The sequence below is a fragment of the Mesoplodon mirus genome (genome assembly GCF_964341445.2).
Source record: "Mesoplodon mirus genome assembly, chromosome: 7".
In the NCBI taxonomy this organism is placed as follows: Eukaryota; Metazoa; Chordata; class Mammalia; order Artiodactyla; family Ziphiidae; genus Mesoplodon; species Mesoplodon mirus.
Genome location: NC_138983.1, coordinates 6,885,019 through 7,018,643, shown reverse-complemented (window position 1 = coordinate 7,018,643; position 133,625 = coordinate 6,885,019). Strand labels below are relative to the sequence as shown.

The window sequence follows — 133,625 nt, the reverse complement described above, 5'->3', positions numbered from 1 at the left end:
CTGAAGCCCCCAGGGGCCCACGATCTTGTATAGAAGGCATAGAGGATTTGAAGTCAGAGAATGTGACTGGATCCCCGGGTCCACCAGTTGACACAAAGCAAGCCACTTTATCTTTCTGAAACTCATTGTCTAGAAAGTGGAAGTCACAGTAATGCAGGATTATTACGAGGATCATATAAGACGATTATTTTCTTCGCAAGGTATAAAGCCCTAATCAGGGACTTCCCTGGTGGTCCAGTGGTTAAGACTCCATGCTCCCACTGCAGGGGGCATGGGTTCGATCCCTAGTCCAGGGAATTAAGATCCTGCATGCTGTGCAGTGCGGCTGAAAAAAAGAAGAAAAAAGAAAAGCCCTAAACAAATGTTAGATGTTGTAGTTAATAATGTTGATCAGCCTGAGCAAGAAAGCTGGCCATCTACTGTCTTCAGGGCTGTGCTGGACATGCGGGAATTGAGGGGTAAGTTCCCACGTGGTTCAGGAAAACTTGGATTTCCCAGTCCATAGTCATAGCATATAAAAATAAAATAAAAATAAAACGAGCTTGGAGGAAAGTGTTCGGGGACCCACTGTCTGCTCTTTGAGCAAAGAATATGTAGCCAGTGATAAGAGCTCCCCGGGAGTCCTGTGCTGGGCAGTGGAAAGGAGGCAAAAACGGCCCAAAATGCAGAGGTCTCTGACCCCCTCCACCTAGAGTTGTTTACTGATGTTCTGGCAAAATGCTTGGGGGCTAAGGTGGGTGGACCAAGGATGCCACAGTTTGTCATCTAAGGAGACTGGGAGAGGCTGGGTGGCAGTTCTGGTTAGATGGGTCCCCACCCTGCACGAGATGGGGGAAGCCATGGCTTCTGGGCGGAGGTGGCAGGCACACCCATGAATCATAAGCCCCTCTTGTTCAGAACCCGGGAACTGCTTCTCACAGCGCCGCTCACGGCTTTCACGAGGGATGGGCCCAAAAGTTTCCAAGGAGCACCACTTTTTTCATCCCACTAGATGAACGGGATTTACTGATCAGATGACGAGCTTTCTAATACTGACCACATTCGGAGACTTACTCTTGACTGCCCCTCCCCAGCTCCTCCAACTGAGATGCTTCCTCTTCACTCTTCCTCTCTTATGTTTTTGCTCCTTCTACAATGCCTTTCCTTCTGTTTACCCCCTTTTCAGCTTCGGGGTCATTTTTAAATTTTTATTTTATTATTTATTTATTTATTTTTGGCTGTGTTGGATTTTTGTTGCTGTGCGCAGGCTTTCTCTAGTTGAGGCGAGCAGGGGCTTCTCTTGTTGCGGAGCACAGGCTCTAGGTGCGCAGGCTTCACTACTTGTGGCATGTGGGCTCACTAGTTGTGGCACGTGGGCTCAGTAGTTATGGCCCATGGACTCTAGACTGCAGGCTCAGTAGTTGTGGCGCACGGGCTTAGTTGCTCTGCGGCATGTGGGATCTTCCCGGACCAGGGCTCGAACCCGTGTCTCCTGCGCTGGCAGGTGGACTCTTAACCACTGCGCCGCCAGGGGAGCCCCTTGGGGCCGTTTTATTGCTCCTCCTCTCCTCGCTCCTTAGCTTCCTGCTCCTTCTCCCCGTGTCCATGTCCCTTTGGTTCTGGGCACAGCCAACATCTTCCTCTGTGCTCTTGATGCCACAGACACCCACCACTTGGAGCCACCCGACACCAGGGTGTCCTGAGCTACAGCGCAGAGGACAACTGTGTGATGAGGCCACACAGACGGCTGTTGGTCAGTAGCGGGGTGGGGGGGGCTGCCCCGTCCCGCCGGGGCCACCAAGCTGGCGGATTCATGAGCTCCACTCCTCTCCTCCTCACTATTCCCCTCCTCAATTATCCACCAAGCCTTTTAAAATCTTTCCGTAGCTGAGTTTTTCTCGTGATACTCCTGCCAACCCTACTCCCTGGCCCCTAGGCCCCTCCGCCTTCGGCGGGAGCCTCTGATGTACCCAGGCCTGGCTGGTGCCGACATGTCCTGGACTGAAAGCGCCGCTCGACTGTGGTTTCGCCTGGTGAAGAGTCACAGCCTCCTGCCTCCCCCGGGGCAGCAGGGAGCGGCCAGCAAGGACAGCCCTGCGCTGCCGCTCAGCTTGGCTGCCTCGGCTGCCTCCCTCCCATTCTAGGCTTTTCTAGGCTTTCTTGTTTATCCCCGCTATCCAGCCAAGTGCCAGGATGGGAGTTTTTCCTGTCTCCTCCATCCCTTGGAACCTCACGCCACTATATTTTTTCTAATCTGAATCTCATTTTGAAATCTCCTGCCCAAGGGGTTTCCCAGAGCCTCCCAGTTTTTTTGTTTTTTGTTTTGCGGTACGCGGGCCTCTCACTGTTGTGGCCTTTTCCGTTGCGGAGCACAGGCTCCGGACGCGCAGGCTCAGCAGCCATGGCTCACGGGCCCAGCTGCTCTGTGGCATGTGGGATCTTCCCAGACCGGGGCACGAACCCGTGTCCCCTGCATCGGCAGGCGGACTCTCAACCACTGCGCCACCAGGGAAGCCCCAGAGCCTCCCAGTTTTGAATTTGCCTGCTGTTTACAGCACACCCAGATCACGAATAGAGACGTCAGGGGGTGACCGGATCTGACACTATGCCCTGAAGACACTCCTGTGTCCGCGACAGTCACTGGACTAGTGGCACCTGGACAAACAAATCTATTCCCTCCTTGTCTCCCATGAAAAAAGAAACCAAGTAGGTTCCAAGCTGAGAACAAGGACTGGCTGGAAGGCTGATGCCAACTCGGCCATGTTCCTCCCCTGGGGAGACGTGGGGGACTGTAACCACAGGTCTGGCCTGCACCCAGGGCGATGCTCTCCAAGCAGCCCCATGGAATTCTCTGCCCCCAAAGTGTCCAGTCCCTCTCAGGGGCCATTCCTCAGGAATATGCATCTTAAGTCCCCATCTGTGACCAAATGGGGTGGATTTCTGGCCACAGGGATCCTAAGCCACGAGCAGCCTCAAGAACAAACACAGAGAAGTGGGTCAGTGTTTTCTTGAACAAGTGAAAACGGGTTGTTCTCTGCATACAAAGGTGACCCACCACCTGCCTGGTAACCTGAGAGCTCTCCGTCACCAGCAAAGAGGGTCAGCCTGTGGTCCCAGCCATGGGCTATGCTTATTCTCCAGAGGAAGCGGAAGGAGGAGTTTGGGGTTAAATTGGCAACCTGGGTCTCCACATCATATTCTAGCCAATTTTATTTTCAAAATCTATTCAAAGCCCCAGTTCTGCCTCTAATTCCCAGAGAGCCAATCCTTTTGTCCAAGTGAGCAGAGTGAGATCCAGACATCAAGTCAGCTTCCAGAGGCTCTCGTCACCCTCTCATTGAAGCAAATGCTGCCAACCGGAACTAAGCCTTTCTCTCTGCTCCTATAATTTGAGGCGAGAAAACATTGATGCCACAGCAAGCTCCTGCTCTTAGCACCTGGTGTCCCTCTTGCTTCACCTTGGTTCAGTGCAAAGCTTTCAATGACTGGTGGCAGTCACACCACAAAGGAGAGAACGCTCTCTCCTTCCCTCCTGCACTCCCCCAACCCTCACGCACCAGGGCAGGAGCCCAGTTCTCCTGGAGGAAGGGTAAGTGTCAGGTAAGTGTCCAGGCAGAAGGATGATGGGAGTGCCCCTGGTGAGGGGCAGGGACGAGGGGCCTCCTTTCCCAGAGCACGGCCTGGGCGGAACATCAGATCCCAGAACTGTGGGTTGTTGACCTCGCCAACATTTTCTTAAAGCTCAGAATTGCTCAGAAAACGATCACACACATGCACACAAAAACACTAAGCGTCGCTTGACATTAAATTGGCACAGTGGCAGAAACACAGGAGCCAACCACTCATGGCTGTGAGGCTTGCCATCTCCCTTCTTTTTTTTTTTTTTTTTTCTTGCGGCATCTTAATTCCCTGACCAGGAATTGAACCCAGGCCACTGCAGTGAAAGCACTGAGTCCTAACCACTTGGCGGGAACTCCTCATCTCCCTCCTTTTGAACACGTTGGCCATCACGCCTTTGTCAATCCCCAGTGCAGGACTTTGCAAATTTTGTCTGCTAAGAACACCTTTTGGCAACCCAATGAATGTTCTATTCCCTTTTAGTGAGTCTAATTAATTAGCATCATTAAACTTCTCCTGTCGTGCTCCATCTCCGCGATCTCCCTCAGCCTCTTCTCTGTCTCTCGTCAAACAGCTGCCAGGCTCCTCTCAGCAAGGATTTAATGAGCTCCCACTGGACTCTGGGCTTACTTCTGCAACCAACCCCCCCTTTTGTCTCTAGAAGATTCCTTTGTCCTTGAGGTTCTCCTGCGGGTGAATAACCCTCATGGGCTCAGTGATTCCTCCTCTGGGGACACAGATCTAATATTCTTCTCATAAGACACACAACTCCTTCACTACCCACGAGGAAAGGTGGTTCAGGAGGAGCCTGACAGTGACAGACCACACAGGCTTAGTGGAGACGTGACCCAGGGAGTGCTGGCACGGGGAGGGCCACCTGCCCAGAACAGCCGCCCTTCAGCCACACTCCTGCTGCAGCAGGTCACAGGGTCGCCAGCCTGGAAGGGACAATAGTATCTCGCTTACAAGGCCCGTGGTTACCTTGATGTTGCCCGGTCCCTGGCTGTCTAACTGGCTGTGCTGAGTGAGAGCCCCCAGGAAGGTGGGGCGTCCCTGTGACCTCCTGCCAGAATTGTGATACCTCCACGCACAAGGGAGTGGGGCTCACCATTTCTCTGCCACCCCATCTTTGGAAACATCTTGTAAAACTGCATCTGAGGAAACAATCCTTTCACTCTACCTCTTATTAGTTCCTGGAACAGGGACCGTGCAGCCTGGCAAGTCACACCAGGGATGGCGGAGGGCTCGCATGACGAGGGGACACAAGGGGCCAAACTACCATTTATCCCACTTCCGGTGCTGAGACTATCGACGCCGAGGTCAGGAATGAGCAACGCTGACCCACAGTACCATGGGGTGCTGTGTCCACAGCATATCCTCCTTGCTCTCAGGCACCACCTCTGGGGCTGCCGACACAAGCCCTAGAGTGGAGATTGGTGAACTGACCCAAGTGTAACAGTGAGTCAGGTCATGCTCTTCTTGAAATACTTCCAAGTACTTTATGACAACGGTCTCATTGATCTGACCAACATCCAAGAAAGGAAAGAAAGAAGGGAAAGGGAGATGGAAGAAGAAGCCTTCTCATTTCATCAAAACAAAAGTGAATGGTTGGGGGGACTTCCCTGGTGGTGCAGTGGCTAAGGCTCCATGCTCCCAATGCAGGGGCCCCGGGTTTGATCCCTGGTCAGCGAACTAAGATCCTGCGTGCACGCCGCAACTAACAGTCTGCATGTTGTGGCTTCCCTCGTAGCGCAGTGGTTAAGAATCCGCCTGCCCATGCAGGGGACACGGGTTCGAGCCCTGGTCTGGGAAGATCTCACATGCCGCGGAGCAACTAAGCCTGTGCACCACAACTACTGAGCCCGCGAGCCACAACTACTGAAGCCCGCGAGCCACAACTACTGAAGCCCGCATGCCTAGAGCCCGTGCTGTGCAACAAGAGAAGCCACCGCAATGAGAAGCCCGCACATTGCAACGAAGAGTAGCCCCCACTCACCGCAACTAGAGAAAGCCCACGTGCAGCAACAAAAACCCAATGCAAGCAAAAAAAAAAAAAAAAAAGAGTCTGTATGCCACAACTAAGACCTGGCACTGCCAAAATAAATAAATAAATAAATAAATAAATAAATAAATAAATATTTTTTAAAAAGTGAATGGGGAGGGGGAGCTTTGGGGTGAACCAGCCACTAGTCACCTGGGAACTCAATGAAGAAGTACAAACGAATTCAAAACCCCTGACCCCGGCCCCATGGTCCCAGCAAATCAGACAGATAGCTGATGACATGCATGCATGTGTGTGTGTGTGTGTGTGTGTGTGTGTGTGTTTGTGAGAGAGAGAAAGGGAGGGAGGGAGGGAGGGAGGCAGGGGTCCTCTCTGGTAATCTGCCAGTTCAGACCGACTTTAAAAGATGAGCTGACTTTGACCCCTCTGTGCTGGAAAAGGTACCAAAGCACAAATCCCCACCCCCACCCCCCTTCCCCAAACTTTATAAATAACAGAGACGCTCACTAGAGTAATTAGAAGAAAGAACTGTCAGCCAAGTGGTTTAAGAAGGTGTGGCTGGAAGCATTCTGTGTGTTTTCTCTAAAGCAGGACGTGTAGACAGTCAAACACACGAGTTTAATGAGCTTATAAATTTGGAGTGACTCTTCACATCTTACAGTGAGGTCTGGGGTTCAGCTATTTCACCTCTGAAATCAAAGAGGCTGCTCTGGGGGTCCTCATCCCTGAACGATGTCTCCAGAATCTGTGCCGAGGATTTCTTCCTCAGTTTATCTTTTTTTCTGGGGTAACTGAGCCAAACAATTCAGCCCCCAGCGTTTTTGCAGAGGGAGGTAATAATTCTTGGTATTCAGAGATGTTTTCTGATGTTTTCTCTCTTTCCTTCCCTCCTTAGTCTGCCCCGAGCTACCTAAAATACTTCAATCAGCACCGATATCCTTTAGGAACTTACATGCTTCTTAGACAGGCACTCGTCCTGGGTAACTCCTACAAATCCGCAAGGTTCTCTAATGCTCAAGTTCTAAGCACTCTAATCTCAGTAATCATTGTTTACTACAGTGCTTTTCTAGCCTTTTCTATCTACAGTATTTCTAAACATTAATTAATTGAACTTAAAAGACATTGTACATAGTGTGCTACAATTTGGCAAACAAATAATGTCAGTGGTGTCCTGCTGACAGGGTAAGTCTCGGGCAGGAAACGACGCTGTCAGCAGTATTGTCTCACATATGACTCCAAGCCCAAAACAGCCGCAGGGCTCCCTGTGAGGGAGGCACGCGTGCGTGATGTCATCCATCTGGGGCCTCGCTGTCCTGGCTGGATCTAAAGGTGCTCTCCCTCTCCAGGTGGCTTGTTCTGCAGAATTAACACTTGGGGTACCACTTCAATATTTTACTCTCTGTCTGGTGCCTGCCAGCCTGGACACGAAGACAGAGCAAGCCTGTAGCTGAATACTTTGTCACCTCTTTTTTCAGAGCCCCAGGACAGCATTGCTAATATTCAGGGCTACACATGACCTTGCTGCCCTCACCATGGAATAATCTGTTACCTAAACAGATAGACAGACAATCTCATAACCAGGGCCACTACATATACTCCAACTTACGCCCTTGGTTCCATTCCTTGCTTTTGATTGATTGATTGATTGATTGATTGATTGGCTGCATTGTGTCTTAGTTGCGGCACGCGGGATCTTTCACTGCGGCCCACGGGCTTCTCTCTAGTTGTGTCGTGCAAGCTCCAGAGTGCGCGGGCTCAGTAGTTGCAGCACGCAGGCTTAGTTGTCCTGTGGCATGTGGGATCTTAGTTCCCCAACCAGGGATTGAACTCACGTCCCCTGCATTGGAAGGCAGAATCTTAACCACTGGACCACCAGGGAAGTCCCTCCATTCCTTCCTAAGATTATTTAGAGGGAATTGCTCACTGGCCAATAATGCAGAAGTGTTCTCCTTACACCCCAAGGTGGACTCTTTGTCCACAGCCACCCTCAAGTATCCCAGAGCTTCTGGCATCTGCCCCAATAGCCTGAGTCTCCTCTGTGCACTTTTGTTTTCCAGACTCTGTCATTCTCATGAGTTTTCCTGTGCTTCTGAGGATATAACCAAGACAAAAGAGATGCCCCAATCCTGTGCACACTGGATGAACGGGTAAAAACTTTAAGATAAGGGAACTGTGGAGAAACCTCATAACATCCTAAGAATTCTTGGTGCAAAAGTTCCCGATGCCACTCTCCCACTACCAAACCAGCTGGAGACACAGACCTGCCCTTCCCCAGGCTGATTTAGCTCGACCAGGGAGCCATCTAAAAGCTGTGTTATCTCCCTCCCAACTGAATCAGTGCACAACCGGTTACCTCCCTGGACTCCTCGGAGACATCACCAAGCAGAAATCCTTTCTAGGGTTGACAGCACCCCTTGGGAAGCCCAGCATCCCCCGAGAGTGCCGCCCCAATCCCTCTGCCTTTGGCAGGTCTGTAGGTGGACTCGGGAAGGGTCTTGAGGGGTGTCCTGGGAGATAGCAGCCCAGGTGAGAGTGAGGAACTGTGCCCAGGGGGCAAGGAGAAGGCCTGAGAATGAAGGAGCTTCCAGAGGCGCTGCTGCACAGGTCTGAGCTGGAAACTGAATGATGAAACAGAAACGCATTCTTAGTGACGATCAAACTCCCAGATAAACTCAGCTTGCTTGCTTGCTTTTTAAATTCATCTCTGTAGCATCTGTTTCCCTCCAGGCATGTGAAACTTTTGCTTTCTCTCTTCTTGTTCAGTCCACTTCCAGAGGCAAGAGGAGTGAGAAGCACTGGCTTCTGATTCTGCGCCAGATTAGGTCGCGAGTGGATGTACTGTTTTCCTTACACGCATCAAATCTAACTGATAAACATGTTGATCTGACAGTCACTGAGCGTTCTGAATGAGGAACCACAGCGGCTAGGAGCTGTGAAAGGCACAGCCTCTGCTTTGAGGAGCTCCTGTGGGACCGATCAGGCCAGCACGGCTATACCTGGCTTTAGGCACCTGCCCTCAAGTCTGCACAGGTCAGATTTTTCTAAATGGAGGTCTCAGCCCTTACTGACTCACCGGGTAATCAGACCCTTTGTTTTTATATAAGACTTATCTTCCACTGATAACAACTTTTTATAGTTAGCCTCTGGTTTTTCTGTCTTCCCTCCTATTTACATGCTCCAGAAAAGTTTCATATTTAAATAAGTCTAATCTCTGGTAAAGTGAAGACTGTTTCTGTAAAAAGGGTAAGTCTTCCCAGATTTGTGTGCCTCAGCTGGGACTGGCACAAATCTTTCTTTTTTTAGAATTGGTCTCCCTTGCATGTTCCATTTTCTTTTCATCTTTGATTTTTCTTTTCCTTTTCTTTTTTTTTTTTTTTGCGGTACGCGGGCCTCTCACTGCTGTGGCCTCTCCCGCTGCGGAGCACAGGCTCTGGATGCGCAGGCTCAGCGGCCATGGCTCACGGGCCCAGCCGCTCCGCGGCATGTGGGATCTTCCCGGACCGGGGCACGAACCCGTGTCCCCTGCATCGGCAGGCAGACTCTCAACCACTGCGCCACCAGGGAAGCCCTGATTTTTTTTTTTCAATCAAGAAAGAAGAAGTTTGCCACCTAAATTGAAAAAAAAAGGTAGATAACCAATTTCTGTCTTGCTGTATCAAAAATTCTTTAAGGTCCTACAAATGCAGGTAATTATTACCAAAAGACTTACAGTTTTAGGGAAGAGGAGGAATTCAGCATACCCCGACGAGTGCAGGGACTCGGGGCTTCACAGCCTGGGTAAGGTCATTCCTGAGGAGATAACATCTGTCACACTGCTAACAGGCCTCTCCAATGACCACATTTTCAGAACTGAGAATTGGTGGCAGTCTGATGCGTGGCCTGGCAAAAGGCCAGTGTCTTCTGTCTCAGAGATTGAGATTGTCCCAGAAAGCTGATGCCACATGGTTGCCCACAGCACAGTACGAAGAAACCTTTCACTGCTGCACTCAGCTTAATAGGTGAACCCAGGGATCTCTCAATCGTTTCGCCCCTCAGTTCTCTCCCGCTGCCCACTCTCCTTGGACACCAGAGTTTATCGCATTGATTAAAGCAGACGTTCAAACTGTACTCCAAACTGACCTATCCACAATTTTCATTTTCATTTTTTCCCATCAAATCAGCGCCTGTCCCCCCTCCCTTTAAAAAGAGACATGTCAGCAGTACATGAACATAACTTCGCCTACTGATTCCCAGCAGGAGGTGTTTCTGCTCTCTATCGGACTGGCTCTTTCCAGATTAAAAAGTAATTCTTCCAAAAGAAGGTTTTATGGTTAAAATTAAACCACAGTCCAAAAGCTATTAGAACCTGGACTTTGGACAAATGCCAAAGACGACAGTCCTGGGCATCTTCCAGACAGAAGAGAAAAGAGACCCACTAGAAGGAAGAAATCTTCAATGATCACATAAAAAAGCTAAGTAAAATGTTGGAACCTGTTCAACCACCTTACTTCAGTTAGAAGGTACTTTTTAACAACATTAGGAAAGCGAAACTAGCTGTGGGTGGGGTGGAAATGCTGCCAGGTCATGCCGCCTAAAGAAACCCCAAGATTGTGCCTACATGATGGACGTGCTGCAGTGGCACCACGGTGGCACCGCCGCACCACGTGGCCACGAGGATCACACTAGCATTTTCTGGACTCCTGCCCCGGGGGCCTCTACCAATGTTTCGGTGATCACTAGCTCATCACTTGAGGTCACTTGGGTTACTAGCTCTAATTTGTTATTCCACAGCATGATTAAGCAACAATCATCTAGGAAAACACAGATGCACACATCAGTGTGCATGAAAAGGCCCGAGGGTGCTGAGAGCTTGCTGGGTCAGGCGTCTCGGTTGGAGGGTGGGAGGGGAGTGGGCAGGAGGGCAGGACCCAGGGAGGTCTGGCGAAATGACTCCGAGGCCTAGCAGCACCTCCCCTGGAAGGCTGGGAGCACGCCATTTGGGCTGGGTGGATGCAGACCAACCCGGCGCGTGCCTCCATGTCTTCTTCCAAACAGGTGTGCGACTGCCCTCTATTGGACAAAATGTTTTTCCATTTTGCCGGACAGATGGCTGAAGGGAAACATTGGCTATAAGGGCCGCCAGGTGGCATTAGGCAAGGCATGACCTTCTAAGTCTCAGTTTCCACATCTATAAAATGGGAGTCATGGTAACAGTATCTGTCCTTGAAAGGGTTGTTATCAGGAGGAAATGAATGAAGTACCACTGTTTTCTACCTTTGCCTGCCTGCTCACTCTCTGCCCTGACATCATCCAGGTCCCTTTCCTGAGGTGATCTTTCACTCCAGTGTCTCTGAACCAGAGGCACGATGATAAAAACAGTATAGTCATGTTATTCTAAGCTCTAATAGCTAGTGGCATCTCACTTCTGGTAGCTTTAATAACTTCACAAATGTTTTAAACATAATTTTCAAAGCATTTTTTCTTATAAGCATTTATATCATAATTTAAATCAATTTTCTGATAACTTACGTTCATTGTCTAAATCCCCCAGTGGATTATGAGTCCTCTAAATGCAGGGACCTGTGTGTCCTCTGTAACCTCAGTACCTACCCAGCATAGTACCTACTGCACAGCAGATGCCTGATAAACAATCTGCTGAATAAACACATAGATGAATCATAAGAATGGGTGAAGGCCAGCCAGGAAGGGCGGTCAGATGTGGGGAAAAAAGTCCTTTTTCAAGAGTGGTAACATAAACTAATATCAAAAATGAAAAGGCAGGGTGATGAAAAGGTTTTGGAACTAAATAGAGGTAGTCATTGCACAACAGTGTGAAGGCACTAAATGTCACTGGATCATACACTTTAAAATGGTTAATTATACGTTATATGAATTTCACCTCAATAATAAAAAAAATGATAGGGCAGAATCGTAATATAATAATTACGATCCATGATGATTTAGACATTCTACAAATACTTGATAAGTCAATACAAAGAGAATAACTTTGATACAGTGCCTGATGGTTTACGTAAATGTTTCCACACAAGTGATTTCATCTGTTCCTCACGACAAGCCCATGGACTTGCAGAGGAGGAAACCAAGAAGTGCAGAGGTCCCGGCAGTGACTTCCTGTTCCTCTGACAGGCCAGACGCACTCGCCACAGGGAGGCGCTGTCCGTGAGGCCTCCTGCCTGAAAAGGACTTCCTCCAAAAAGGACTTCCTACTTCTCTCTCACCTCCATCTGGGCCCCACTTGGAGAGTCACCTCATCAGAAAGGCCTTCCCCAACCACCTTATCTAAAAGAGCAGCCCAACACCCCACTCTTGTCATTCTCTCTTCCTGACTCTGCCTGGTTTTTCTTCAAAATTCTTAGCTCATATTACATATTGACACACTTTTTCTGTCTCCTGCTTACAATAGCGTAAGCAACAGAACAGGGATATCTGTCAGTTTTGTTCTCTGTTACAATCATGACTTCTGGAATAGTGCCTGGCAAATAATAGGTGCTTGATAAATATTTGTTAAGGAATGAATAAGTAGTAGAATTTTACCATGAACCTGGCTGGATCTTTTGGGGAGCCTAGGCTTTTTAAGCTACACCACAAAAATGAAACTGTAATGTGACTGAGATACAATATCAGTTGTTATAGTGGGAAGCAGCTGCATCGCACAGGGAGATCAGCTCGGTGCTTTGTGACCACCTAGAGGGGTGGGATAGGGAGGGTGGGAGGGAGACGCAAGAGGGAGGAGATATGGGGATATGTGTATACATATAGCTGATTCACTTTGTTATACAGCAGAAACTAACACAACATTGTAAAGCAATTATACTCCAATAAAGATGTTAAAAATAAATAAATAAATAGAGAAAGGTTAAAAAAAAATGCCAGTTGTTAGAGCACTGTGACAAAGTGCTACGTTGTTCAGGAATGAGTCCCTTCATGCTCCTCTTGTCTCCAAGGGTGGGGCACCTGTCTGTTGTATCTCTGGCTCAGCACAGCACCAACCACCTAGTATGGGAAATTGTCTACACGATATCAGTAAGACATGGTGGATTCCGGGCAATACAGCCGAGAATGGAAGAACTGACCACAACACGCGTCCGGGACCCACCCTGGGAGTGCACATCGGGGAGTCTCTGAGGAGGAGAGGAAGGAGGAAGGAGAACGTGTTAGGCAGGGGTCAGAGTCCAAGGAGCACCAGGGTATGGCCTCGAAAGCCTTGAGTAATCAGGGTAGAAATGGCTCCTGAGACCAAATTGATCTGCAGTGCCAACCTTGTACAATTAATTCAGGCTCTCAGGGAAAGCTTGCAGGGCTGGCCTCTTGACAGTTGGGTCAGGGCGGTCTGACAGGATGGGTGACCCTTGTGAGATGGACAATGAACCTCTGAGACCCAGTAGCCATCACAGAATGGTACCCAGTGGCCTCTGAGAAATTCATGCCCAGCAGCAGCAGCTGCCTTTCTTCAGCCTCTGAATCAGGCAGCCAAGCATGGTGGAAAACTGTCTGGGGTCACACCGATTAGGGGCCAAACTCCTGAAGCTCTGGTGTCAGCTCTGTTCCTTATACCTATTTGAACCTGTGTCTCTAAGTGCAGTTTTCAAATTGCGAACAAACTCACACAAGCATAAAAATCTATCATTTGTTCAAACTGACTGCTGCCATGGGCCTTGTTGCATCTTAAATGGAACAAAATATTTAACATGGACAGATACCTGTTTTCCATCCTGTGCCTCACATTCTAACTTAATGGTATGGAAACATGTCTTCAACTTTTAGTAAAGTCGTAAAACCTTTTAAAAATGTTCTGAAATTGAATTTCTGCAGAGAATTCCAAGCTATGTAAGCTACGATACACACACACACACACACACACACACGCACACACACACGTATTTTCTCTAGAAGCTTCCTTATAATATGTCCAAAGTACACAGCTCAAAATTCAAGCAAATTATTAATTACAAAACAAATTAAACAAAAAATCACAGCATGATTTGTATAGCTGCCACTACTTTGGCCATTTTCCATGGGATGATTGATATTTCATTTTAATGGGTGCTGGTTTCAGGAACCATGACCATTCACCTTTGGCCTACACTGCTTGTATGTAACCCTCCTCCCTGTGGGCACTCAAGCATGGATGGGTATTTAGTTTTTCTCAGTTCCCACAGCATGAAAGACAAAACAAACAAAGCAAAATACGTTAGTGTTTTTATCTTATATTCCCTAACATTCAAAAAGAGTATTTGGTCATCAATGGAGGCCTCAGCTTGACACGAGATCAAATGCACAAGCACAGCTTGGCATCAAACTGGACCAGCAAAGTCGGGCACCTGCAAAGGTGGGCAGGGACCCCAGGCAGGCAGGCGGGCTCTGGCCAACTGCAGAGCACAGGAATGCAGACAGGCAGCAAGGGTTGCCATATGGGCCCAGGGTGGCCAGATCTTCTTACTCTTCAAGAAAAGCCAGAAACCCAGGTTTTAATATGAACTCTAGATTTTTAAACATTAGCAGTTTGTTCTAAAAACTGCTTTAAGAATATTCTATCCAAACACTACACGTCTGCGGCTTGATATGGTGCTTGGGCGGCCTGTTCCTGAATCTGGGGAGTAGTAGGTGGTTCCAGTGGGTTCCAGCCCGGATCTACCACTCATTAACCGCTCCCTGGTTGGTTGCTTCACATCCCTCCCTTGGGTTCACATCCTTAGGTTCAAAGTGACGTACGTGCCTAGTCACTTTGATTGACCAATCCAGGCTCCAACTTCCTCATCTGTAAAATGCAGATAATAACACAACCCCGCTCATATGGCGATTATGGGAGTAAAGGAGATCCTGCAGGCAAAGCACCTAACTGCAAAGTAAGCATTTGGTGATAGATATCAGCCACCGATTAGCTGTAAGCTTGGTGCCTCCCTCCGCACTGTCATTCACAATTAATCAGCAAATCCTGTTAAATAGGTCTCCTAAAACCTTCTCCAGTCTATCCTCTTGTTTTCATCCCCACTTTCTGTGCCGTAGTTCATAGCCTCGTCCCCTCAACCCTGAGCTGTTCCTTACATCGATCTAATGAACATACCTCCTGCTTTACTGAGCAGGGGACTCTGTGTCGGGGAGCTACTGAGTGTCCCACTTTGACCCACCCTCATACTGCGCCCAGCTGATTCGATCTCTTGGCTCAGCAAATTACTTAAAGCAAAGATCTGCTGGTGTCATTCTCCCTGTCACCTGCAGAACAAAGGCCAACTTCCTTAGTCCTGCATTCAAGGCTGTCCCCAGGCTCTCCCCCAGCTCACATCCTACCAGTCTCTATAATCCTCTCTCTGCTCCGGCCACACCAAACTACTTTTCTCGCCTTTTCCAGAACGAGCCACACGGTTCCTGGTCATCATACATCAGCAACACTATTCTTTCTGCTTAGAATGTTTGTTTCTCTTCTTCTCACCCAACATCAACCCCTTCTCACCCTTTGAAGCCCAGCCCTAAATGGTCATCTCCACCATGAAGCCTTCTCTGATCAGGCCCCTAACCAGCCCCCAGAGTCAGGCCCTCCCTCCTCTGCGTTTCCCACCACACTTAGTACCTATGTCCCTTCAAGCCCACCACACAATGTGTGGTAACTGGCTTACTGAGACATCTGTCTCAACGTGAGATAGACAGGAGGCCAAGGGCAAGAATCTGGTCCCTTATATTTGCTGCATTCCCAACTAGCACATGGTGAGTTTTCAGTGCTGGCTGAATGAATTAATGGGACCAAGAGGGCATTTGAACAAAAGCCAAACCATGATGTCACTTTTAATACAACCTGTTGTTAGAAACAGGGATCTTTGGGAATATGCAAAGAAACAATAATAAAAATACATAAAATCACTCAGGAGCTCTCAATTGCCTGTAATGTGTGCATTTTGGTTAAGTTTAGTGAAAAAGGATATTATATATATATGTAAAGTTGTAACTACCCAGAGGATTGAAAATATCTGCACTTACAAAGCGGTGTCACAGTTTCTTGATCTTCACTTTTTCTTTCTGTGGTCTCGGTGGAATGCATCTGATATTCCAGGAGAAAATGTAATCCAGCCAAAGAACAAGTTTGATTATTTGGCTCACAATTTATATACTGCAAGGCGCAATCTGAGAGACCCACACAACCGAAAACTGCTCGTCTTGACCTGGTGCCTGTGCAGGCTTCTTATAAGAAAGGCAACAATTTCTCGGTACTCAGATAATCACCAGAGGAGGCCAGCAGTGGATGGTCTTGGGAAGGCAGAGATCTGGGAAAGAAAATAAACATCATTTTTTTTGGCATTTATGTTCGTAAAAACTTGTCTCTGAAGCGCTCGTTCACCAAGCATTCACTGGGACTTCCCTGCTGGTCCAGTGGTTAAGACTCCGCACTTCCACTGCAGGGGGCGAGGGTTCCATTCCTAGCCTGGGAACTAAGATCCTGCACGCCTTGCGGCAGCCAAAAACAAAATTTAAAAAACAAAACAAACAAAAAACAAAACAAAACAAAAACAACAAACATTCACTCAAGGAATGGAAGGGTGGCTCCACGGCCTCACTCCCCGCCCCCCAAGCAGGATGACAGACCTCGCTTTGGCAGGCTACGAGAACAGGTTGTGGGGTTTGGTTAGTAAGAACAGAGGCAGTTCAGCAGAGTGGTTTCCCATGCGCATCTGGGGTCAGGCTGCCTAGGCTCAGGGCCTGGCCCGGGGAAGTTTCTTGTTGGTAGAGCTGATAGAGTAATAGTTTTATCTCAGAGAGTTGTTGGAAAGAATAGATGATAGAGAACAGGTGAAGTGCTCAGCATGGTGCCTATGAGATGATTCTGATTATTATAAGAATTCAGGGCTTCCCTGGTGGCGCAGTGGTTGAGAGTCTGCCTGCCAATGCAGGGGACATGGGTTTGTGCCCCAGTCCGGGAAGATCCCACATGCCGCGGAGCGGCTGGGCCCGTGAGCCATGGCCACTGAGCCTGCACGTCTGGAGCCTGTGCTCCACAACAGGAGAGGCCACAACAGTGAGAGGCCCGCGTACCGCAAAAAAAAAAAAAAGAATTCAGTAAGTGTTAGCAATCCTCATTTGATAAAAAGATCCCACTAATAGGCTTGAGCTTTCTGCAGCTTATCTTTTTTTTTTTTTGCGGTATGTGGGCCTCTCACTGTTGTGGCCTCTCCCGTTGCGGAGCACAGGCTCCGGACGCACAGGCTCAGCGGCCATGGCTCACGGGCCCAGCCGCTCCGCGGCATGTGGGATCTTCCCAGACCGGGGCACGAACCCGTTTCCCCTGCATCGGCAGGCGGACTCTCAACCACTGCACCACCAGGGAAGCCCCATCTGCAGCTTATCTTTACAACTCTGCCCACACCCGATATCTCTACTTTATTGTCTTAACTATGAGATCAGAGCTCCTAGAAAATGGAAGAAAGAGAAACTTCTGACCGATAAATAAGCAGAAATAATGGAGCCAAGGAGAAGAAAACAGCCCACGTACACTGAACACCTGGATGTGTACAGTGGCTCAAGCATAAAATGGATCTGGATGCTTGATGGCCATACTTGAAGGGAGATAACGAAGGGGCATGCCATCGAACTGCTGAAGGAAATTCTTTACCTAGACGAGCCTAGACAAGTGTGGAATAAGACATTTTCAGGCATTTGAGCCTTCAAAAACTCTGAGATATTCTAAGGAACAGCATAAATTATTACGGTAACTTCTCAATAGATGTTAAATAGTATTGAGACAGGTAAAGTCATTGAATGTGAAGGACAGATTCATACCACAAATACATGCTGAGTGCCTGTGATGTGTTGGTTAGACAGTGGACTAGAACAAGTAACCCAACAGACATACGTCATTCCTTCATGGAGCTTACATTCTAGTGGGGAGAGATAGATAGTAAACAACCACAGAAGGGAAACTCCGATTCAGATGAATGCTCCAGAGAAAGAAACTGGGCCAAAAGCCCCAATTTTGGGTATACAAGAACTATAGCAGATAGAACATGCAGCTAAATGACATCATCTAGATGCAATCAGATAAATCCAGAATGTTGGCCATCTATAAGAATACAGGTCAGAATTCATTAAAAAGTCAAAGTTGTTAAAAACTAGTGGGAGATTAATGTAGATTAAAGAGTTAACAATCACATTCAACATATGAGCCTTGATTGGATCCTGGACCACGGGAAAAATTTTTTTAAAGATATTTTGGGGACAAGGAAGGACATTTGAATATAGATTGAATATTAGATGATATTAGAGAATTATTCTTAATTTTTTTTTTTTCGGTACGCGGGCCTCTCACTGTTGTGATCTCCCCCGTTGCGGAGCACAGGCTCCGGATGCGCAGGCTCAGTGGCCATGGCTCACAGGCCCAGCCGCTCCGTGGCATGTGGGATCTTCCCGGACCGGGGCACGAACCCGTGTCCCCTGCATCAGCAGGTGGACTCTCAACCACTGCGCCACCAGGGAAGCCCTATTCTTAATTTTTAATTTATTAAATTAAAAAATGTTTTAATTTGCTTAGGTATTATGGGTATGTAGGAGAATGTCTCTATTCTTAGGAGATATATGCTGAAATATATAGAGATAAAGCAAATAGGGCAAACTGTTATCAACTGCTGAATCTAGAAGAGAATATTTAATTGCCTATTGCTCTAATCTTTCAACTTTTCTGTATATCTTAAAATGTCCAATATAAAAAAATTGGATAGGTCTTCCCTGGTAGCACAGTGGTTAAGAATCCGCCTGCCAATGCAGGGGACATGGGTTCAAGCCCTGGTCCGGGAAGACCCCACATTCCACGGAGTAACTAAGCCCATGCACAACTACTGAGCCTGTGCTCTAGAGCCCACGAGCCACAACTACTGAGCCCACGCGCCACAACAACTGAAGCCCACACGCCTCGAGCCTGTGCTCCGAAACAAGAGAAGCCACCGCAGTGAGAAGCCGCAACAAAGGGTTGCCCTGGCTCGCCACAACTGGAGAAAAGCCCGTGAGCAGCAACAAAGACCCAACGCAGCCAAAAAAATATATATGTATATATACATATAGATATATATAAAATTGGATAAAAAGGAATGGAGAAGTAAGCATAGATAACTTTTTGGAGGAATTTAGCTGTGAAGGGAGTGTATTAATTTCCTAGAGCTGCTGTAACAGATTACCACAAACTCAGTGGCTTAAAAGGACAGGAATTTATTCTCTCACAGTTCGAGAGGCCCAAATCAAGGTATTGGGAGAGGCCACACTCCCTGCAGAGGCTCTAGGGAAGAACCTATTGTGTGCTTTCCAACCTCTTGTGGCTATTAACCTTCCTTGACTTGTGGCTGCATCACTCTGGTCTCTGCCTCTGGGGTCACACTGCCTCCTCCTCTTCTGTGTGTGTCTGATCTCCTTCTGTACCCCTCCTTATAAGGACACCTGTGCTGGCATATTGGGCTCACCCAGATTATCCAGAATAAGCTCCTTCTCTCAAGGTCTTTAACTTAATCTCGTCTTTTACCATATAAAGTAACACTCACTCTTCTGCCACAGGGGTAATATTCACAGGTTCCTGGGATTAGGAAAGGAATATATCGTTTGGGGTCACTTCTGTGCCTAGCACAGGGAGGAAGAAAAATGGGACAGTAACTAGAGGGGAATGTGTGGCCAGAAAAGGTTTTGTTTGTTTTTTTTTAAGATACGAGAAATTATAGCATATTTACAGTAACTGGTTTGGGACAGTTTGTTGTACACTGCAGTAGCAGTACAATAATACAGTTGATTTGTGCACCGTGTCAGCCACCTGCACACAGGAAAATTCATAAAGAAAGCAGCAAGGCCTTCATCAAAAAGCCTACAAATGATAAATGCTGGAGAGGGTGTGGAGAAAAAGGAACCCTCATACATTGCTGGTGGGAATGCGAATTGGTACAGCCACTATAGAGAACAGTATGGAGGTTTCTTAAAAAACTACAAATAGAACTACCATATGACTCAGCAATCCCACTCCTGGGCACATATCTGAAGAAAACTATAATTCAAAAACAGACAGGCACCCCAATGTTCATTGCAACACTATTTACAATAGCCAGGACATGGAACCTAAATGTCCATTGACAAATAAACGGATAAAGAAGATGTGGTATGTGTGTGTGTGTATGTGTATGTGTGTGTGTGTGTGTGTGTGTGTGTAATGGAATATTACTCAGCCATAAAAAAGAATGAAATAATGCCATTTACAGCAACATGGATGGACCTAGAGATTATCATACTAAGTGAAGTAAGCCAGACAAAGACAAATTTCATATGATGCTGCTTATATGTGGAATCTTAAAAAAAGAAGATACAAATGAATTTATCTACAAAACAGAAATAGACTCACATAGAAAACAAACTTATGGTTACCAAAAGGGAAAGGGGGAGAGGGATAAACTAAGAGAAGAAAAAAAGAAAATAGCAAAGTACCTTCAAGATGAAAATAACAGTTACTCTTTGAGAATTTGATTAAGAACAATGAAAAGGTAACGGAGGAGAACTTTTGTCAAACGTGGCAGATTGAACAAATATATATGTTTATCTCCAAACCCCACCAAGATGAAAATAAAGGAATAGATATGGTATAAAACCACAAAGACAAAAGGAGCAGGAGAGCAGACAACAGTGGGTCAGAGAGGTCAACACAGTTTTGGAGATGGAGGGGGAACTAACTTAGCAGAGTGTGGGAAGCTGGGACTTAAGGAGGAGAATACAAACCGAAAGAGTAACAGGTCACTCTACTTGTCCCCCCAAAAGTTCAGGACCTGAAGGGACCAGATACCTCAGGTGGAAGGAGAAAGTCATGGAGCTGAAAACAGGGAAATTGATGAGAAGTCTGTATATAAATCAGTTAAACTCACAAATCCCCTCTCCAGGCCTTTTTAGCCTGGCAATGACCCCTTGTGGGATATCAGAGGGTTCATTCTTTGGAGAAATTGAGTCTTCAAAACATTGACTCAGGGCCACCAGGCACAGCTGAAGGTAGTGGTGAGCACTGGGCTGAAAACAAAAGGACTGGGTGAAAATAGGTGGGCTGAATGTTGGATCCAAAACCGTATCCCCCTTGCCCTGCTGCCAGAACCTCAACAGTGGTGGCCATGCAAATAATCCCCAGACAGGAGACTGGAGAATCTTCTCTGCAGAAACTGAAGAGTTCCTGCAATGTGATCTACAGATTCTGACATTTGAGGGTACCCACTAAAAAAACCCACTTCTCCAGTCACCTTAGAATGAAGCCCATCAATTAACAAGCCCCATCTCTGCACCTAGAGTTTCCAATTAGCTCTGCTCAGTATCCTGTTCTTAAATATTAATAGACAAATATCAAACATTTGAGGAAAACCTCCAACAACACACACACACACACACACACACACACACACACTCACACTCACACACCAGAAAGGGTGGAAGGGAATTCAGAGGAAACAGTGTGAAAACCAGAAGAAAACTTAAAAACAGGAAAATTCCTCAGAGAGCTAAGAGCACATGTACATGAAACAAAAACAGAAATGCTATATGTAAAATAAGGAGCAATCAGTGTACAAGGGAGTTAAAATTAAAAATCCAGTAGAAAGGATAAGATAAAGTTAATAACATTTTCTATCCAGAGAGTAGAAGAAAAAGAGGATGACATAAGTAGAAAAAAAAATGAGTGTAATGCAGGCTCCCACACCCTGAAAATCATAGAAAATGGGGTGAGAGTGCAGGTTGGGCCTTGGCGTGGCAGAAAACAGGTAATTTACATATGAAAGGAAAACAGATCACATCCATAGAGTTTAAAAAAGAAGAACAAAACTGTACTTTTAAACAGCAGCACTTGGAAGTTAGAAGAGCGTGCCTTTGTAAATCTAAGGGAAAAACATTGCCAACCTAGAATCACACACCCAGTTAAACTATCAGTCAAATATGAGAGAAGAGTCAATATTTTCAGATAGATAAGGTGTTACAAAGTTTACCTCCCGTGGTTACTTTCTTTGGAAGCTATTAGATGATGTGGTTGACCAAAATGAGGCTGTAAAACAAAAAAGGGGAAGAAGATCTAAGATCCATGCAGTAGGAGAACCAACACAGAAAAACAGAGAGAAGTGTTAAGAAGCTCAGGAAAGCAGCTCTGGAACAAGCCTAGAACGAGCCACCCTACATCAGACCCAGAGGACAAAGGACTCCAAGAAGGAATTGCCAGGAAAAAAGAAAAAATTGATAGATTATCTGTTAGATTTGACTATACGAACAAAATTATGGCATAGAGTTTAACAGCACTTTTGGAGATGGGAAAATTAGGTAGGGGTGTGTAGAAAACGTAACAATTAAAAAACATGAGGCTACTATAAATTTGTGTTATGAGACTTATGATATGATGAAGTTTCTACCCCTTAGAAATTGTATAGACTTTAAAAAGTATGTGGAGGAGAAAGGGTGATGTATTCCTTTCATCCTAAGTATCCATGACTGCTTTTTGCCATCTCTTAGATCCCTACCCAAGAGTCTTGATATTGATGCCTTGACACTAGATACTCAGAGAATCTTCTCTCTTCCCTGGGGTGACAATGGATGGTGGATGACATGTGGAAGACAAAAGAAAGCCCCAAAGGAGACAGACACAAGGGGAAAAGTCCATGTGATTAGATGCATCATTAAAAGTAAAAAATGGAAATAATAATAATAATTCAAAATAATTGAGACCACTTCAAATTCAAATTTGATGTGGAGGTAAGGGGAACTTGTGGAAATGGTGATCATGGCGAAGTGATTAAAAAGGTGGAGCTCAGGAACTTCCCTGGTGGTCCAGTGGTTAAGAAACCCGCCTTAGAATGCAGGGGACGCGGGTTTGATCTCTGCTGAGGGAACTAAGATCCCACATGCCGTGGGGCAACTAAGCCCACACGCCTCAACTACTGAGCCCACATGCTCTAGAGTCTGCGTACCATAACTAGAGAGCCCATGTGCTGCAATGAAGATCCCTGCATGCCTCAACTAAGACCCGATGCAGTCAAATAAATAAATAAATACATATTTTTTAAAAAATAGTAGAGCCCGGGACTTCCCTGGTGGCGTAGTGGTTAAGAATCCGCCTGTCAATGGAGGGGACATGGGTTCAATCCCTGGCCCGGGAAGACCCCACATGCTGTGGAGCAACCAAGCCCATGCGCCACAACTACCGAGCCTGCGTTCTAGAGCCCGTGAGCCGCAACTACTGAGCCTGCATGCCACAACTACTGAAGCCCACGAGCCTAGAGCCCGTGCTCTGCAACAAGAGAAGCCACTGCAATGAGAAACCCATGCACCACATCGAACAGTAGCCCGCACTCGCTGTAACTAGAGAAAGCCCACACGCAGCAATGAAGACCCAAGGCAGCCAAATAAAAATAAATAAATAAATAAATTTATATATTGAAAAAAAAATAGTGGAGCCCAGCAATTATTCTGGATACAATCTGGGGGCTAGTTAGAGGGAAGATCAGGGAGGCTGGGCTCAGTCCAGATATACAGGGCCCTGCAAGAGGCCTGTCCCATTACACTGTAAAATTGGCTGCATGGGAGAGGAGGGTACAGAAATAGTAAAGGAAATAACTTTAAAATCCAACAAACATAATCACTATTATGGGATTTGGCTTCTTACTTTTTTTCTTCACTTCTTTATTTTCTTATCTCTGCTCTTGCTTTTGTCACTTTGGGGCCCTTCATTATTCTTTAGGATCCTCTCTCAGAAACTGCACTCCAGCCTGCATCTCTGTCCACAACCTTCATGACCTATCCTTATCCTGCAGTAACTTTCCATTTTTCTCACTATGCATTCTCCTACATCTCATAAACCCAATCATGTGTTAAGCTAAATCATTCTAGCCTATCCTAAATCCATTTCTCAAACATATCTCTATAAGCTCCTCAGTCACAGCTCTTTTCCAAGAAACCAATGTCCACTTTTCCTCTACCTATCAACACATTAACGAATCTTCTTTTTCTTCTCAAAATGTTCCATTTCCCTCTTTATCACTTCCATTGGTCCTGGTCTCCGCCTTCATCCCCAGTAGCTCTTCATTCCCATTCTCTCTTCTCTTAGGCAAAGATGCTCTCCTTTCCCTCTCATATTTACCCCTTCAGGGTCAGTAACGTTCTGCTTGTCTCTAATTTCTCCTCTCTGACTTTCAATACTTCCCTTATCTGCTTCTCTTTCCTTCTTTACCTTAAATCCTTCATCTGCCTCATTCACTGGTACCTTTGTCTATAATCTTTCTCTTCCATAGAAACAGATTCATCAGTATTATCATTCACTTCATCCAAGACATCCTCCTCAACCTCCACCCCTTCCTCAATCTCTTCATTGTTCTCCTCTATCTTTTCAAAAGGAATGTCCATCTCAGCATCAGTAATTTCTATCAATCTTTCATCACCAGTAACTTCCACCACTCTTTCAATTTTCTCTTCATTTATGCTCCCCATTCTTTTTTTTTTTTTTTTTTTTTTTTTTGCGGTACGCGGGCCTCTCACTGTTGTGGCCTCTCCCGCTGCGGAGCACAGGCTCCGGATGCGCAGGCCCAGCGGCCATGGCCCACGGGCCCAGCCGCTCCGCAGCATGTGGGATCCTCCCGGTCCAGGGCACGAACCCGTGTCCCCTGCATCGGCAGGCGGACTCCCAACCACTGCGCCACCAGGGAAGCCCTATGCTCCCCATTCTTGAACCCTCCAATTTCTCTCCACTAGTCCCCAGTTTCTCTCCCCTGGATCCCTGCCTTTCCCCGCTGAACACCAGCTTCTCTCCACTCGACCGCAGCTTCTCTCCGCTCGACCTCAGTTTCTCTCCACCTGACCTCAGCTTCTCTCCACTCGACCTCAGCTTCTCTCCACCTGACCTCAGCTTCTCTCCACCTGACCTCAGCTTCTCTCCACCTGACCTCAGCTTCTCTCCACCTGACCTCAGCTTCTCTCCACTTAACCTCAGCTCCTCCGTATTCTGCCCTAGTTCGTACCCTCTGGATCTCGAGTCCTCTCCACTGGTTCCCACTCCAGTAAACTTCAACCTCTCTTTAAACCCAGATCCCCCCCTAGACCCCGCTGTAGTCCCTGCATTCTCAGATTCAGCCTCTATTTCGTGTCTGACTTCTTGCTTTCCCCACACCTCCTTGGAGTTGTCTTTCCGCAAACCCGCGGAAGCCTGTAATACACTTGCTACACTGCGCACTCGTTTCACATCCATCCTTTCCTGACTCCGGCCTGACTTTCCTCTCAAGACTGCCTTTTCCACATCTTCTAGTCTCCGGTCCTCAGACTCAAGCTTCGGGTCCCACATCCTAGGCTTTTGCGTGTTTCTACCCAGGAGCTCCATTCTCTTCCCGATCACGATGAGCCCGTTCCAGGGCATCCACAATTTTTCTCGCATCGTCTGCGCCCCTCTACTTCCAGGCTCCAGTTGCGACCGCCCGCGGGTCCGCGCCTGGCCTCGGGCGCCCTGGCCGCGGGCCCTGTCGCGCCCCCTCGCCGCCCTTTGCGGCTTACCCAGCCACTCCCTCTTGTCCCAGAGCGGATGTCCAAACGGAACCCCTTTCTCCAAAGACATTAGCCCTTGTCCTTGTCCCTAGTCCGCCACCCAGGGCCGGCTCCCCATTCCCCTCACCCACCCCACCCTCCCACCCAGCCCTCTGGCCTGCCGCCCCGCCCACCGCCTGGAGGGCGCGAGACTAGGGTAGTGCGCACGCGCAGGCCGCGCCAGGCCTTTAGAAGGAGCGGCCCAGAGGGGCGGCGGGCGGGAGTCAGCCAGCCTGGGGCGTGGGCTGACGCGACACTAGACCTCTGCGATCCTAGAGCCCCCCCAACCCCACGATTCCATCCCCCACGCTGTCGGCTGTTCCCGGCCCTCTCAGTTCCGCGCTGCCCCTTAAAAGCTGGGGCCCGGCAAGGAACGACAGGCGTTGCAGCCAATGGCGTCCCGCACGGTAAACCTGCTACCCAATCAAAAGGCGCGGCTGCGAGGGAACGGCGTGGAACCACGCCCGGCTCCAGGTGACTCCTTGGCAGGGAGGGGAGAGTGCCTCAGTCAGCTGATAGGATCCCCACTGGGTCCATTCCTTGGGGCGATTTACCGGGGACCAACCCACGGGAGCGCGCGGGCAGTGACCCGCCGCGGAATTCTTGTGTGCTGTAGTCGAGAACGAGAGTGATGGAGGTGCATCTAGAGGCTGGGAAGGAGAGCAAGGTACAGAAAAGATGCAAACACCCTCCCAACCTTCACCTCACTCAATGATACCCAGTGATGCACAATCAGGGAATGGTGTGTGTGTGTGTGTGTGTGTGTGTGTGTGTGTGTGTGTGTTCGTGCCCACGCATGAGGTAGAGAAAGGCGAGACCTGAGCAAGGGGGTGGGGGCGCTTCTGTGGCATCAGCATGGGGGCTGGTGAGGATGTCAAAGGAGGCAGGGTTTACCGTGGCCCCGACAGATGGAAAAGGACCCGTCGCTCTTACTCATCCCCTCCCCAGGACCGACTCATGCTGGTTTGATGGGGAAGAAGAAGGAAGGATGTTAGGGATTGAGAAGGGGCTGGAGTACCCTCCTCCTTTCCCAAGGTGGGGGAATACTGTTCAGCACTAATGGCTTCACTTGTGTATCTATGTTCATGTAATCATGAGACCATTCATTCTTTCCTCTTGACTTCATTCAACAAATAGTTTCTGAGCATCCTTGTGCCAAGGATGGTTAGGGGTGGGGCATACAGAGGTGCACACTTTTAGGGGTAGGAGGAATGTGCCTAGTGGGCTGTGACTGAGGATAAGGATGGAGCAGCTGTGGTCCATCTTTGAAGTACCATCTCCCTCAAGAAGTTACCAAGCAGGAAGGAGACAGGGGACTTGGGGGCCTATTGCACCAATGAACCAGATTTTGGGGGTGGGGGGCAGTTGGACAGAGGAAGAGCCTGCCATGGGGGTGTCGGAGAAGCCAAGAAGTGAGGAATGGGGATCAGTGGAATTTGAAGAAGTGAGAGGGGTGAGAGACCAAAGTATGGAACAGAAAGCATCTGTTTCAGTGTTTATCTATGTTCATATTCATGGTTAAATTAGTTAACACAGGGACTTCCCTGGTGGTCCAGTGGTTAAGACTTTGCCTTCCAATGCAGGGGGTGCAGGTTTGATCCCTGGTGGGGGAGCTAAGATCCCACATGCGTTGTGGTCAAAAAACCAAAACATAAAGCAGAAGCAATAAAGACTTTAAAAATGGTCCACATCAAAAAAAATCTTTAAAAAAATTAGTTAATATATATAAAATGCTTAGAGCAATGCCTGGCATATAGGTAAAGCAAATATAAGTGTTAGCTATTATATTACTATTACTGTTACCAGTAATAGTGGATGCTATGTGTTCTGAGGATATACTGGGCTGTCAAACTGATGGGTGCACCCCTAACCTTTGTAGATGCCAGACTCTTTGAAAATCTATTATTAGACCATGTCCTCCAGAGTAATCATTGCCTTCTTCAAAATTCTCCTATAAATATAGAGAAATGAAAAGAGTAATAAATGAATATGTAAGTAAAAATATAGCAGAGAAAATGAAATAACATAAAATACTTGACTAATCTAACAGAAATCAAGAAAGAAAGAATAAAGCAACTATACTCCAATAAAAATTAATTTTTAAAAAAAGAAAGAAAGAATAAAGGAGCAAAAAACAGATGAGATGAAGAGAAAACAAAAAGTAAGATGGCAGGTTTATAGCCTACTATATCAGTAATTACAATAATGATGAATGGAACAAAAACTACAGTTAAAAAACAAACATCTGGGCTTCCCTGGTGGTGCAGTGGTTAAGAATATGCCTGCCAATGCAGGAGACACAAGTTCGAGCCCTGATCCGGGAAGATCCCACATGCCGTGGAGCAACTAAGCCTGTGTACCACGACTACTGATCCTGCGCTCTAGAACCCGCAAGCCACAACTACAGAGCCCAAGTGCCACAAATACTGAAACCTGCGCGCCTAGAGCCTGTGCTCCACAACAAGAGAAACCACGACAATGAGAAGCCCGCACACAGCAACGAAGAGTAGCCCCCACTCACCGCAACTAGAGAAGGCCTGCGTGCAGCAACGAAGACCTGACACAGCCATAAATAAATGAATAAATAAATAAATAAGTTTATTTTAAAAAAATCTTCACATTTGATTTTTAAGAAACAATTCTGGGGCTTCCCTGGTGGCACAGTGGTTGAGAGTCCATTTGCCGATGCGGGGGACATGGGTTTGTGCCCCGGTCCGGGAAGATCCCACATGCCGCGGAGCAGCTAGGCCCATGAGCCATGGCCACTGATCCTGCGCGTCCGGAGCCTGTGCTCCGCAATGGGAGAGGCCACAACAGTGAGAGGCCCATGTAACGCAAAAAAAAAAAAAACCCAATTCTGTTAAAAGTGACATACTTTTTAAGGACACAGAAATATTGAAAAACTAATGAAATATGTACACTATGAACACACTAACCAAAAGAAAGCTGGTGTGGCTTTATCAATTTCAGACTGGAAGACAAGAAAGAAGTATTACTAAAAATAAAGAGGAACATTTTATAATGATTAAAGAGTCAATTCAACAGGAAAACACTCCTCAATTTTATGCACCTAATAACAGTTTCAAAATATGCAAAATAAAAAATTACATGCGCCACAGAGCAGCTAAGCCCGTGTGCCACAACTACTGAGCCTGCACTGTAGAGTCCACGAACTACAACTACTGAGGCCTGCGCACCGCAACGAAGAGTAGCCCCTGCTCGCCACAACCAGAGGAAAACCGCACACAGCAACCAAGACACAATGCCGCAAAAAATAAACAAATAAATAAATTTATATATATATATGTAAAATTACTGAGAAAAATTAAAGAAGACCTAAATCATTGGAAAGATATTCCATGTTCATGGATTGGAAGATTCAGTATTGTAAAAACATCTGTGCTTTTGATCTATAGATTCAGTGTAATTTCAATCAAATCCCAGAAAGTTCTTTGGGGGTAGAAATTAACAAGCTGATTCTAAAATTTATTTGGAAATGCAAAGGACCTACAATAGCCAAATGATCTTGAAAAAGAACAAAGTTAATTCTACCTGATTTCAACGTTGCCTGTCAACTACAGTAATCGAGAGAGTGTGATATTATCAAAAGTATAGACATATAGATCAGTGGAACAGAATAGAGAATACAGAACTGATCACACTTATGAGGTCAATTGATTTTCTAACAAAACAAATCAATAGTGAAAAAATAGTGTTTTTAAACAAATAGTGGTAAAATCACTGGCTATTTATAGGGCAAAAATGAATCACAACCCATACCTTACACTGCATACAAAATGAATTAAATGGATCATAGACCTAAAACTGTTAATTTCTAGAAGAAAAAAATAGGAGAATATCTTCATGACCTTGGGGTAGGAGTGCTTCTTCAAGAGTACACAAACCACAAAAGAAAAGATTGATATGTTGAGCTTGTAAAATTATAAGCCATTAAGAGAGTGAAAAGGCAACCCATAGAGTAGGAGATATTGGCAAAACATATAACTGACAAAGGGCTTGTCTCTAGGATATTTAAAGAGTTCCTACAAATCAGTAAGAGAAAGATGATCTGATTTTTAAAAGATGGCAGGGAGGAACAAAAGACTTGAATAGGCACTTTACAAAAGAAGATATCTGAATGTCTAATAGGTACATGAAATGGTGTTCAATATCATTTCTCACCAGGGAATACAAGTTAAAGCCACTATGCACTATTTATTTTTTAAGATGTACTTATTTATTTGGTGGCTCTGGTCTTAGTTGTGGCACGTGGGATCTTCGTTGCCGTGTGCGGGATCTTTGTTGTGGCATGTGGGATCTTTTTTCTTTAGTTGCAGCATGTGGGATCTTTTAGTTGTGGCATGCGGGATCTAGTTCCCCGACCAGGGATTGAACCCGGGCCCCTTGCATTGGGAGCATGGAGTCTTAACCACTGGACCACCAGGGAAGTCCCCACAATGCAGTATTACTGTACCTCCACCAGTAAGGCTAAAATTAAAAGGACTAACAGTTCTAAGTATTGGCAAGGATGTGGTGCAACTGGAACTTTCATTCAATGCTGGAGGGAGTGTGAATTAGTACAGTCACCTTGGAAAACTGTTTGGCAGTATTTATGAAAGCGTTTTAAACACATGCCTACCCTCTGACGAAGCCATTCTCGACAAAGCCATTCTCATTCCCAACAGAAATGAGTACTTAGGTCCCTCAAAAGATATATGCAAGAATGTTCATGGCAGCTTTATTCATAATAGCCCCAAACTTGAAATAATCCAAATGACCACCAACAGTAGAATGGATAAACTACGATATGGTCATATGATGGAACACTACACAGCAATGATAAGGAAACACTGCACTCAATGACATAGATGGGTCTCACTAAAGAACATGGACACAAAATAGTATATACTGTGTAACTGCATTGATACGAGGCTCAAGGCCAGGTAAAATTAATCTATGGTGCTAGAAGTCTAAGAGTGGTCCCACAGTGTCCCAAATAAGTGCTAGAGCCTGTGAGAGGAGAGAGGGAGGCCTCTGGGTGTGAGAGGTGGGCAGGTGTCAGTTTATACACTGGTGAGTAGTACTTGAAGGGAGAGTGGCTTCTGAGCCTCTACCTCTCTCCCTAGTACCTCTTGGCACAATGGTGTGGACATAGCAGGTGTTCACTAAATGCTTGTTGAGATAGCTCAGTGTAAGAATGAACTAGTAACTTGGTGCCTCAGGGATCTTTTCACTTAGAGAAAAAGTACAAGTGCTTGGCCTCCAAGTCAGTGCCTCTTGGCACCAAACGTAGTGAATGGAATGGTCTCAGGAGCCCCTCAAAAGGGGTGGGACCGTCTTATCCAGCTCACTTTACACCTGGTGAAAGGTACCTGAGGTAACCAGCTGAGAAGGGGTGGGCAGGTAACTGAGGAAGTGCATGGGGTTTGGAACCGAGAAACTCTGTTCAAATCTGGCCCCGCCACTTTGCACCTGTGTGATCTCGGCCAAGTTATTTCACCTCTCTGGTGGTCGCAGCTTCCAGGCCTATAAAACAGGGAGAGTTCTGCCTACTTCAGAGGATGGCAGGGTGGGAAAGTGTCATTGTGAATCCCTGAGCAGTGACTTATCAGGATCCCTCGGGAGGTGGGGGGGAACAGCCGGCGACCCCAGGGCGTGGTGGAAGTAATGCTGCTGAGGTGGTCTCTGCAGGAGGACCAGAAGCCTGCGGCGAGGATGGGCGGGGGGGCCGTTGTCAGTCATGTCAGGGACCTCCCTTCCCCCACAGCCCTCCTCCATGTCCGCGGACCTGCAGGGAGACAGCTCCTTACAGGTGGAGATCTCTGATGCCGTCAGCGAGCGGGACAAGGTGAAATTCACTGTTCAAACCAAGGTGAGGCTGCGCCGGAGCAGGGGGTTTCAGATGCCTGCTTCAGGAGCCCGGCGCGCAGATGTCCGCGAAGCCTCTGGGCACCGCTCCTCAGCCTGGCTCTTGGCCCCTGGCCCTCTGAGAAAGAGGGCATCCTGTCTAGTCTCATACAGCCTTTGCCTGCCTAAGGCCCCAAGTCCTACCATCCCCTGCCCACCCTCCTGAGGGTAGTCATGGACGCGTGAGCCCCAACTCGGGCCTCCCCTGGGATGTGGGATTGGGGAGGCCCAGAAGTGGGTGCCCACGAAGCTTGGTGGGTGTAGGGTTTGGGCAGGGGAGGGAAGACACCTCAGCTAGGCTCCCCGGCTTCCAGAGCTGCGTCCCTCACTTCGCCCGGCCCGAGTTCTCAGTCGTGCGACATCACGAGGAGTTCATCTAGCTACACAATGCCTACGTGGAAAACGCCGAGTACGCCGGTCTCATTGTGAGGAGGGGCCTGCCTGGGCACCTGGGGGAGGCCGGGAGGCTGGGCCCGGCTTCGGGGTGCGGGTGACGGCCTTCTCAATGACGAGAGGACTTCCAGCTCTGTCCCTCCTTGGAGCAGATCCCCCCAGCCCCTCCAAGGCCAGACTTTGAGGCTTCAAGGGAAAAACTGCAGAAGTTGGGCGAGGGAGACAGCTCTATCACGCGGGAAGAATTTGCCAAAATGAAGGAGGAGCTGGAAGCGTGAGTGCCGCCTCCCCTTCCTGTCTGTGACAAAGCCCCAGGGTTTCTCCCCTGACCGTCCCCTGTGGGTGTTTAGGACCCTGCTCCTCGTTCCAGGGCTGCTGAGGGGGAAGGGGGCAGGAGGGGGGAAGGAGCCAGGGAGGGCCCGCGAGCTGCCTGCCGTCCTCTGCAGGGAGTATCTGGCCATCTTTAAGAAGACAGTTGCGATGCATGAAGTCTTTCTGCAGCGCCTGGCGGCCCACCCCACCCTGCGTCGAGACCACAACTTCTTTGTCTTTTTGGAATACAGCCAGGATGTGAGCTGGGCCACAGAGCTGGGGTCCCCCCTGGGGGTGGGGGGCAAGGCTCTAAGTGGGCTCAGGCCTCTGTCTCATCAGCTCGGCGAGTGGTATATGCCCGGGGTGGGAGGTGCAAATGCCCACCCTGACGTCGCACCCTCCCCATGTGTGCCTCAGCTGAGTGTCCGAGGAAAGAACAGGAAGGAGCTCCTTGGGGGGTTTCTGAGGAATATTGTGAAGTCTGCAGATGAAGCCCTCATCACTGGCATGTCAGGGCTCAAGGTGACTTGGGGAGCCCCCTCTCTGGATTCAACCCAGGGCCTCAAGTCCCCAGCAAGGATTGAGACCCTGGGTCCCTGTGGGAGGGAAGCCACTGATGGGGCCCTGCCTAGAGGGAGATTGTGCCACGCCCGGGAGCCCAAGGCTGCGCTGCTGCTCCTGGTGACTCGGTGTGAGTGGGTCCTGTCTGGCTCCCTTAGGAGGTGGATGACTTCTTCGAGCATGAGAGGACCTTCCTGCTGGAGTACCACACCCGCATCCGGGACGCTTGCCTTCGGGCAGACCGAGTCATGCACTCTCACAAGTGTACGCAGGGCCCCAGGGGCCCTGGATTCTCCCCAGTGGCCCTACTTCCCAGGGGAGAGGAGAGAGCAGGAATGCCCTGTGTCTGTCCGTGGCCACAAACACCAGGGGTGGGGCTTGACGTGCAGACCAAGGGGCTCTGATAGACGGCTCTTCCCCAACAGGCGTGGCAGATGATTATATCCCTATCTCAGCTGCACTGAGCAGTCTGGGAACACAGGAAGTCAACCAGCTAAAGACGTGAGGACTCCCTCTTGCCCCTCTGCCCTCTTTCTTTGCCTGTAATACTGTGTCTGTCCATGAGGGGTCACTCCGTGGAAGCCTACTATCAGCTCTAGTGGGAGATGCAGAAGCTCCTCTTGGGCTTTGGGAGAGAAAGAGAGGGAGGGTTCCCCAAGGGGGACCTAAGGGCAGGGAAGCTTTAAGCAACCCCTAAGACCCCTGCCCTAACTCCTCCCCACTGCCTCCTAGGAGCTTCCTCAAATTGGCAGAGCTCTTTGAACGATTAAGGGTGAGTACTGCCTCCGTGTCGAAAGGCCACCCAATGATCCTTTGCAGGGAAGAGAGTGTCCTGGGAGAGGGGAAAGCTCCAGGGTCATTTTGGAATGTTCAGTGATAACTTGGGCTCAGTGAGGCCCTGGACTCACTCTGCAGACTAGTTTAATAAGAGATGGAGTGGAGACAGGGATCCAGCCTCAAGTGTGGGTGTGTGGTGATGGGGGAGGAGGTGGGAAGTGGGCTTGGCGAGGCACTTACAAGGATGTGCCATGTGCCTCTGGCAGACTGTTCTGTGCTGCCAGCAGCCTGCCCCAGACACGCTCTTCCTGAACTCCTCTCCAAGAAAGTCACTGGAGTGTGCCAGTATTCCTAAAATGTCCGTTGGACCCCATCTCTTCCCTGCTTAGGGCCCTTCAGTGACCCCATCCATGCTAGAAACTACCCAAGACACAAAGCCCAAAGTCCCTAGCTTGCATCTTAAGCCTGTTGTGATCTGGCCCACTGCTGCCCAAGTGCCCCACTGAACTTATGGTTCCCTGAAAACATAGCAGGCTTGCACACCTGCAAAGCCTTTGGCTGTTGTCTAAGCCCTACTCGACCCCCAAGATCCAGATCAGATGACACCTCCTCTGTGAAGCCCTCCCTGGCCTGCTCCCCTGAACCTCCGGGCTTGACATAGCATGGGTATCAAGTGACCCTACTTGGTATTTAGATGAACAGCAGCACCCCCAGTCCTTAGCTGCACCCCGCCACCAGCCTCCACTTTCCTGATTCAGAAACTGGAGGGCCGAGTGGCTTCTGACGAGGACCTGAAGCTGTCGGACATGCTGAGGTACTACGTGCGCGACTCACAGGCAGCCAAGGTGAGAGGTGGCCCCAGAGCAGACCTCAGGGCTGGAGCCACCAGGGAGGGCGGGCAGGCAGGCAAGGGCCGTGGGCCAGGGATCCTGTGCCCCTGCCGGCCCCAGGACCTGCTGTACCGGCGGCTGCGGGCGCTGGCGGACTATGAGAACGCCAGTAAGGCACTGGACAAGGCGCGCACCAGGAACCGGGAGGCGCGGAGCGCCGAGAGCCAGCAGCAGCTGTGCTGCCAGCGCTTTGAACGCCTCTCCGACTCAGCCAAGCAGGGTAAGCGCCACGGCCCTGGAGGCCCTGCCGCCGCACCGCTGACTCTGCCGCAGTGCCCACTCCTCTCTCCTCCAGAGCTCGTGGACTTCAGATGCCGTCGCGTCTCCTCCTTCCGCAAGAACCTCATCGAGTTGGCGGAGCTGGAGCTCAAGCACGCTAAGGTGAGCCCCCCAGCCTCACCGAGCCTTCTTGCTGCTTTCCTGGCCTCCCACCCCTGGGCCTCTAGGCTCTTATCAAGTGTCTTGGTGCATGGGGGGGCGCGGTGGAGCTGGGCGGGGAGGTCAGGCTGCCAGGAGCAGCCCCGGCTGTTCAGGGCCACAGTTCCCCATCTTGGATCAGGACCATTCCTTTCTGTCATTGGTAGTGAGGCCTCAATAAATGGTGGCTGTTATTGCTGAGGACAGGGATGGGGACAGAGGAGCTATCCAAGGTGGGGTAACAGAGGGGGTAGCAGCAGATGGGAGCCATCAAGAATCTCTCTTCTGCAGGCCAGCACCCTGCTTCTCCGGAACACCCTTGTCATTCTCAAAGGGGAACCTTAGAGCCACCAGAGTCCCCCCCCACACCTCCCACTCCGACAAGATGCCTCCTTCCCCACCCCAGGAGCCACTCACCATGCCCCGTGACTTCTCGGGGCAAGGCCTACCCCTACCCCAAGGTGCCAGGCCCTGAAAGATAGGGCAGCATGGGCACCACACTTGGCCACAGGTAAGCAGAGCTTTAACCTGGGGAAACCCAGGGGCCCTGACCTCCCTCCCCAGAGGCTACGGGGCAGCCTCAACCCACCTCTGGCCCCAGAGTTCATTTGTCTCCAGCTTGTTCACAAATAAAAAGCCTGATTCTGTAGCAAGGAGGCTTGCCTGTCCTGACTTCCCATTTGGAGAGCCCACCAAGTACATCCTCTATCGGGGCACCATGGTAGAGACCAGATCCTGGGGGGACATGGTGGGGGGGGACACCCCTGCAGTGTCTTCAGCCACTTTTCAGAGTTCCAATAGTGCTCTCTGTGGGAAGGTACAAGACCCAGAACTTGGAATCCAGGAGCAGTCTTCAAGGCGTGCCACCACCCCCATCAACCCTGGCACAGACCACACATAAGACGAATTATAAATCCTCTACCCCCATTTCCTAACCAGTAAAATGGAACTACCCCTTCCTGCCTCCCTACCAGATACTGGCAAGCTCCAAGGAACTAAGGAACCAGTTAACTCCAGGCGGCTTTTTTAAGTTGACTGGGGGGGGCGGGCAGGGTATAAATCCTCCATCACCACCACCCCTAGGGCAATACTTCCACCTTTACCTGCGGGGCAGGTGAAAACCCAAAGCATAGGCTGGAAAGAGCCCACAGCAATGCCAGCAAGAAGTGTGGGGCTCCAGCCAACACCCTCTTGGTTAAACACAGGAAGATGGAGCCCAAGACACCTGGGTCTGAAGTCCTGGACTCCACCTGGCTGGCCCCGCCTCAGATCTCAGCCACATCTGCAGGCCAAAGACTCAACCTGGCTTCTGACTCACAGCAGCCACTGGACCCAGCCCTCATAAATGAGTCAGCCATCCAGGAGAGAGGGCAGAGCAAAGACCAAATACTGAAGGTGGAGAAAAAGCTCAAGAAGCAACCAGTGACTTGCCGTCTCGGGGCCCGCATCTGGGCAAGACTGCACAGGGAATCAGAGAATGGGCCTCACTGTCCTGCTGCCCACCTGGGTCAAGGCAACAGAAGAAACCAGTTCAGGGATTAAGCTCCTCTATTCAAGGAACCCCTGCAGCCAGTAGCAGACACACCCTGGCTCAGCTACCTTCCAAACAGCCAGTCACTGGGGCCAAATGAGGGTGTGTGGGGCTGGCTGGAGGAAGGTTTAGGGAAGAGATGCTGCTCATTCTCCTGGGCTACCCACCCCCGCACCAAGGTCCCCTGGGCCCCAACCTCAAAACAAACATCCCATTAGTGAGCCTTTTTATTGTTGTGTTTTTTTTTGTTTTTTTGTTTTTAATTGAGGGTCCCTTACTGGTCCTGCTTCCATAAGTGGCTGTGACCAGGGGCAAGGGGGAGGGGAACCAGGCGGCGCAGGGAGGGGTCATCTCCACAACATTCCATTTATACACAGAACTAAACAGACAAGCACAGAGTCACTATTGTGGTTAGAAGTTGGCAGCATGGGAAAAGGGAGGAACAAGGGGGGAACTGGGGTGTCGTTAAAAAAAATACAGGTCCCCCCCAAACAGGGGTTCCTGGGGGGAACTTGGTCTGTTTCAACCCAAGAGGAATCAGAAGATCAAAAGCGGTTTGGGAAGGCCAGAACCGTCAGGGATGGAGGGAGGAGGAGGAAGGTCCAGGGGGTGGGGGGGCTGTTTGGCAACTGGGGTGAAGGGACTGCCCTCCCCCTGCTGGGATCCCCCCAGCCCCTCCGGTCTGGCAGGAAGGGGGCAGCCTGCAACCCCCACGGGCAGGTCTGGGGCTGCCAGATGCTCCAGGCAGGGGGCTGGAGGGGGCTCACAAAGGCTTGCCCTCCAGAGAGATGACGGCGCTGCCCCCCAGCTTCTCTGCCAGGGTGCAGCGGTCCTTGACCTCCTCGTAGCAATTTGCTTGCAATTCATGCTTGATCCCTGTGGAGGAGAAGGGGGAGCGTCTGTGAGGGGGAGCACTGGGGCGGGGGTGGGGGTGCTGCGGCTGGGAAGGAGCCAGTAGAACAGATGGCGGGATAAGGCTACATCCAGCAGGCAGTGAATAGGAGACAGAGAGGGCTCTCCTCCACCATGCCGTCCACCCCACCCTGCAGCCAAGGCCTGAATGCAAGGGCATACGGCACAACCAACGCTGGCCCTTACCCGTCAGCTTCTTCTTGATGGCGTCCTTGGAGCTGGCATAGATCATTTTGCTCTTAAGGGGTGCACACTCAGGAGCCCTGGAGGGAAACAGAATCAGAGAACTTGCCGCAAAGCCCCCTCCTCCAAGTCTAGCAAATGCCCTGAAGCAATACAGCACTTCCAGAAACCCCTGGGCTGGCCCCTAACATTCAAGCTTTTATCAAGTCCCTCACTGACAGGCATTTTATTACAACACCCTCCCCTGAAACGCGCACCTCTGGGTTAACAAGGAGCCACAGACCTTCCTGTCCTGGGAAAGGGGGGCGGGGCAGAGCTACGGCAGGTGACAGGAAAAGGTGCCTGCACGAGCAGCTCACCAGAAGATGAACACCAGGTCCTCCTTCTTGCTCTCCTTGGTCTCATAGGTTGCGTCGTAGAGGGCGTAGCGGCAGTCCTTGTCTGGCAGCATCTTGACAAAGGTGGCGTAGGGGTCGTCCACAGTCTGGCCCACGTCACCCACCAGGATCTCCTTGCCCTCCTCCAGGATGATGTTCTTCTTGTCTTCGCTCAGACAGAAGAGCACCGCCTTCTTGCGCTTCTTCACCTCCTCCGGTGTCGACGACTTACGCACCTTCATGTCGTTGAACACTTTGATGACCCCATCAGAGACAGCCACGCCAGAGGCCTAGAGGACGAGCGCCACACGCACCTCATAAGGAACAAGTTTCTGGGACGTGCCCTTAAGTCCCTCCTTTGCTTTCTTAGGAAATCTGTCTAGATGTCAACAAATGTAGTCCTCAGCCCCAAGAGATCATTAATCCCCTTCCCAAGACAAGTATCACTATTTTCCCACCCAAGTCACTGTCAAAGGATCAGATGTGACACAACCCCAGAAAAGCCGCCATAGAAGAGACCTCTGATCACATAATTCAACACCATTCCTCCCCACCCCAACATCCTGCAGGCTAGATTAAAAACCTGTGAAAAGCAGTCTTGGCCAAGATGTGAGCCCAGAATTAAAAGAACCTACAGACGCACGGTACTCAGTCTCAGCTTTTGCATAGTGCTGACTCAGAACTTCACAGAGAGTAGAAGGGGACCCAAACAACCAGGTCATAATCATCTCTGAGAGAACCAGGACCCACAACGCTAGAGGGGTCACCAACGGTGCTCAACAGTTCTAGCAAGCCCATCAGAACTGTTCAACGCAGTTATCACACAAGGTATCCCTTTCTCTGCTGGAGTCTTCCTAAACCAAAGCAGGAACAACAAATCCCTAATTACGGCCCTACCCGACAACTCCCTGTTCTCCGGAAAAAAATGCAGGCCCCAAAGGTCGCTGATAGAAGTTAGCAGCCCAAACTCAAGGGCCCACGGTCCATAAGAGCTCTTTAAACTTCTATTCTGGGTCGTGTTGGGGGCCACCCTAGCCAGGAATGGGAGTGAGACTGTCCACGGTGAAATCTGCCCCCGCTCCCGGAACTGCAGAGGAAGCCGGCCACGTGACTGAGCCGCTTCCGGAGTAGGCGGGGAAAGGAGATCGGCTAGACTCAGCCCCCTCCCCGAAAAAAACCCGTACCTAGAGGAAGCAGCACCTCCAGGGCCTCAACCCTAAGGAAGCGCCCTTACCGACAAGCTTACCGGCCCCCTGCGCTGCGGGCCTGGACAAATTACCCAACCTTCGGCTCTCACAGCCCTCGGGCCGAACACAGGGGACGGGGTGGTATCCGGGCGGTGCCCGCCTGGGTCACTTCCCTAAACTTGGCCCCACCCTCAGGCCCCATCCGGGAAAGCCGACAGCCCCGCTGGTCCACGGCTTCGGGCCCAGCAGCCAGGCCTGACCGTGTGCGCACGCGCCGGCCGACAGCGCCGTTCCAGCCTCCGCCGGGTGTACTCTGCGAACCCAGCTCGCCTTGTGGGCTCGCTACCTCCCGAGCACGGCCGTGATCTCCGCGCTGTCCACTCTGTGCTGCGCGGTGCAAGTCTCTAATCCCAGGCGCCTGCGCCCGGACCCGGACACCCCCGCATCCCCGCTAGCCGCGCCGCCCCCGCCCCTTGCGAGCATCCCTGCCACCTGCTCTCGAGACAGACCCGCCAGAGAGGGAGGGTGACGCGGAGACAGGAACAGCCCCTGGGTGGGGCGCGCGCGCCGAGACCGCTCGCGCGCTTTTCCTTCGCCGCCCCCGGGCCAGGTTTGGATGCCGCGTGCTCCCGTCGAGCGCGCCCCCGTGAACCGACTCTCTTCGGCCCCGCCGCGGCGCGCGACACCGGCTGCTCAGCGAGGGACGGGCGCGCGCCCTGGACCCCTCCCCCACGGCCCTTGTCCGCGCGGGCGCAACAGCGGGGTGGGGGAGGGGAAGGGAGTCCAGGGGGCGCGCGAGCGACGTCCAAGCCGGCCCTCACCGGCGCCCGCGGGCGCGCACGCGCGTCCCGGCGCCGCCCGCCCCTCAGCACGAGACCCTCATCCCGCCCGGGGAGCTGGGGGAGGGGATGCCGACGTCGCTCCCCCGTTCCCTTTAGCGCGCGCAGATGATCGACTCGCAGCCGCCTCCCCTCCGGCGCCGTGGCCTGCCGCTCACCATGTTTCCGGAAGAGAAAAGGAGATAGCAAGGAGAGCCAGCAAAGACAAGAGCCGCTGCAGCTGCTGCCGGGATCCGACTGAACGCGGCCTCTCCCGGCCCCTTCCGTTTAGTACGAGCCGCACAATGAGGGGCGGGGCGGGCTTCCGGCGCTCCCCCCGCGGGCCGACGGGAAATGAAGTCCGAGGGTCCTGCGCCGTCTTCGGGCTCGCTGGGTAACGGAGTCTTTTTCACCTGACGGCCTCCCGGCTCCACGTTGCATACTGGGAAATGTAGTTCAAAACAGCCGAGAGAGGCGGGGCTATGGCACGGAGAGCGCACCCGTTGGTCGAATTTCCCAGGAAACGCTCGGAGCTGAGCGAAGGCCTCGGTGTTGGGTAATATGACCTGAAAATGAGCCCCGACTTCGCGGCTTTCTAACTCGGAGGGAAACGGGTTTTCCTAAGATCCATCTTGGCACTATCTGGATCCTTTGGTCTGAAAATTTTCAGTGAGTTAGTATTTTGATTTTCCGAATTGAAGCACCTATTCATTGGCCTGGAATCCAGTCCTAGAGCAAGGAGAATCGCTAGTATAAGGCACCTTCTATCCAATAATCATTCGTTAAGCATCCTCCATGTGTAAAGCCACTCTTGTCTACTGAGAAAAGGCCATATGCAACGTCAATAAAATAAGAAAAAAACACAAGGGAAAGGCTACAAGGAAATCTTTGAAAATAGAGATTTGTACTTGTTTTTAGGGTGTTTGGCAAAATCATGAGGTAATAAAGGGAGGACAGGGGTTTGTGCATTCAATTCAAGGATTATGTGCCTTTTACTAAACAGTGAAAAGCGGAAATAGATATTAAACCAAACTTGGGTCTCATTCTCATATGCCTGTAACCAGGCATATGGTTAATTAGTACCCGCAGAAATTGAGACAGAAGCTCTGTGGGAGCATAACCTTCAAAAAAAGAAACTGGGGTGGGGGACTCCGGGAAGATTCCTTTGGCCTCGAACAAAGGCCACGCCCTCTTACTCTGCAGGAGGAGAAGAAAGGGTCGCAAACAAGAGAATTGGGGGTGTTGATCCCATATGCAGAATAAAGGGTGTAAAAGAAGAGGCAGAACCCTGGTCTTCAGGACCCGGGGAGCGACTCCCGAGAGTGGGGTACGTCGCAGAGCATGCCGGGGGTTGTAGTCGGGGACCTTCCGCCGCATCGCCCACCAACGGAGCTCCCGGGAGCCTCAGGTGGGGGCCACAGCTCAACCACCTCCCGCAAGCGGCCCTGCCTGGAGAGGAGGCTGGCTCCACCTTTTTTGAGCTTCGGAGTTTCCTAGAGCAACGACGAGGGGGAGGGAGACTTCGCAGTTACCCTGGAGACGCGCTCTCGCCCGCCCCTAGCTGCGGGATGCCCTAGATGTCCTTATTAGGACATGAGGCTAGAGGGGGCGAGGCCAAACCGAACGCCCGCTGGAGGCTCCTTATAAGGCAGCGTCGGGCGGGAGGCGGGAGTGTGGAGCAGGCTCGGGGGTGAGGGATCGAGGCGGGGCGGAGTTTGAAGGGGCGGGCCTGGAAGCTCTGGCGCCCGCCTCTCTGCTCCAGTAAGGCCTCGGATCCGCACCTCGCCACTTCCGGTGTAGCAGATGAGGGCTGCTCTAATTCGCTGGCGACTCTCGTGCTCAACTGGGACCCCTCTGCATAGTTCCCATCTTAACCTCCCTGAGGGTCCCCCACCTCCAATGAGTCTCAAAAACGATGAAGTGTTTTCCCCTTGTCCGGGCTTCTTACTCCCAGGTTGCTACCCCGAATCCAACAACTTGCCCACTTCAGCCCCTCCCACATATCCCGAATGTCCAGTACTTCCTATTTGTTCCCTCTCTACTTGTCCTCTGCCCCCCTCTCCCCGTCCTGCAAGCTTTGGCCTTCCCTGCGTGTCCCCGACTTCGCGCCCCTCCCCCATGGAGGCCCCAGCTCGGGATCACCATTTCCTCGGAGGGTCTTTCAGCTGCACTCGCGTTACCTTTGTATCCTCATTCCCTGTACCCATTCCTAATGTCCCTCCGACAAAACTACCTGCAACCCATTTGTTCCCCCATCCCCCCGGACTCTTCATCAGCCCAGTCTCTACACCGTCCTCCGCTAGAGCGAGCCTGAAACTGACAGCCTTAGATTACTCGGTATGCACCGCCCCAACCAGACCTCCCAGCCACAGGGCGGCGCTGTCCACCTTCCTCTCTCCTGCACAAAGAGGACCCCCACCCCCACCCCCGCTCTCGAATCTGGGTTGGGAGGAAGGGGCGGGTCAAGGCCTGGGGCGGGCGGGGCGCGTCCGAAAGGCCCGTCCTGTCCCGGGGCGGCGGGAAGGCGAAAGGCGGTAGAGACTGTGCTTGGCACCGACCACTTAGAGTAGCACAGGGGCGGGGAGGGCAGCAGAAATCAGTCCTCTGGTTAGTTCCCCGCATGGGACCACGTGATTAGAGAGGTCCCGCCCTCCTCCGCCGGAACCAGGTGTTCGAATCCCGTCTCCAGAACTAGCGGCATTTCAGTCCTGCCGGCGTGAGGGCTGGGGCTCACGCCCAGGGGATCATGGCAGCGCCGGTTCGCCTGGGCCGGAAACGACCGCTGCCCGTTTGCGCCAACCCGCTCTTCGTACGGTGGCTGACCGAGTGGCGGGACGAGGCAGCCAGCAGAGGGCGCCGCACGCAATTCGTGTTTCAGAAGGTGGGTTCTGGCCGGGCCTGATGGGAGACAGGTGCTGGCCGGGCCAGACAGCCAGGTCCACCCTGACCCGGTACTGTACCCCTACCCCGCCAGGCACTGCGCTCCCTACGGCGGTACCCACTGCCCCTGCACAGCGGCAAGGAAGCTAAGATCCTACAGCACTTCGGAGATGGGCTCTGCCGGATGCTGGACCGGCGGCTGCAGCAGCACAAGGCATCAGGTGGTGCGCGCTGGGAGCAGGGGTCGGTGGTCCCCTGAGCCTCCCCCAGATGCAGCCTCTGTAACCACCTGGGATACTTTGGCTTCAAGCTCCCTACTCCTGTCCAAATTGCTGTTTGACGTCGGGCTAGTGGCTGACTTTTTCAGAACCTCACCGCTCTCACCAACCACTTGAGCTGGCCGCGTCCCAGACCATCCTACCTGCTGGATTCCAGGGTCCAGGGTTGACTCTCTTCTACTCCCGCAGGTGATCATGCCCCATGTTCACCACCTGGAGCGAAGAGTCCAGCCCGGGAAAGGCCTGCCAAAGTCCAGGATCCTTACATGCCAGTGAGGAGAGGGCAGGGGGAGTAGAAGGGAAAGCGGGAGCACCAGGAGTAAGATTTTCTGGCTTGGGGGACTTAGCTGGGCTGGGTCCACATCCCACCAGTGACACCTGGCTCTGGGCAAATGACTTATTCTGTCTGATGCTTAGTTTTCTTATCTGTAGGTGTAGATAGCTATAATAGAGTCAGTTGAGAGAATTCCACGATCAAGCTATTTAGGGGGCCAAGCCCAGTAAGTTATGGAATTTGCTGTTGAGTCTTCTCGTCTTACTTTCTCTGTCCTGTGCTAGAACTGAGGCTGGGCCAGGCCGATTACACCCCTACCCCACCCCCCATCCCCTGAAACTGTCCACCGTCTCATCGCAAGTTTGCAGGAGATCATACTATCACGTGGCCCATTTTACAGATACAGAAGCTAGAGAGGCAGCTGAGTAATTTGCTCAGGGCCATTTAGTCTGCTGAGATAGAACCTGAACCTCAGCCTTGCCAGGGATTCCGTCTGCAACAGCTGGCTGGCTTTTGGCTTCAAAGGCCCCCTGTACCTTTCAGGGTCCAACCCAGCTCAAAGCAGGAGGCTCTGGCAAGTGCTGGCCAGCTCGGCACTCGGGGGCTCGAGCAGTACTGCTGCTGCTGTACCGGGAACACCTGGTGAGCGTCTGACCAAATCGGGAGTCCGGGGAACTGAGGCCACGGGCCTGCGGCTCCTGGGGCAGGCTGCTCGGGCACTGAACCTAAGTTGGTTACATTTCTGCCTTGGTTACAGAATTCTAGCGGCCATGGCTTCCTAACCAAGGAGGAGCTGCTGCAGACGTGTGCCCAGAAGGCTCCAAGGGTGAGCACTGAGAGGGGGAAGGAGGGAGCCAAGTGGCTCTGGATCTGACCCTGAGCCCACCACAGGCTGCCCTTCTTGGGAGCAAGCAGCGGGGTGGGGCAAGGGAGTGGGCAGGTGGTAGCCCTGGGAGCTCTCTAAGGGTCTCCTCCCCTACGAACAGGTGGCCCCTGGAAGTGCTCGGCCCTGGCCAGCCCTCCGCTCCCTCCTCCACAGGAACCTGGTCCTCAGGACACAGCAGCCAGCTAGGTGGGGAGAACGACGTGAGGTGCAGGAGGCAGGGCGGGGGAGCAGGCGTGCTGTGCTGAGGTGGCCCTGCAGTCTGACGTGTACTTGCTGACCTGAGGAGTGGCCCTGGGCAGGTCCAGGGCAGGTCCAGGGGCCCTGGGCAGGTCCAGAGGCAGCTGATCTGAGGGGCGAGAACATGGCTAGCAGGAGGGGGGTTGGGCAGCCACTGGCCTTGTTTGTGAAGGGTCGCCAAGGCTGGTGAGACCAGCCTAGCTGGGGGCAGGCAGGGGAGCCCGCCAAGTATGAGTGAAGAAGGGAGATCTGTGTTCTCCTTTTCCACCCGCCAGGTACTCACTGACCCCAGAGGGTCTGGAGCTGGCCCAGAAGCTGGCTGAGTCGGAGGGCCTGAGCTTGCTGAGTGTGGGCAGCGGGCCAGAGGAGCCCCCTGGGGAGGAGCCTGCGGTGCCAGGAGCGGCCTCAGCTGAGCTGTGAGGAGGGGGAGGGGGGAGAACAGGGGGGTAGGAGTCGTCCCCAAAATGAGGCCAGGACCCCACCCTGTCTCCATCAGTTCCAGCTGAGCTGTGGCTGCCCCACCTCGTAGGGGTGAGAGGAGCAGCAGCCCCGGCCTTGCACACGCCGACTCCCACCCCTTCTCCCCGGTAGTGGCGCCAGCGAAGGGAACGTCCAGCAGCCACCGCTGGAGCTGGGGCCTGGAGAGTACAGGGTGCTGTTGTGCGTGGACGTTGGCGAGACCAAGGGGTGAGTGAGGTGGGGGGAGGTGAGGGAGAGGACGTGGCGAGGGCCCTGGCCTGCCCTGCCTCAGGCCTCCCACCGTGCAACTCCAGGGCGGGACCCAGGCCAGAGCTGCTCCAAGAGCTGCAGCGGCTGCACGTGACCCACACGGTGCGCAAGCTGCACGTCGGGGACTTCGTGTGGGTGGCCCAAGAGACCAGTCCCAGGGACCCGGGTAAGGGGTGTGGATGGGCAGGTGGGGGTCAGAGGCAGGGCCTGGTGGGTAAGGGGACGTGAGCCAACGGAACCCTTCTTGGCCTCTCGGCAGCACGACCTGGAGAACTAGTCCTGGACCACATCGTGGAGCGAAAGCGGCTGGATGACCTGTGCAGCAGCATCATCGACGGCCGCTTCCGGGAGCAAAAGGTTCCTTCACTGGCCTCACCACCCTCCCTGCCCCGGGCCCGCTCAGGCACTTCTGGGTGGTTTCCAGGCAGAGCTCCCACACCTCCAGCCACACCCCCTCTAGAGCTGCTCCAGGGCAGCCCTGAGATCAGACCCCCCTCAGGCCCCTCCAGGCGCACAGTAGGTGTGCAGGGTCTCTGGGCGGGGCTGAGGAGCAGGAACCCTAGGGTGTCCAGCCCCTGCAGTCCGGAGTAAACAAGGCTCACCCCTCAAGGAGTGGAACCGCAGCAGCTGTGTGTCAGTGCTGGCTGCTAGGCTGAACCCATAGGCCACGTATAGGCCAAGGGAAGCTTGAAGAATGGGCATCGCTCAGACGGTGGCAGGGCTTTCTGTGCAAGAGTAGCAGCGTGAGCAAAGGTGTGGAGGCCACTCTGAGGCAGGTGGAGGAGCTAGGGAGGATGAGGAGGTGACCTGGTGGGACCGAGGTCTCGTGACAATTTTGAGGGTGACTTAATGGACACCTAGCATATGAGCATCCAGGTCTTGACCCACCTCACCCTCCCCAACTGCCTGCCCAGTTCCGGCTGAAGCGCTGCGGCCTGGGGCGTCGAGTATACCTGGTGGAAGAGTATGGCTCAGTGCGTAACCTCAGCCTTCCCGAGGGCACGCTGCTGCAGGCTGTCACCAACACTCAGGTGAGCCGGGAGGGCAGGGCCAGGCTGGCAGGGACCCTGTGGTCTACGGCTCCACTCAGGAGCCACTCTCCTTCCCTTGGATCCTCTTTTCCAGGTCATCGATGGCTTCTTTGTGAAACGCACAGCAGATATTAAGGAGTCAGCAGCCTACCTGGCCCTGTTGACAAGGGGCCTGCAGAGACTCTACCAGGTGAGCAGGTGCATCTGTCCAGCACTGGCCCCTTACTTGGGTCCCGTGTTCCCTCAAGGAAGGCGAGGTGAGTGAGATCCCTGTTTCTCAGGCTGGCCCACTGAGGCCTGGGATGGGGCAAGGCCTGGCTGGGGGCTGTCCCCTAGAGCTCTGGCCTGGCCTCAGTTCCCTCTTTCCTCAGGGCCACACCCTCTACAGTCGCCCCTGGGGAACCCCAGGGGACCCTGAATCAAGGGCTGGGCCCTCCCCAAACCCTCTCTGCTCACTCCTCACCTTCAACGACTTCAACGCTGGAGCCATCAAGAACAAGGTACTGCCTCTGCCCAGCCCCTCCTTACAAGGTCCAGCCCTGGGCCGCTCCTCATATGGTCCTCCCCTGACCCCAGGCCCAGTCTGTGCGGGAGGTGTTTGCCAGGCAGCTGATGCAGGTGCACAGAGTGAGCGGGGAGAAGGCGGCAGCCCTGGTGGATCAGTACAGCACCCCTGCCAGGTAGGCCGCCACAGAGCCCCTGTCCTCTGCCCCTGCCCACCCTGCGTGGACGTCAACTCAGCCAGTGCCTTGCGGGTGGTCTGGCTCTGTGAGGGCTGGACAGACCCAGCTGATACCTGAGCAGTTCACGGAGGTCCGGTGGTGAGGAAGACAGAGCCAGCCAAGACCAGACAGAATCTCAGGCATTGGGAGGAGGGAGAGAGAGACATTCTACAGTAAGTCCCCTACATACGAACAAGTTCCGTTCCAAGAGCACGTTCATAAGTCCGATTTGTTTGTAAGTCTAACAAAGTTAGCCTAGATACCCAACTAACACAGTCAGCTGTATACCGCTGTTTTTACGCTTGCTTCTGGACATCCGGGCCTGAAATAAAGATACTGTACTACTGTGCTCTATACAATACTGTAAAGCACACGGAAGCACAAACGCCTGTAAAGGATGCACGTGAGTGAGCATGTACACCAGATGTGTGAACTAACTTACGTGATTGGACACGCGAACATACGTTCGCATCTTTGAAAGTTCGCAACTTGAAGGTTCATATGGAGGGGACTTCCTGTATCTGGTGCAGCAGAGAAGGCTTCCTGGAGGAGTGGGTGGGCCATGAAGACTGGGCCAAGAACAGCCACACTTGGGAAACATTTGCAGGAGCATGAAAGGAGGATGAGCAGGATGGAGCAGGGCCTTGAATGCCAGGTTCAGGAAGTGCGGCCATGGTCCTGACTCTAACCCATGCCAGCCTCTTCAGCCCGTCTTCTGTGACACTGGCCTGAGCCACTCAGGATGGGCCAGCAGTCAGCCATTGCCAAAACTTAGAAACTCATACTCCCCACCCCACCCTCAGCCTACTGGCTGCCTATGATGCCTGTGCCACGCCGAAGGAAAAGGAAATGCTGCTGAGCACCATCAAGTGTGGACCACTGCAGAGGTGAGGGCAGGAGACAGAACCTGGAGAGAGTAGGTGGGGTGCGGTTACCCTCACCCAGGCCTGACCCTTACTTGCCTTTCTCTTTGTGCAGGAATCTGGGGCCTGCTCTGAGCAGGACCTTGTCACAGCTTTACTGCAGCCATGGCCCCCTGACCTGAGCTATGCCACAAGACAGACCCCCGCCCCCATCTTCCCAGGCTACGCAGCCTTTTAACCGGAATCTTTGGGCTACAATAAAAATCTTAAGTGTTTGCAGCTTTATGTGTTAGGAGGGGATGCCAGGCCCCAGGGGTCTTGTAAGATATCCAGGTAGGAACTGGGGAGACCATTGGGTCCAGTTTTTAAACTGAGCTCCTCAGGACCCCTGGGGTCCCCTGGCAGGGCACTGAGACTGCCGGGGAGATGAAGTCAGTGAGGCGTTGCAACTTTGAATCTAGTTTATGTCATCAGAGTTCTCTGATCAAATAAAATTTCCTTTGAGAAGAAGTTCTGTAGCTTGGAAAAGAAAAGTTTATAAAGCGCTAACAGTCCAGTTGCCTCATTTTATGGATTGGAACACTGAGGCTCAGGGAGCTACTAGGATTTCTCCAAATTGATTGTTTGAGGCCAAGCTAGGATTGAAACCCAGGGCCTCCTGGCACTGTCTAGAGCAGGATTGTTCGGGCCCACTGCAGACCAGCCAAGCCCACATTTCTGGGCTGGGGCCTGGAGTTGGCAGCCTCATTACCTCTTGCCTCCTCAGGGTGATTCTGATGCCCATGGTATATAGGCCAGTTCCAGTCTTGGGGATGCAGCTCCCAGCTCCTGTCAATGGAGCCCTTCAGCCTGGACAGAGATACCCCCCACCTTTAGGTGGACGTGGCCCGCCTCCCATGAGCCTGCCCTTTCCCCACTCTGGGGTTCACTGCAGTGTGACCCACCCACCTCAGCCACCAGGACTCCTTCTTTCTCCCTTTATTGCCTTTCTCTCTCTACCCTTCACAACAGCGTCTTCCCTTTTTAGCAGAACAGTCATCCCTGAGCCCCAGGCTCCTCGGCTACAGGGAACCTCCCCCTCCCTGAGAGCTCCCCCGCCCACTCCTCAGAAGGTGTAGGCCCCCACGAAGACGGTGAGTCTCAGTACAGAGCTGGCCCGGTAGCTCATGAGGGAGTTCATGGTGACCATCTCGAGGTCCAGCACGTACTCCCGGGGGCCTGTCACAGGCCGCGCGAGGACCAGCATGGCGCTGACATTGTTGATTTGCTGCAGGGTACAGTGGGTGGGGGGACACGTAGATTGCGTCAACCTACACACCAGGACCCTACCCCGGCATCACCTCCCTGCCCCGAGTCTGGTATCCACAACCAGTTGGCTGTGAAGTGGAGAGAGCCCTGGTCAGCCTGGGACCCCAGGCGCTCATCCAGATCTGTGACTCCCTCGACATCTGCACCCGGGCTCCTGCCCTCAGAAACATCCCCTGGTGCTCTTCCCACCCTTTCCAGCTAGTTCTTCTTTTGTCTAACCACAGTCAACTGATTCAGGGCCAGGTGTGAGACTCTGGGGAGCGGTGGGGCCTTTGGTGACCTGGAGCAGGCAGACTCCCCTTCAAAGCACTCAATTCCAGAAAGAGAAAACCAGCACTGGTACCAGACAAACCCTTACACCCCTCACTGTGTCACATCCGGACCCTGCCCTCCTCCCACCTCCACCAGCAGAGAGCTGGATTCTCAGATCCCAGGCCCCTGCGCCAACCCCTGCTGCCTCTCTCTCCAAGATCCAGCTCCACTTGCTCGCCCTTTCCAGACTCTGCTGTGTCTGTTACCTCCAGCCTCTCATGCTAGTCCTTTGTCCTAAGGGTGAAGCAGTTGAAGCCAGATACACAGACCAGCACAGGGACTCAAACCCCAGTGTCTGAGTGCCTTGCTAGAATTGTATTTAACAATCTGTAGTTTGTACCAAGGGAATTTAGAACACTCCTACCTTGCTATAGAAATTCTGACCCTTGGGGGGAGGGACACTGAGAGAAGAGGCGGGGCATGGTGGCATAGTTGCGTCTCCCACTTAAGGTTTCCTGGAATTCAGTTTTGGATTATGCAAGTCAGTTGAGGGGTGGGGTTAGAGGAAAGCCTTACCCTAATGTAGAAGTCTCCCTGCGAGTTTCCAGCACGGATCTGAAAAGCATTGTAGGCGCCAGGGTAGACGGAGGTCGCTTGGATTTGGAACACGTCGGCCGGTACGCTCCGCTCCGAGGTGATGCTCATGTAGCGGTGCACGATGGACGAGGGCTGCTCCCGGCACAGGGGGTTGGAAGCCGGACAGAGGCAGCGACTGGAGACCCCGAGATGGGAACACAAATGAGGTCATAGCCCATCCTTTAAATGTGGCCCACCCCCAAAATTAGGGATCCCAAAAGGATCCTCCCACTCCCGCTGTAACAGCATGTGTGGTTTAGTCGGACTACAACTCCCATCGGCCCTCAGAGCACTCGGCAGCCCGAACAGGTGCCAGTCAGCCGCAGAGCTCTCTGGGAGTTGTAGTTTCTGCTATGGCTTGGTGTCGAGTTGACTCACTTGTCCGACACCTGGACATAGGGCTCCACGCAGCGGTTGGTGTCCACGCAGCGGTAGCCCCCGTGGAAGTTGACACACGTTTGGGCCTCAGAGCACTGGTGCGCACCCGACTCACACTCGTCAATGTCTGTGCCGGGGGAGAGGGGCTGGAACCCGGATACCAGGCCACCAGCCCCTGACACCACCCTGCCCGCTGCACCGGGGCAACCTGTACCTTGGCACAGGCGCGTGGCCAGCAACTGGTAGCCCTGCGGGCAGTGGCAGGAGAAGCGGCCTGGCTCGTTGACACAGCGGTACTGGCAGAGGTAACTGGAGTAGCTGCACTCATCGATATCTGGGGGGGGGGGGGGGGGAGGGGCGGGGGCGGGGCTGAGGACTGGGCTGCCGCAGTCCTCCAGCTCAGCCCCACACATGTTCATCTATCTCATCGACTGAGCCTGGCCCCAGGTTAGGCTCAGCGTAGGAAGAAGCAGAAGAGACAGGCCCTGCGGAACTCAGCAGCGGACAGAGGGTTCAAGAAAGAACTGCCCAGGGGACTTTCCTGGCGGTCCAGTGGTTAAGACTCCGCACTTCCACTGAAGGGGGCACGGGTTCCATCCCTGGTCCGGGAACTAAGATCCCAGAAGCCACGTGGCCAAAAAAAAAAAAAAGAAAAAAGAAAAAGAAAGGACCGCCCAGCTCACAGATCTCTCTTTGCCCCAGGACTATAAGGTGATATTAATGAGAGCACTGGGAATCTAGAGGTTTGGCTTTATATCCTACTGAGTTTGGGGAACCTCAGTTTCCCTGTCAATAAAATCAGTGGCTTAGACTGATGAGCCCTCGAGGCATCCCAGCCTGCTCTGGGTTTCAGTACTTTGCCCGAATCCTGCAACCTACAATCCGCCCAAGCACAGTCACCTCCTGCCAACTGTGAGCAGCACAGGCAGAAGCCAGGTTTTCTCCGCTGTGCTCCTTACGCTGCCCGGCACCTAGCCAGATACCAGTGCGGCCTTCCTCGGCAGCAAAGCACAAAGCATAACAGAAACAGGGCACGTGGCCGGTTGACATGGAATGAGATAGCGCCCTGGCCCCATGGGGCAAGTCACTCAACCTCTCTTCATCGAAGTATTTTATCTGATTTTTTGTAATCCTCCCAACAAAATTTGAGGGAAGTATTAATGTCAATTTGCAGAGGTGGAAAAACTGCTATTTATCTCATAGGATTGTTGGCAGGATCAAATAAGGCCAAATACGTAAGGAAAGCATACTGCACAGGGCAGGTTCTCAATAAATGCTAATTCACTTTAAAGCGTTGCTGCTTGGGACTTGAAAAAGTCTGTCGTCATTTTCTCACTTAATTCTCAAGACAACCTATTCTACAGAAGAATAAATGGACTCAGAGAGAAGAGTGACTTGCCCTGGTCCAGGATTCGCATGCACATCAGCCTGATTCCCAGGGAGGGGGGCACCTACATCTTCGTTCAGTCTCCCTGCTGAGCTTCGGTGAGGACCTAACTGCTCCCCTCTGTGCCTTCCCCACCAGGCTGGGAGTTCTGGTGGGCAGCTCTGTAGGTGCCCAGCCACCAGCTGGGGTGGAGTACCAGGAGGCGCAAGGGTGCAGGATGGACAGGACGTGGAGGCATCAAGGGGAGGGCTGTGTGGCAGGAGGTGCAGCATGACACAGGGCCTGGGGGACCAGTGGAGGGACATGCAGCAGGGGTAGAGCTCTCACCACTGCAGGAGAAGCCATCCCGGTGCAGCTCATAGCCCTGGTGGCAGCGACACAGGAAGGTCCCATAGGAGTTGAAGCAACGCTGCTCACACGGAGCCCCCATGTCGCATTCGTTCACATCTGGGGGTGCCGGGAAGAGGGGAAGGGGTGAAAGCCGAGGAGCAGCCCAGAGCACCCGCTGCCCCCGGGCTGGTCAGGAAGGGAGCTCCCCCACCCCACACCACCCTGCGCGGGACCCAGGAGCCTGGCCCGGCCCGGCCTCACCCACACAGGAGCGGTTGTTGGGCCCCAGCTGGAAGCCCGGCTCGCACTGGCATCGAAAGGAACCAGGCAAGTTCACGCAGCGGTGCTGGCAGTAGCGGTAGCGGCACTCGTCTACATCTGGGACGGAGGCAGGGGAAGGACAGCAGAGGGCAAGCGTCAGGTGCGGCCCAGGCCAGCTGGGACTCATCACCCGTAGTCTTGCTTGTGTCTGGGCTGGGCCAGATCAGCCAGGACTCACACATACACGCATACAGTCCCGTGTCTGGGGACAGTAAGGCAGAGGTGGCAGGGGACTGGGGTAAAACCTGGGGGTGGGTTGGAATGGGGATCAGGTGCTAGAGTGAGAGCCAGGCCACGGGCACAGAGCAGGGACCAGAAAGGCCACTCCCCAGACTCACCCACACACTCGGGCCCGATCTTGCGGTAGCCGTCGGGACAAGTACACTGGTAGGAGCCAGGTAGGTTATGGCACTCCTGGCTGGGGCGGCAGTCGTGCAGGGCCTGGGCACACTCGTCCACGTCTGCAGGAGACACCACTCAGCCCCTGCCTGGCAGCCCGTGCACCACCCGACATGACAGACACCTCAGCGTGGGAGCACACAGGTCAGGTACCACTTACATGGATGTGTGGGTCCACAATAGGAACACGTGGACCCGCCCAACAGCACAAATAGGAGTTTACCAGCTTGGAGCCAATGAGAACGGCACCCCTACGCTGGGAGACCTCATGCCAGGGAAGCATAGGATAAGGCCCTGCCCATACTCCGAGGAGCACAGATTCCAGGGCCTTCCTGCAAGGCCCGAGGCACCCAGGGGTGGGGTGCAGACCAGGAAGGGGCAGGGGCAGAGGCTGAGAGGCAGAGCTCTTGCAGTACGACTGCAGCAGTCAAGGCGAGGGTCCCAGAGGCTGGCTGGGCAGTATAACAGGAGCTGGGGCCACCTGTGGCAGGCCCCACGCGAAGTGAGGATCTGGACAAGGGTCTGGATGTTATCCTAGTGGCCCTGAGGAGGCTCTTGAGCAAGGGAGGAACGTGAGGTGTAAGTTTTTAAGATGCAGTGAGAGATGCTCAGTAGAAGGGTTGGAAGCCTCAGTGCCAGGGTGACCCTTACTCACCCGTGCAGCTCTCTTGCTCATCGGGCTCATAGCCCGGGAGGCAGGGGTTGGGGTGCTCAGCAGGGGGCACTGGTGGTGGTGGTCCCTCACCATGCAGGTCACTGATGACAGCAGCAGAGCGGGGCAGGCACAAGTAGCCCCCATAGTGGTTGATACATTTCATTTCCCCCTTGCAGGCCTCCGGGATGGTCAGGCACTCATTGACATCTGCGGAGAGGGGCCTGCTGGGCACAGCCAGTCTCCTGGGCCGGCCGTGGAGGGGGTGGGAGGCAGGAGCCCATCTCAGCCTTCTCTAAGCTGAGTGACCCGGGCAGGGCCTTCCCTCTCTATTCAACAAGCTAAGGCTGCCTGCCCAGGACCCCTTCCCAGGGCCTGCCAGGGCTGATGGTGGGGCAGTTGTTCCTATAGTCACCCCCGTTTTCTTGCCCCCAAGAGGGTCTCTGTCCCTCCCCAAAGCCCTGGCCCTGACAGCCTAAGAGTGATGTGCAGGCCTCCTTACCCACCCCCACAGGCACTGCTCTCCTGGAGCCGTGATGGGACAAAGCTGGATAGGACAGTGATTAGAGGAGGTATCCAGGGCAGCGCCCTGCTGCTCTCTAGACTCCTGAGGGGGCAGGGGGGACGGGCAGGGTGTCCTGGGTTTCTCTGAGAGGGAGGGGCCTGGATGGTTTCCCCACCCCTAGCCAAGCTGGCCCCCTGAGAACCAGAGCTGGCCACGGCCAGGCAGAGCTGGGCAGGAGACAGAGCAGCTCTTGGAGGTGGGGTTCCAATCCCCTTCCCAGTTCTCGGGGGTGGGTCAGTCCCCCAAGCATCCTCACCCCGGCAGTGCTGGCTGTCAGGGTCCCACTCATAGCCGTCTGTGCATTCCTACAAGGGGACCAGAGGTGGCCAGTGGTCACCCCTGGCCCCCTCTAGCTGACCAGGCCAAGACCAGGGCCCAAGCCTGGCCACCCTCCCCGCCTGCTCCAAACAATGGCCCCAGCTGCTCCACCAACCAGGGGAGGGGAGAATCTTCCCCAGCAGCAGCCACCCCAGGATCCTGGTCTCTGTGTCCCTGCCCAGCCCAGCCCAGCCCAGTGACCCCACTGTCCCCACCGTGTAGCTGTCGGGCTCCTCGGAATCCTGGGGAGACGCTGCCCCCAAGAGCAACAGCAGCAGCGCCCAGAGCAGTAGAGACGCGGGGAGGCAGGAGGCGAAGGGGAGCATCCTGGGGCTGGGGGATGGTGGGCGGGGGTCAGGGCGCCTCTGCCACAGCAGCCCGCATTCCCGGTACCAGGACTCAGAGCCGTGGCCCCGGCCGCCTCCCGCCCGGAACCGTGCTTGGGGCCCCGGAGCCTCCCAGGGCCGAGGGCCGACTCCTCACGCAGGCCGGGGTTCAGGGCCCACCCGCCCGGGGCCGCCCCGCCCCCGCCCCCGCCCGGTCCCCCAGCGGCTCCGGCCGAGGAGCGCGGGCCTCTCGGCTCCTTGCTGACGCGACTCGGCCGAGACTCTGGCTCGCGCCCTCCCCCCATGGACGGCCACTCACTTGGGCCCGCGACGGCCCCGCGGCCCGCGGCTCCGGCGGCTCGGCTGGCTTCGGCAGTGTCTGCGGCAGACGGACAGGCGGACGGCGTAGCTCCCTGGACGCGCGGCCCCAGGAAGCGCCCCCCGCCCGCCCGCCCGCCGCGGCGCGGCCCACCCCGGCGCCTCCGCCCGCCCCTCAGCGGATTCCTGAGCCCGCGCCAGGGGGAGGGACCCCGACCCCCCACTTCTCCGCCCCCAGCCGGCCGCAGGCCCCCACCCGGTCCCCCGCGGCGCCGCCCGGAGCCGCCTCCCGGCGCCGGGCCAGGGTCCCCTGGCATTGGCCCTGATGCCAGGCCCCCGACTCACGAGCCCCCACGCTTTCACTTTGCGCACCCCAAAATGTCATCCTGCGCACCTAGACCCTACCTAATCTGCGCCCAGAATTCCTGTGCACTTAAGGCCGGGGCCCACAGACTCTTTCTGCGCCTCCCAGAATGTCATCTGGGGACCTAGACCCCACCTAATCCTGGGACTTCCAGATCCTCACTCTGCACCCTCCAGAATGTTATTCTGTGCACGCGGACAGTCACTCTGGAAATACCAAAACTTCGTCCAGGGTCCCCAGACCCTCGCCCTAAGAAGAGACGCTCCCAGGTCCAGAACTGTCCATCTCGGTCCCTTCTCCCCTCCATCCCCAGGGCTGTCTTCAGCCAGGCGGTCCCTTCACTCCAGAACGGCCTCCTGCGAGTCCTCAGTCCGAGAGGCTACCTCAGTTTGGGGCGGGGGCGGCAGTTCACTTCTGGCCCGGAATGAATGGAAGCCCCTGAGAAGGCGGGCAGGGCCGAACTCGGGCGTGCAGGACGCCAGGGTCCGGTGCCATCGCCTTCCTGGCCATCGTCCCACCAGCGTCCCCCGACCCCACACACACACCCCGCCCCCAGTTCCCGGGTTTCTGCCTCCTCTCCCAAGCAGAGGGAGAGCCCTAAGGGGAGGAGTTTGGGCGGAGCTGGCTCCCAGGAAGGGGTTGGGGTCTTGCCCTGGCCACGTCTCAGGGCGGGGCCAGACGGGAAAGGGCTGCGTGTCTAGGGGTCCCCCGCCTGGAGGCAGACAGCGTGTGGGAACTGCCGAGCCCTCGGTTCCATTTCCCACCCCCGTTTATCTTCACCATCGCCCCGCCCGGGGAAGGGGTGTAAGTAGGAGAGGACTAAACGGTGGGTCCTGGGGTGAGCCTTCCGGGTGCGGTGTGAACTGGAGAGCACCTCGCCACCCCCAAATCCTTCCCAGCACCATCCCCCAACGTGGGGGGGAAGGAGGCTAAAAATAATAGTTCTTTAAAACCAAAAAGACAGACAGTAACAAGTGCTGGCGAGGAGATGGAGAAATTGGAACCCTCATACACTGTGGGTGGGAATGTAAGATGGGGCGGCCACTGTGGAAAACAGTCTGGCAGGTCCTCAGAAATGTTACCACGTGACCCGGCGATTTCACTCCTAGGTATATACCCAGGGGGATTGAAAACACAATCCACACACACACACACAAAATCTGTACACAGTGTTCATAGCAACACTATTCATAAGAACCAAAATATAGAACCAAGGGCTTCTCTGGTGGCGCAAGCGGTTGAGAGTCCGCCTGCCGATGCAGGGGACGCGGGTTCGTGCCCCGGTCCGGGAGGATCCCACATTCCGCGGAGAGTCTGGGCCCGTGAGCCATGGCCGCTGAGCCTGCGCGTCCGGAGCCTGTGCTCCGCAATGGGAGAGGCCACAACAGTGAGAGGCCGGCGTACCAAAAAAAAAAAAAAAAAAAAAAAAAAATATATATATATATATATATATATATATATATAACCAATCTAATGTTCGTCAATTGATGAAAGGATAAGCAAAAAATGGTAACACGGTGGAATGTTATTCAGCCATAAAAAGGAATGAAGTACTGATACATGCTACAACATGGATGAATCTTGAAAATAGTACACTAGGTGAAAGAAGCCAGACACAAAAGGCCACATATTCCACCTACTTATATGACACAACCAGAATAGGCAGATCTGAAAGACAAACTAGAAGAGTGTTTGCCAGGGGAAGGGGGAATGGGGAAATGACTTCCAATGGGTATGGGGTTTCTTTTCGGGTGATGAAAATGCTCTGATATTAGACAGTGGTGATGGTTGCACCATTATGCAAGTACGTGAAAAACCGCTGAATTGTACGCTTAAAAATGGTGAATTTTATGGTATGTGAATTATACCTCAATAAAGCTGTTATTTGAACCTCCAGCTCTGAGGGCTGACGTGGGGCTTTAGTCATAGGTCACACACAGCCAAAACCAGCTTGGGACACATGCCTGGGATCTAGAATCATGAAGCCAGGTACACCTCTGTGGATGGTCTGTCTACTGTATTTTTATTAAATAGGCAGCATCACCCTTTTTTCCAAATAGAGGAGTCCCTTGGCTTACTATCTGGGGTGTGTGTGTGGGGGGGCAGGGGCTGGGTGCAGCAAAACGGGATCTCACAGCTTTGGGAAGATTCCTAATGAATGAAGAAAAGAGGTGGTGAGCTCATGAGTGGATGGATCCCTTCTCGTCGCTCCCATCCTCATGGAACCCCAAGAAAACCAGTTTTTTTCTCACCCATCTCTGGTATTGGGTGCTGGTTGCCAGCCTGGAGGCCCATATGGGAGCTCCCTAGCCCAAGGACCCACTTAAAACCAAGGCAGAAGTAACAGGTGTGAACACCCCTGCCCAGCCCTTAGCATCCGGCCTTATTCTGTCTGAGATGCCCAGCCTGCTATCTTTCTGCCCCCTCAGGCCCACCCACACCCCTCATCCCCATCCCCAGACTGTGATAGGAATGAAGAACAGAAGGAGGTAGTAGATGCCATTTGCTGTTCCCTGGACCCTGAACTTTTCTATTTAAAACCCATGATGACCAATCGCTCAGTCAACAAATCCCCACTGAGCCAGCTCTGTGCCCAGCCCCTTCCTGGGTGCTGAGGACACAAGCAAGGCAGATACCTCCGGTGTGGTTGGGATGCAGATGCCAAGTAGGCACAGGCACAGCAGGGGCTCAAGGAGCTGCAGGTTACACCACAGGATGGGTGAACTTCTTGGAGGTGACTTCTGAGCTGACTGAGCTTTGTAATAGGATGAACAAGAATGCTTCCCGGGGGGCACTGACCACCCTCCATTCCCCCAGTCATCAGGGCCTGTGGCTTCCATAGCCCCGTTTCCCCCTCAAGGCACTGATGGCCTTATACTGTCACTGCCCACTTAGGATCTGTCTCCTCCTGTCCCCTTAAGGACAGATCCATCTCCACATCCCTAGAATTGCCCAGAACAGGGTGGGCAGAGAGCCTCTGTTGAATAAAGGGGCGGAGCGGGGTACAGGAAGGCAGGGGGCCATGTAGGGACAAAAGCCTGAAGGCCTCTTGTGCTTGGGGGTCCTCCTCCCCCTCGCAGGCTGGTTTCCCCTTTGTGGTTTCTCCAGCTCCACCCTCTCAGCCCCTCCACCTTGGTCTGCATAGCTTCCTGCCCCTGACACTCTGGTCTGCGGCATCATGTCACTAACTGTCCATCTCTCCTATCTCCTGGCCCTGTTGGTGGCAGGCCTGGCCCAAGGCATCAAGAGCTCCCTCAGGGGCCAGGTAAGTGTCCCCAACCTGCTCCCCATGCCTGGGGCTCACCCCCTCAGAAACAGTGCTTTGTTCTTATTTCTCAGAGGGAGAAACTGAGGCTGGAGAGGTCATTGACATGTCCAGGCCCACACAGGGAGAAGAGCGGTGAACCAGCTGCTCCCCTAACCCAGTCCTGGCACATCTGGGAGCTGAGGTGGACTCCTCACCTCTCCCCCTCCCCACTGCCCTTGGTTGTTTTTCCAGGCCCCAGGTCCCCAGCCTCTGGAGCTGAAAGATGTCTTCACGTTGTTCCAGATCCTATACAACCGGAGTTACTCACACCCGGCAGGTATCACGGGGCGCAAATGTCTCTGGTCCAACCCCCTTTCTCCCATTTAATAGACAAGGAAATCAAGGCACAGGGTGGGGAATGTGCTTGGCCAAAGCCACTCAGCAGGACAGTGACAGGGCTGGGGGTGTACTCCCTGGTTTCCCAAATGCACAAGTGGGGACAGGATCATCCTTGGCTACGAACCTGGAGGGAGGCAGCAGCTGTTGGGGGTCTGACTGGTCCAAGAGGATCCTTCTCCTCCAGAGCCACTTTCCTGTGACTGCAGGCAGCAGGCAGGAGGCCGCCATCTAGTCATGAGTTCATTCAGCAAACACCCAAGGATACCCATTTTGTCCCCAAGCTGAGGACTCCCTCCCCACCCCCAGGAGTTGCCAGCCCTGCCCCTGCCCTCTGGATCTCATCTCCCATAGGGGGACGGTCTGTGAGCACCTTTCAGTGCAGACTTCCTGTGCCATGGACCTGTACGCCACCCTCCCCCGCCTCGTTCCAGCCACAGACTTGCGGTCAGAGATGTGAAGTACAGAGAGCGATGACCTGGCAGGAAGCCGGTCTCCAACCATCCACTTTTCCCTTGAGTCACTCTGCTTTCCGACCCTTTACTTGGCTTCTCCCCCAGGTGGGCGGAGATACCCCTCTTCTGGCTTCCTAGGAAAACCCAACCCTAGGGGCGCTGGGGAGCCACTTCCCTGGCCCAGGTGTCTGTAGCAGGGCCTGCAAGGACCACAGGAAACGAGCCAGTGCTCACCTGGGCTAGTGTGGATGGGAAGCCAAGCCAGTGACCACTTCCTACCCCTGGGGGCTTGGGAGCCAGCCTAGGACAACCTCCTTTTGGTCTAGAGCATGCTCGCCGCCTGGACATCTTTGCCCGAAACCTGGCCAAGGCTCAGCAGCTGCAAGAGGAGGACTTGGGCACAGCTGAGTTTGGGGTGACTCCATTTAGTGACCTCACAGGTACCGGGACCCCCTCCTGGCCCCTAGGTGGTAGGTGGGGAAGCAGAACCTTCTCCAGGGATACCAGCAGATGGACAGGGCAGGTTTTTAGCTTTTGTTTCCCAGAGGGACTCTGAGGACCAGAGGCCTGGGTGCTTGGCCCAAATCAGAGATCAGGGGCAGGAACTCCGGAGGCCTGGGTCACAGCCCAGCTCAGGGGGAGGCAGCAGGTGCAGGGGAGTGCACCCCAGCAAGGAACCTGGCCTCTCTCTAGGCCTCAGTACCCTTGCCTTTCTGTCTCCTAGGGTATTAGGGGGACTCAGATGGCTGAGGATGTGGATGGCTGAAGTGAGAGGCAGACTGTGGGGGAGAGGGGGTAAAAACTGAGAAACTTGGGGGCCCCATCTGTCTCCCAGAGGAGGAGTTTGGCCAGCTTTATGGGCATCAGAGGGTGGCTGGAGAGGCCCCCAGTGTGAGCCGAAAGGTAGGGTCTGAAGAGTGGAGGCAGTCAGTGCCCCTGACCTGTGACTGGCGGAAGAAGGCTGGCATCATCTCATCCATCAGGAATCAGGTATCTGCCCCCATGCGGCCTGGCCCAATCCAGCCCTGGTGGCGGGAGGTGGGGGGCAAGGCCTGCATTCCCTACCCCACCCCCATCCTCTACCACTAGCAAAACTGCAACTGTTGCTGGGCCACGGCAGCAGCGGGCAACATCGAGGCCCTGTGGGCCATCGAATACCATCAGTCTCTGGAAGTCTCCGTGCAAAGTATGGCTGGGGGAGGGGACGTGTGTGACTGAGGCGGGGATGCCTGAGGCCCGGGCACCCACACTGTCCCTGCTCGCACTAGAGCTGCTTGACTGTGACCGCTGTGGGAATGGCTGCAAGGGCGGCTTCGTCTGGGATGCGTTCATAACTGTCCTCAACAACAGTGAGTGCCTGTCTCTCGGGGCAGGGTGTGTGTGTGTGTGTGTGTGTGTGTCGGGGGGTGGGGGTGGGATGTTCCGGAGCTGAGCGAGTCTCCTCCGGGGCCGTGTGTGTGTGTGTGTGTGTGTGTGTGTGTAGGGGGGGTGGGGGTGGGATGTTCCGGAGCTGAGCGAGTCTCCTCCGGGGCCTTGCTCATGTCCAGGTGGCCTGGCCAGTGATAAGGACTACCCATTCAAGGGGAACGGCAAACCCCACAGATGCCTGGCTAAGAAGCACAAGAAGGTGGCCTGGATCCAGGATTTCATCATGCTGCAGCCCTGCGAGCAGAGTACGGGCAGGATGGAGACACATGGGCGGGCCCAGTGGGGGAGAATGACAGGGACAGACCGACTAGGACAGACGGGGCTACAGACAGAGATGGAGGGATTTGGGGGCGGGGGGTTGGGCGTGGGAAAGAGAAAGAGATAGAGACACCCATGATCCGAGAGCAGGGGGCACAGGACAGGCAGGGCCTGACGGCACCTCCCACCCCCAGGCATCGCCAGGTACGTGGCCACCCAAGGCCCCATCACTGTGACCATCAACATGAAGCTACTGCAGGTGGGATAAGGTAGGGAACTGGGGGTAGGGGTATATAGGGGAGGTGGCCCCCGACTCAGCCTCTCTGCCCCTGCAGCAATACCAGAAGGGTGTGATCAAGGCCACACGTACCACCTGTGACCCCCAGTGTGTGGATCATTCTGTCCTGCTGGTGGGTTTTGGTAAAAGCAAGTCGGTGGAGGGGAGGCAGGCAGAGGCGATCTCATCCCAGTCTCATCCTCATCCTCGCCACTCCATCCCATACTGGATCCTGAAGAACTCCTGGGGGGCCAACTGGGGTGAGGAGGTGAGTGTGATCTACTGGGGGCGGGAGGACAGGGCAGGACAGACCTCTCCCCACTGTCTAGCCCTGATGTCCCCTAACTTCCTAGGGCTATTTCCGGCTGCACCGAGGGAGTAATGCCTGCGGCATCACCAAGTACCCGTTCACTGCCAGAGTGGACAAACCCGTTAAGAAGCACCAAGTCTCCTGCCCTCCCTGAGCCCACCTGGCTGCCCCTCAGCTCTCTCCTGCTGTGCCAGCTACCTCCCTGCCCACCCCACCCCAAGGTTTTTGCCTATTCTCCCAGTGTTTCTGTGGATTGAATAAACCTAGACAAGACCCCTGTCTTCCGAGTGGACTCAGCTGGGGTGGAGAAATGGATGGGGAGTACATAGATATCATTCTCTGACATGTCCTAGTCCCTGCGGGGCCAACGGACACGTACATCTTTAGACGCTGTGACACTCAGAGACACACGCGTGCAACCTGCACACACTCCCACACGCGGACCCATAATTGTACCCACTCACAGCCTCCTCCAAAGTCATGGCAACTTTATTGTCAATGTGGGCAGGGCAGGGGAAGGGGGCCTTAGTCATGACAGAGACGCAGGAGGCAGCCACGGAGGGTGCCCATGTAGCGGTCCCAGAGGGCCTGGTGCCTGCAATGATAACAGTAACGGTGTTGGCTGACATTTACTGTATCCCCATCACGTCACGACACTGCTCTACATGCTCACTACACCTTCACTCGTTTAATCCTCACAATATTCCCATGGTCCTATTATTATCACCCCCAGCTTATGTACGAGGGAACTGAGGAAAGGAGAGGTTAAGGAACCTGTCCAAAGTCAGGGTCACAGCTTCCAAGAGGTGGAGCTGAGACTCTAGTCAACAGAGACTTCTACCTCCAGGGCGACAGAACAGGGAACTCTGAGTCTGCAGGAGGGCTAGGCCCCAGGAGGAGGCCGGCAGGGTGAGGAGGCCTGGGGTGTCTCACCGGAAGCCATCCAGGGAGTGGACCGATGCAGAATACTGATTCAGGAAGAGTCGCACATCATTCAACGGCCAGTGGTCGGAGCGGCAGGGTTCCACGAACTGTGGGTCCAAGGTAACATCTAGCACTGGTACAGCCCAGGGACAGGCCAGGATGGGGATCAGAGGGCAGCGGGCAGGACAGCTCACCTTCTCCACAAGGTCCACAAACAGGTCTCTGACATCCTTAGTGTGGGTCAGCTTGGCGGCCACATTCACCAGCCCCCGGGACAGGTTCTGTGGGGCAGGGAGCCTGGGAGTTCTGCCTTCTGCCCAAGAGGCTGGGGGCTGAGCCCAAATCTATCCACCTCCCTCAATCAAGTAACTCCCCATTGTTTAAGAGCTGGCTCCCCCTTCACAGGCAGGCAGAGGGAGCAGCAGCGCCACCTGCCGGTCAATCTCAGGTATGAGCAGAGCTGCCCGGAGGGGACAGTGCTCTGGAGGCTGACGATGCCAATGGGATAGAGGCTGGATTGGGCCACAGACCTTGAAGTTGGCTTCCATCTCAGAGAAGACCCCGAGCTTTCCCCGGAGGGCAGTGCACACCAGGCTGCAGGGAGACAGGGTCAAGCCCAGAGTCGCCTGGGCCCCCACTTCAGGCCCCGCCCCATAGACCCCCAGGGTCACCTCTTGTGCAGGTCCAGAAGGTCCTTGTCAGCCACAAGCACCTTGAGCTCCTTCAAGTCCTGGAGAAACTCCTTGTCTAAGTCCATGTCCATGTCATCCGCCTGGGGGTCTGAGTGAGGTCCATGAAGGGAGTTGGGGTGGGAGATAAAAACCCCTCTGGGACATCCCGAGCCTTCCTCCCCCACCACCTCATTGCGCCCCATGAGACAAAAGAGCAAGTGGAGTGTGAGGGACGTGGAGGGACTGGCCCCAAGCCATAGGGAAGCTGTGGGCCCTTTGTCTGCAGACGTGTGGGTGGGAACACTGAACTGGGAGCAGAAGTGGCTGGGGAGGGGCCCTGAAGAAGAAAGGATGCTGGGAACGGGGCCCTGCAGGAGAAACCGCTGGTGGGAAGCCAGGCCCTGAGAAGGTGAGGAGGTGTCCAGGCACCTGGGTCAGTGGGGGCCTCACCGACGGCTCCGAGGGTCCAGTTCTGGATCATGAGCTCAGCACAGAAGGCAAAGTCCCCAAAGCTCAGATACTGCAGTTTTTTCTTCCCTGTCTCAAAGCGATTGTTGGCAAAGAAGACGATGGCTGCATAGTCCCTGCAGGGAGGGGAGAGTGGGCCCATCAGGGCTTGAAATTCCTTCTTAGCAAGCAGCTCCCACCTGTAACACTGGCTGGGCATCCAAGTTCTGGCCTCTCTCTACCCTAACTCACTGTGTGATGTGTTTCAAGTCACTTTTCTTTGGGCCTCCTCATCTGGGCAAAGAGAAGGTTTCAGCCCAGGTCTCCTAAGGGACACAATGGGAGACCACAGGGTAACAGCTACCATTCACTGAGTACATACTAAGCCCCAGGGGCTGTGCCATCATGGGCTTTCCATGTGGCACCTCACAACAGCCCAGTTGGTGAATGGACAGGCTGGGATTCAAACCCAGGCCAGTCTGATCCAAAGTACAGAGCAGGAGTGGGATAACCATCCCCCCCAGCCCAGCCAGGAGGTCAAGCGGGTTGGGGTGGGGAATATGGACCAGCCTCAGGGGGCAAGGAAGGAGTGTGCAGGAGGGGGAGGCAGCTGGCTCCTCACCTGGCCCCTCACCTGGCCACTCACCTGGCCAGCCGGTCAGACAGGAGGAAGTGTTGCTGGATGTTATCGACCAGGGAGCCCCGCATTTCCTCCACCACCTTGAAGACTCGCTTAAAGTTGTCAAACTGCGGGGCAGTTAGAGGAGGAGGGAGGACTGGTCAGAGGTTGCTCACCCAATAAGCTGTTTAGTGAACGTCCCTCTATCACCTACCCACCTATCCAGTCAACAGACACTGATGGAGCATTTGTTATTCCTTCAACAAACTATTAATTATTAATATCTGTTATCAACTCAACAAGTGTTCACCAGCTTCTGCCATCTTGCCTTGGATACATGTTTACTCGCTCTTATCAATAAATTCACCCCCATTCTAGCATCATGCTCTCTAGTTCTTCACTAATTTGTGCTGAAACTGACCCTCCTGGCTAAGCCCCAGGAAAGCTAAGGTCAGATCTGGGCTTCTGAGAGGTCACTCTGGCTGAAGAGTACGGGATGGCTTGGAAGGGACAAAAAGAGAGCAGAGTGGATATGAAGCCACTGCCACCGAGGTGCTGGAGGAGCCTGGAGGTGGGGCAGTGACCAAAGGGATGGTGTGAAGGGGCGGGCTGCAGATGAGTGTGGTGTCCACCTGTCTCCGGCAGCTCTTGAGGGTGATGCCTGTTTTGGTGCTGATGTCATCCAGGTCTTTCTTGGTGCCCTTGGACAGCTTCTTGCCCAGCACCTCCCGCACAAAGGCCTCGTCAAAGGCATAGTACCTGTGAGGAGTCAGGGGACACTGCTGACTTTCCGTAAAGGAGGGGAAAGGAAAACTGGCAGGACCTGGGTTTGGCCCCTTCTGCTCTCAACTTTCTCCCGGCCTAGATAAGCCCCGTCCCTCCCTGGGCCTCATTTTCAGCCTGCAAAATGGGTACATGGCCAGACTGGTTGGCGTCCCCACCATCCCGCCAGGTGAGCACCTCTCGATGAGCAGCGCCTGTCGAGAGGGCGGGATCTGAAAGATGAGCTGGTGCAGCAGCTTGGGCGGGGCGTGTAGCAGGCGCTCGAGCATTTGGAAAGTACGGTAGTGGTCCATGGTGTCGCTCTGCAGCACCGCTGCTGTGGCGCCGGTCTGCTCCAGGATTCCCGAGCGCACCCTCAGGGCCACCGCGTCGCTCACTGGGAAGTGAGCGCTAGCATCAGGCCCCGCCCCGCCGACCCCAGAGGCCCTTCAGGGATTCCAGCCCCGACCCCTAGGTATTCGGTACTCCCAGGTCTCTGCGCACTGCCCTATAGGATGCCTACTCCTGGCTCTGCCCGCTCTCCCATCCAAAACAACAGCTCCGCCAAACCGGCACCCACAGACGGTCCCCCACAGACCCGAATAACCGTCCAGCCAGAGGCGATACACGTCCTCGTCGATGAGGGTCGTGTTCCCCACGAAGATGTCCAGCTCGCTGGTCATGGCGACGCCCGGACCCGGGGGCTACCGCAGCGCCCCAGCAGGAGCAAGCACTGCCCGGGTCCGGCGCGCCGCCGCCAGGCCACTTCCGGGAGCACAGACATTCGGCTCCCGGCACCCGGAGCCAGAAAAGGACCACTTCCGGGACAGAGCGAGTCGGGGCAGGAGCGCCGAGGAAAGAGGCGGAGGCGGAGGCAGTGGAGTAGCCCCTCCCTCCTCCCAGCGGGAGGGGGTATCTGAGGCTCTCAGTCCCCACCCCACCCCACCCTCACCCTGGCCAGGTTAGCGGGAGGGCGTCCAGAGTCAAGGTCTTCTTCGGCCAGTTTGCCCTATCCCGGCAACTTCTACCCTCACATCCTCCTGGTTTTTCTCTGCCCTTTTCGGGGCCTCCCTACTTTGACCTGTATCCTAAATTTAGGGGCTACACTGGGCTCTATCCTAAGTCTTTTCTCTGAAAAAAAGGTGTCTGGCTCGTCCTCAAGGGCCCTTGCTGGGTGGGAGCCCCTCAGTCCATCCTGCAGACGAGCCCCTCTCCTGAACATGGGGCACCTGTTCCCATGGTTTTAACCACCCCCGCCCCCCCACACACTAATGACCTCTCTTATTCTGCAGCTTAGAGCTCTGTCTGGAAGTCCACATCCAGACGGCCATCTATGTGTGACTCCACTCTGTCCCCCACAGGACCTTCAAAAGCCAGACAGACCTGTCGGTCTCCCGAATCTGTTTCTTTCCTGCGTTCCTATCTCGGTCACAGCCCCACCATCCACGCAGTTCTCATACCAGAAACCTGGGCTTTCTCCCAGACTCCTCTCTCCCTACATTCAGTTCTGCCGATTTGCCTCCTGAATATTTCTAGTATCTGTTCTGTCCTCTCCACCCCCACTGGCACTGTCCCAGCCCACTCCTTCTGCATAGCTCTCCTTGCCCATTGACACAGTGTTCTTAGTAATCTCTCTGCCAACATCCCCTCCCTGTGGTCCATCCCACACAGAGCCGTCCAAACAACCTTTTTAAAAAATGCATATTTAAAAATGTTACTCTCCTGCTTAAATTCTTACTGGCCTGTGTAAATGCTCCAGCCTGGTATTGAAAACTCTTAAAGATCTGGCTTCTGACTACCTTTGTTACCTCCCTTCCTCTCTTACCACTTTCTCTAAGCACCTGCCTTTCCAAAACAAATAAACAAAAAACCCAAAAAACAAGCTACTCTCACTGTTTCTAAAGCAGCGAGGCTCTTTCAGACCCCAGCGATTTTCATCATGCTATTCCCTCTCCTTGAAATAGCTCTCTCATTACTTGCCAAAGTCCTATGCATCTTTCAGGGCCCCTCTGATATCACCTCTTTTGGGCAACCTTTTGCAGGCAGGGGGCGGTCCCTCAAAATGTGCTCTTCTTCCATTTGCTTTTTGTTTAACGCAGCTTGTCTCCTCTGCCAGATTACGATCTCTTTAAGGACAGTATAAGGATATTGATCAAGTTTGTTTCTGCATAAGCCTTACATACAATAATAGTTTATTGAACAAAAGAATCCCTTGTATGCCCCTCCCACTGGGCAGGACACGGTCCGTGAGAGGGAGAATAGGCTGATGGTGAGCCAGGACGTTTGGACTTATGTTTCCGTGGACTGGGAGCGATGCTCGGTGAGCCGAGACTCTTGAGTTCGAGCAAAGCTAGGAAGGAAGGAAAGGTGATCCGTCTGGATTTCGTCCGGGGGTGGGCAGGAAAGTAGGGGGCCGACCCCCGAATCTTGGTTCTCAGAGGGAGCTCGAGCTTGAGGAGGTTTGGAATTGGAAGGTACGAAGCTCCTAGTTTGCGGTTGACTGCCGCGGAGGTCGGTGACGCGGGTACCGAGTGTCCGCGAGGGTCGGGGACTCCTCGGTCCAGAGTGGGCGGGGAAGGGTCTTGCTCCCGGCTCCTAGGCCCCGCCCCCTTCCGAGGGAGCTGGCTTGGATTGGCTGTTCTTCCTTGACGTCATGCGGCCCCGCCCCGGCGCGCGCCCCGCCGCGTGCCCACCCCCGCGCGGCTGCTGCAGCCTAAGCTAGGTCGACCACAGCCTGTCCGCGGAGCGGGTGCCTGAGCCCCAGCGGCGAGGAGCTCGTCGTGGGGCTCCTGGGCCGCGGCGGCGGGCAGGCGATGCTCCAGAGGCTTGAGCAGCCATGGAGGCCGAGACGGGCGGCCTGGAGGAGCTGACGGATGAAGAGATGGCGGCTCTGGGCAAGGAGGAGCTGGTGCGGCGCCTGCGGCGGGAGGAGGCGGCGCGCCTGGCGGCTCTGGTGCAGCGCGGCCGCCTCATGCAGGAGGTGAATCGGCAGCTACAGGGTCACCTGGGCGAGATCCGCGAGCTCAAGCAGCTCAACCGGCGTCTACAGGCCGAGAACCGCGAGCTGCGCGACCTCTGCTGCTTCCTAGACTCGGAGCGCCAGCGCGGGCGGCGAGCCGCTCGCCAGTGGCAGCTCTTCGGGACCCAAGCATCACGAGCCGTGCGCGAGGATCTAGGCGGTTGTTGGCAGAAGCTGGCCGAGCTGGAAGGCCGCCAGGAGGAGCTGCTGCGGGAGAACCTGGCCCTTAAGGAGCTCTGCCTGGCGCTGGGCGAGGAGTGGGGCCCCCGCGGCGGTACCGGCGGCTCGGGGGGCTCTGGCGCTGGGCCGACACCCGAGCTGGCCTTGCCCCCCTGCGGTCCCCGTGACCTGGGCGATGGAAGCTCCAGTACCGGCAGCGTGGGCAGCCCCGATCAGTTGCCCCTGGCCTGCTCCCCAGATGATTGAGGGCACAGCTTCGCGCTGACGCCCGCCCGGATTGCTTCTCCCGCGCGGAGACTGCGGTGGACCTCGGCACCCGGACGCCGCCCCCGCTGCGTACGAGAGGCCGCTGGCATGGACTTAGAAACCCTAACACTGAGGAGGGCCCCTGGCGCTCGCTGGCGGGGCAGGAGGGGGACTGGAGGCTGGAGCGGAGGGACTTGCTGGGGGCTGGGTGGAGGCTAATAAACTGAGGCGGAAGCAGAGCCCATGGCTGGGGCAGCGTCTGTTTGGGACTCGCCGGCGTTGGGACGAGGGCGGGGACGTTGAGACTGGGTACCATTCCCATCTGGAGGGACTGCAGAACTAAGGTGGCTGACTCCCCCATTACTTCCATCCTGGGGCGGGATGTGGGACCGTGGTAAGCCACTGGCTTCCCCCGTCCGGGCCCAGGACAGGCCGTAATCCAGCCCCTGAAGTGGCTCCAGCTCCCTTCCCGGCTCCTTCCTGTCCAAGACAATGGGGCAGGAAGCAGGTGTTGGGGGCCTGAAACCCACTCAGCCGCCTCCCGGGAGGCTGGAAGGGGCATAACAGTGCCCTCCTGCGGGAGCACTGTGGGCCCCCACGAGGAGGAGGATGGTAATCCTCTTGGCTTGGCACCTCACAGCACTTCTGTTCCTCCTCTCAGTCCTGGGGATGAGGCCGAACAGACATAGCCTCACTTGTCAGATAAGAAAATCAAGGTCCAGAAATATCAAAGAATTTGTCCAAGGTCATGTAGTGAATTGGTGGAGCTGAAATGGGAGCCTAGGGCTTCTGGCTCCAAATCTTCTCCCTTTAGCCTCTGGGTCCAATGAGAGCAGGCTAGAGCTGCAAGCCTTTTATTCCATTTTGGCAGGTTTGTATAAAAATACTCTCTTTAGGAAAATAAATAGCAGCTGCCCACGCTGTGGAGGCTTGGAGCTAAAGTCTTCTCAGAGCTGGGGGCTGCAGGTCAGCTCATCACAGACACCTCTGGCACCCTCCTGGGCTGTTCCATTTAGGAGGGGCTGGCAGAGTGTCCTGGTTCAATAACCTGGTGCTGCTGACAGTGGGGCTGGGTGAGTTAGTGTTCTCGGCGTGTAGAGCATCACCTCCTGTCGAGTAGGATTGGGTGAATCACAGGAAGAGGGTGACGATGACTAGAGGGGTGATCTGCAGGGGTTTAGGGCTCCAGAGGACCTCTGAGAATCTACAAAGTCCCTTGGGAGCTGCCCGGAATTTTCTCCAACAGGAACCACTTTGTCTCTGACTTAGTGCAAATTGTGCTAGAGAGGCCAGCTCTAGAGAAACAGTGGGCAGCTTTGGTAGCCCCAAGCTGGCACTACCGGGAAGCAAAATATGCCCAGTCTCATCTGGATGGATGGAGAAGAATCTGCTGGGGTTGGACATGAGATATGGTCCAGGCCAGCTGGACCAATGGGCAGGGAAATATTGGTGAGGGTGGCACCCGCAGGGAGTGGGGGCTGGAGTGCCTCATAAGGCCAGGAGGGTTGGGGAGCCAAGGGGGTCAGAAGAGGGGTCCCCACTGCTGCTGCTACTCCTGCGGTGGGCTGAGGCACAGGGCTCCGGTGTGCTGGGGTAGGTGAAGACCAGACTGGGGGTGAAAGGAGTCAGGGAGGGTGTGGTCATGAGCGTGGGAGTGTGCAATGCTTCGGGTTCAAGCACAGGCCCTGGGGAAAGGGAGATACAAGGCACAGAGCGGGAGGGGGCTGGTGGGCTGCTGGCGCCACTGGTACCGCCTGTGCCGCTGGTTTCGCTCTCCTTGGCCCCTTCCGGGATTTTGCAGATGGGGCGGTGGGCTTCCAGCACCAGCTCCAGGCGCTCCTTCTGTTTCTGCAGCTCCTCAATCTCTCGCTGCAGCCCGGATTTCTCGTCCTCCAGTTTGTCGGTCTCCTGTGGACGATCAGGAGAGGAGTCAAGAGGATGAGGGCTGAATACCGCGGAGCCTCCCGCTGTGGTAGTGATTGGGAGGTTGGGGCGCGGAAAGTGGGTGGTGGTGGCGAGGGGGCGGGGGGGAGTGGGGAGTCTCCAGCAAGTCTGGACTACAACTCCCATGAGTCGATGGGAGAAAATGGGCACGACTCCCATCAGGCTCGGGGGCATCTTCGAAGGACATTGTCGGTCCCAGCTTCAGCTCTTCTCTGTTCAGAGTGAGACGCGCTGCAATTAATTTTTAATCACATTTTCCTCGTCGGAGTGCGCCTCCGACAGGGAGCCGGGGGGGGCGGGGACTTCATATACCGGCGCCCCCTGCGGCCCCGCGGGCTCTTGGGAACTGGGGGCCTTCTGAGGTTGGGTGGGCCGGGACCTGGGCACCCTGCGCACTCGCCGGTGCTCACCGCCTGCAGAAAGTCGGTCAGTTCTTTCCTCCGGTTCCTGCACTTGGCCGCTGCTAGCTTGTTCCTCTCGCGCCTCACTCGACGGCGTTCCTCCTCCTCGGGGCTGATCTGGGGAGGGTAGAGAGAGCAGTGAGGTGGACTCTGTGTTGCTGGCCCAGTGGTAGGAGCCTGGCCGAGGGCATGGCAGCGCAGGGGCGCCCTCAGCCTGCGTTTTGGGACCTCCGCACCCCGACCGGTTCCCCGCTTTAGTAAGCTTGGATGAGTCACATTTCCTCCTCGCACCCAGCTTTTGCCTCCTATGATTCCTCTCGGAATGCCCTTCCCGTCCTTCTACAAACCTTAACCCTCCTCCTCTCCCAGGACTCAGCTAAGATCCCCCACCCGACCCCGGCCGTTCCTGGAAGCTTTCTTTCATTCCGCAGCTATAAGTGGCCTTTCCTCCCCTGAGCCTCTGGGACCAGGCCAAGACCCTCATTCTTTTCAGTCTCTTGATAACCAAGTCTCCTCTTCCCCAGGGGCTGTAAGCACCAAGAGGGGCTAATGAGAGCTGCTAAGTAGTTGTTCATCGGGAATCTACTATGTGCCAGCTAAGAGCTTTACACAGATTCCTGTTTTCTTTTAATCATTTAAATTTTATTTTATTTATTTTTTTATACAGCAGGTTCTTATTAGTTATGTATTTTATACATGTTAGTGTATATATGTCAATCCCAGTCTCCCAACTCATCCCACCCCACATGCCCCCCACCCCGCCACTTTCCCCCCTTGGTGTCCATATGTTTGTTCTCTACATCTGTTTATACAGATTCTTAACCCAACTTTTCGTGTAAGGAACTGAAACCCAGAGAAGACGAATAACTTGTTTGTGGTTCCAGAGCAGAAATTAAAATCCACTCACTCTACTTAACATTGAGAAAGAGGCCAGCTGATGGAGACCACCTCCCCCGAAGGGACCCCACTCACAGCTCACAGCCTCAGTCTAGGAATACCCAGGATCATGGCTGAAGGAAGTCCAGGAGCCTGCCTCTGGGGCTTACACCATGGTCCCCTTCCAGTTGGTCACAGAAGCCAGCCATTCTGTTTCTGGGGAAGTCACCCCTGGCCGATCGCACATCTTTCTTAGGATCCTGACGTCCTCCCCATCCTCTACGCTGCTGTCAGAGCAAGCTCCTTAATGTGCAGACCTCACGCACTATAGTCTCAGATACCAAAATGCCCCAGGGAGAGGAAAGCGGAACCACTCCCTAAAGACCCTCTAGCTCTTATTCATTTATTTTGGCACGGACTTTATTAGCAGTGTGCTGCTAAGAACCCTGGTTTGGGAGGTAAGAGTTCCCAGCTCTCTAAGCTTCAAGCCTTCTCTTAACCTCCTGGTGAGACAGTGTGGATTAGTGGTTACGATCTGACTTTAGAATTGGACAGACCTGTCTCATTACTCACTACTCGTGTGAACTTGGGCAAGTGACTACCTCTCTGTGCCTTCCTTTCCTTGGCTGTAAAATGGGGAATACCAGAGTTCATTCCCAAGAGGGTTTTCGTGAGGATTAAATGAGATAGAGAAACACAGCCTTAGAGAGTAGCTGAAGGGAACCCTCCTCTTTCTGTTCTCTTCCCAGTAACGTAGACAGCATAAGACCGCCCTCTCCATGCCTGTCAGCAGCTGGAGACCCTCTACTGTCCACACAACTGTCCACACATACACCTTACATGTTCTCACTGCTACCTTCGTTCCTGCCCCTGCCATCCCCTCTTCCTGGAATGTCTTTTCTTTCATCTTTCTCTCTATTCAAATCCTACCCATCCTTCTAGGCTTGCAGGAAGCCTTCCTTGATCCAGAAGTGACTGCTTTGCCCTCTGGGTCTCCCCAGGGTATCTCATCACTTTCTGTCTTGGCCAGTAGTCACCAGTGGGTCTGTTCTCCCCGTGCCCCTTCTAAGCCTGCGTTCTCCTTATGGGCAAGAGCTTATGCTCTGCACCTCAGCACCCCTGTGGCCACAAGATCCCGTGCAAACGCCACTGCTTCTTACCTGTTCACAGGGCCGGCGACGCAGTGCTGGAGTTGGGCCCAGGGCCCGGATGACTCCTGGCCGGGGCTGTGGGGGACTGTACTGGGGGTAGGCCAGAGGCCTGGGGTGGCTGCTGGGTCCCAGGAAGTGAGGCTGAACCATCCACTGCAGCTCCTGGCTGCCACTCACAGTGTTGATGCTTGACATGAGGTGCCACTTCTGAGGGATAAGACATGGAGGGCCAGGGATAAGGTCTCTGTGGATTGAGGGGCTTCCAGTAATAAAGTGTGAATTCCAGGTGCTGTCCCAACCACTTTATAAATACTGACTCATGTAATTTGCACAACAGTATCTTCATTTTCCGACAGGAAAACAGTTGTCCCTAGACACACAGCCAATAAGTGGGAAGTGGGGTTTGGACCCAGGCAGCCAGGCTCTTCTTACCCACTTTTGCACCCTGCCTGAGTCCCATCTACATAAAGAGGATAATGACAGCCCCTAACTTCGAGGGTGGCTGTGAGAATCAGGTGAGAGAATGTGTGTGTGACACAGCCTGGTAACTGGCAGGTGCCCAACACACAGGGGCCATGGTGGGCAAGAGCCACTGCTCTGGGTTCAAGCTAGCCCAGTTCTAATCTTAGCTCAGCCATTTACTGGCTGTCAGGGTGAATTATTTAACTTCAATGTGCCTCCGTTTCCTTGTTTTGAATATTGTCATAGGTGAGGATTACAGCATTTCACTGATGCTAACGAGTTCCCTTCAGTAGCTCTGAAATCATAGTTGAATTGGCAACTTTAAAAAAAAATTAGTGGCACAAAATAATGGTGGGTTTTAAAATCAGTGGGGTCTTGGATTCTGTGAGGTAAAGTAAATGAGGTGGAAACTGCCCATCACAATGCAAGGCTGCACAGTATGCGCTCCAGGTATTACCTGTCATGATACTTTCAGCCAGAAACGTGAGGAATGGGTTGAGATGGGGGCTCAGTGTTCCGGAGGAGAACTGGGTTCAAGCCCAGGCAAGTCTGGACAGCAGTGTCCCCGGCTCAGCGCTGCGGGCTCAGTGACCCAGTGACCCCAGTTCCGGGCCGAGGTGCCGCCGGCGGCATCTCCCGCTCCCGAGGTTGTCCGGACCCGGGACGCTCCGGGCCAGGAAGGGAGGGGCGCTCCGGGTGAGTCAGCCACCGTGACTCGGCCGCCGTGACTCGGCGGAACGGACGCCGCTCCTTCCCTCCCCTAGCGACACGTGCTCACGGGCCCTCGACAGGAAATGGGCACCTGCAGCCTCCCGGGTCCCCCCCAACCCTCAGCGGGCGCCGTTTGGTGCCGAGAGTCGGGGGCGCGGGAGTTGCCGCTGCAGGACCTCGCGCACTTCCGGCACCTCGCGGTTTCCACCGGCCCCAACCCGTAAAAGGGTCAAAGGCCAGTCTCCCGGGGCCCACCAGGCTCCACCGCGCCGAGATGGGGATGAGGACTTGGCGACGGGGTGGGGAGGGACAAACAAACGGTCAGGCACACGGATGCTCACAGACAGACTGCCGAGGATTCGCAGTCTGTCGGGGCTAGCCTGGCGGTGGATCCCGTGCGTAGGGACGTCTCGGCGGCCGCGGCTCAGACTCCGGACCTCGGAAAGTGAGTCCGAGATGGATCAGACCCTCTCTGATCCTGTCGGGGCTAGGACTAATCCCGGACTAAGGGGTCCCCTTCCGACGCAGATGGGACAAAGAAATTAGCGGTAAACAGGAAGAAGGAAAGAAGGTAACGGAGACGGAGGGACAGATAGACAGCAGACAGAGACGGGAAGGGGTACGAGCGCGAGAGGGGATGTTCGCAGATGTTTGCTCCGCCCGCCGCGCCCGTTCCGCTGGGGTGTGGGGGAGAAAGTGCCCTTAGACAGCGGAGAATGGGCAGAATCCTCTGCCACTGCTCCGAGACCCATTCCCTGCTCCTTGTTCCCGGTCCCAGTCCCCGAGTGTGCGGGAGCGGCCCGCACAGTCCCAGGCTCTGTCCACCTGGGGATCCCAGGCTCTGTCCACATGGGGATCCCAGGCGTCGGGTTCCTCTCACCTGCTGGCCTGTCGCCGGGGGCTGCGCCGGGCCGCCGTACGCACCGCCGGTCCCGGAGCTCGGCCCGGGTTCCCCGTAGTCTCGGAACATGCCCTGGGCTGGCTGCTTTGTGGGGTCCGCGTCGGCGGCTTCGGTTCTGACTCACTCGCTCCTAGCGGAGTCTTTTCTTTTTATGAATGAGAAGTCCTCGGGCTGAACCACTTCCACTGGGGGTGGGAACGGAGAGCGGGCGTATCGCAGCGGCTCTGGACAACTCTGGGCTCCACCTCTCCAGACGCACTGCCTTTTGTCACTCCGCCCTGAACTTTTCATCGCTTCCTACGGTCCAGTAGCCGACTTTTGCTGGGCAAAAGGGGAGGACTTGGCGGCCCCCAGAGACAGCGGCGGGTCCGCCCCCTCTGACGTAGCTGCCCATACATGGTGCAATTTCCTCGCCGCGCCCAGGTGGAGCGAAGGATTCCCCCGCGGACAGACACACCTGAGAGCAGCCGGGCGCCCCGCCCCACCCAGCCCCGCCCAGGCCCCAAGCGCAGACCTAGACCCCCGCCGCCAGACTCCAGAGCCTCTCACTGCTTGGTCTGGCTTCAGTGTTTGCATCCGTAAAATGGGACGAAATAATCACATAGCGAGCTTGCTACGCGTGGGAAGTTGGAATGAAGAATGTGAAAGGGGTCTGGAAACTGTAAATCGGATTATAAATGTGATTGATGTAATTATTATCATCATCATCATTTACTGCCAGGGCAGTGCTACTGCCATTATTTCATGCCAGGAATCGTGCTACTACCAGCCAAGTCATGGCGTGAGGCCCATTCACTGGCACTGTTTTAGGGTTCAGGTATACTAAAAAGTGAATAAATGACAAACCAGGGCTACCAAAATGGTGTATATTTTAAATGCTTACAATGACATGTTAATGCGTTGAACTACCCACAAATACAATGCAATGTAATTGCACTACTCTCAGGATAATTTCAGGAGCTATAACAAATTTTAATTCAGAGCCCCTATAAGCAGTGAGAGCTTGTGGTGGGACACAGTTGTCCTGTGCTCTGATAAACGCCATCTTCTTTAAATACTATAACTGCTCTTCCAGGTCTGCGTAGTCACCACCCTTGTTTGGGGATTATGTCAAAGGTCTGTGTGAATGTGAGTCCAGGACCAAATGTCAACAACCGAAGACCGACAACCATGGGAGGTAGGTGTCGTTATCATCCCCATTTTACAGATGGGGAAACTGAGGCTGAGAGATGTTGAAATGAGGTGCCTAAGATCACTAAGCCAGTGGCTGAAGCAGGTTGCCAAATCAGGGCTGTGGGAGCTCCAAGCCCGGGCTCAGACAAAAGTTTTCAAAGCCCTCACAGGCAGACATATTTTCACACATGCACAATATCAGTGCTGAGAGAACCACCCCGAAACTCCTTCTTTGCCTCTTCCCATTCTACAGATGAGGAAACTGAGGCCTGGAGAGAACAAGGAGCTGCCAGTGTCACACAACTACAGAGAGAGAGAGAGCTGGGCTCTCCTGCTTTCCACTGGTACCTCCTTTTTAAATTTTTATTTATTTATTTATTTATTTTTGGCTGTGTTGGGTCTTTGTTACTGTGCGCGGGCTTTCTCTAGTTGTGGTGAGTGGGGGCTACTCTTCGTTGCAGTGTGCGGGCTTCTCGTTGTCGTGACTTCTCTTGTTGCAGAGCACGGGCTCTAGGCGCACAGGCTTCAGTAGTTGTGGCATGTGGGCTCAGTAGTTGTGGCTGGAGGGCTCTAGAGTTCAGGCTCAGTAGTTGTGGCGCACGGGCTTAGTTGCTCTGCGGCATGTGGGATCTTCCTGGGCCAGGGCTCGAACCTGTGTCTCTTGCATTGGCAGGCAGATTCTTAACCACTGTGCCACCAGGGAGGCCCTCCACTGGTACCTCCTTTTGATCAGCTCCAGTTTTGTCCTCAGGGAAGAAAGATTTCAGGAAGGTGGGGACCTGGGCTGCCTTCCTTGGGGACTGATGTCAGGGTCAGTGGACACATTTAGGACTTAGAGCCAGCCAAGAGGCCAGCTTGGCCCTGGGCTTCCAGTCTCAGTACTACCATTTTCTGTCTCTGTTACCCTGGGCGGGTCACCTTCCTTCTGAGTCCCACTCCCAATGGAAATAATTGAGCCTCCCGCTGACCTCATGGGGTTGCTGTGGGATCAGATGACATCACAAATGTGAAAGTGCTTTGTCGGCTGTAAAGTCATGTGCGCTCAGAAGGTGGCTACCAGCCTGGTGCCTATCCCTTGCCCTTATTCTACTCAATGCTTGTCATTCTCTAAAAAGAAAAGGAACCAACAGCAGTTTACCAGAATGAGAAATATATGGGTGGGTGTGTGTGCACGTGTGTGTGCGCGCGCGTGTGCGCGTGCGTGCATGCACGCGTGTGTGCGCGCACGTGTGTGTGTGCACGTGTGTGCATGAGAGAGAGAGAGAGAGATTTTTTGAGGCAGTGTGATTCGTGGAAAAGAACAGATATGCTGGAATCAGACAAGCCTGAGTTCTGAATTCGAATTCTGGTTAGGCTGCTCGCCAGCTGTGTGCTCTGGATGAGGCATACAATCTCTCAGAGCCTCATCTGTAAAATGAAGACATAATGATAACTATATAGTGATAACGTCTCAGCGTTGTCAGAGAATAGATATAAAATAATGTCACATGCTTCATACAGCATATAGTAAAAATTTGACAAATAGCAAAAATAATTCCGTGTTCATAAAAAGCCCCAGGGCTGGGAGTTTTGGGGGCTCTGATCACATGCTAAGGTATTCATGTGCATGCATACACACTAACTGATATCTGAATTCCTTGGCTAAGTCCAAGCAGGACAGGTCAGAGTGACACAGGCAGCCAGGTTGTGGCACATGCGAGGCCTAACACAGGTCAGCCTTGACTGCATTCGTCTGCCGGCCCCAGAAACACCACCCTGCCCCCACTCCCCAAGCAGCCTGGGACAGTGACTGAGCAGGGGCTCAGGTTTCGTGTGTGTGTGTGTGTGTGTGTGTGTGTGTGTGATTACATGACTCTGAAAGTCCCTTCCTGCTCTAACCGTCAGTGGAGCCACAAGGAGGTCCTTTCAGAGGCAGCACATTCCAAGCTCCTCAGTCACTAACGCCCGCCTCGTGGCTGCAGTAACGTTCCTGGCCCCTGACCTCACCAGCTCCCACCCAGGGAGGCCTGGCGAGAATCCCAGGGGGCCACAGTGGTTTCAGGAGTCTGGGGGCTGGGAGGTCTGAAAGACCCAGGCATTGTCCCTTGGCAGCTGTGTGAGCCCGGCTCAATCACTTTCCCTCTCTGAGCCCCTGACAATCCCCACCTCCTGGGGCTGCAATGAGGCAAAAGGAGGTGGTGGATGAGTGTGCCTTGCGCCCAGTAGGTTCTGTCAATGCTCCCAGGGCATTGTAGGTGATGTTTATGTTTTCCAGTTTCCGTTCACTTTCTACATTGAAGTTTATTTAGTTTTAAAATTGAGGTGAAATTCATATAACATACAATTAGCCATTTTAAATTAATGTTTTTTTAAAGTCTTTTAATTAATTAATTAATTAATTTTTATTTTTGGCTGCACTGGGTCTTCCTTCCTGCACATGGGCTTTCCCTAGTTATGGCGAGCTGGGGCTATTCTTCGTTGCAGTATGCATACTTTTCATTGCGGTGGCTTCTCTTGTTGCGGAGCACGGACTCTAGGCCCACGGGCTTCAGTAGTTGTGGCACGCGGGCTCTAGAGTGCAGGCTCAGTATTTGTGGTGCACGGGCTTAGTTGCTCCGCAGCATGTGGGGTCTTCCCGGACCACGGACCGAACCCGTGTCCCTGCACTGGGAGGCAGATTCTTAATTACTGCGCCAACAGGGAAGTCCCTTCCTAGCCATTTTAAAGTGTACACTTCAATGGGAGTTTGTGCATTCACGATGTTGTGCAACCGCCACTTCTCTCTAGTTTCAAAACTTTTAAATTATCCCAGAAAAACACTCCATATCCATTAACTAATGACTCCCAATTAGCCTGTCCTCCCACCCCCTGGTATCCACTAATCTGCTTTCTGTTTCTACAGATTTGCCTCATATGGACACTTCATATAAATGGAAAATTTATTGTACAATTTGTGACCTTTTGTGTCTTGTTTCTTTCACTTAGCATAATGTTTTCCAGGCTGATCAGTGTTGTAGCAAGTAGCAACACCTCATTCCTTTTTATGGCTGAATAATATTCAATTGTATGGCTATACCACAAGTTATTTATTCATCAGTTGATGGACGTTGGGTTGTTTCTACTTTTTGGCTATTATGAATAATGCTTCTGTGGACATTGTGTACAAGCTTTTGTGTGAACATGTGTTTCCATTTATCTTGGGCATATACCTAACAGTGGAATTGCTGGGTCATATGGTAACTCTCTGTGTAATCTTGTGAGGAACTGCCAGACTGTTTTACACAGTGGTTGTACCCTTTTACATTCCTACCTGCAGTGCCTAAGGGTTCTAATTTCTCTACATCCTTGCCAACACTTATTATTTTCTGTTTTGTTTTTTTTTTTTTTTGCGGTATGCGGGCCTCTCACTGTTGTGGCCTCTCCCGTTGCGGAGCACAGGCTCCGGACGCGCAGGCCCAGCAGCCATGGCTCACGGGCCCAGCCGCTCCGCGGCATGTGGGATCCTCCCAGACCGGGGCACGAACCCGCGTCCCCTGCATCGGCAGGCAGACTCTCAACCACTGTGCCACCAGGGAAACCCTTATCTTCTGTTTTTAAAATACATCCTAGAGGGTGTGAAGTGATTGTGTCTCTTTTTTTTTTTGGAATTTTATTTTATTTATTTTTTTATACAGCAGGTTCTTATTAGTTATCCATTTTATACATATTAGTGTACATATGTCAATCCCAATCTCCCGGTTCATCACACACACCCCCGCCCCCCTGCTGCTTTCCCCCCTCAGTGTCCATACGTTTGTTCTCTATTCATTGTGTCTTGATTTGCATTTCCATAATAACCAATCATGTTCCTTAATGACCAATGAACATCTTTTCATATGCTTGTTGGCCATTTGTATATATTTTTTGGACAAATGTGTATTTAAGTCCTTTGCCCATTTTTAATTAGGTTGTTTTCTTTTTGTTGTTGCTGAATTATATGAGTTCTTTATATATTCTGGCTACCAAACGCTTATCAGATATATGATTTGCAAATGTTTTCTAACATTCTGTAGGTTGTCTTTTCACATTCTTCATAAAGTCCTTTAATGCCAAAAGTTTTTATAATTTTTTTGAAGTTCAGTTCATCTATTTTTCCTTCTGTTGCTCATGCTCCCAGGGTCCAGTTGAAGAATCCATTGCCAAATTTGAGGTCATGAACATTCACCCCTATGTTTTCTTCTAATAGTTTTATAATGTTGATTCTTATATTTAGGTTGTTGATGAAATTGAAGTTTAACATACCTACAGTAAAGTGCATTCATCCAACATGTTCAGGTCAGTGATTTTTTACATGTATGTAAACGCATGTAGCTATCACCCTGATCAAGGTGTAGGGTATTTCCAAAAGCCCAGAACCTCTCTCCTCCCACTTACCATCCCCCATCTATAGGTAACCACTATTCTGACTTCTAGAGTCATAGATCAGTTTTGCCTGTTCTTGAACTTCATGTAAATGGAAACATACAGCATGTACTCTCTTGGGTCTGGTTTCTTTTTTTTTTTTTTTTGGCCACACCATGCGGAATGTGGGATTCTGGTTCCCTGACCAGGGATCGAACCTGCGCCCCCTGCATTGGAAGCATGGAGCCTTAACCACTAGACCACCAGGGAAGTCCAGGGTCTGGCTTCTTTTACACAGCATGTCTGAGGGATTCGTCTACATTGTTGGGTAAAGCAGTAGCTTGGTCTTTCCCATTACTGGGTAGCATTTCATTGCACAAATATCCCATAATCACTCTCTACATTCTTCTGATGATGATATGGGGGTTCTCCAAGTTTGGGGCTCTTCTGAATAAGGCTGCTGTGAACTTTTTTTTTTTTTGGCTGTGCTGCGCGTGACTTGCAGGATCTTAGTTCCCCAAGCAGGGATCGAACCCGTGCCTCCTGCAGTGGAAGCACAGAGTCCTGACCACTGGACTGCCAGGGAATTCCCTTATGAGCATTCTTGATATGTCCTTTGGTGGCCAATTGCACTCACTTCTCTTGGATATGTGCCCGGGATGGATTTGTGGGTCATAGGGTACCTATAAATTTGGCTTTGATTCTCTCCAACAGTTCTCCAACCCACCAGCAGTGGGTCAGAATTCCAGTCTCCCCACATCTGGAGGTGACATTTCAGTTCACTTCAACAAAAAGATTTCTTTCCCTTGGTCCTAGTCCCCTCCCATCTGTTCTGGACACTCTCCACAGCCTCCAGCTTGCTCCCTCCCCTTCACTTCCCACAAGCAGCCTGAGGAATTTTTAAAATCCTGACAATGTTCACAGAAGAATCTTTTACAATTCTGACCATTTCACCCTCAGACTTGGACCCTTCTGAGCCACCACAGCAAGCTTCAAATTGCTACACAGGAGGGTCTGAGGTCTGGGAAGGGGTGGGGTCAGGATGCTTGATACACTCTGTGTTCTTTTAGGTTGTCTGTTGATTGGGAGACTTGGAGGGCCAAAAGGGTCACACAGGTGGCTCACACTCATGTAGCTCTTATGAACCAAGCACTGTTCAAAGTAATTCATTAATCCTCACAACAACCCTGTAGAGACAGATAATAATATTATACCCATTTTACAGATTAGGGAATGGAGGCATAGAGAAATTAATCAGCTTGCTGAAAGCCACACAGCAAGGAAATTGTGGAGCCAGGATTTGAACCTAAGCAGTCAGTCTCCAGAGCCTGAGCTCCTCACTGCCTTACTGGTCTGTCCTTTGAAAACAGCCAGAATCCTTAACGTGGCATCCCAGGCCCTTCCAGGTGTGGGCCACCTGCCCAGGCTCCTCCCTCAGCAGCACCCACTTACTCTCTCTGCTCCAGGCTTACTACTGGGCCAAGCTTCTCACCTTTGCACAGGCTATTCTCTCTGCCCACAATGCCGTCCCTCATCGCCTTGCCTGGGTAACTCTCATCTTGCAGGTCTCAGTTTCCCCATCACTTCCTCAGGAGGCCTTCCATGAGTCCATGAGTCCTTTATTTATTTATTTATTTATTTATTGGCTGCATTGGGTTTTAGTTGCGGCACGTGGGCTCTTTCTTTGTGGCATGCGGGCTCTTCTTTGTGACATGCGGGCTTCTCTCTAGTTGTTGCGTGCAGGCTCAGTAGTTGCAACACTTGGGCTTAGTTGCCCCACGGCCTGTGGCATCTTAGTCCCCCGACCAGGGACTGAACCCGCGTCCCTTGAATTGGAAGTTTGATTCTTAACCACTGGACCACCAGGGAAGTCCTCACGAGTCCTTTTTTTAAAAATTTTTATATATTTATTTATTTTTGGCTGCATTGGGTCTTCGTTGCTGCACGCGGGATTTCTCTAGTTGCGATGAGCGGGGGCTACTCTTCATTGTGGTGCGCGGGCTTCTCATTGTGGAGCACGGGGTCTCGGTGCACGGACTTCAGTAGCTGTGGCTCACGGGCTGCAGAGTGCAGGCTCAGTAGTTGTGGCGCACGGGCTCAGCTGCTCCGCGGCATGTGGGATCTTCCTGGACCAGGGCTTGAACCCGTGTCCCCTGCATTGGCAGGCAGATGCTTAACCACTGCGCAACCAGGTAAGTCCCATGAGTCCTTAACCTAGGTTAAATCTCTCATGTAATAGAGTCCCATAGCACTATGCAGGCTATTACATTTTTTTTTAACCTGCTCAGAATAATTTTTAAAGATTTTCTGTTTGGGGGAGACAAACACAAAACACTATATATATATAGTGCATGTAAGAGAAAAAATTATTTTAAAACATGATTTTTATTTTTTACTTTGCCTTATGTTTTTAAATATTTCATTGCATTTGTTTTTCAACTAGGTAATACATTTACATGCTTCAAGATCCAGAAGCTGCACAAGGGTATACAGTGAAAAGCCTCCCTCTCTATTGTATGCAGTCTCTTGCCTATCTTTTTACCCAGAAGTTAGCCTGCTCTATACCCTGTTTTGCTCCTTGCTTTTTTGTTTTCTTATATCTTGGAAATCCTTCCACTGAGTATATGTAGACCTGCCCCATCAAACAAAAATCTACTTCGTTGAGGTATATTTTACATTCAGTAAAATTTACATTTTAAAAAATGTGCTGGTCTTATGTTTGACCATTTGTATTCACTCATGTAAGCACATTCCAGTCAAGATATAGAATATTTCCATCCACCAGAAAATTTTCTCCTGGCCCTTTGCAGTCAATCCTCCCTACCCCAGAAAGTCACTTATCTCGGTTCTATCACCATATATCAGTTTTGTCTCTTCTAGATTTTCACATCAGTGGAATCATACAGTGTGTGCTCTTTTGTGTCTCGTTTCCGTTTCTCACCATTATGTCTGTGAGATTCATCCAGGTTGTGGGTAGCAGTAGTTCACTTCTTTTGTTTTCTGAGTCTGGTCCCACTGCATGATGGACAAGTTTATCCATTCTCCTGAATTAACAGAGTTAAAGTTGAATGGAACCAGCAGTCAGGGAGGTAGGGAGGTAGACTTGGTCCTGGCCCCAAGGTGTTTACAGCCCAAAAAAGTGATCAGCTGCTGAGGAAAACATCTCTGGTGGAAGGTAGAGAGTGCTGGGGCCAGGAGCTGGAGAGCGCCAGGGGAATTACAGGAGCGCCCACGAAGGAAGGATGCAGGTTTCCTGGCTAAAGAGTATCTGAAGATGGGGGAGATATTTCTGGATTTGGAGTCAGTAGGCTTTACAAAGGCCCGGGGGTTGGGGGAGGAGAGGCCTGGCTCCCTGTTGTCCAGGGCACGTGGTAGAATGTGTATTGGGACCATGATGGGAAGGGTGGTCTGAGTGAGGCCTAAGCCAGGGCCCGTAGTCCCGTGTGAGGGGCTTGACTTGGGCTGGGGGACAAGAGGACCCCTGAGTGCTGTTTGAACGTGGAAGGGACCTATGCTCACTTTCCTGAGGCTGGAGTCTGGGGAGGAGGGGGCTGGAGTCCCTTATGGGAAGGTCTTCTGGCCCGTGGGGTTGGAGGGAGCCATTTGGTGGGGCCCGGGCTGAGGAAGGGGGTGGGATGACAAGGGGCTGGGCTGCTGCTTCCAGGGCCTAGGTATCACCCTCCTCATTCCCCAGATGCCACTGAGCACTGGTCCCTCTGCTGTCCTTTGAGCCTCATGCCACCCTGCTGTGAAGGCAGTCCTGTCCCCATGATGCAGAGGAGCACATGAGGCTCCAGAGAGGGAAAGGAGCTGGGCTAAAGGGTTACAGGGAGTCGGGGCGGGGGCAGACCTCTCCACCCCAGGGCACTGGGGAGAGTGTTAACTACATGGTCCCAGCTCTGGCTGCACCTCTGATTTGTTATGGGACCTCAGGCCAGTCTTTTTCCCTCTGGGAGCCTCAGTTTTCCCTTCTTGCAGATCAGTGGTTTACATACAGTGATCCCTAAAACCAGAGGTTTCAGCAGAGGTGCGCTGGGGGAAGGGGCAGGGCAGACCGGGCCGTTATCCCTCTTCCAACCAGCGCGGCTCAGGGAGGCAGGCGGGATAACAACGTGAGCCCTGGAATTGGATGGCCTGGGTTTGGGTCCTGGCTGTGGGACCTGGGTCATTCTCTTCTTTCTGCTTGTTTCCTCACTTGTAAGAAGATCATAATGATTGTACACGCTCTTCAGGGGATTATTGGGGCCGTACATGAGGTAAGGTGTGGATGGCACTTAGCACGGGACTGGTACAGTCAGTGATCAATACACGTTAGTGAGGGTTTTCTTGCTGTTATGTTTCGTGCCATGTGGACCATTTCCTCTGAATGCAGGCCATCGAGGGCTCTGCTGTTGGTGCCCCTGATGGCGCTCTGCCCGCTCAGCCTGGCCTCTTATTTCTTTTCTTTTTTTTTTTTTTTTTGCGGTACGCGGGCCTCTCACTGTTGTGGCCTCTCCCTTTGCGGAGCACAGGCTCCGGACGCGCAGGTTCAGCGGCCATGGGTCACGGGCCCAGCCGCTCCGTGGCATGTGGGATCTTCCCGGACCGGGGCACAAACCTGTGTCCCCTGCATCGGCAGGTGGACTCTCAACCACTGCGCCACCAGGGAAGCCCTGGCCTCTTATTTCTTAGAGTAGCTGCTGTTCCCTGCAAACCCAGGCCCAGGGAAGTTGGGGACTGTCACTCAGTTCTGGAGGCCTCACCCTCCCAGACCTGAGGCTTCCCGCCACCTCCAGGCTCCAGGCTCCGGGTGCCAGCTCTGGCTGTGGGCTGGGGCGGGGATGAAAGGCTGGCGGGCCTGTGCTGGGCTAATAAACTGCCCCACCCTCGCTGGGAGGACCTCTGGGCACCCGTGTAAACTGAGTCATGGGGGGCAAGGGGGTGAGTCATCCGCTTGTGAGTGGGAGCCAGATGGGCAGAGGTTGTCTGCGTGGGGCCCTGGGCTACACTCCACGGAGCCACACCCTCAGCTCCCCTCGAGTAGCCAGCGGGCCCCTGGCCCAGGGCAGGGGGCGCAGGGCCGGCCTGCTGAGGGGCAGCGGCCTGGAGGCTGGACTCTCGGTGTGCACGTGTGTGCCTGTGTGTGCGGGCATGAGTGTGTGTGGTGTCAGGGCCGGGGGCAGGCAGACAGGAAAGGGAGGCTCTGACGTGGGGATGGGGGGCGGGGAAAGGATTGGGCTTTGGAAAGGAGTCAAAACCCTCCAGAGGAAGATTTTGGCGGGAACGCCTCGCTGCCCTCTCCTGCCCTCTGCGGGTTTGGCTGATTTTTTTCTGCAGGAGCCAGCTTTCTCCCTTTAGCCTTGGAGGAGCCAGGGTCCCGTGGGTGACCTGCCTGTCCTCTAGGGTTCCCAGGGGCCTGAGTTGGGACGTGAGGATAAAGCGTCCCCAGAGACCACTTCAGACTTCACCCCAGGGAGGTCTCTGGCCCCTGGGGCCAGAGGTGCTCAGGGAGGGGGGGAGCACCCTGCCGCAGGGGTGTTCACAAGCGTTCGGGAGTTGTGGAGAGCCTCCGGAGCATTTCCAGCCTTGACCGTGGCTGTTACTTACCCTCTTTCTGCTCAGTTTACTCCTCAGGAAAACGAGGGCTGTGAGGACCAAAAGGGGTGAATGCGTACAAACTGCTTAGAGTAGTGTCTGGAACAGAGCAGGTCTGCATGTGTGTGTTTGTTCTTGCTGAGCCTCAGTTTTCTCATCTGAAAAATGGGTAAGGGGGGAATGCCTGAGGTGCCCCTTGTCCGGCCGCCGCTCTGGTTCCAGTCTCTGCCTCTATTCCCTAGGAAGCTGCCCCGATGCCCTGCCACCCTGCCCAACTCTGTCCCTCTGTCCAGCCTGGGGGGTTTTCAAGCCCTACTGGGAGGCCAGTAATCAAGGAAAGGTGGGTTTCTGGGCTAGGTGCCCTCAGGTTACTCCTCAGCACCTGGGGGATGCGCGTCAGAGAAACGGGGAGTTTCCCTCCTCAGATGAATCAGCTGTGTGACCCAAGCCTGGTCTCTGCCAGGGCCCCTCCCAGTGGGCGGGAGTGGGGCGCAGTTGCCCTGCTGGGAAAATCCCCCAAACCTCGCCAAAGCTCTGGCTGAAGCTTTCTCCCGACTCAGCTGTTTCCTGTCCTCCCCGATTCAGCCCCTAGCCCCAGCCGGAATCAGGAGGTGGGTAGAGATTCTCCCCACTCACGGGCTAGCCCCTCTGGAGCCCCCTGCCTGGGGGCTGGGGGTTCGCGGTGCATGTGAGCGGGAGTGGGTGCCGTGCGGGTGACCTCCTTTTCCTGGCTCAGTCATCCCTCTGTGGTTTGATAAAAGGGAGCAGGGCACAGGGGCTTGTCCACGTTTACCAGCCTGGCCCACCCCGGGTCAGGGCTGCTCCCCGATGCCTGTATGGGAACGGGCCAGCCAAACAGGACACAATCCCCTGCCAGCCTGATTGGGTGTGTCTTGGGAGTTCTTGCCCTGGCAGGGGAGCAGTCCCCACTGTAGGCCCGGGAGATCCTTCCTGCTTAGTAGGCTTAGTCTCTCTACTCTCTGGGCCTCAGTTTCTCCAACAGTAAAATGGGAATCTTAGTCTTGGCCCAGCCTCTCTCTCAGGTGGTTCTGAGGGCCGAACCTGTGTGCTTTACAGATCAGATCCTAAGTCCTTGCTGGATCTCAATTATCTCAGCAGCCCCCCTCCCCACAGCACTTTCATATAGTGGGGGCTCAACAGTGCACTGGGTGCTGTGGAGCTGAATGACCGGGATTCAAATATTGAACTCTGTAACCTTGAACCAATGACTGAACCTCTCTGAGTCTCAGTTTCCTGTTCTGCAAAATGGCAATAATAATAGAGCTGGGTGAGGCTTAGATAACGTAGGTACACACTTAGCTCAGTGCCTTGCTCTTGTTATGAATGGAATGAGGAAACTGAGGCCCAGAGACAGAGGGCAACTTTCATTCAGTCACTCATTTATTCAATCATGTTTATTTGGCACTTATGCTAAGCCAGGTCCTATACTGGATGCTGAGGACACGCTGGGGGATAAAGCGCAGCCACTGTCCTTGAGGGGCCTCAGATGCACAGATGAGAGCCACAGGTGCGTGTGCGTTACGGGAGCCTGGGGTGAGCATGGATGGGGGGAGGGGGGACCTCTGAGAGGATGACACCTGAGCATGTGCATCTGAGATCTGGAGTCAGCCAGGGAAGCGGGTGAGGGTCAGGTATACCAGGCGGAGGCAAGAGCATGAGAATAGGCACAAAAGTGAGGAGGCCAGCGGGTGTGCAGGAAAAACACAGGCAGCTCATGGTTCTGGACCCAGAAGCAGTGAAGCAGGGAGTGGAGGAGATGAGGCTGCAGGCAGTGGCAGGGGATGGACTTGAGTCACTCATTCATTCATTCAATAATTTATGAAGGGCTTCCCTGGTGCCGCAGTGGTTGAGAGTCCGCCTGCCGATGCAGGGGACGCGGGTTCGTGCCCCGGTCCGGGAAGATCCCACATGCCGCGGAGCGGCTGGGCCCGTGAGCCATGGCCGCTGAGCCTGCGCGTCCGGAGCCTGTGCTCCGCAAAGGGAGAGGCCACAACAGTGAGAAGCCCGCGTACCGCAAAAAAGAAGAAAAAAAAAATTTATGAAAAGGTTGCTCTGGCCACACACTGTGCTAGGCCCTCTGGGGACAGGGCTGAGATTTAGGCACTGTTCCTGCCTTCACTGAGCATAGTCTGGGCACGTGGCTTAGGGGCCAGCAGCGGGAGAGAGACATTAATCCAGTGGTTACATAAGTAACCCCTCAATCCTCGCTGCAAGGCAGGTGTTCAAGCAGAAAGAAGAGCCTGAGGCCCAGGGCTGCGTGCCAGGGGTGAAGAGAGAGCCAGTTGGCTCTGGCAGGGTGAGCACGGGCAGAAAGGGGCACCTGAGGGAAGCTGGGGCAGCTGGGGGCGGGGGCTAGGCCATAACGGGCTCAGGAGAGTGGACTCTAAGTTGCAGGCTGTGGGGAGCCACAGAAGGGCTTTGAGTAGCAGATGGAACAGGCTGCTCTGCAGGACAGCTGGCAGTCGGGGGAGGGAGGGGGAATGGGGCAGAAGAGGCAAGTTGCAATGTTTTGGGAGAGAGAGTGAAGAAGGGGCTAAAGCAGGGCCATGACAATGGAGGACAGGCGCTAAGTGTGTGAAATGCCTACTTATGGAAGAACCACCAGGTGGTGTTGACACAACTTGGGCATCTTCGTGGGACACACAAGGGCCTGGCCAGGATCCTCCCACGCCTTGGCCCCATTCGGATAAGTGCAAGGCACTGATAGTCTGAGGGGCACCAGGCTTTGACCTGGAGACCATCCAACCCTGGGAACTTCCGAAGGCTGGGCCGAAGGGGACTCAGCCTTGGGTGTGGAGGAGGCTGGGGAGGGGGCTGAGCCAGCATCTTATGACTCACCTACTTCCACCCAGTCAGCCTGGTGGCATCTCCGCTCCCCTGCTCCAAATTCCAATTTGATGAGGCTGCTGGAGGCTGAGTCAGCTCCGGCACGGCACGAGAGCAGCGTCCCAAGGGGCTCCCTGCCAGGAGGCCCCAACCAAGCCCAGGGCCAGGGCCGGGGCCGGGGGCTATGGAGCCAAGCTCCCAGAAGCTATAGCAGCCTCAGCTGAGCGTTATGGCCCAGGGAGGTCATGTTGAGTGAATGTGCCTGCTGGGTTGCAAAGAGCTAACTGCAGGTGAGGCCAGGGACGCCACTCTGCCTGAGGAGAACTGGGGTGCAAGTCTTAACTCTGCCCAACTCACTGCATGACCCTGAGGGATCTCTCTCCCCTCTTGGCCTCAATTTTCTTGACCACAAATTGGGCCCAAACCTTCTCCTGTTAGGTTGCGAGAATTAAATAATCCACATGGAAGTGATGTGCAAACAGTCCGGTGGCCTCTGTGATGGTCAGGGCGGTGGGAGAGATGAGTAGAAACGGGAGGACTTCCAAGGCTCCCTGAGGTTGTGCAGGTTGTTCACTGCACAAGGATATCCAGCCTAGGCAGCTGAAACCCAACCCATCCTCTGTTCACCAGACCATGTGCCCTGGCCTGGAACTGCCAGGACCAAGGAGGTACCTTTCTCTAGTGGGCACAAATATACCCTCTGAGCTAGCAGAAGCCCCTCAGACTTTGCTGGGCCAAATCTTTGAATTTATGAGAAGTCACTGAGAAACTGATTCTGATTCTTGGGATGGAGGGGAAACAGTGCCGGCTTTGCAGAGGCTCTCAGAGAGGTTCCCAGCCTTGGCTGTGAGGCATATCTTACTACTGGAGGCAGCTGGGGGGGCCTAGTCAGAGCAGAGGGGCAGTCTCTCCTGGCCCTGCCTCTCTCCAGCAACCAAAGCAGGTAACCACCAACACAGTGTTTTCAAAAACACTCAAGACACAGACCCAAGATGGGTTTTATTGAAATGCCAGGAGCAGGCATGTGACAAGGTAGCCAAGGAAAGGAGGAAGGTGGTGTGGGCTATGAGATGGCAGGGAGGGGCAGGCCCCCTATCCATGGCCCTGGCAGCCCCTGTCTCTGCCAGGGGCTGAGTGGAACAATCACCCACCCACCCCCAACAAAATGGCATGCTCAGGCCTGCAGGGCCTCTGCCCCCTGGATTGCGAAGGCCCCAAGGAGAGGGACTGGAAGCACTAGGTTTTCTCTCCTGTGAGGGAGGAAGAGGAGGGTGCAGGAGGAGGGGGAGGTACAGCCAGGAAGGCTCTCCTGCTGGTGTCCACGCCCAGCCTGTGGTCCTGGATGACCAAGGGGCGCAGCAGCGAAGAGAGAGGCTGAGGGTCTGGCACTCAGGGAGCCAGAGCCTCCAGCCAGTGGGGACTTGAGTCAGCCCTGAACACAGGACAGAAGTTCAAAGGGTTCGTAGCAGGCAGTTCCCGAGTGACCCAGTCCTCAGAGCTGGGGATGCTCAGCCTCCTTGGGACAAGGAGGGGGAAGACAGACGGGAGGATCCATCCCTAGCAGGGGCGGCAGAGGGTGGTCTCCCCCATTTGGCCCCACTAGGTCAGTTCCACATTGTTGGCACGGTCCAGCACACGGGAACCACGGGCACTGCCCCCCAGCTGGAAACGGCTCTCATAGAGAGTGGGGCAGAGGTGCCAGCGGTTGGCCCGGTAGATGCCCAGGTAGGTGTAGACGTCAGGTTTGTAGGTGAGCAGACACTTAATGCCTGCTGCACGGATGGCTGCATCTGCTTCCAGTACACCCAAGCGGTCCGTGAAGTCGTCTGTATAAACACAGATGACCTGCCGCCCACCCTCCTTGGCCCGTGGGCTCACCTTGGCCACCTGAAGCCGGCCCTCGACCACGGCTCGAGCAATGCCAGCCCAGGCGTGGTCCAGCTTGAAGCCAGGTGCCAGGTGTATCAGCCATTTGCCAGAGAGCACCTGGTGGGTGATGGCCAGCTGGCGCAGGGTACCTGGCGTGATGGGCCGCCCGCTGGTCTGCAGAGCCTCCCAGGCTGCCTGCAGGCCCTGCACATCACCCGAGTTGGGGATGTAGCCCTGCCCGTATGCTGCAATCCAGCCCACGGGCTCAGAGTTGGGCGAGCCAGGGTCCCCGTAGCGGGTAACTTGGGATGGTGGGTACTTGGCTAACCAGGCATCCAGCTCTGTGGCAGGTGTGGTGCGGGCGTCAAACACCAGCCAGGGGTCCATGTCAGCTGCCATGGCCTCTGCAGCTAGGTGCTCAGCAGTGAAGCCATCTTCACGACCACCTGGAGAGTCCTCGTCCTCCAGCTCCTCACCTGGCTCCATCCTGCCGTAGGGAACTGAGTTAGGGCAGGTCCAGGACAGACCCAACTTGCTGGGCCCTAGTGGGTGCCAGACACTGAATTAACTGTGTGGCCTTGGGCAAAACTTAATGTCGCTGTGCCTCAGTTGCCTCATCTTTACAATGGATAACAACTGTTCCTGTCTCAAACAGCTGTAGAGAATTAAATGCCTGAAGTGGAACAAAAGCTGTGTAGATGTTGTTAATGTTATTACCACTCTCCCTGACCTACAGACGAGGAAACCGAAACTCAGAGAGACGGGACTCACCCAAGGTCACACGTGCAGTGAGTGACAGCGCCGAAATGTGAATTCAGGCGTGGGAACCTCCCGGCCCTGCCAGAGGATGGCAACTTTCCTGGGCGCCGGGAGTTAATGGAGGGAGGCAAAGCACACGTTCGCGCAGCACCGCGGCAGGCCCCATGGCGCCAGGCCTCCGGGCGGGCGTTATCCAGCCCATTTAACGACGAGGACACTGAGGCCAGAGACGGCAGTGACCGATCCGAGGCCAACGGGGCGGTGTCCGGACTCGAACCCACGGTCGATAGAGCCTGCAGGAGGGCCAGCCTCCCGCCCCGCCACGCCCGCCGCCATTAGCGCCCACGGCCCTAGCTGCGCCCCCGCCCCGCCCTAACCCCTCCCGCCGCCCGGGGTCACCTCCGGCCTTCGCTGCGCTCGGCGCCGGCCCAGCCCCGGGCCCGGCTCCGCTCCTCCCGGGGCTCTGCGCCGCCGCCGCCGCGCCCCGCCCCCGCCACGGCTGCCGCCGCCGCCGCCGCCATCTTAGCACCCCGCCGCTTCAACAACAACTTTATAGACAGGCGCAGCACAAGGCGGGGCCGGGGAAGGGGCGGGGCAGTCGGGGGCGGGGCCGTGGGGGAACGCGAGGAGGGGCGGGCCTGCGGGGGGCGGGGCTAATGTTCGCTCTTCTGGGAGTGGCGGTCGCGTCCGCGACAGACGCGCACCGCCTGGGAGGCTTTAAGGCGAGGGCGCTCCGGCCCTGCGGGCGGTGTCCTGACCGGCGGCGCTAGGACCCTGTGGGCAGCGGCGGGGGCGGAGCGGGCGGCACCAGGACCCGGGGGAACCGCGGCGGGCGGGCGACGAGCAGGCCCGGGGGCCGGGAGGCTGCGGGCGGCGGCGCTGGGCCCGGCGCGGCGAGAGAGGCCCCGAGATGCCGAGCAAGAAGAAGAAGTACAACGCGCGGTTCCCGCCGGTGAGCACGTGGCCAGGGCCCGGAGGAGCGGGCCGGGCTCTCGGGAGGCTCCGGCCCAGGCCCGGCTAGGGAGGCGGGCGCATCGCGATGTTCGGGGGCCCGGACGCCCCGCCCCCTTCCGTGCCCTCTCAGCGTCGGTGCCCCCCGCCCCCTTTCTCCTGGGATGCTCCCTTTCTCTGCCCCCACTTAAGCACCCTTTCCGGGACGGAGGCGACGGGGTCCGAGCTCTCTACCCCCTCCCCAGGCACGGATCAAGAAGATCATGCAGACGGATGAAGAAATTGGGAAGGTGGCGGCGGCTGTGCCTGTCATCATCTGTATCCTGTCGGGGGCTGGTCGGGTTGAGGGAGGTGGGGGAGGCCGGCAGCCCGGGGTCGCTTTGTGTGGGCTGGGACACCACCCGGCGTTCTCCTTGACCCCCCTGAGCTCGGGCTCTCGAGCTTTTCCTGGAGTCACTGTTGAAGAAGGCCTGCCAAGTGACCCAGTCCCGAAACGCCAAGACCATGACCACGTCCCACCTGTGAGTGACTCTGATCTGGGAGGGCCCGGTTGGGGTCCTCTTCCAGAAGATCACACGCTTAGGGGAGGCTGTGCCCTGATAGTGCGGGAGGTAGGGGGTGCTGGGAGATCAGCAAGGCCTCAAAGACTAGTGGGTTTGAACTTGGGAGGAGGGTTGAGTGTTCTAGCAACGGGGGGGATGGTTCGGATTGAAATTTTCCAGGCTCCATTCCCCTGACATCCAGAGAGCCCCTTGCTGAGGGCGCAGACGGCTGTGCCCCACCTGAGTGCCATCCCCTCCCCACCTCTTCCAGGAAGCAGTGCATTGAGCTGGAGCAGCAGTTTGACTTCTTGAAGGACCTGGTGGCATCTGTGCCTGACATGCAGGGGGAAGGGGAAGACAACCACATGGATGGGGACAAGGGTCCCCGCAGGTGGGGAGCCAGGGTCCAGGGTCCAGGTGGGGAAGGCCAAGGCCCCTGGGGTTGGGGGTGGCTGGGGGGTGGCAAAGGAGGGGAGAGACCTCTGGGCAGATGCACTATACCTTCCTGAAGGGGCCGGAAGCCAGGCAGCAGCAACCGGAAGAATGGTGGGATGGGAAGCAAGGGCAAGGACAAGAAGCTGTCGGGCACGGACTCAGAGCAGGAGGTGAGTGAGGCCCCAGCCCTCTGTCCTGCCCCGCAGGGCAGGCAGGGCAGCCTTGCATCCGGCCAGGCCAAGCTGGCTGGAGGCCTGGTCCCAACCTCACCTTTTCGTTTTGGTTTGTTTGCTTGTAAATTGGGGCTACGGAGGTCCATCTCCTATTTCTGCTTTCCAGTGATGAGCCCATGCCTTTCTGGTCATCTCTCATTCCTGCCTTGTTCCCAGGATGAGTCTGAGGATACAGATACTGATGGCGAAGAGGAGACACCACAGGCCCCACCCCAGGCCAGCCACCCCCCTGTCCACTTTCAGAGGTAAGCAGTTCAGTGGCTCCAAGAGAGGGCCAGCCGACCCCAAGGCTGACTTGTCTCTCCTGGCCTCCCTGGCCACTTGGTTCTGTTGGTTGTAGCAGATTTCAGGGATCGGAGGGGAGGAACTGATGAGGACTTAAAGGCTGAATACTGTGCTCTCAGAAAGTCCCCTCCGCCTGGGTGGGGCTGTGTGACCTGCCCTGGATCCTTCCCCTCTCTGGGCTTGGCTCCCTGTTGGTACAGAGGGCGATGGGCTCCAGGGCTGCCTGTGTGGAGGACCGGGTGGGGCTGAGGGGGCAGGAATCTGCACCAGAGAGTGTGGCCTGATCTTCCTTTCCTGCTTTCTGCCCTGCAGCCCCCAGACACCCTTCATGCCCTTCACCTCGACTCTGCCTCTACCCCCAGCACCCCCAGGCCCCTCGGCACCTGACGCAGAGGATGAAGAGGATTATGACTCCTAGCACCCTCTGCCCCCCAGGCCCCACCCCCTTTTAGTTGGTTTTAGTTGCTCTGGGGGGAAGAGAGAAGTTAGAGCTGTTCTTAAATTTATTAATAAAACAACAATAAAAGGGAACACCAGTGTCTGTCCCAGCTTGTGTCCAGCGCTTTGTGGCCTCCTTCCCGTCCATCCACCTCCTTCCCCATGCTGAGCTGGGGCCAGGAGCCGTGGTGGGCTGGGCAGCAGCTGACTGAAGGGAGGGGCCGGAGGCCACGGTTCTGCCAGAGCAGGACCGGGGGCTGATGGAAGGAAGGCGGATAAGAGCGGCGGAGGGCCTGAGTCAGCTGGTGCCGGTCATGCTGGGAGACAACCTGTCTCATTGTGCTGTGTGACCCTGGGCAGGTTTCTGCTCTTCTGTGAGTGGCCTCTTCTTGTCTGTCTAATGGAGACCATTCTGCTCACTCTGGGCTGCTGCAAAGGGACAGGCGGGACAGGAAACGGCAACAGTCTTGAACACGAGAGCTTGGGCCAGTTGCCTTGCAGGGCGTGTGGGGAGGGGCAGTGGGAGCAGATGTACGTGGGGTTGTGGTGGCCTTGAAGGGTGGCTTGTGAGCGAGCAGGCTGTGACCTTGAGCAGACCCTGGAGCTACGGGCATGAGGCAGATGTGTGTCTCCAGGGAGCAGTGGCTTGGTGAGGCGGGCGGGAGGCGTGGTGTGCTGTCGGGAATCCTGGACGCTGATGACTGACTGCATCGGGGAGGGGATCCTCAAGGACTCTCAGGTTTCTTTGGGTGGGGCTGGGGGAGCATAGGAAGAAGAGGGTTAGCAAGATCTCGAGTTTGGCTGTGACGGGTTTGGGGTGCCTGTGAGGCCACTGAGGAGAGGTGAGGAGAGGCTTGGAGTGGGCACTTGGACGTAGGGGACTAAAGACAGGTGTGTGAACCTTGAGAGTCAGGGAGAGGGGAGGGCTGGGGCAGACCACCAAAGGAGACTGAAGAGCAACCAGCCCAAGGGGCCCCCCAGGAGCCACTGCGCTGCCCACCCAGGGGCGTCTGGGAGGAGCGAGAACTCAGCTGTCGAATGCCTCAGTGGCTTGGGGGTTGTGGACGGGACAGCGAGGTGAGAAACTTGGAGGTGAGTGGAAGCAACTCTCAGAACCGTGGAGGGGAGGTGGGAGGGCAGTGGCTCAGAGTGAGGACGGAGGAACGGGTTGGAGGTTTTTTTGTTTGTTTGTTTGTTTGTTTGCGGTACGCGGGCCTTTCACTGTTGTGGCCTCTCCCGTTGCGGAGCACAGGCTCCGGACGTCCAGGCTCAGCGGCCATGGCTCACGGGCCCAGCCGCTCCGCGGCATGTGGGATCCTCCCGGACCGGGGCACGAACCCACGTCCCCTGCATCGGCAGGCGGACTCTCAACCACTGCGCCACAAAGGAAGCCCCTGGAGGTTTGTTTTTTAAGACGGCAGAAATGCAGACTGAAGGGGCTGAAGGGATGGGAGGGGACCGATGGAGTGAGGTGGGGTTGCCCAAAGCCAACCCCGGCCTAAGTGGGGAGAGGGGTTGAGTAGGTTTTGGTGGGGGACTGAGGTATTCGGTTTTTATCTGGTGGCGTATGACTTCTTTGTGAAGTAGGAGGCACCGTGGCAGGCCTGGATGGGCCCAGAGCAGCTGGAGCCTGAGGGCACGTGGGTCCTGTCTGCTTCTCATCTGCTCCTGCTCTAGGTGTAAGAAAGGAAAGCCCCCGGTTCCTTTTGGGGAAACATCCCTACTCAGCCTGTGGTGTGTGCAGCTGACTGCACTCCGTGGGGTTGAGGCATGGGAACCGCCAGCCTGGCCAATCAAACAGGCTCTGGCCACTGTGAGTATGTAGGCAGTGTCATGACCCCAGTGGGCAACACACCTGAGCCCTGGGACTTTAGGTGGGACCCTTGGGAAAGGGTTTTGACAAGATCGCCGCTGGCTTCCCCGTGGCTCTGGTGGCAGCAGGGAACCCTCTCAGGAGTCCAGGTGAGGATGATAGTGGCCACACTGGGATAGCAAGGCTGGCGGAATGGAGGCTGGGGGGTGCTGAAGGTTGCTTCCCACCCCAAAGGGTGATTTTGACTGAGCACAGAGCCAGCACAGCAGTGCCAGGTGGCTCAGAGTCACCATCTTCTGGTAACATCTGAAAACCTGGACCCTGACGCCTGTATACCTTGGACTTCCTAGTCACGTGAGCCAATAAAAAAATTTTTCTCCCTAGAAACCAGCTGGGTTTCTGTCACTTGTAACTAAGAGAGCTCTGGCTGGCAAGGACTGTGAATGGGAGGTGCTTCCCATTGGCCCCGGAGAGGGAGCAAGCGGTTTTCTCCAGCAGCAAGTTGGGTGCCGTCCCAGGGAGAGTGAGCTCCTGGGGTCCACAGAGACGAAGGCCTGCCGAGCCGTGCAAGGCACGTGGGTGGGAGACAAAGAGACCCTGGGAGCCCGTTGCTGAGACCTGTCCAAAAGGTGAGATTTTGCACGGAGAGGGTGGGTGACGGCTGGGGAAGACGAGGAGGCCGGGGCGCAGGGAGCAGCCTCCCTTCATCCAGGAGGTGCAGGTGGGAGTGAGACACCAGGAGCCGCTGCCCTGGGCCTCTGCATTCTCAGCCCGTTGGCTCAGCCTTGACAGAGTGCTGACGAGTAGAACCTCGTTAGTGCCGGATTCAGATCCTGGCTTCTCCACTTATTAACCTTGAACGAGTTCTCAGCTTCTCTGTCTCAGTTCTCTCATCTGTAAAACGGGGCCTAGTTAATACCTGTGTTAGTTATATGTACTAAACTCTATGTACGAGTTATACCTATTAGTTAGGGTAAAGGGTTAGTGTAACAAACTCAATATGTATAGGTTGAAATACAATAGAAATTCATTTCTTGCCCACGTAAGGTTCATAACTGGGTTTCTCTGCTCAGTGGGCCGTGCTTCTCCAAGAGGGACTTCCAGGCCCAGGCTCCTTTCATCTTGTGGCCCCACCACCCTCAACTCATGGCTTTCAAAGTCACTGTGGAAGAGGGAGTCTCAGCCCACGGAGGTTTTCCTGGGCCAGGGCTGGAAGTGGTCCCATTGCCTCTGTTTGCTTTCCCACTGGACCTGTCACAGTGTCCCACCCGAGGGAGGCTGGGGAAGGTGGTCTAGCCAACCTGGGTGACCAGCCAGCTTCTGCCGCAGGACCTCATGGGCCATTGGGAAGGGCCTGACCCAGGCTTTGACGAGTGTTAGGAGTGCGGCCTCCCGAGTCAGAGGGCAGGGGCCCCAGAGAGACAGTGCTTCTGGCTGGGCCTGGCCTCTAGGTGCCTCCTGGGAATGGGAAAAGGTGGCTCTGCCCTGCCCTCTGGGTACCACTGAGCACAGGGAAGGGGCAGCCTGTGAGTACCCCATCTGCAGAGCTCTTCCTGGGAACCAGATGATTGTCCTTCTTTATTGTCTGTCCACTGGGGAGCCTTGAGCCTGAATGCCTCAGCCCGGCATTGACTGTGCCCCAGGGTGTAAGTGTGACCAGTGTGTGAAAGAGGGATCAGCTGTGACCCTCATGTGAAGAGTACGGACCCACCTCTCCCTGCCAAGTGGAAAACTCCCTCTCCACAGCCCATTTAAGGATCCATTCAGCAAACGTTTATTAAGCACCCAACATCATCACCCAGCAGGGAAATGAGATACCAGTCATCCACTAGAAGACAGAAACTAAGAAGTCTGGGAATTCCCTGGTGCTCCAGTGGTTAGGATTCTACACTCTCACTGCTGCGGGCCCAGGTTCAATCCCTGGGTGGGGAACAAAAATAAATAAATTAGATAAATAAACAAAAAGCTCTTTTATTAAATAAATAAAATCTGATACCACCTACGCTAGGGTAGAAGTGGCGACACCAGAACTCACACTGCTGGGGTGAATGGCAGTGGGTGCAACCACCTTAGAAAACGGTTTGGAGGGGAAAAAAATGGGGGACTTCCTTGGTGGCGTGGTGGATAAGACTTCACACTCCCAATGCAGGGGGCCCCGGGTTCAATCCCTGGTCAGGGAACTAGATCCCACATGCATGCCGCCACTAAGAGTTTGCATGCCACAACTAAGGAGCCCGCCGGCCGCAATTAAGACCCCATGCAACCAAAAGAATAAATATTAAAAAAAAAAAGAAGAAAACGCTTTTGCAGATTCTCATCGAGTCTATCAACATACGCTTCCGTGTGACACGGCGATGCCACTCCTAGGCATACGGCCACCAAAAGACAAGTACAAGAATGTTCGTAACCCCCAATTGGAAAGAATCCAAATCCGATCAACAAGAGCATGAATAAATAAATGATAGGATAATATATAATAAAACAGAAACACAAAAGAACAAACCACTGTGACACGCAGTATCGGGGCGAATCTTGTAGACATTATGTTGTGCAAAAGAAACCTAACAAAAGAGTACATGCTATGACATAATTCATTTAAATAAAGTTCAGGGACAGATGAAAGTAACCGATGATGATGGAAGTCAGTATAATGATTACCTTGGGCTGGGGGCTGATGGCGGGGGTCACTGGGAAGCCTTCTGGAAATGTTCCATAGCTTGAATTGGGTGATGGTTATATATAAAAATATACTAAGCTGCACACTTAACAATACACGCCGCACCTTTATGATACAACTTAAAAACTTAATTTTATCTACATGTCCGTTGAGAACCTACTTCACACCAGATACTATTCTAGGTAGTGGTGATTACACGAACAAAGTGTTTCTTGGAGTTTGTTTCTGATGGGGAGAGACAGACAATAAAGAAGGTAAATAGTATGTCGGAAGGCGATAACGCGGACTGGGGAAAAGGAAGCATAATAAAAGAGTGGGGAATCCCAGGCAGGATAGGACGGGTGGCCCCAGCCATTCTATGCAGCGTTCAGGGGAGACTGATAAGGTGAGATTTCAGTAGAAAGCCCTATTAAGTGAGGAGTGTGCAGGCCACAGGCTATCTGTGGGGAAAGAGCAGAGGGGACAGTGAGAGCAAAGGCCAGGATTGAGATTTGATCCGGTCAGCTTTCCCTGTGGTGTCCCCCAGCTCCCACTTCCTCATCCACCACCTGGGACCCAATTCAGGAGGCACCAGCCCTGTACTCAGCCCACCTTGGCTGACGGGTGTCCTTCTGGCATTGACGGCCCCTCAGGGTCCCAGAAGCTTCGTGGAGGGAGAGAAAGTAGTGGTGTGGGCTCCTCCCCCACACCTGCCCCTGGGGCTGCCAGACCTGGAGGCCCCAGGGGCTGGAGGAGGAGGTGAGGGGGAAGGAGGGAGAGATAAGGGGTGGGAGTGACCTCACCCACTGCCCACTGGCCTGGTGGACTGATCTGCAGCGCTGTGTATCTGAGTGCAGCACGACCCAGCGCTTGTTGTATCTGAGTCCACTCTCTCGGAGAGGTGTTCTCATCACCTCCCATTTTACAGAGGAGGAGACTGAGGCTCAGGAAGTGGGACGAGTGCCCCGAGTTTGCTCATTGGCACAGAGACGGGCAGGGGCTTGTACAAAGGCCTGCCTAGGGGTCCAGAGTGTGGGGAGGTGGAGTTCTGAGGTCCCCCCATTCCTTCTCGGGTGTGGTAAGCTTCTCTCCAGGACGTGGATGGGACCAAGTTCCCACTCTTCTAGGCTACAGACACTGCGGCAGGGGAATGGCACCTGTGATCCAGGTGCTCCACCAGGGTCCTGGTCCTTCCTCTCCTTGTGCAGAGTGTTTGGTGAGAGTGGCAGGTAGCTCTGGACTCTCTCGGGGGCTCCTTGTAGCTGGGGAGTGGGGCAGGACCTGGGCGACCCTCACCTCCCATCACCAGAGTGAGCTTTCTTTATTCTGAAATCATGTCCTTCCTATTTTGTGTGCTTGTGTGTGTTCAAATGTTATTTTTAGAAATGGAATAAGGATTAAGATTTCTGCACCCACCCCAGTAATCAGAAAGCTACAAAGGAAAACACAGGATCTCACATGAGACCTGTCAGATTGGCAAGAACAGAAAGTCAGATAAGGGAATTCCCTGGCGGTCCAGTGGTTAGGACTCCACGCTTCCAATGCCGGAGCCAATCCCTGGTTGGCGAACTCAGATCCCACAAGCGCCAAAAAAAAAAAAAAAAAAAAAAAGGAAGAAAGTCAGATAAAACTGATGGCTGGTGGGGAGGTGGGTACAGAGAAGTCAGGTGCTTCTGGGGGAGTGTAAACTAGTGGGCATGTTTGAAAGGTCAGTATGACAGCTAAGTGACTTCCGGCAGTTCCACTCGTGGGTAAAACCTCTCACAAAGAGAAAGACATGTCCTAGGCATGGTTAGAAGTGGTGAAGTATTACAGGCTACCAAGCTGTGTGTCACTGGGGTGCTGCATGGCAGGTAGCAATGTGGACAAAGCTTCAACGTATCAGAAAAACAGAAGAATGCAGAACAAGATCTATAGCACAGCAGTTTTTATGGAAAGTCAAGACACAGACAAGCTCAGCAATGCCGTATATTTCTGCCATTTATTCTGTGACCTTGGGCCAGTGACTTAAGCTCTCGGTGCTTCAGTTTCCTCATCTGTAAAGTGGCGGCAATAATAGCATCTCTTGGGCTTCCCTGGTGGCGCAGTGGTTAAGAATCTGCCTGCCAAGGCAGGGGACATGGGTTCAAGCCCTGGTCGAAGATCCCACATGCCGCGGAGCAACTAAGCCCGTGAGCCACAGCTACTGAGCCCGCGTGCCACAACTACTGAAGCCCATGCACCTAGAACCGGTGCTCTGCAACAAGAGAAGCCACTGCATTGAGAAGCCCCTACTCGCTGCAACTAAAGAAAGCCCACGTGCAGCAACAAAGACCCAACTCAGCCCAAAATAAAATAAATAAATTTATATATATAAAAAAATAATAGCACCTCTTTCAGGGACGTATGATGAATAAATGAGACATGATATATAAAGTGCTTAGCACAGTGCCTAGCACATGGTAAGCACTCAATAAATGGTACCTGTAATTGACACAGATGGAAATAAATGCCTGGAAGGCAGACCGGAAGGACATGCTCTAGACTCACAAGAGTGGGGCGCTGTGGGGAGCAAGACTGGGATTGGGGATGGGCTGAAAGGGAAAGTCCATTTTATTTAATTAATGTATTTATTTTGGCCACGCCTCGCGGCTTGCAGGATCTTAGTTCCCCGACCAGGGGTTCGAACCTGTGCCCCATGCAGTGAAAGTGTGGAGTCCTAACCACTGGACCGCCAAGGAATTCCCGAGGAAAGTCCATTTTAAAGGAAGGCTTTTCAGGACCCTGGTGGTGCCTGAAGTGCTCAAACCAAGGAGATGAACAGCTAAGTCTATGCACCCCATGTTTAAAGCAAAACCAAAAAATATTGTCAATTGTCATCTTCAGAATGGGCCAAACGAATTGATCCTCCTAGACAGTGTCCTGTAAGGACAAGTGAACAGTGGCCCTGCAGTGTTCTTGGGGTCATAGGTATTTCCTTCCTTCACTCACTCGACAAAAAGAAAAAGGTCAACCTGCTCCGATGAACAAATGTGCAAACAACCAGTTTGGGTGGGGGGTGCCGGTGAGGCCAGTGTGTGGAAGCAGCAGCCAGCAGGTATGCGGGGGCCCTGGCCATTGGAGTCCTCACCCTTCCTTGTTCCTGTGAGGGGCTGGGGTGCTGCCCTTGTTTCCAGCCACTGATTCTCTCCCACCCCTGCCCTGTGCCCGGCGTTGGTTTCACTTTCCCCTTCCCCTAAATTCTCTGAGTTTTGTTTCTGTCTGTGGGTTCCCCTCCCCCGCACACCACCTTTGTCTGGAGTTACATCTGAAGTAGTAAGGGAAGCCAAACAGTTTCCGGGCGGGGAACAGAGGATGAGGTAGGGGCCGGGGCTTCCATTGCTCCTCCAAAGGCCCCACTTCATCACTTACCTGGTCCCATCTCCCCGGCAGGATCCGCCTCCCTACCAAACTCCAGGGAGCCCCACCCCCACCAAGGAGTCTGGGCTCTGGGCTCATACTCCTTGTATGTATTTTGGTTCTAGCGCCGCCCCTCACCAGCCTTGTGGCTTTGAGCAGATAACCCAACCTCTCTGTGCCTCAGTTTACTTATTATAAAATGGGCCTCATAAAAGGGTTGTTAACAGAGATATTTATAGAGATCTGCTGACCACCTGCTTAGTGCCAGGCTGTGCTAGGTGCTGGCCTTAGGCTGTGAACAAACCCAGTTCCTGGTCCCCGTGTGCCTGACCCAGTGAAAGCGCGGAGTCCTAACCACTGGACCGCCAGGGAATTCCCTTTAACCAGTTTTTTTTTTTTTTTGCGGTACGCAGGCCTCTCACTGCTGTGCCCTCTCCCGTCGCGGAGCACAGGCTCCGGACATGCAGGCTCAGCGGCCATGGCCCACGGGCCCAGCCCCTCCGCGGCATGTGGGATCCTCCCAGACGGGGGCATGAACCCGGGTCCCCTGCATCAGCAGGCGGACTCTCAACCACTGCACCACCAGGGAAGCCCCTCTTTAACCAGTTTTAAGTGAACAGTTCAATGGCATTAAGTACTGTCACATTGTGCAACCATCACCATTCTCCATTTCCAGAATTTTTTTCATCATCCCAGACTGAAACTCTATTCTCATTGAACACCAACTCCCCATTCCCCCCTTCCCACAGCCCCTGGTAACCACTGTGCTACTTCCTGTCTCTATGCCATCGACTATTCTAGCCATCATGTATAAGTGGAATCATACAATATTTATCCTTATGTGTCTGGTTTATTTCACTTAGCATAAAGTCTTCAAGGCTCATCTAAGTTGTAGCATGTGTTAGAATTTCTTTTTAAGGTTGAATACTAGTCTATTAATGTATATACCATATTTTGTTTATCCATTCATCCCTCCATGGACATTTGGGTTGTTTCCTACTTTTTATTTATTTATTTATTTATTTATTGCGGTACGCGGGCCTCTTCTCTCACTGCTGTGGCCTCTTCCGTTGCAGAGCACAGGCTCCGGACGTGCAGGCTCAGCGGCCATGGCTCACGGGCCCAGCCGCTCCGTGGCACGTGGGATCTTCCCAGACCGGGGCACGAACCCGTGTCCCCTGCATCGGCAGGCAGACTCTCAACCACTGCGCCACGAGGGAAGCCCTGGAAGGCAGATTCTTTTTTTTTTTTTAATTTTATTTTATTTTATTTTTTTGCTTTATAACAAATTTAATCAGTTATACATATACATATGTTTCCATATCCCCTCCCTTTTGCGTCTCCCTCCCACCCTCCCTATCCCACCCCTCCAGGCGGTCACAAAGTACCAAGCTGATCTCCCTGTGCTATGCGGCTGCTCTGGAAGGCAGATTCTTAACCACTAGACAACCAGGGAAGTCCCATATATACATTCTTTCTTGTATTCTTTTCCATTATGGTTTATCCCAGGGAGATACCCTTTTATAACCATCAGGTGAGTAAAAATTCATAAGGTGAATATTGATGTTTGGTGAGGGTGTGGGCCAACAGAACCCCTTCTCACTTTTGCAGGCATATAAACTGGTACAGCTTCTTTTTTTTTTTTTTTTTTTTTTTATTATACAGCATTTTTATTCTTAAAAAAACTTTACCTTCATAGAATACATTTTCACATTAGCGATTCCCACAGTGGGAAAACAACTTATTATTACTTATAATTTTATATTTGTGAACAGGTTATTTTAGGACAAGTAAAATAAACATATTTGAGGATTAAGTCTCCATTTAGAACCTGTAACAATTTGAAGCATCTTTAAAGGGACCTCTTCCCTACATGAAACTTCTCTATATTCAGAAACTTTCCAGGCTCTTCTTCCTAGGATTTATAAATCAGTAATGTGAAAACTCAGCATTTCTAATTTTCAAATCTCCCTAGGACACGTAACCATCAGTAACTGGTATCGACTGAACAGAGTGGGGGGATGTTTACAAAAACGAAACACTGCCTAATTTTCTGCAAAGTCTTTACTTATGAATTAACAGTCGTTCCCTTTCTCCATCATCCTAGGACAAATATAGAAGTTTGATCAAATATTGAGAGTAATAAAGCTGAATTCCCTTTAAGAGTCTGATAAATTAACAGGCAAAGGCTCATATATAATGTTTAGTTATACTGTGAGTCTTCTGAGAAGCTGTGAGACACCCCATTAACTCTCCAGAATAAAAAACTCACTCTCACAATTTCTTGGATACAATTTCTCTCAAATCTTTCTTCAAAGATTAAACTCTAAAAATAACTGGCTGATTAGGAGAAGAGGTTTATCAGCGGACTAATCTGTTATTTCCCTCTTATTGTGAGTTGAAATGGCATGACAGAGCAGAGGCAAGGAGGTGTACAATCAATTCTCAAGGTGTCAAGTCTAAAGGGTCAGAGCTTCCACAGCATAGCCACAGCTTTGCAGATGCCCACATCATGATAGTTGAAATAACAAAGCCCAGCAAAGGTGAACGCCGAGAGCACCAAAAAGCCTGCTTTGGCAGCTTTCTGCAACGCAGCCCCTCGAACATAGTCAGTAACAACTTGTCCAATGCCCCAGTGACTATGAAGAGTGAGGGCTGCAGCCAGAGAGTAATCCACCGCAGAGCAAGGGTTCAAATAAGCAGCTGGAATTAGGCCCAGGAGCAAAACACTGACAACCCTCTCACCAGTCCAGTGGAGAGATGCAGCCTTGGAACCAGAATGGTGGCTGGGTGACAGGTGAATTTGCTGTATTCCACACCATCCTGGGGTTGATCGGTCCTGGAGAAATGCTGAGACATGAGCCGGTCTGACCACTGGGGTTCGGAGGAAGAGAGCTCGCCCACCTCTGGCACCGCAGAGGACACTCAGCCTCCACAGAGTCGCCATGTCGCCCAGCTTCTTTTTCAAGCAATCTAAAAAGAGATATACATTTGTTTCAAGACCCCACACTCTCAATCCTTGGTAAATAAGCCCCAGAAATTCTCGTGCAGATGTACAAAGAGGCATATACAAGGGCATTGACTGCAGTGTCCTGTGTGGAAACAGGAGTTGGGGGCAACGTTAGCATCCAACCTCAGGGGAATGCATAGTAAAGCGTAATGGAAGCAAACTACAGAACGTTAGGCAACAGTCAGAAACAACAGACAGCTTCTCAAAACGTGGCGTTCAGAGAGAAGAGTAAGGAACAAAAGCGAGGTCAACAGGGCTTCCCTGGTGGCGCAGTGGTTGGGAGTCCACCTGCTGATGCAGGGGACACGGGTTCGTGCCCCGGTCCGGGAAGATCCCACATGCCGCAGAGTGGCTGGGTCCGTGAGCCATGGCCACTGAGCCTGCACGTCCGGAGCCTGTGTTCTGCAGCAGGAGAGGCTACAACAGTGAGAGGCCCGCGTACCGCTAAAAAATAAATAAATAAATAAATAAATGAGGTCAACAGCATAATACATTTATATAAACTGAAACCACCAATGCATAAACATGATATTAGATATTTCACAGATCCATTCATATTTAAGTGAGATGGGAATGAAGAGCAAAGATAAAGGAGAAAAAATGCTAAACCAAAACAAGAGACTGACCTTGTATCCATTGGTGATTCTCATACACTGTGAAATAAGGAACATAATCAACTCAGCGCCCTGTGCCCGAGGACCAGAAGAGAAATGTGCAAAGGACGCGAACAGGGAATTCACAGAGGAAGCACAAATGGCCCATAAAGACAGGAAAATATACGAATCTCACAAATAATGAAGGGAATGCAAGTTATAGCAACGAGTTCGTATTTTTTCACCTATGAGATTAACAAAGATTTTTTTTTTAATATGGAATGCTTCACAAATTTCCATGTCATCCTTGTACAGGGTCCATGCTGATCTTCTCTGAGTCGTTCCAATTTTAGTATATGTGCTGCTGAAGTGAGCACAACAAAGATTTCTTTAAATTATACTATGTTTTCCTGGTGAGGGTGTAAACACAGTGGATTGAAATCTATATTGATTGAGCATTTGGGGACAGTGATTAAGCGTTATCAAAATTAAATTGTTGACAGCCAGCAAGTTTGCTTAAAGGAACTTATCTTGCAGAAATACCTCATGTGCAAAGGCGCATTTCCAAGGATGTCACTGCTGCAATGTCTGTCCCAGGGAAGCTAGCAGAAGCTGTGTGTGTGTCTGACAGGAGGAGATGAGTTTAGTATATCATGTCAGACATATGGTGACAACCAGTGTGAAGGCTGAGGTAGCTCTGCATGTACTGACATGGAAAGATAAGCATAATATACTATTAAGCAAAAAATGTATGATGTCACTTTTGTTGAGAAATTACACACACACACATGCAAAATCACAAGACATTAAAAAGGTCCATGGTTTCAGGTCTGTTTTGGCATCGAAGGCCAAGCATAAGTCAATAGTTCAAGGGCTCCCGTGTTCCAAAGCAGGTGCTTGTGGTGGGACCTGCAGGTAGATGGGGCCATGGTAAGAACTTCAGCTTTAACTCCTCAAGAGATGGGATCCCGGGAATTCCTTGGCAGTCCAGTGGTTGGGAGTCCGCGTTTTCACTGCAGGGGGCCTGGGGTCCATCCCTGGTTGACCTAAGATCCCGCAACACGTGCGGCGCAGCCAAAAAGAGAGGGGGTGGGAATCCATTGGAGGGTTTTAAACAAAGGCAGGACAGGCTCTGGTCTTAACAGGATCACTCTGGCTGCTGAGTAGAGAACAGACTTGGGGCAAGAGCAGAAGCTGGGCGCAGGGGCTGCTGCAGTGATCCGGATGAGAAGGGGTGGGGGCTTGGGGGAGCGTGCTAATGGTGGTGGAGAGGAGAAGTGGCTGGATTCTGCGTGTATTCTGAAGGCGGCAGCAGCAGGGTTTGCTAGTGCTTGGGGTGTGGAGTGTGAAGGAAAGAGAGGAGTCCACAATGATGCCAGAATTTTGGCGTGAGCAGCAGGCAGGATGGATGTGGCCTTGACTGAGATGGGGCAGATAGAAAGTCTGAATTTCAACATGTCAAATTAACTAATATGCTTATTCATCATCCAAGTGGAGCTGTCGAATGGGCCGTTAGATGTGAGTCTGGACTTTGCGGGAGAGGTCAGTGCTGAGATATGTAAACTCGGGCAGACCTGGAAGGTGATAGATGGCTTTTAAGGCTATCAGACTGGAGGAGCTCACTTGAGGAGTGAGTGTGGCTGGAAAGGTCTGTAGACACCTCGTGAAAATATTGACCTGAGGAACCCAGACCTGTCCTCTGCCAAGGAAGGAAGTAGCCCTGAGTTTGTCCAAAAAATCAATTTGGTGGGGGTCTGGAGGGGACTTGCTCTCTGAAAATGGAGCAGCCCACACACTTGCCCTCCACCTGGGGTCCCACGGGTGACATTCAGCAGAGGAGGTGGATGGGCGGGGCTGGCAGCCCACCAGAAAGAGCAGAGTTGACCTATTTTGAATGGAAAAGATCTTCCCCTGGAGCGTTATTTAGGTTGTTCAGTGAAATGTGCTCATTGCAGAGGTGCTACTGGAATGGAGTCTGCAAGCAGACAGGGGTCCACAGAAACAAGGCTCTGAGCAAAACATGCCCGTAGGGCATCTGCTGGGGTTTACTTCCATGAGCAGTCTCACCAGGGCCGCACTGTTGGCTGATTAATAACAACTCTTACCTGGCAGTTGTGACGAGCTGTGGAAATGTTCCATGATGCATGTGTGTATATATTAACTGATTTAATCCTCGCCACAGCCCTAGAAAGTAGACACTATTATAACCAGCCCCATGTTGCCCATGAGGGAACAGAGAAGGTACGTGACACGTGGAGGGGCTGGGATCTCAACCCCCGTCCTTCCTCTGTTTTTTTTTTTGTTTTGTTTTGTTTTTTGGCCATGTCCTGCAGCTTGCGGGATCTTAGTTCCCCCAGCAGGGATCAAACACGCGCCCCTGCGGTGGAAGCGCGGAGTCCTAACCACTGGACCGCGGGGAAGTCCCTTTCCTCTGTACTCCTGACCATCGTACTCTGCTGCCTGCCAACAGTCAGCAGTCATTTTTAGCAGTTTTAACCAACATTTACCAAGTGTGTTGCCTTTGTGATTTCATTGAATCCTTGCAACAAACCTACAGGATGGGCCTCTGATTCCAGTTTGGCAGAGAGGAGAAGTGACTTGCCCAAGGTCACAGAGCCGGTGAGAGGCTAAGCCACGCCACTCCGTCTCCAGGGCCTCAGCTCGGCACCATGTTCCTGGTCATAGTGGTCAGCTCCGGGCATCTCATGGGGATTTACCATGTCAAGGCTTTTTGGCGACGCTTAGAGGTTTGGAATAAGAGCTGCGTGTTCTCTCTCCAGAGCCTCCTCAGTGCTCTGGTTTGCCTGCTGCCTTGTTCCTGGACGTGGTATTCAACTTCCTGGCCTTTCCTGTCCTGTCAGGGCCTGGGAGGGTAAGTGGTTTGAACAAGATCTTGTTGTGAGGGTCTAGTTTGCCCCTTACATGGCCTCAGCAGGGGCTGAGGGGCAGCAAGGAGACAGGCAGAGGGAGAGGGACACGGCAGGTGCCATCTGCCATCTTCATAGGGTGTGAGGACCCTTTGAGATGGAGAGTCCTGAGACCCCGTTGATAGATAGATGGTGAAACACAGGCTGAGCAAGGGCAGGGGATTTGCAGAGTGCGGAGCAGAGGAAGGCCTTGGCTCTGGATCTCGGGACTCCCAGGCCTGGATTCTTTCTCAGCATCCTGCCCAACTCTCCCCTCCGGAAGGAAGTAGGCCTTATATATACCCTTCCTGGCCTGCTTTTGCCAGAGCCCTTGAGACTGGCTGAGGACTGGTTGCCATAGAGATGGTGGAACAGGCAGTTCCAAGGTTGGCAGATGTGGGGCGGGGCGGGGCGGATGGGACAAGACACCAATATGCTAAACGCCCACCAACAGTTGGTCAGGACCGCCTCAGGGAGACCAGGGCAAGACACACCACAGCAGGCTCCAGGGAAGGCCACATGTCTGCTCAAGCTTCTCTCAAGCATCCCCCAAGCTGAGCAGGTGAGGGGGGCCCCTTGCGGGGGATAGCCAACTGCCCAGAGGCAGGTTGGCTCTCTGGGCTGGGGAGGCCAGGGCTGAGGGAAGCCCTTGAGAAGCCACGAGACTGGAGCTGAGGCCCAGGTGAGAGTCAGGGAGGCCCCAGGCGGGCAGGGACTACAGGGAGGCCTGCAGGATGTGGGCTGAAGACAAGGATGATGCCCAGGGATGACTCCCAGGCTTCTGATGGAGCAACTTCAGCAACACTGTGGGAGGATCAGGATTTCAGGAAAGACAATGAGTTTTTCCCACTTTGGCTTAGAAAGTCCAGGGCCCTGTGGGGCATTCAGAAGAGCTATCCAGAGCCCAGAGGCAGTACAGTGCAATGGTGACAAATCTGGGCTCTGGGGACAGACTCAACACATTCAGGTCCTGGCTCCACTTACCGGCTGTGTGATCTTAGTCAAGTGATTTCACCTCTCTGAGCCCCGGTGTTCTCATCTGCATGACAGGGGTGATAGCGAATATCTACCTCATAGGATCCTTGGGAAGGTTAAACGAGTTAATACTTGAAAGTCCTGAGCACCCAGTAGGTGCTCAGTAAATAGCAGTGGTTGCTATTTTAATATTAATAATTCAGGTCATGATCAGTCAGTTTCAGTGGCAACAAGGGCCCAGAGGGGCCAGCCTGACAGAAAAGGAGGGTCCTGGGACTTCCCTGGCGGTCCAGTGGTTAAGATTCCGAGCTTCCACTGCATGGGGTGTGGGTTTGATCCCTGGTCAGGGAACTAAGATCCCACATGCTGTGTGGCACAGCCATAAAACAAACAAACAAACAAAAGAACAGGAGGGTCCCCTGGGGGGAGCTGCTCAGAGCTGGGCCTCCTCTCCTGCCTTTGCCCAGGGGAGTCTTGGGAGCAGTGATGGTGTAATTCAGGGCCAGCAGCAGAGGTCTCAGAGCGCAGGGCAGACGACAAAGAAGGACCGGAGGCTCAGGGGACGGAACAAGAAAGGGCAAGGCTCTGCTGAGGCTGAGGAGTAAGCATCTGTGGAGAGGCCGGGGGGGGGTGCTGGGTGCTAGGCCCCACTGGGGGCCGGTGCACAGACCCTGACCCCTGACCCCTGCCCTCTCCCTCCTCAGTCTGGTCCCCTCTCCTCCTCGGAAACCCTCCTTCCCCTTCCAGTGGGCCTGGGAGAGCTTCACCACAGATGGCTGGTCTCCGCTTCAGCCGGGCTCCGCCTCGGCCCCTGGCCACCAAGCCCTGCCCTTGCCCCCAGCGGTCCATCGGCACAAGTCCAGGCGCAAGTCCACGGCCAACATCCCGGAGGCCCATGGCTTCTGCTGGAAGACAGAGGCACCAGATCTGGAGAGGAGACAGCAGCTCAGGGCCTGTAGCTGCATCCCCATCCCTCCTGGCAAAGGGGGGAGCCAAGAGCCGGAGCTGCCTGGGAAGAGCTCAGGATCGGGGTCGGAGGCCGAGGAGGCCGAGCCGGAAGGCCTGGGCCCTGAGGAGGCCGAGAGGGCTCTGAGACCCGGGGAACCGCCCCAGCTCCCCAGAAGGGGGTCGATCTTGGAGGAGGAGCCATTTGCAGAGGCCATAGACGAGGCTGAGGAGGGGGAGCACAGGGTCCCCCAGAGAAGGAGGGCTAGTTCTCAAAGAAAGGGGCGGAATTCTGGTGAGGAGGCCTGGGACGAGAGTGAATTGCGGAGCCAGGGGAGCGGCTCTGGCTCCAACAACCTCCGAGGACCACAGAGGAGGAGGCCAAGGGCCAGGGAGCTGGAGGGGCCGTGGAACCTGGAGAAGCTTCAGAGGCAGCTGCAGCAGGACTTGGACTGTGGTGAGTGTAGGGCTCAAGGCCCTGGTTCCCCCACGAAGCCGCACAGTGCGGAGAGGGGCTGGAGCCAGCCACCTGGCTGGGCTGGGCTGGGCTGCGCTCCAGGTGCGGGGAGGGATTGCCCAAGGGGCCAGGAGAGACGGCAGTGCCTGATTTGTCCCTCTGTGGACAGGTCCCGAAAAGCTGCCCTGGAAGCCATCGCGGGCTGCTGTTCAGCCCTCCCGCTGGAGCAGGAAGGCCCATGCCTTGGGAGCTGATGAGACTTTCCTGTTTGCAAACTTCCCTAACCGCACCTTCCAAAAACGACAGGAGGCCACCAGGTGAGGTGGAGAAGAAGAAGGGTGGGAGTGAAGCACAGGGACTAGAGAAGGAGCTAGTTCTTCAGGAGACAGTCATTCATCCTCTCATTCATTCCTTCATTTATCCATTCACCAGTCTTTCTGATCATCCAATCATCTGTCCATCCATCCACCATCCACCATCCATCCATCCATCCATCCACCATCCATGCATATATCTGTCTGCTTGGCCAGCTGTTTATTGACACAAGCCAGTTTTCGTTCACTTCCCATCTTCTATCCATTCATTAATTTATTAGCTAAGTGATTAATGCAACATATATGAGGTATCTGCTCATGGGTCCTCAGGATATAAAGGTAAAAAGACTTGGTTTCAGCCCTAAGAAGTTCAAGGTCGGCTGGAAAAGGAGACAGATGGGCAAAACAGCGACAATGGCAGAAGAGTTAGATCGTTACTATACTTAGGGCTTGAACGAGAGACAGTGGGAGCAGAGGGGAGACAGATGGGGGCTGTTGACAGTGTCTAGGTGAGGGTTGATGAGGGCTTGGATCAGGTGGCCATGTGAGTAAAGAGAGGGGGATTTATTTAAAAGATATTTGGAAAAAAATTAATTAATTAATTAAAAAGATATTTGGAGGCTGGCTCAGTGGGCCTCGGTGACAAGTTAGAAGTGGTAGGTGAGAATCCCTTCAGCATCCTGATAGCACCCTTCAAGTCTTATCCTGTTATCCTTCCTTGAGATCTTTCCACGCTTCCCAGTGCCCTTAGGACAAAGCCCAGATTCCTTGGTAAGGTGTTGGGCTGTCTGTCCATCCCTTTGTACAGACTGAGGGCTCCTCCATGGAAGGTGCCAGCTCTTTTTTTTTTAATATTTATTTTATTTATTTATTATTTTTTGGCTGCATTGGGTCTTAGTTGCGGCACGTGGGATCTTTTATTGTGGCGCGTGGGCTGCTCTCTAGTTGTGGAGTGCGGGTTTTCCCTCTCTAGTTGTGGCGTGCTGGCTCCAGAGCGTGTGGGCTCTGTAGTTTGTGGCACACAGGCTCTCTATTTGAGGCGCCTGGGCTCAGTAGTTGTGGCGCGCGGGCTTAGTTTCCCCACAGCATGTGGGATCTTAGTTCCCCAACCAGGGATCTAACCCACGTCCCCTGCATTCGAAGGCAGATTCTTTATCACTGGACCACCAGGGAAGTCCTGGTGCCAGATCTTTTTGATCACGGCCCCCGTCTGGCACCTTAAAAGGACCTGGCACATAGTTGGTGCTCAATAAACATGTGCTGAGTGTATGTCTGCATCTACCCCTCTATTTGTCTATCTGTCCATCTTTTTATCTGACCATGATTCAGTTGTGCATGAACTCATCAATACTGAGTTTCTGTCTGTGTTAGGCACTGTGCTAGGTGCTGGGGATACACTGGTGGTGAAGAGGACAAAGAGTCCTGCTCTCATGAGGCTCACATTCTACTTGGGAAGGAGGATAATTGATAAAGAAATGAACAAAATGTATAGCTAGAGATAGAAAGTCCCTGGGAGGTAGATGGGGTGCTGAGGTCTCATTTTCTCTGAGCTTTGACCAGAGGAACTGACCATCAGATCTGGGGGAAGAATGTTCCAGGTGGATCTAGGTGCCGTCTATTCAACCGTCCACACCATCCATCCATCCTTTCATCCTTTCATCCACCCACTGATCACCATTTGTTTCTTTTTCCCAACCATTCATCCGTCTGTCCCTCAAACCCGTAGGCATTACCCTAGCTCCTACCAGATACAGGGGTCAGAGAGAAAAAAAGATCTGGGCCCTCCCCTCAAGGAGAGCTGCTTTGCAAGGGGAAGTTGGCAATACAGGTGAGGTCATGGGTGTGTGTGCTGAGCTCCACAAGGCTAAGGACTGTCAGAGTTGGGGTACACCCCTGGCTGGAGTAGGCAGGAGGCTTCCAGGAAGGGTAGGGAAAGGCCTGGAGCTAGGCTCGAGGGCTGAGCCCCCAGAGTCAGCCTGCATCCTGTCCAACTTCCACAACAAACCCCATTCCCCAGGCCCCTGGATCTCTGGGCTGCAGCAGTCCCTCCCTCCAGGCCCCCATACGCCCCTACCTGCCCCTGGCCCTCCATGAGGCTCCTGGTTCCCTGCAGACTTCTCCCACCCCTCTTTCTTTCCTCTCCCCACCCAAGAAACCGGCTGCGGGCCTGGGAGCAGCAGCAGCAGGAGAAGCAGCAGCAGGCCGAGCTGCGGCGGGCCCGGGAGCAGCAGCTACAGCAGCGGGTGGCTCACTGCCTGGCAGCCTACGTACCCAGAGGGAGCCGGGGGCCGGGGGCTGCCCAGCGCAAGCTGGAGGAGCTAAGGTAGGGAGCCCGGGGCTGCGCGGGGCCTGGAGGGGAGAGAGCAGGGAGGCGGTGCTGGGTGTCAGACCAAAGGACCAAGGGGAACCTGCCCTCACCTTCCCACGGGCTGAGCTTCCAGGGCCATCCTCCCCGCCAGGTGGGAAGGTCAGGCTGCTTTACAGATGAAGACACTGAGGCCTGGGAGGAGAAGGGGCTGGGTCAGGGTCACCTTGTTAATAATAATTCCTGCAGCTGTCGAAGGCTGAAGTTTAAAATGTTCTACTTGCATTATCACACTTTCAAATCTTGTTTTCTGATTTCAAATGCCAGGCATGCTTACTATAAAAATTCAAATATTACAGAAATAGTTCATGGAGAATGTGAATAGTGCCTGTGACCCCGCTCCTGAAAACAGCCAGTGTTCGTGGTCAGGGGAAGAGTCATCTGTTTCATTTTCTTTCTATATTTTGATCACAAAAAAGCAAATTCATATTTAAAAGCAAATCTTTTTTAGACTCATAAGAGGCGAGTGAAGTAGGTATCATCAGCACTCCCATAATTTTACAGATGAGGAAAGTCAGGCTTCGAGAGCTTAAATAATTTGTCAAAGGTCACAACAGAGTGGCAAAGCTGGGATTCCAACCCAGGCAGCCATTCATCTGCCCTGCTGTGCTGCCTCGGAGGGTTCAAATGCCCAATCTTCAGATAAAGTGCACCAGGATCTTCCCCCCAAAGCCCAAGCTAGGGAAAGAGATAACTCAAATAAATATGATCACCAATGCCATTGACACTGAGGACCTACGGGGTGCAGCTGGCACGAAGGAAGCCCTTTCTTCCAGGGAGAAGCGCTAGGTCGAGGTGAGTTGGATGCTGCTGAGAGACCACAGGGCTCCTGCCCTGCGATGGGGCCACTGAGGGCTCAGGGGGGCTCTGATCACCTACTCTTTGAGGCTCAGCCTTATCACCCCCAATTTTACAGATGAGGAAACCAAGACTCGAGAGGTCGCGTGTATTTTAAAGGAATCCTTGGCCAGTGATCGGGGAGATGCCTTCTCCCTGCCGACCCTCAAGTTCATTGTTTTCTCACAAGGCAGGAAGCGGAAGGCTCAGACTCCAGTGGCAGATGTCAGTGAGAGGAGTGTTCCAAACGCACCCCTTTCATTTTCGACTTGGGCGAGGATATTTCCCACGGGGTGTCTCAGCCCTTCCAGCCCGTGAACTTTGCTCTGAGCTTCACGGGAGACTCTGCCCTTCCCAGGAGGGTGGGCACAAAAGATATCGCCCTGTGGTAGGGAAGCTCCGTACCTTACTTTTATTCTGAGACAGGGCTGACATCCACTGACATCACTTCCTTTCTCGCTTAGAGCTCCAAGACATGGGCTTCCTCTCAATTCTAACAGAAATAGCGTCAAGAACCAAGCAGGAAAAATGTACACAAGCTCACGGGCAAGACAGAGACTGAATGCAGCTCATGCTTCCCCTACTCCCCACTCCTTGTAACTGCTGTAAAATCCCCTCTTGAACAGTGAAGACTTCTCTTTGCAGTGACTTCTGTTCCTGGCCATGGTTTTCAAGGCCATCTTTTTCTCGAATGGAGGAAGTTTCCTTCTCTGGCACATAGCCAAGGGGCCTGGCCCAGCAAGCCAGTGTTTTCCACAGGGCTCAGCACACTTGCCAGAAGTCCCAGCATGAGTTTTGGAGTCTTGTGCGCCTCTCCCCTCCCATCCTGTCTGTGGGTGCTGCCACCACACCCTTCGGCCTCTCTCGTGTGCTCCGCAGAGGATGCCCGGTCCCCTGTGTGGTGTAGCCAGAGAGCCCCTCACTGCCAGGATGCACGGCTTGCAGGGCAGACAGATTTCCAACAAGCGCACAGACTGGGTTTTTATAAATGGGATTGTGCTTCTCCAGTGGAACCTAGATCATGCTGGGATGTGTTCTTTCATTTGCAATATACTTCTTTAGTTTCTCTGTCCCATTTTCTAAACTATCGGCTTGTAAGAACCACAGAGAGTGCTGGCAAGCTTGTCCCATTCGGGCTATAGCACAGAGAAGAAAACTGAACCCAGAGCCCAGACTGGGGTTTTGCCCAAAGCCACAGCCAACAGTCACAGCGTCTCCTCACAGGCACGGTGTGAGAGGGTGCATGGGTGGATGCAGAGAGGGGAGGGCTGTGCATGCACATGTCCAGTTGCTAAGAAGTCAGTGCTGGCCCCTCTCCCTTGGGGATGGCTGGGAGGAGGGGCAAGCCTGGTACCGCCTGCAGACCTGGGTTCAGCGCTCAGTCCCTCACTTCCCAGCTGTGCAACCTTGGACAAGTCCCTTGACCCTCCTGAGCCTCAGGCGTGTCATGGGTAAAATGGGACAGATGATTCCTGCCCCACTGACCTCAGGAGAAATCCAGGGCAAGGATGGAAATTAAATGGTTTTGTAAAGCTAAAGGCAGGAGGACAGAAACAGAAAGTTCTTAATGAGGACAGTGGGCTCAGGAGTGGGGATGGCTCGTGTCCACTGTTAGCTGCCCAGAGGCCCGTCTCCCCGCAGGCGCCAGGAGCGACAGCGCTTTGCTGAGTACCAGGCAGAGTTGAGAGCTATCCAGCATCGGGTGCAGGCCCGGCCCTACCTGTTCCAGCAGGCCATGCAGGTGAGGCTAGCACCTGGGCAAGCATGTGGCTCCCAGAGAACAGAGCTTCCCACTGGCCAAGTGGATAGGGAGATGAGGTGGGAGTGGGCCCCCTTAGTTGGGACCCCTGGGGTGCTGCTGATCTGGAAGCCCTGGGACCCCCTTGGTAAGCAGAGCCTCACTGTGTCCTCAGCAGCCCAGGTGAGGGAGGAACCCCGCTTCTCTCTCCTCAGGCCAATGCCCGGCTCACTGTGACCCGGCGCTTCTCCCAGGTGCTGTCGGCACTGGGACTGAACGAGGAGCAGCTGCTGGCTGAGGCAGGAAAGGGGGATATGGAGGGCACCCCCAGGAAACCCAGGTGAGGCCCAGCTGTGGGGAGAAAGGGCATGGTCACCAGCACTCTGCCCTGCAGGGCCTCATCCAGCTGTCACCCTGCCCTGGGGAAAGGCCGAGGGGACTCCTTGGGCAGCCACATGGATCCACCATGAATTCAGTCCTGCCCCGTCCACCCCCTGGCCTGGAGGACTCTGTCTAGCTTTCACAGTCAGCAGGGCCTTCCCCAGGCGCTGTCCTCCATGTCACCCAAGGAATGCGGGGCCAGGGTTATTTCCCCCACTTCCAATGAGGAAACTAAGGACCCCAGGGGTAGGGTCTTGTCCAAGGACACAGGAATGAATAAGCAGCAGAGCCTGTCTGGGAACCTGCAACCACCTGAGCGGCCACACATCAAGCCCCCACTGTGGGCTGGTGCCACGCTGGTCACTCCACATACCCTTATGCTTTAGAACAACTTGGTGCAGAGCAGGGGTTATGAGGCTTGAGGAGGGGAAGTCACTTGCTCAGGGTCACACAGCATAGGAGCCAGATTTGAATCCACAACATCGGTGGTGATGGCCTTTCCCCTTCTACAGCCCAGGTCTCCTTGGTTATGGGGGTGGGGAGCTGCACAGCCCAATGGCCTCTATCTGTGTCTTCATCTTTAAGGAGCCACAGGTCAGTGGGAGTGAGAATGGAGCACTCTTCTCAGAGTCCCCCAAAGAAAGAACCCACTGGCAGCCAGCCTGACAAGCGCTCCGCCCCAAGCCCAGACCGAGAGTCCAGTCCCTGAGATACAAATTAAATGCTTTGTGGAAAATACAGTGTGGGATTTCTGGTGGTAGTGGAAAGAGGCTGCAGGTTGGAAGTAGGTGGTGGCAGGTGGGTAGGCAGCGCTCTTGGCTTGTCCCCAGGACAAGGAACTCTGGTTGTTCTGGCTGCCCCCTCCCAGCACACACGGCTCTGCCTCTGCCCTGGGAACTGAGTGGGGCATCTCCAAGAGCGAGAGCTGCAACTCCTAAAAATGCTGGGTGCTGGAATTCAAGAGTGGATAGGACGGAATGGCTTCCGCCTTCGGGAACTCCCAGTCCTGTGGGGGAGGGGGGCGGACCTTTAAAGGGGCGCACGATCACACCGTAACAGACGGGCCGCCAGAACGAGCAACTGTGAGGCGGGGGTGTCAGGAGGGATTGTGTGGTCTGAGGTTTTACATTTAAGTAACTTCAGGTTAGAGCCCCTCTCCTCAAGGGGAAAAAAAAAAAGGTCAAACACACGGACGTGCCAAATTTTACATTCAATTTCAGGGGACTCAGACACGCAGAAGTTCATCTCGACCTCCGTAGCAGTCACGGGGCGCAGGTTAAAAAACCCGATCCAAGGAACGGGGGAAGGCAGCGTTTGCAGACAGTACTAGTTGTAGGGGTTGGGAGGAGGCTGGACTGTGGAGTTGGGGGGATCTCAGGAGGAGAACACACTCGTTGTTGAACACCTGATGGAGCCACGACCCCAGGGAGTTCACTAGGAGGACGCCTACTGGAGCAGTGGGCGCTGCCCACGGAAAGTCCGTGAGGCAGTGATTGTCCCGTGATTGAGGGTGTGCAAGCGGAGGGAAGCCGGGGAGAGGCTTTTCTGCGTCGGCGATGCTGACTTAGACGGCCCCTAGATCCTTAGAGTTCTGGGATGCCGTCATCCCCAGACCCGGACGCGCGCATGCGCAATTGGGCGACCTGCTCAGACTGCCCCACGGCCCGAGGCGGCCGCGACTGCGCAGTCGGGCTCCGATCCCGGCTTTCCCATGAACCTTTGGGACAGGCTCCGAGGCAAGCGACGGAAGCAGCCGCTCTTGGTTTCCAGCAATACGACACCGGCTGTCGGGCGACCCGGAAGTGTTCCCATTTTGCGTTGTCGGGGCTCGGTGGCAGCCGAGCTCGGGGTGGACACACCACTATGGGGTCGTCAAAGAAGCATCGTGGGGAGAAGGAGGCGGCCGGGACCACGGCAGCGGCCGGCACCGGGGGCGCCACCGAGCAGCCGCCTCGGCACCGGGAGCACAAAAAACACAAGCACCGGAGCAGCGGCGGCGGCAGCAGCGGCGGCGAACGACGGAAGCGAAGCCGAGAGCGTGGGAGCGAGCGTGGGAGCGGGCGGCGCGGGGCCGAAGCTGAGGCCCGGAGCGGCGCGCACGGGCGGGAGCGCAGCCTGACAGAGTCCTCCGAGCGGCGGGTGAAGCGGGAGAAGCGGGAGGACGGCTACGAGGCCGGTGAGGGGCGGGGCCTGTGCAGGGGGCGGGGCGACGGGGGTGTCTGGGGGTGGTGGGCTCTGGGTCTGGAGGCCGAGCACACCAGGCCGAGGCATCGCCAGGCTCTCTTCGTCAGTACTCTAAAGGGTCTTCCTGTGGTTATTTGGGATTAAAGGTTGTCTTCCTCTGTTAAACTCCGTGAGGATAGAAATTTTCTCTGTTTTCCTCAATTGGCATATCTCAGGCCCTCCCTAAGTGTGTTGAGTTAGTGAATGAAGTGGTGCCAGCACGTGCAGAGGCAAGAAGAAACCTGGTATCGCGCAAGTTGTGTAGAGTTCACAGCAGAGACACGAGGCTGTGAGATAGGCCCTGTTAAGAAATTTGAACTTTGTCTTGAGAGTAGAAGGGAGCCATGAATTTGAGCTGAGGAGTGAGTTGATCATATTCATATTTTGCAGAGATCATTGTGTTGAGAACTGGGTCAAGGGCAGTGAAGATTGGAGGTGAGGTGAAGGCTGATGGTGGCCAGCACCAAGGCAGCAGCAGTGGGATGGAGACGAGATTGGAAAGGTGTTTCGGAGGACGTGACAGAGCTTAGCACTTGGAAGAGGACGGGAAGGAGAAGAAGGAATTGAGGATGCTCCTTGAATTTTGGCTTGAGCGATTAGGTGGGTGGGAGTGCTGTCGACTGAACTTGAGGAGTTTGGAAGAGAAGCAGATTTTTGGAGGGAGACAACAAATTCACTTTTGGAGAGTGTTGCATTTGATGTGCATGGAGCAACCCAGCGTTTGGGCCAGATAGAGCAATTTGGGAATCATGAGAGTTTAGGTGGCAAATGAAGTCCCCTGACAGACTGAGGAGTGAGAAGCCAGGGTTGGGAGTAGAACCTGAGAAATGCCAGTGTTTTAGTAGTAGGCAGAGCAGGAGGCTAGAAAAAGGAGGTAGGCTATCCCCCAAAGCAGGAAAACCGTAGAATCTTGTGTTATGGGATCTGTGGGAGTGATCAACAATGTCACACACCACAGGAGATCAGGTGAAAACCAGAGCTGAAAAGAATCCATGGGATTTCGAATTAAGGAGGCTGGTGACCTTGGAGAGAGCCTGGAAGGGTTGGGATTCAGGGTCCAGGTGGGATAAAAGGGAAAGAGGGAAAGAGGTAGCTTGTGAGGTGGGCCTGCCGGAAGGATGAGCACGTGGTGGCAGCTGGTTGGGGCAGCTCCACCTGATGGAGTCTGGCTGCTGTCTCTGGTGTTCGGTGAAGTTATTTGCTGTTTGTGAGGTGGGTGGAGGAGGTCCGAAATGCCCCTTTATCTCTCTGACCACGATATCATCATAGAACAGGCACCAATAAGTGTGTTTCTTGATTGCACGAATTACACAGAGGACACAGTTACGCTGCCAAGGTGGTTCCTGCCCTGTGAGGAGAAACGGACCCAGAAATGACTGACCGTGCTATGCAGTGCAGGGGAGAGCAGTTCATGCTGATCAATAATCGAACAGGACTCCACGAAGGAAGTGGCATTTCATTGTTGCATTCGGATAGGATTTTGTTAATCAGGGTGAGGCCAGAGAGGGCAGTGCAGGTTGAAAATACAGAATGTACAAAAGTGAAGAGGCGGCAAAGTGAAGGACGTAGAAAGCTGGACCTTTTGGATCAGGAAAGGAAGGTGTGTGGACAGGTGGCATTCTCAGAGCCTGGGACTCAGGTAGAAGGAGCTCCTGGGGAGGAGGAAGCAGGCCCAGGTGCTGGTGAGGGCCTCTCATCTTCGGCCCTGCAGCTGGAGCCAGGGCTGTGGCTGCAGGCCCTGTGTTCAGTTCCTGAGCCTTGCTGCTTCTTGTTCCAGCTGCCAGCTCCAAAGCCAGCTCAGGTGATGCCTCGTCACTCAGCATCGAGGAGACCAAGTAAGTACTGTCTCCTTTATGTTTCTGTGTTTTCTTACAAGCAGTTTCAGGGGCAGCTGTTTCGGGTGGCTTTCGCACAGTAACACGTTCTGATTGAAGTTGGAAGTTGCCACATAAATCATCTTAGCCAACCATTTGAGTTACAGAAGTGGGCACTTAAGACCCAAGAGGAAGGATGGCATTTCACTGGTTAGAGGCAGGCCAGGCCTTCCGCCTGATTGGGAGGCCAGTGCTCTTCCCAGTGCTGGGTCAGGCCCTAGGTTTGGGACCCTTAGGACCACTCAGTCCCCTCATGTTTTCACCCCGTCTGTCCAGAAATGCATTCGGTGCTGCTCTTTCTTTGACAGCTCCTAACACTTGTATCTCTTGCCCTCAGTAAACTCCGGGCAAAGTTGGGGCTGAAACCCTTGGAGGTCAATGCCGTCAAGAAGGGTGAGTGTGGGGCTGAGGATGGGGGAAGGGAGGGCATTTGGGGCCAAGGAGAGAGGCCATCTGAAGGGACCTTTGAAGAAAGTGGGCACAGGTTCAGCACCATTCAGTGGTCCTGTGTGTGTGCTGGCAGTGGGCACGGGGCCCTCCTTGCTGTTGTGTGGCGGATCTGGGACTCAGCTGCTTCTTGTAGTTTGAGCAGTTGGCGTCACATCCTCAGTCTGCCTGTGAGGTAGCATTAGATGGCCCGAGAGATGTGCACAGTTCCTGCAAACGGATCTGGGCTGTGCAGGTGCTGGTTTTTCCGTTTTGTTTTGTTTTTGAAGTATGATCAGAGAGGCTCTGGAAGGCATGGAGGTTCCCGTTGTGCTGTGGGGAGACATGGGAGGGTGGGGTCGCGTGGGAGTAGGGAGGCATGGATTCTTCCCCCACCCCTGGCCCCTCTGGCCCCCTGAGCTGGACGGGGGCAGCGTGAGTGGCTCCCTCCTCTCCCCACCAGCCTTGGGCAGGCATAGCCTCACGCCTGGGCCTCCCTTCCAGAGGCGGGCACCAAGGAGGAGCCCGTGACCGCCGATGTCATCAATCCCATGGCCTTGCGACAGCGAGAAGAGCTACGAGAGAAGCTGGCGGCTGCCAAAGAAAAGCGCCTCCTGAACCAAAAACTGGGGTGAGGGTCCCAACCGGGCAGGCACGGGGAGGGCCCGAGGAGGCGCCAAGCAGCTCTGGAGTCGGGGTGGGGGAGCAGGAGCTGGCTCCCGGAGCATCACTGTCTTCCCTCTTCAGGAAGATAAAGGCCCTGGGGGAGGATGACCCCTGGCTGGATGACACTGCAGCCTGGATCGAGAGGACCCGGCAGCTCCAGAAGGAGAAGGACTTGGCAGAGAGGAGGGTGAGGTGCTGGGAGCTGGGGTGTCGTTCAGTGCCTCTGGTGGCCTGACCGGCTGGTGAGGCAGAACATGGACCCTGGGGAGATGAGGCTGGGCTCGGAGCGGTAGGAGTGGTCAGTACTGCCTGCGCTGGATTCGCAGCAGCTTGCCCGCAGGTCCTGTGCTTTTTGCACTCATGTTTAGGAAGGCCCTGCATCTTCTGATCCTGAGCAGCCTGAGGTCAGAGGTCACCCACTCCTCCCTATCCCATAGGCCAAGCTGCTGGAGGAGATGGACCAAGAGTTTGGTGTCAGCACCCTGGTGGAGGAGGAGTTCGGGCAGAGGCGGCAGGTGAAGCTGCAGCAGCTGGGGGGTGGCGGTGGGGTTGAGCCTGGGGTGGGGGTGGGGGGCGGGGCGTGCTGTCCTTGGTGCTGGGATCCCAGGGCTTGGTGGGTCGGGCTCCTGACCCGGCTGGACCGCCTGCCTCCCTTCTAGGACCTGTACAGTGCCCGGGACCTGCAGGGCCTCACCGTGGAGCATGCCATTGACTCCTTCCAAGAGGGGGAGACGCTCATCCTCACCCTCAAGGACAAAGGTGTGTTGAACTGGGGTGCTCTGGCTGGGGCCACAGGCACTGCTGAGTTGAGGGTGAGCGTGACCGGCCGCTGCTTCTGCCCTGGCTCCAGGAGTGCTGCAGGAGGAGGAGGATGTGCTGGTGAACGTGAACCTGCTGGATAAGGAGCGGGCAGAGAAAAACGTGGAGCTGCGCAAGAAGAAGCCTGACTACCTGCCGTACGCAGAGGACGAGAGCGTGGATGACTTGGCACAGGCAGGCCGGCAGCGTGGGCTCTGGGCGGAGACGGTGGCTCTGTGGCTTTTCAGGAGCCGGGATGGGTCCTAACCTGTACTTCTTGTCTTGCAGCAAAAACCCCGCTCTGTCCTGTCCAAGTACGATGAGGAGCTCGAGGGCGAGCGGCTGCAGTCCTTCCGTCTGGAGCAGGGCGGCGTGGCCGATGGCCTCCGGGAACGGGAGCTGGAAGAGATCCGGGCCAAGCTGCGGCTGCAGGCTCAGTCCCTGAGCGCAGCCGGGCCCCGGCTCGCCTCCGAGTACCTCACGCCCGAGGAGATGGTGAGCCCCGAGGCCTCCACCCGCGCTTGTGACTAGGGTGGTGACCCTCCCTCCCCTCGGAGGTCACAGGCTGCCGGAGTGAGCTAAGGAGGGGGATCGGGTGATCGCGTGGTGCTTGGTGCCTGTGGATGCGCAGTAATTGGCAGCCCCGAGGAGGAGCTGTGGGCAGGCAGTTGGTGTAGGCAGAACAAGGGCCGTGAGCGGGTGGCCCTGAGCTGGTGTTCAGGCCCTGCCGCTTAGCCAGCCTGTGCCTGCGGCGAGCGATGTAAGTACCACGCGCCCCATCTGAAGTGGGGATGGCGCGAGCCAGCTCTCGGGGGCTGATAAAAGGATTGGTGGTGATCTGGTAAGCGGTCATTTTACAGCTGCGCGTGGCTGTCGCCTTTGGGATGGCTGTGTGAATTCGCAGGTAGGCCGCTGGCTCAGTAGGTTGCTTGGCTCTGTGGTTATGAGCAAGACTCTGGAGCCACACTCCTGGGATTCACAGTCCCGGCTCTCCTGCTTAGGAGCTAGGTGACTTTGGGCAAGATACATAATCTCTCTCTGCCTCGGTTTTCCTCATCTCACAGGCGGGAGGATAATCACCCACACCTCATGTCTCGCCCACGTACATGAACTACGTAGGACCACAGCCGGCGCAGAGTAACGCTAAGGCAGCATTCGCTCTTGTGGGCTTGTGCTGCCTGCCTTCCCCCCACCGCCACCCCGGCCTTCACGTTTCTCTTTTCCTCTCTCCCCTTCAGGTGACCTTTAAAAAGACCAAACGGAGAGTGAAGAAGATCCGCAAGAAGGAGAAGGAGGTGATAATACAGCCTGATGACCTGCTGCCCCTTGGGGACCAGACTCAAGATGAGGACTTCGGTTCCAGGTGGGCGTAGGGACAGGGGTCGGTGTTGGCGCTGAGCCAGCCCCGGGGCCAGGGCTCACACACAGGCCTCTCTACACAGACTGCGGGGCCGGGGTCGGCGCCGAGTGCCTCAGGCAGACGAGGAGGCCCAGGAGGAGGGGGAGAAGGAGCCTGTGTCTCAGCCCTTGCAGTCAGATGACACCCGCGTGGAGAACATGGACATCAGCGATGAGGGTGAGGGCCCAGCCAGCCCGTTTCGGGGGGTGGCAGGGCAGAGGGGGAGTTGGGGGCAGGGGTGGAAAAGCAGGGACGGGAGCCCAGGGCCCCTGGAAGTGATCTGAGCCGGCGTCTCCCGTGTTTCCACCAGAGGAGGGCAGGGCACCGTGGTCGGGGTCACCCGAGGTGCTGGAGGAGGATGAGGCGGAGCTGGAGCTGCAGAAGCAGCTGGAGAAGGGGCGCCGCCTGCGGCAGCTACAACAGCTGCGCGACAGCGGTGAGAAGGTAGGGGGGGCTCCTGAGGCGTGGGCGGGCGCTGGGCCCTTCGGTGACAGGTGTGTCTGTGGTGGCCTGTCCTGAGGAGCACGTGCTCCCACGCCATCGTAGGCAGCACCTGCATTTCGATTTGCGTCCTCTTTTTTGTTTCATTTGGTGTTACTGGTAGATTTCTAGGTTTCTGCAGCGTTTTCACTAGGGGATGCTTTAGCGGTTGGATCTTTCCCTCCCTTCCTTCCTTCTGGAGTGTGTACTGTATGCCTTACTGTGTGTGAGGCATTGTCCCAGGGCTGGGGAGTCATTGGAGAACAGGACAGCCAAGGGCCCCTGTGCCTTTCACAGAGGCAGAAGTGGTGGTGAGCTTGTGAACACGAGCAAACAGTAACTTCTGGTAGTGACTAGAGCTGAGCAGACCAGACAGGAGTCACCGGAGGGTTGGTCTCTTGGTTCGGGTGTTCAGGGAAGACCTTTCAAGTGGTGACATTTGAGCTGAGACTGAAATGACACAGGAGGCGATCTTGCGCAGATTCAGTGTGGAGGTCGCGTAGACAGACGTTCGGGCCCTGGGGACAGCAGATGTCCTTTGGATAGATGACCTTAGAATGTTGGAGGACCAGGTAGGCTGGAGCAGAGTGAAGGGCTGGTGGTGTGAGCTGAGACGGAGAGGTCAGCGGGGCCTTGGGGCCGCGGTCATCGCTGACCCTCACGGGGCACTGACATGTGCCGGGCACTGCTTAAGTGCTTTATGTGCTGCTTCGTTTAATTCTCACAGCAACACCCTATGAGGAAGTTTCTGTTATCTCCATTTTACAGATGAGGAAACTGAGGCACAGAGGCATTAGGCAAGTTGCCCAAGGTTACATGACTGGTAAGTGGCCGAGCTGGGATTTGCACAGCTTGACTCCAGAGCCCACACTTGTAACCCTGCACCTCCCACTGAGGGAGAAAGTGGGGCTGGAGACAGAGGCTGCAGCAGCGAACCTGGGGTGCCTACCGTGTGGGGTAGCGTAGGAGGGGAGCCACAAGAGTGAGGCCTCCCTGAAGCCGAGGATGGGTTTCGAGGAGAGGGAGGGCGGTGTCATCTAACACTGCCGAGGGGCAGGTCAGATTTGGCACCAGTGGAGACAGTGCCCTGGCAGAGACAGTAGAGGATTGAGGAGAGATGGGACTCAAGGAGGTGAGGGCAGCAGCTTGGGATGATTCCTCAGCCGCAGGAGCGTGAGCGCTTTTTGTTAAAGGGCCAGAGAGTAAACGTCGGAGGCTTAGATCTTGGCAGCAGCTGCTCTGCCAGTGTAGCCAGTGGGCATGGCTGCGTGCCAATACAGCTTGCTTTGCGAGGACAGGCGGTGGGCCCTAGTTTGCCCAACCCCACTCTAATAGAGGACGGGGAAACGGGGCAGTAGCTGAAGGGGGCGCGAGTTGAGGGAAGTTTTTCTCTTTCATAGTTAATGCGGAATAGCGTTAATATTTAGAAATTATGTGCGACTGTCCCAGAGTCTACGGCTGAAAGGACTGTAAAGGTTATGTGGCCCAGTGGGATTAATCACGATGGGGTTTTCTACTGGCTGGGCCATTTACTGAGATGGGGAAGCCTAGGGGAGGAACAGGAGTGGGGAAGAAAGGCAAGTGTTTCCTTTTGGTTTAGTTAGCTTTGAGGTGCCTCCTTATTGGAGGTGATTGATATTGAATAGGTAGTTGGATATATGACTTTGAACTTCAGGGGAGAGGCTGAGATGAGAGATAAAAGCATGGAAGTCTGTGTAGCTGGGATTTAAAACCAGAGGACTGGATGGAATCACCGGGAGAGTGAGTATAGATAAGGAAGAGCCCGTAGGGCTCCAAGCGAGGAGGGTAAAGAGGAGAGGGTGCCGTCCTGGAAGCCACGTGAAGAAAGGTCTGGAGTGGAAGGGTGTGAGCAGCTGTGGCGCATGCTCCGGAGAGTTTGGATATCAGGAGGATGGGAACTGACCTTGGGATCGGGCAGCATGGAGGTCACTGATGCTCCCATCTTAAGGTCAGCTCTGTGGGGTGGTGGGAAATGGGGACCAGATCATGCAGGCTTTAACAAGGTTGCTGGTCACAAGATTAATAGATGAATGTTGATTGTGTTTCTGTACGCCAGCAATAGGTAGAAAATGTAGTTTTAAAAAAGACACCATTTATGAAAGCAATATAGATGGTGAAGTAACGTGGATAAGCAAGAGAAGGCAATGTGGGAAAGGAGTAATCAGCATAGCAACAAAATAAAAAGGAATGATTTGTAAGATCTATATGGGGAAAATTATAGTCCATTTTCGAAAAGCATTAAACGAGACATGTTATTTTAGTTACCGAGGGCTACCATAACAGAATACTACGGGCCGGGTGGCTTAAACAACAACAATTTATTCTAACACTTCTGGAGGCTGGAAGTCCAAGATCAAGGTGTTGGCAGGTTTGCTTTCTCTTCAGGCCTCTTTCCTTGCATTGGAGATGGCCATCTTCTCACTGTGTCCTCACATGGCCTTTGTGTGTTACTCCCTGACATCTTTCCTTCTTATAAGGACACTAGCCTATTGGATTAGGGCCTACCCTTATGACCTCATTTGACCTTTATTATCTCCTTAAAGGCCCTGTCTCCAAATACAGCCACACTGGAGATGAGGGCTTCAACATACAAATTTTGGGGGGACACATTTCAGTCCGTAACAGCCATGTTAATGGATACCACTAATATTGTAAAGATGTCTATCTCCTCAAATTAATTTAGAGATTAAATGCTGTTCCAACAGAAATCCCAATAGAGATTTTTGTGGAAGCTGGCAAGGTGATTCTAAAATTTACACGGAAGATCAAAGGGACCAAAATAGCCAAGACGCTTTGGAATAATAACGTGGTGGGATTTGCTGTAACAGATGTCAAGTCTTTTCAGAAAGTTGTAATTGAAGCAGCATGATCCTGGCATAAGTGTGGACTAATGGGCTGAGATTGAATACAGGGACCCAGAAACAGACTCCTGAGCTAGGACACGTGGTGTCCCAGTGTGAAAGGTGCTCAGCTCAATAAGTGGTGGTGGGACAATCAGTTACCTATTTGGAAAAAGGTGAAAGTGGGTTTGTACTTCACACCTTATGCAAATTCACTTAGATTAAGAACTTAAAAGTAAAAACTTAATATTTGAGGCCAAAGTAAAAAAATTACGTTTATGACTTCGTGGTAGAGATTCTTCTTTCTTTTCTTTATTGTGTTAAAATACACATAAGATTCACCGTCTTACCCATTTTTAGGTGTATGGTCTGTGGTATTAAGTATATTCACCTTGTGCGCAGCCGTCACCGCCATCCATCCCCATAACTCTCTTCACCTTGTAAAGCTAAAACTCTGTCCCCATTAAACACTAACTCCCCATTCTCCCCTCCCCCCAGCTTCTGGCAACCACCATTCCACTGTCTGTCTCTATGACCTTGACTCCTCTAAGGACCTCCTATAAGTAGAGTCATAGAGTATTTGTTTTTATGTGACTGGATTATTTCAAGAGAAAGATTTCTTACAATATAAATGTAAAGCATAAACTATGAAGAAGAAAACAAACATTTTACTTAGAAATTAAAATTTTTAATTTTTTAAAAAAATTCACTTATTTATTTTTGGCCGCATTGGGTCTTTTTGGTGCACGTGGGCTTTTTCTAGTTGTGGTGAGCAGTGGCTGCTCTTTGTTGTGGTGCGTGGGCTTCTCATTGTGGTGGCTTCTCTTGTTGCAGAGCACGGGCTCTAGGTGCGTGGGCTTCAGTAGTTGTGGCACGCGGGCTCAGTAGTTGCGGCTCGTGGACTCTAGAGCGCAGGCTCAGTAGTTGTGGCGCACGGGCTTAGTTGCTCCGTGGCATGTGGGATCTTCCCAGATCAGGGCTCGAACCCATGTCCCTTGCATTGGCAGGTGGATTCTTAACCACTGTACCACCAGGGAGGCCCCTTAATTTTAATTTTAAAACTTAGTTTTATTTAAAATACATTATGAAGGAGAATTCCTTGGCGTCCAGTGGTTAAGACTCTGTGCTTCCACTGCAGGGGGCATGGGTTCCATCCCTGGTCGGGGAACTAAGATCCCGCATGCCTCAACACGTGGCCAGGAAAGAAGAAAAACGACATCATAAAGAGTGTAAAAAGGCCAAAAGGAGAAGATATTTGTCCATATACAGAATGGCATTCAGAGAATTAGAAGGATAGATGGCCTCTAAAATACCCCGCAAGGCCCAGCCTCAGTAGTGATAAAGGAAAGGTGAGCTGAAACAATGACAGACTGTATCACACCTGCATCATTTGGCAAAAATGTCAGTCTGACAACATCAAGTGTCAGTGAGGATGTGGAGCAGCCAGAATTCTTAGCCACACTTTTCATGGACGTGTAAACGAGTCTAATCAGTGGGAAGACACTGACGAACCTTGCAGAATGAAAGTGAGTGTGTTCCGTGCAGCTCAGCGGCCCGCACTCTCACGTGTGCCCCGGAGAAATGCTTGCATCAGATTGCTTCAGCTGCGTTACTCGTGGTAACAGAAAAAGAACATCCTTGGTGCACTAGATAACTCAGTGGAGGTATGATCATGTCACGGAATATGATTCTGTAGTTAAAAGCTAATGAACTATAGCTGCTCGTGTCAAGATTAACCTTAAAATACATATATATATATATATATATATATATATATATATTTACATATATATAAAAACAAGTCGTAGTGGAATCATACAGTATGATTCAGACTGCATAATGTTTGAAAAATGCACAACAAGGGCTTCCCTGGTGGCGCAGAGGTTGAGAGTCTGCCTGCCAATGCAGGGGACACGGGTTCGTGCCCCGGTCCGGGAAGATCCCACATGCCGCGGAGCGGCTGGACCCGTGAGCCATGGCCACTGAGCCTGCGCGTCCGGAGCCTGTACTCCGCAACGGGAGAGGCCATAGCAGTGAGAGGCCCACGTACCGCAAAAAAAAAGAAAAAAAAAGAGAAAAAAAAAGCACAACAAAACAACAGACTGTTCGTGGATAGGTCTTTATGTGGTAAAACTATAAAGGAAAGCCAGTGAATCATGACCACAGATATGTGGGGAAGAGACACTTGGGGTTAATAATGCTTCTCAGCCAGGTGATGGGGACATGGGTGTTAGTTTGGTGGTGGTTATTTTTAAAAATATACATGTGTTATAAATAACCCTTTTATGTATAGGATGACATTCATTTAAAAATGTAACATAATAAAATGGAAGGAAAAAGGTTGCAAAAGTGGACGTGGAGACTAGAAACTTCTCGGAGGAGTTTGCTGTCAGGGGGCAGAGCAGGAGGGCTGCGGTACTGAAGGAGGAGTTGTTTTTTTTCTAACTTATTTTTGGCTGTGTTGGCTTTTTGTTGCGCGCAGGCTTTCTCTGGTTGTGGCGAGCGGGGGCTATTGTTCTGGTTGAGGTGAGCGGGGCCTCTGAGGCGGGGCCGCGAGGCAGAGCCGCACCCCCGGGGTCTGGGCCGGGGGCCGGTGGTGTCTGGGTCGCAGGCCTGGCAGGAGGGTGCCTTTGCCGGCCTGACCCCTCACTCTCACCACCGGTGGCCCTCGCGGGGGCTCAGTAGTTGTGGCTCGTGGGCTCTAGAGTGCAGGCTTAGTAGTTGTGGCACATGGGCTTAAGTTGCCCCGCGGCATGTGGGATCTTCCCAGACCAGGGTTCGAACCCGTGTCCCCTGCATTAGCAGGCAGATTCTTAACCACTGCGCCACCAGGGAAGTCCAAGGAGGAGTTTTTAAAAGAGGGGAGAGCGACTTCCCTGGCGGTCCAGGGGTTAAGACTCCGTGCTTCCACTGCGGGGGACTTGGGTTCGATTCCTGTTCGGGGAACTAAGATCCCACATGTGCAGCCAAAAATAAAAGAGGGGAGATCCTAGGTCATCCCTGTGTGCTTGTGGGAATGACACAATAGAGGGGACACTGAGTGCAGTCAAGAGGGGGGTAGTGTCAGGAGCAGAGTTCTGAGGGCCCTCGGAGCTGTGTCAGGTAAGGTGGCCTGAGGTGGGAGCAGGGCCGGGTGTCTGCTGTGATGGGAGGGCAGGCAGGGTGGGTGGGTGGTGGATTCAGTGCCAGAAGCAGGTGGAAGGTCCACAGAGCATCTAGCCTGCAGCCTCAGGGATGGGGTTCCGGGAGGAGGGATGTTTACACCGAGTCCTAAAACTGGAGTTTCTCAGGTGAAGAGCGGGTGGCAGAGGAGTGGCGGGCGAGGCCCTAGACGAAGGCGTGCGTGTGAGGCTGCAGGAGTGAGCTGAGGGGCTCTGGAGAAGGGTCAGTCCAGGCCCCGTCATGAAGGGCCGTGTGGGACTTTGGATATTAATTCAAAGGGCAGTGGGGAGCCATTGACGACTTTGGAGGAGGGAAGCGAGCTGGTGAGATCGGTGCGGAGCGCAGAGCAGATCGGGGGTCAGGGAGGAGTAGAGACCGGTCTGGTCTGCCGTGGGCAGTGGGAATGGCTTGTCGGACTGCCACCAGAGAGGGTCTTGGGATCCTGGGTCTCTGTGGCCCCACCCCAGAAACTTCCGGGTTTGCCCACAGCCACTCCCTCCCTCAGGTGGTGGAGATCGTCAGGAGGCTGGAGTGTCGCCAGCGGGGCTGGGAGGAGGAGGAGGATCCGGAGCGGAAGGGGACCATCGTGTTCAACGCCACATCAGAGTTCTGCCGCACGCTGGGGGAGATCCCCACCTACGGGCTGGCCGGCAACCGGGAGGAGCAGGAAGAGCTCATGGTGGGTCCTCGGCAGCCCAGCACCCACACGCTCCCCTGGCCTGCCCTGCTCTGGGGGCGGGGGCGCGGCGGGGGCAGCAGTGTCGACCCTGCCGGTCCTCAGTGCTGAGCCCCAGTGCTCAGGTGGGACGGGCCAGCTGAAGCCTGGGCCGCCTGGGCTGAGCCTGATCTGTCCTCTAGGACTTTGAACGGGACGAGGAGCGATCGGCCAACGGCGGCTCTGAATCCGACGGGGAGGAGAACATTGGCTGGAGCACAGTCAACCTGGATGAGGAGAAGCAGCAGCAAGATGTGAGGACAGGGAGGAGCGGGGCCGGGAGGACACAGAGCGGAGACCCCGCTGCCTCTGGGTCAGGAGCTGGGCTGGAAGCCCAGCTCTGTGCCTTCCTAGCCGTGGGGCCTCCATGTCTCAGAGCCTTGGCCTCCTCATGCATAAATGGAGTGTATAAACCTCACGGGGTTATTGTGGATTAAATGAGACATCTTGTCATGCAGGGCCCGGTGCATAGAAAGGTCCACAGTCCAGTGGGGGGGTGACTTGGGTTGGAGGGTCAGAAGAGCCTATGTGGCCCGCTTACCACCCCCATCATTCTGTGCCACCCCCAGTTCTCCGCCTCCTCCACCACCATCCTGGACGAGGAGCCCATCGTGAATAGAGGGCTGGCAGCTGCCCTGCTCCTGTGTCAGAACAAAGGTAAGGGGCTCCGGGCAGCCTTGCTGGGGCCTGGGTGCTGTGGCGGGAAGGGCAGGTGAGGCAGGTGCTGGTGCGGCTTCCCCTGGTCCCCTCTGCTGCCTCTTCCTCGTTTCTGATGCCGTGAGCCACTTCTTCCCCTGCACCGTGCTTCCGGGGCAGTCATAGTAGCGGCTGGCCTTTCTGTGCTGCATCACCCCATTTTCAATGCCCGTGCTCACGTATTCCCCTGCAAAGCATCCTTTGAGGCTCAGTGTCTCCTCTGGGGGGAGTTTGGGGAGTTGAAACAGTCCAGGCTGTGGCACAGAGGCCTTGGCATTAGGATCCCAGCTCTGCCTTTTACTTGGCCAGTGGCCCCTGACAAGGACCTGACTCCTGTCTCCGTTTCCTCTGTCTACACAATGGGCCTGATGTCCGTCCACTCCCACAGCACAGCTCTGAGGGTCTCCCAGTGGCCCCGTGCTGTTGGCGGGTGCTGGGCAGCCTGGAGTCTCATAACCCCCGTCCTCAGGGCTGCTGGAGACAACGGTGCAGAAGGTGGCCCGGGTGAAGGCGCCCAACAAGTCCCTGCCGTCAGCCGTGTACTGCATCGAGGACAAGATGTGAGTGGGGCGCCAGCCAGGGCCGCGCTGCCTGGAGCCCGGGCCGGGGTGGGGCAGCGGCTCACACTGAATCCCCGTCCGTCTCGGGCAGGGCCATCGATGACAAGTACAGCCGGCGGGAGGAGTACCGAGGCTTCACCCAGGACTTCAAGGAGAAGGACGGCTACAAGCCTGACGTCAAGATCGAGTATGTGGATGAGACGGGCCGGAAACTCACTCCCAAGGAGGTGAGCGGGGCCTCTGAGGCAGGGCCGTGAGGCAGAGCCGCACCCCGGGGTCTGGGCCGGGGGCCGGTAGTGTCTGTATCTCTGGCAGGCACGGTGGTCCCCCTCGCAGGCCTGGCGGGAGGGTGCCTTTGCCGGCCTGACCCCTCACTCTCACCGCCGGTGGCCCTCGCGGGGCAGCCGACTCCCCCGCCTTTTCTTTGTCTTCCACCCGCCAGCGCTCTTCCCCACACGCTCCCTGGGTGTGCTGCCCCTTGCTCCAGCCCCAGCCCCGGTGCCCCGACGAAGTCCATCCCTCCCACTCTGCTGGGGGCCCCAGAGGGTGCTGGGGCTGCTGGCCTTCTCCCATCCCCTCCCAGCCACCCCGCCCCACCCTGGGCCTAGCGCTGGGTTGGGTGAGCCGCTGCCCCTCCCCTGCCCTGTGTGGCTTGGGCGGCTCCAACACGGTCCTGCCCCCCATTGCAGGCTTTCCGGCAGCTGTCCCACCGCTTCCACGGGAAGGGCTCGGGCAAGATGAAGACGGAGCGGCGGATGAAGAAGCTGGACGAGGAGGCGGTGGGTGCCCGAGGGGTCGCGGGGGGGGCCTCGGGACGCGTGGCAGGCGGCTGAGGCCGAGGCCCGCTCCCACCCGTGTTGACCGGCCCTGCCCCTGCAGCTCCTGAAGAAGATGAGCTCCAGCGACACGCCCCTGGGCACCGTGGCTTTGCTCCAGGAGAAGCAGAAGGCCCAGAAGACACCGTACATCGTGCTCAGCGGCAGTGGCAAGAGCATGAACGCGTGAGTGGGGAGGCGGGGCGGGCACAGGGCCTCGTGGTGCACGCGTGGGGCCGGGGAGGCGCGCAGCTGCGCTGCAGCCTCACACCCCTCTTCTCTCCGCAGGAACACCATTACCAAGTGAAGCCGACCTCCCTTCTGATCCCCTCCCGACTTTAATGTTAAATAAAGTTCCCTCCTTATTTTTCCCCCCCTGGTCATGGTGCAGATTCCAGGGTTAGACCTGGGAGGAGGGCAGGTGGAGGAGCATCGGCGACACTGCCCTCAGGCTCCGTCATCACCTTTGTGACCTCAGGCAAGTCACTGAACCTTTCTGGGCTTTAGTTCTGCCATTTGTACCATCAAGACACCTCTGCTTCATAGGATGTCTTGTGACAATTAAATGAACTCATTCGTTC

General features: G+C 53.9%; 13 protein-coding genes and 1 long non-coding RNA gene across 24 annotated transcripts; 8 read left to right on the top strand and 6 right to left on the bottom strand.

The window, feature by feature from the left end:
• The first annotated feature begins 25,614 nt into the window (after positions 1-25,614).
• SNX32 (sorting nexin 32) lies at positions 25,615-35,088 on the top strand. Of its 2 annotated transcripts, none has more exons than XM_082629168.1 (13): positions 25,615-25,799; positions 30,900-31,004; positions 31,354-31,464; positions 31,585-31,706; positions 31,879-32,002; positions 32,162-32,266; positions 32,464-32,569; positions 32,731-32,806; positions 33,038-33,077; positions 33,841-33,927; positions 34,007-34,192; positions 34,268-34,353; positions 34,681-35,088. In XM_082629168.1, exons 4-13 carry the CDS (start codon positions 31,687-31,689, stop codon positions 34,862-34,864), a joined length of 1,014 nt encoding a protein of 337 aa, XP_082485294.1. In that variant the 5' UTR covers positions 25,615-25,799; positions 30,900-31,004; positions 31,354-31,464; positions 31,585-31,686; the 3' UTR covers positions 34,865-35,088. The 2 variants fall into 2 exon arrangements, with proteins under 2 accessions (XP_082485294.1, XP_082485295.1); XM_082629169.1 differs by having other exon boundaries at positions 31,564-31,706.
• A 1,041-nt stretch (positions 35,089-36,129) lies between these two features.
• Positions 36,130-39,714, bottom strand: CFL1 (cofilin 1). The gene is made up of 4 exons (XM_082629170.1): positions 39,577-39,714; positions 37,375-37,682; positions 37,019-37,095; positions 36,130-36,796 (listed from the first exon to the last, which is right to left on the bottom strand). Exons 1-4 carry the CDS (start codon positions 39,577-39,579, stop codon positions 36,684-36,686), a joined length of 501 nt encoding a protein of 166 aa, XP_082485296.1. The 5' UTR covers positions 39,580-39,714; the 3' UTR covers positions 36,130-36,683.
• A 2,164-nt stretch (positions 39,715-41,878) lies between these two features.
• Positions 41,879-47,610, top strand: MUS81 (MUS81 structure-specific endonuclease subunit). Of its 3 annotated transcripts, none has more exons than XM_082626665.1 (16): positions 41,879-42,278; positions 42,372-42,498; positions 42,745-42,827; positions 43,373-43,471; positions 43,587-43,655; positions 43,816-43,901; positions 44,228-44,368; positions 44,544-44,639; positions 44,726-44,847; positions 44,941-45,038; positions 45,596-45,712; positions 45,807-45,902; positions 46,084-46,212; positions 46,289-46,392; positions 47,238-47,321; positions 47,413-47,610. In XM_082626665.1, the coding sequence occupies exons 1-16, from the start codon at positions 42,144-42,146 to the stop codon at positions 47,477-47,479; spliced, it is 1,653 nt and encodes a 550-aa protein (XP_082482791.1). In that variant the 5' UTR covers positions 41,879-42,143; the 3' UTR covers positions 47,480-47,610. The 3 variants fall into 3 exon arrangements, with proteins under 3 accessions (XP_082482791.1, XP_082482790.1, XP_082482792.1); XM_082626664.1 differs by having other exon boundaries at positions 42,372-42,501; XM_082626666.1 differs by lacking the exon at positions 44,228-44,368 and having other exon boundaries at positions 42,372-42,501.
• Positions 47,611-47,740: 130 nt separating this feature from the next.
• Positions 47,741-54,604, bottom strand: EFEMP2 (EGF containing fibulin extracellular matrix protein 2). 2 transcript variants are annotated; one of them, XM_082626667.1, is made up of 11 exons: positions 54,489-54,604; positions 54,059-54,176; positions 53,782-53,830; positions 52,964-53,170; positions 52,248-52,370; positions 51,850-51,966; positions 51,586-51,705; positions 50,086-50,205; positions 49,872-49,998; positions 49,434-49,629; positions 47,741-48,564 (listed from the first exon to the last, which is right to left on the bottom strand). In XM_082626667.1, exons 2-11 carry the CDS (start codon positions 54,167-54,169, stop codon positions 48,403-48,405), a joined length of 1,332 nt encoding a protein of 443 aa, XP_082482793.1. In that variant the 5' UTR covers positions 54,170-54,176; positions 54,489-54,604; the 3' UTR covers positions 47,741-48,402. The 2 variants fall into 2 exon arrangements, with proteins under 2 accessions (XP_082482793.1, XP_082482794.1); XM_082626668.1 differs by lacking the exon at positions 52,964-53,170.
• A 3,423-nt stretch (positions 54,605-58,027) lies between these two features.
• CTSW (cathepsin W) lies at positions 58,028-61,578 on the top strand. Its single transcript, XM_082626253.1, has 10 exons — positions 58,028-58,116; positions 58,351-58,435; positions 59,276-59,389; positions 59,785-59,939; positions 60,039-60,135; positions 60,218-60,298; positions 60,497-60,622; positions 60,830-60,894; positions 60,971-61,180; positions 61,266-61,578. Exons 1-10 carry the CDS (start codon positions 58,030-58,032, stop codon positions 61,374-61,376), a joined length of 1,131 nt encoding a protein of 376 aa, XP_082482379.1. The 5' UTR covers positions 58,028-58,029; the 3' UTR covers positions 61,377-61,578.
• A 117-nt stretch (positions 61,579-61,695) lies between these two features.
• FIBP (FGF1 intracellular binding protein) lies at positions 61,696-65,450 on the bottom strand. Of its 2 annotated transcripts, none has more exons than XM_082626254.1 (10): positions 65,244-65,450; positions 64,844-65,042; positions 64,516-64,642; positions 63,911-64,011; positions 63,247-63,401; positions 62,818-62,926; positions 62,677-62,740; positions 62,341-62,427; positions 62,156-62,253; positions 61,696-61,817 (listed from the first exon to the last, which is right to left on the bottom strand). In XM_082626254.1, exons 1-10 carry the CDS (start codon positions 65,326-65,328, stop codon positions 61,748-61,750), a joined length of 1,095 nt encoding a protein of 364 aa, XP_082482380.1. In that variant the 5' UTR covers positions 65,329-65,450; the 3' UTR covers positions 61,696-61,747. The 2 variants fall into 2 exon arrangements, with proteins under 2 accessions (XP_082482380.1, XP_082482381.1); XM_082626255.1 differs by having other exon boundaries at positions 63,268-63,401; positions 65,244-65,448.
• Positions 65,451-66,790: 1,340 nt separating this feature from the next.
• On the top strand, positions 66,791-68,827 carry CCDC85B (coiled-coil domain containing 85B). 2 transcript variants are annotated; one of them, XM_082629167.1, is made up of 2 exons: positions 66,791-67,539; positions 67,695-68,032. In XM_082629167.1, exons 1-2 carry the CDS (start codon positions 67,482-67,484, stop codon positions 67,892-67,894), a joined length of 258 nt encoding a protein of 85 aa, XP_082485293.1. In that variant the 5' UTR covers positions 66,791-67,481; the 3' UTR covers positions 67,895-68,032. The 2 variants fall into 2 exon arrangements, with proteins under 2 accessions (XP_082485293.1, XP_082485292.1); XM_082629166.1 differs by having other exon boundaries at positions 66,819-68,827.
• Positions 68,828-68,928: 101 nt separating this feature from the next.
• On the bottom strand, positions 68,929-74,820 carry FOSL1 (FOS like 1, AP-1 transcription factor subunit). 3 transcript variants are annotated; one of them, XM_082629163.1, is made up of 4 exons: positions 74,516-74,814; positions 72,472-72,669; positions 70,445-70,552; positions 68,929-69,998 (listed from the first exon to the last, which is right to left on the bottom strand). In XM_082629163.1, the coding sequence occupies exons 1-4, from the start codon at positions 74,603-74,605 to the stop codon at positions 69,579-69,581; spliced, it is 816 nt and encodes a 271-aa protein (XP_082485289.1). In that variant the 5' UTR covers positions 74,606-74,814; the 3' UTR covers positions 68,929-69,578. The 3 variants fall into 3 exon arrangements, with proteins under 3 accessions (XP_082485289.1, XP_082485290.1, XP_082485291.1); XM_082629164.1 differs by lacking the exon at positions 74,516-74,814 and adding an exon at positions 73,382-73,701; XM_082629165.1 differs by having other exon boundaries at positions 69,605-69,998; positions 70,435-70,547; positions 74,516-74,820.
• On the top strand, positions 74,090-76,047 carry LOC309808651. The gene is made up of 3 exons (XR_014294770.1): positions 74,090-74,206; positions 75,612-75,713; positions 75,963-76,047. It is a non-coding gene; the product is annotated as an uncharacterized lncRNA (long non-coding RNA).
• A 10,103-nt stretch (positions 76,048-86,150) lies between these two features.
• On the top strand, positions 86,151-94,094 carry DRAP1 (DR1 associated protein 1). 2 transcript variants are annotated; one of them, XM_082629162.1, is made up of 9 exons: positions 86,151-86,253; positions 87,083-87,170; positions 91,095-91,146; positions 92,314-92,386; positions 92,496-92,589; positions 92,882-93,001; positions 93,122-93,215; positions 93,435-93,523; positions 93,876-94,094. In XM_082629162.1, exons 4-9 carry the CDS (start codon positions 92,332-92,334, stop codon positions 93,979-93,981), a joined length of 558 nt encoding a protein of 185 aa, XP_082485288.1. In that variant the 5' UTR covers positions 86,151-86,253; positions 87,083-87,170; positions 91,095-91,146; positions 92,314-92,331; the 3' UTR covers positions 93,982-94,094. The 2 variants fall into 2 exon arrangements, with proteins under 2 accessions (XP_082485288.1, XP_082485287.1); XM_082629161.1 differs by lacking the exons at positions 86,151-86,253; positions 87,083-87,170; positions 91,095-91,146 and adding an exon at positions 91,908-92,069.
• Positions 89,451-91,706, bottom strand: LOC309808647 (UPF0696 protein C11orf68 homolog). 2 transcript variants are annotated; one of them, XM_082629159.1, is made up of 2 exons: positions 91,517-91,706; positions 89,451-90,845 (listed from the first exon to the last, which is right to left on the bottom strand). In XM_082629159.1, exons 1-2 carry the CDS (start codon positions 91,636-91,638, stop codon positions 90,089-90,091), a joined length of 879 nt encoding a protein of 292 aa, XP_082485285.1. In that variant the 5' UTR covers positions 91,639-91,706; the 3' UTR covers positions 89,451-90,088. The 2 variants fall into 2 exon arrangements, with proteins under 2 accessions (XP_082485285.1, XP_082485286.1); XM_082629160.1 differs by lacking the exon at positions 91,517-91,706 and adding an exon at positions 91,130-91,510.
• Positions 94,095-103,358: 9,264 nt separating the features above from the next.
• LOC309808425 (succinate dehydrogenase [ubiquinone] cytochrome b small subunit, mitochondrial) lies at positions 103,359-104,795 on the bottom strand (the record flags this gene model as incomplete). The annotated part of the gene is made up of 1 exon (XM_082628735.1): positions 103,359-104,795. The coding sequence occupies one exon, from the start codon at positions 104,793-104,795 to the stop codon at positions 104,316-104,318; it is 480 nt and encodes a 159-aa protein (XP_082484861.1). The 3' UTR covers positions 103,359-104,315.
• Positions 104,796-108,772: 3,977 nt separating this feature from the next.
• TSGA10IP (testis specific 10 interacting protein) lies at positions 108,773-117,078 on the top strand (the record flags this gene model as incomplete). The annotated part of the gene is made up of 8 exons (XM_082628216.1): positions 108,773-108,919; positions 109,800-109,933; positions 110,037-110,734; positions 110,904-111,051; positions 113,201-113,371; positions 115,892-115,991; positions 116,204-116,328; positions 116,955-117,078. The coding sequence occupies 8 exons, from the start codon at positions 108,773-108,775 to the stop codon at positions 117,076-117,078; spliced, it is 1,647 nt and encodes a 548-aa protein (XP_082484342.1).
• A 942-nt stretch (positions 117,079-118,020) lies between these two features.
• On the top strand, positions 118,021-133,417 carry SART1 (spliceosome associated factor 1, recruiter of U4/U6.U5 tri-snRNP). The gene is made up of 20 exons (XM_082629158.1): positions 118,021-118,545; positions 120,370-120,427; positions 120,804-120,859; positions 121,397-121,523; positions 121,640-121,745; positions 121,996-122,073; positions 122,218-122,317; positions 122,409-122,551; positions 122,645-122,851; positions 123,595-123,719; positions 123,799-123,932; positions 124,066-124,199; positions 130,764-130,937; positions 131,117-131,227; positions 131,543-131,630; positions 132,139-132,229; positions 132,321-132,456; positions 132,919-133,008; positions 133,109-133,230; positions 133,333-133,417. Exons 1-20 carry the CDS (start codon positions 118,233-118,235, stop codon positions 133,349-133,351), a joined length of 2,412 nt encoding a protein of 803 aa, XP_082485284.1. The 5' UTR covers positions 118,021-118,232; the 3' UTR covers positions 133,352-133,417.
• The last annotated feature ends 208 nt before the right edge of the window (positions 133,418-133,625 follow it).

Excerpts from the sequence above, each read along its gene's own strand:
- SNX32 (XM_082629168.1), top strand. The coding sequence starts at position 31,687 with ATGAAGGAGGAGCTGGAAGC. Across the intron at positions 32,003-32,161 it reads TTTTGGAATACAGCCAGGAT|CTGAGTGTCCGAGGAAAGAA; the intron begins GTGAGCTGGGCC and ends TGTGTGCCTCAG. Across the intron at positions 34,354-34,680 it reads TGGAGCTCAAGCACGCTAAG|GCCAGCACCCTGCTTCTCCG; the intron begins GTGAGCCCCCCA and ends TCTCTTCTGCAG.
- CFL1 (XM_082629170.1), bottom strand. Across the intron at positions 37,096-37,374 it reads GACCTGGTGTTCATCTTCTG|GGCTCCTGAGTGTGCACCCC; the intron begins GTGAGCTGCTCG and ends GTTTCCCTCCAG. Across the intron at positions 36,797-37,018 it reads CATCAAGAAGAAGCTGACGG|GGATCAAGCATGAATTGCAA; the intron begins GTAAGGGCCAGC and ends TCTCCTCCACAG.
- MUS81 (XM_082626664.1), top strand. The coding sequence starts at position 42,144 with ATGGCAGCGCCGGTTCGCCTGGGCCGGAAACGACCGCTGCCCGTTTGC. Across the intron at positions 42,502-42,744 it reads GCAGCACAAGGCATCAGGTG|GTGATCATGCCCCATGTTCA; the intron begins GTGCGCGCTGGG and ends CTACTCCCGCAG. Across the intron at positions 44,848-44,940 it reads GACCAGTCCCAGGGACCCGG|CACGACCTGGAGAACTAGTC; the intron begins GTAAGGGGTGTG and ends GCCTCTCGGCAG.
- EFEMP2 (XM_082626667.1), bottom strand. The coding sequence starts at position 54,169 with ATGCTCCCCTTCGCCTCCTGCCTCCCCGCGTCTCTACTGCTCTGGGCG. Across the intron at positions 51,706-51,849 it reads CAACAACCGCTCCTGTGTGG|ATGTGAACGAATGCGACATG; the intron begins GTGAGGCCGGGC and ends CGGCACCCCCAG. Across the intron at positions 49,630-49,871 it reads TATGTCCAGGTGTCGGACAA|TCGCTGCCTCTGTCCGGCTT; the intron begins GTGAGTCAACTC and ends CGGGGTCTCCAG.
- CTSW (XM_082626253.1), top strand. The coding sequence starts at position 58,030 with ATGTCACTAACTGTCCATCTCTCCTATCTCCTGGCCCTGTTGGTGGCA. Across the intron at positions 59,390-59,784 it reads TCCATTTAGTGACCTCACAG|AGGAGGAGTTTGGCCAGCTT; the intron begins GTACCGGGACCC and ends TCTGTCTCCCAG. Across the intron at positions 61,181-61,265 it reads GGGCCAACTGGGGTGAGGAG|GGCTATTTCCGGCTGCACCG; the intron begins GTGAGTGTGATC and ends CTAACTTCCTAG.
- FIBP (XM_082626254.1), bottom strand. The coding sequence starts at position 65,328 with ATGACCAGCGAGCTGGACATCTTCGTGGGGAACACGACCCTCATCGAC. Across the intron at positions 64,643-64,843 it reads CAGGCGCTGCTCATCGAGAG|GTACTATGCCTTTGACGAGG; the intron begins GTGCTCACCTGG and ends GACTCCTCACAG. Across the intron at positions 62,741-62,817 it reads CTTCTGGACCTGCACAAGAG|CCTGGTGTGCACTGCCCTCC; the intron begins GTGACCCTGGGG and ends GTCTCCCTGCAG.
- CCDC85B (XM_082629166.1), top strand. The coding sequence starts at position 67,482 with ATGGAGGCCGAGACGGGCGGCCTGGAGGAGCTGACGGATGAAGAGATG.
- FOSL1 (XM_082629163.1), bottom strand. The coding sequence starts at position 74,605 with ATGTTCCGAGACTACGGGGAACCCGGGCCGAGCTCCGGGACCGGCGGT. Across the intron at positions 72,670-74,515 it reads CCCCGGCGACAGGCCAGCAG|AAGTGGCACCTCATGTCAAG; the intron begins GTGAGAGGAACC and ends CTTATCCCTCAG. Across the intron at positions 70,553-72,471 it reads GTCGCCGGCCCTGTGAACAG|ATCAGCCCCGAGGAGGAGGA; the intron begins GTAAGAAGCAGT and ends TACCCTCCCCAG.
- LOC309808647 (XM_082629159.1), bottom strand. The coding sequence starts at position 91,638 with ATGGCGGCGGCGGCGGCGGCAGCCGTGGCGGGGGCGGGGCGCGGCGGC. Across the intron at positions 90,846-91,516 it reads GAGCGCAGCGAAGGCCGGAG|GATGGAGCCAGGTGAGGAGC; the intron begins GTGACCCCGGGC and ends TCCCTACGGCAG.
- DRAP1 (XM_082629161.1), top strand. The coding sequence starts at position 92,028 with ATGCCGAGCAAGAAGAAGAAGTACAACGCGCGGTTCCCGCCG. Across the intron at positions 92,070-92,313 it reads ACAACGCGCGGTTCCCGCCG|GCACGGATCAAGAAGATCAT; the intron begins GTGAGCACGTGG and ends CCCCCTCCCCAG. Across the intron at positions 93,216-93,434 it reads GCACGGACTCAGAGCAGGAG|GATGAGTCTGAGGATACAGA; the intron begins GTGAGTGAGGCC and ends CCTTGTTCCCAG.
- SART1 (XM_082629158.1), top strand. The coding sequence starts at position 118,233 with ATGGGGTCGTCAAAGAAGCATCGTGGGGAGAAGGAGGCGGCCGGGACC. Across the intron at positions 120,860-121,396 it reads GGTCAATGCCGTCAAGAAGG|AGGCGGGCACCAAGGAGGAG; the intron begins GTGAGTGTGGGG and ends CCTCCCTTCCAG. Across the intron at positions 130,938-131,116 it reads AGGAGCAGGAAGAGCTCATG|GACTTTGAACGGGACGAGGA; the intron begins GTGGGTCCTCGG and ends TCTGTCCTCTAG.